This window comes from Rhinolophus sinicus, linkage group LG10 (genome assembly GCF_036562045.2).
Source record: "Rhinolophus sinicus isolate RSC01 linkage group LG10, ASM3656204v1, whole genome shotgun sequence".
NCBI classification, from domain to species: Eukaryota; Metazoa; Chordata; class Mammalia; order Chiroptera; family Rhinolophidae; genus Rhinolophus; species Rhinolophus sinicus.
This window is the reverse complement of record NC_133759.1, coordinates 85506295-85650473: the sequence shown is the minus strand read 5'-3', so window position 1 is coordinate 85650473 and position 144179 is coordinate 85506295.

Genomic DNA, 144179 nt, shown 5'->3' with positions numbered 1-144179 from the left:
CTTGCTTTTATGACATCATCAGAGGGTCACATGATCTATGCTCTGCCACCTGCAGCACTGTAACTTGACTGAATGACCCAAGGACAAGAGGGAATGCTGGAGATGAATTATCTCAGCAGCAGTGGAATGAACTTGACCTTGTAGCTGCCGTAACTACCAGGCAGTTGTCATCCTGCGTGGACATCCAGACTTAACATACTTTCTACTCCTTTTGAAGCCCAGTGCCCCAGCCACTCTCCACTCTCTCCCACTCAAATAACTTTCTAATAAATCCATCCCACTTACCTTAAATTATTCAAAATATACATGACTACCTATTACTTGCAACCAAGAATTTCAACTGACCCTTGGACCAAAAGCTTTCCTTAGTCATCTGTGAACAGAAGACCGTCAGCTCAAAGACATGCTCTGAAGAAAACTCTTACTTACAGAGCCCAGAATGTCGACAAATTCTCAGAGAGTTCTACCTTGTGCAGCTAGTTTTCTATCTTGCTACTTGAGAGCAAGAGCAGAATAATGATTGTCTTTCCCAGATGTCAGAATGGGAAGGTAAATGGGAGGTAAAGTAAGGAGCCCAAGGCACCACAGCTAGTCAGTTTTTAATCCAAGATTAAAATCAAGCGTCTGCTTTCAGGTGTGTGTGTGCAGAAAGTTCAGCCTCTGGAATTTCACATTTGTTTGTGGAGTGAGAATACAAAGCCCTTGGTAATATGTCTTTAAAGGAGTTCACCTCCTTCGTTCTGAGGAAATGGCAGGGGAGCATTTCTCTGTGATGTCCTTTTGTTGCAGTTCATACACGAACCCTTTAGTGGGTTTATTTTTTTCTAGAACCCAGAGGTATCTGATGATCCCTTACATCTGTCACTATTTCTTTTGCTGGGCAGAGTGACCACAGCTTCCCGTAGACCCTGCAGATAGCTCAGAACACAGAAGGAAAAACAGCCTAATGAAAACTGTTTCTTTTGGCTGATTCAATGTAGGTGCCTGACCCCTGGCCCCACCCACCCTGATCAAAGTGATGTCAGTTTTCTTTGGAGTACATTGAGAATTTCTTTTTCTTTTATTAACTAAAATATTAATTAATTTATTAACTAACATTAATTAACTTTTCTTTCCTGATACCAAAGGAAGTCATATTCATTTAAAAACAAATTGTGCATTTCAGAAAATCATGCAGAAGAAAATCACTGATAATTCTACCATGCAGAAATAACCATTTGTGATATACCTCTAGTCTTTTTTTTCTGTGTACAGACATACAAACACATATAAACACACACACATATATACATATATACACATACACATATTTACATATATGTATAAATATACCTATATGCACGCATCTATGAATATCTATAATATACTTTTAAAATAATTTCCATAGAATTCTATTTGTATTTTGCAATTTTCTTTTATTCAACAACATATCAGGAATATCCCTTCATGATTTTTCATGGCTGTGCAGTATCTTACTCATATGGATATACCATAATTTATTTAACATATAACATATTGTCAAGCCTTTCAGTTACCCTTTTTTGCTATATAAATAATATTGCTCCTCCTTAATTATATTTAGTTCAGATAAATTCTTAGAAACAGAATTGCTGGGTCCTTAAGAAGATGCTCAAGGAATAGATCTAGCTTTCTAATTAGGCTCCTTGATATTTTAAAATGGCTTTGCAGTTGGATAAGTACCTTAGTCCATTCAGGCTGCTGTAACAGAATACCACAGACTGGGTAGATGACCTACAAACAACATTTACACTGTTTCCCCGAAAATAATATAATATAAAATTAATTATTAAAAAATAATATAAAAATTAATATAAAACCTGGTATTATATTATATTATATTATATTATATTATATTATATGACCTGATCTTATATTATAGTAAAATAAGACTGTGTCTTATATTAATTTTTGCTCTAAAAGATGCATTAGAGCTGATGGTCCAGCTAGGTCTTATTTTCAGGGAAACATGGTGTTTCTTACAGTTCTGGAGGCTGGAAGTCTGCCCTCTTCGGGGTCACAGACTTTTTGTATCCTTCTATGGTATAAGGGGGAGCTGGCTGTCTGTGCCTCCTTAATAAGGGCACTAAGCCCATTCATGAAGGCTCTGCCCTCATGATCCAATCACCCCAAAGCCCCACCTGCTAAAACCATCACCTTGGCAGTTAGGTTTTCAACATAAGAATTTTGGGGGGAAACATGCATTCAGACTATAGCAGCAAGTTGTCCCAAGACAGGATGGGGTGGTATGAGAAAGTTCTTAGCCATAAAGCAAAATTGGATTATGAATATATATATGTATATACATCTATATATATATGATAGTCCCTAAACTTTGGGATAGGCAAACTTTTGTGAGATTGACCACAGTCTGGGCTGAAGCTGTAAAACAACTCAACATTATCTAAGGGCCTCAGAAACTAAGCTAGTAGGCCCAGACAATTGTTATTCACTGAGGAAGAGTGAAGAGTTGGTGCAAAAACCCAGAGGCAGTGAAGAGTGTAGTGCTTTAAAGAATACACACTTAGAAGAGATAACGAAATCACTACCCTAGCAGAGAAAAGTCCAATGAACACAATTAAACCTAATGTTATTAATGCATTGCATTAAATGCTTCACATAAATCATTGCACATAATCATCACAACAGCCATATGAAAGAGATACTATAATAACATTATCTCTGGTTTACAGCTGAGGAAACTAGGGCTCTGAGAACTTAAGACGTTTTCTCCAATAAAAGGATCAGGTTTCAAACCCAGATTTATCTGATCCCAGATTCCTTTTCCTTTTTACGCTACCTTCTAAGATCTAAGTGAGAATTCAGAGGACTAATCTGAAACATTTTTAAGCTCTGCAAAGGAGGCTGAATCTATTCATGATTAAATAGTTTCCCTGAGGGGAGCCAAGAAAAGTCTAGCACTTGGTTATTTGAAGCAAGATGAGACCAAGTGAAAGATGTGGGTCTTGGAGCAATTTTGTGTGGGGAGAAAGCTTGGATGGACGGACTGGAATACAGTGTGGCTTTGCCTGAACCATCCCACCTGGGAATGGATATTAGAGCAGATTCTGTCAATGCTCCCTTCATACCCTTTTGTATCTCATTGGAACACTAGCCCTTTCCAAATGTCCAGGCTGCCAGAAAAAAAGGGTGGGGGGCAGATACCTGATAATGGTGACACTAATGGACTGTGCTTGTAGTGCAGAGGCCAAGACAGTTGAAGAGTGACAAATGACCATTGCATGTAGCAGCATGGAGATTTTTGGTGGCCTGGAGAAGAACAGTTTTGGTAGACTGCTGGAGGTTTTGTGGACATGGGTGAAGGAGAGAATGGGAGGAAAGAAAACAGAGGTAGTGAGATACACAGCTTCTATGGATGATTTGATAGCGATCTTCATCGTTAAAAAATCAACACATGTTTGTCAAATGACATGATTTTCTGTAGTGAAGAAATACTGTCACCAGAACATTAACATATTAGAATATTAGAGAGGAGCAGCATGGTGACAGCTGAATTAGGAATCACAAAACCTGCGCTGCATACCTAGCATAAAATCTGATTAGGTTTATGGCTCTGAGCAAGTCATTTTCCATTTTCTTCATCCCTTATCTATATAGTAATGGTCTTCCCAGCTATAGCTATCTATGGTTCAATTATTTACAAAGAAATTAATTTGAATTTTGTTAAGTAAATCTAATTTTCTTTTCTTCTCATAATACATAATACATGTCCCTTTATCACCAATATCTTTAATAAGAATATATATTTTCAATGTTCTATTTTCTCTCTTTTAGTTTTTTACCTGCTCACACAATCATTTCTTAAGTGGCTCTAGAGTACTTGATGAACTAACTCTCTGTTTCTGTTTGGATATGACCTGTCAGTTATTATTAATTTACGTGTGTGATCTTGTCAAGATGTTGCACCTACAGGATGGCTTTTCATTTAAGCCACCATTAAGTAATTATGACATAAATGTTGACATTGAGACTAAAGTTGAAATTTATCATATTCCATATTGTGTTCAGTTAGAAAATTTACCAATAACTGGAAAATATTTTAAGGACGTCATTTTAAAGACTGGATACTGCTTCGTGTCTATTTTCCACTTTTTAACTGTGTACACCTATTTGAAAATTTGGTCCGTGTTATGTTTATTTATTTTCAAGTAAACTTTTTTTTTTTTTTAAAGCATGATATGGAGTAAGTTTAGTAGGGCATGGCCTCTGGACTAATAGGTTAGAGGATGCTGGGAAACCTGGAAGTCACATGCTTGGTTGGTAGCCTGGGAGAGCAGTTCTGATGAACCATAGTGAAAAAAAAACTGGACGCATTTAGTGTGAAAGGGAGGACAGAAATAGAGAGATATATTTTAGAGGAGGACTTGAAAGGATATGGTGACCATCTGGACATGGTGAGGGAGAGGGAAGCATGAAAGCTGATATCAAGATATGAGGGATACAGGAAACATTTTGAGAACAGGTATTGGTAAGAGGAGACAGACAAGGGGCTGAACAACCTCATACCTATAGGGACCAGACAGGTAAGGGGAATGAACGAAGTAGGACAGATTGGGAATATGATAAGGGGCTAGGGAGAGGGGGAAACTGTGGAACCTGCCCTGTCTGCTAAAGGAAGCAGCCACTCGTTAGCTTTGGCCAGTCATTCCCATGGAGGAATTTCTGTCTAATAGTATCAGCTCTTTCCATTTTCAAGAGAAACTAAAATTGCAAAATGTAAAGTAATTACTTCTGATTTATTTCTTTAGATTTGATTATTTTTAACCACTGTGTGTGTGTGTGTGACACAAAGCAAAAGGTGAGGGTTGAAAACTTCAGATGCATTTGTCATTTTCTCGATTGCCTCATATTCTCATACACATATCTGCTTAAATTCCCACTTATGTGTCCATTTAGTGTTTACGTGCACTTTTCCAATTGCGTTAGGATGAATACTATGCATGCTTACTGGTTACTGTTAGTATGTGTCTCAAGTAAATGGTCCATTTGTGTCTGTTTCCCCAGTTTCTTCTGCAAGATATTAGTTTTAGGAGATCTTAAGAAGTCCAAAATACGGACTCCGAAATAAATGGATGGTTTTTTAGACTGGGAGATATATATATATGTACACATGTGTTTGTGTGTTATTTATGTAGTTTCAGGTACAAGAGAAAGTGTGGACAATTGCATTTTGGAATAGACTGAACTTTTAGGATTGAAATCTAAGAGCACAAAAAGGAACAAGATTTGAGTAAAAGAGCTTTTAACTGGATATTAACAAGCTGATTTGTGAACAAAACCTTAAAATATCCTACATTTTCCATTTAGGGGTGTGACAGTAGCTCAATTGACTTTATTTTAACTAACATCTGTTATGAAATATTGAGAAAAAAATTAATTGGTGTAAGGTAGAATGGAGGTATCACTTACAAAAATTCAAACAGATTTTTCAATGTAAGCATCCACATCAAATCTATGCAGAATTGGTCTTTATATAGCAAGCTTTGATGTCATTGAAATAACGAAAAAAATTTGGGGTGGAAATATCATCTGCTAAGGTTTTGAAAAAATAAGTATGTATCTCATTACTGAGAGAAAGCTAATGGCAGAGAGCAGGATCTGAGGCGTATTTCTGAAGGTAAAATGGATCAATTAATTCTCCCAATCATTTCATCTTCCCAATGTGCTATTCATCTTACAGCTGGTTGCCTGGTAACGTGGTGATTATCAGGGACAGTCACATCAACACTGATGGAACAGGTGATTGTGCATGAGATCCCTGTTCCTTTTTTCAGGCTGAGGTGGCTCTCAGGGCTAAGCGGGAGGGCTTTGTTGGTGCCAGGAAGGAAGGCTGGACATCAGGTGACAGTCCCACCTCTCCCACATCCGGGCTGGGGCTCTTGATAAAGTTATTTGACCTTGGCCAGCCTCAGTTTCCTCATCTGTACAATAGAGATAACCTTAGTTCCTACCTCTCAGAATTGTCATGAATCTTGTATGAGATCATGTAAGTAAAATGTACAAATTCAAGGTACCATTGTTTTTATTTATTTATTTATTTATTTATTTATTTATTTATTTATTACTTTTTAAGGAGGGCACAGCTCACACTGGCCCCTGTGGGGATCGAACCAGCAACCTTGGTGTCATTAGCATCATGCTTTAACCAACTGAGTTAGTCGGTCACCCCCAGATACCATTGTTTTTAATATTAATAGCACGGCTATCACGATTACTAAACTGAAGAAGGCTTGCTGTTGTTGGAGGCTGATTAGAAAAACTGAAGTTATTTGTTACTGGAAGCTGAATTAAAAAGCTAATGATGATGCTTTGTGAATCAGGTGGCATCCTTGAGTCGAAGTCAAAAGAAACTGACTCTGGCCAGTCAAAGCCAAAAGGAAGTTATTGGAAAAATATCTGTGGTGTGCACACAGGCAATGGGTGGCTCAAGTCCGTTATTTCCACTTGTTGGAAAATTGACATAATAAGCTCTTTTTCTTAGAATAGGCACTACTCACATCTGTCTCAAAATTGTTCTAGTAGGTACAGAAATCGATGACACCTACAGTCAGTGGTGCCCGTAGGATTAGGTCATTCCTAGCTGGCATTACTGTGTGGATTCCTAGACACCTCCTAAGTCCTCAAAATGCAATGGAGGTCTTGTATACTCCTCGTGGGATGGTGGCGTGAAGAAAGATCCTTGTTCCCTGAAATGTTAGTCCTCAACAAAACTGGTGGGAAATGTCACTGTGAACGGAGCAGTAGAAAACATATTTCTACTGATGCATACAGTTTTCTTTTCCTTTCTCTTTTGACATTTCCTTAATTTTAGGGGTTATGCACTGACAGCACATAACACCATGCATTGTACTTGCCTCTGCAGTGAATTTTCCTCAAGAGCTGTCTTACAGAAAAATGTAACAGGATGCAGCTAATGTTCTTACATGGAGAGTGTGGCGGCCAGCGTTTGATTGGCAGGGAGAATTTAAGAGCACTAGACACGTCTGAATTTGTTTCAGATTGAGAAAGTGTTTCTGTGGAATTGCTTCATTTATTAATTAATTCAACAAATTGTGACTATAGATACTCTAGACACTGGCTAGACATTGGGGATAATATGAACGAGATCAGTACAATTCTTATCCTTACTGACTTTGTACTCTGAGGGAAATGATATGCCTTCAAACAACCTATAACAACTAGGTGTCATAAATTCTATGATAGAAAAAGTATAGTCATTTATGGAAATGAGTAGAAAGAACACCTATTCTGAGGGTTAGGATCATCTTGCTTTTGACTTGGCTCTGTCCACCCTTACTGAAATAATTGAATTTTTGGCCCTATGATTTAAATAAGCACCTGGCCACTTTCTAGGTGCAAACAGTTAGGGAGCTCACCAAAAATATAGCTGCCCTTATTTCCACTCCAAGCATTGGATCAGCAATATAGGAGGGTGGATGAGGGTTGGAAATGTGTCTGGCAAGGAAAACATGTGTCTCCATGTCCTTGTTATAAGCAGAGATAGATTGATCTATATAGATAATTTTTCATGGCGAACATAAGCATTTCAATTAAGATCTCAGTGGGTATTTAATACAGAACTCCGAAATGAAGTTCTTTTCATTTATCTTGATCAACAGATTGTATCCTGAGGCGATAACCACAAACAACTTGGTTTGACAGGAGGATGAACACAGACCTTCCGTTCATGGATAAAAGCCATGCTGGCTGATGGCACTGGGGTTTCCAGGAGTCTCTGGTCCTGGACAGACGTGTGGGTGGATGGGCGAGTGGGTTGTGGTGGTTAGGACTGTCATTTTAGCACAGACATCTGGGGGTGCCAAGAACCTGACAGCATGACAGATAGCAAGAGAGGAAGCCAAACCAGTTAGGGGTGGCCTCTAATTCATGGCTGACAGCCAAGGATAATTTGTGGTTACCAGAGCAGGCAAACTCACACTGCTCACTCTGAAAGTGCTTTAAGTGAGATTGTCTCAATGGAATCTGTGGCTAACTTCGACCTTTAATCAGAGTGGTCAGAATGCCAGTCTCTCTTTTCAAGTTCAAAGGACTTACCTCACTTGAAATAGCTATAGATGTGAGAGTCAAATTTGTTCTAGACTTAACGCCGTTGCACTGGCCACTCGTACTACCTAGCACACTCTGCCCTCCTGTTTTCCCATGGGTGATCCATTTTTGTGAATCTGTTCTCAGCTTCCATTTCAGGTTTTCAGAAGGTTTTTCCTGAGCCCCTATTTAAAGATGTTAAACTCAATAGCTTTCTGTCATATTACATTGTTTTATTGTCTTGTAGCATGTGTCACTTTTTGGAATTATCTTGAAGTTCTTGTAATTGTATTTTGCTTTATTGTACATATCCCTTATCTGGTCTGGACGCCCCATAAGAACAAAGACCTTCTCTATGTCATTCACCACTGTTGGACCCTCAGAGCCTAGAACAGTCCCTGGCACTTACTTATATCCTCACAGGCAAGGATTATGTCTTAGACAACTTCTGAGCCCCAGCACAGTAAATGGGTGTAGATGGTTCCCATTAATATATAGATTTATTTAATGAGAAATACAATTAAGCCTGATAGAAGTAATGATAATGAACTGAGCACCTTGTTGGAACACAGGGCCAGTTTTCTTTTAATCAGTTTTTAAGTTGATTTAAAACCCCAGTTGGTATTTTTCTGTACTTGTGTGTTCAGCTCGCATTTGAGCACTTCTCTGTGACAGGTGCTTTGAGAAATGAAATACAGTAAAAGTGGTCCTTGCCTTTCAAATTTATATTCTGTTTTAAAATAAGTGACTGAAATACATTTCCCCTTCTAATCGTTGTAAATGGTGCCTAGCCGTGTTCATAGATAAAAAATATTTGTTGAAAGAACGAATAAATGAATGAAAGCAAGAATCAATGAATGAATAAGGAAGAGATGAATTAAGTGATAGAAGTTAGAACCAGATACAATGAATTGTCAGTCTGTGAGTCAGGGTGGGGGGATTTTATTTGCATGAAGTCTTTGAGCCCTGAAGCAGACTACATTTATTTTTCATTCAATAGAAACCATTCAGTTTCCTTGTGTTCATAGTATTGTTTCTTACTTTCATGGGTTGTTCTTGATGTCCCCATGCTTGGAATATTCCATGCTCATCATCTTTATATGTTTAGAGTCCATGCTCTGAAGATAAAGTCAAACATCATCATTTCAGTGAAATACTTTGCTACCTCCCTTGCGTAAGGAGTTTCTCCTACTTTTGAATTCCCAGAATTCTCTACTGATCCCTGGCCTGTGTCACTTAACCCTTTCCATCTTATGTTACCATCATTTATGTATATGTTTGATCTTCCCTTTTAGATTCTCAGCTCCTCAAGAGTGAGAGTCATTGCTGATTTATATGAGTAGCCAACCTTCAATAATTCATTCAATAAATATTTGCGAAAGACATAGTATACTTCAGGAACAGTGCTAGTTTTAGAGAAAATGACATCAACAAGGCAAGCATTTGTGTGCCCTGTGTTACAGAGTTTGATAACAGAGCATTGTGTTAATAGCTTTTATTTGTTGAGCACTTCAGCCAATTTGATGGGATAATTATCTTAGCATGTTGTAGGTAAGGCCATAGATTTTAGATTCCACAGATTACGGTTCTACTACTGGTTCCATTGCTTCCCAGTAGGTGATCTTAAGCTGGTAATGCAACCTCTTGGAACTTTTGTCTCAGTTATTTATGACTACAGGTAGTGCTATGTAACAAATCATGCCAAAGCAGATTAAAATAGAATTTATTAAGCTTATGAGTCTGTGGGCTAACTGGGTGGTTCTTCTGGGCTGGGCCAGGTGAGGCTGGTTTCATTTTGGCAAGCACACGTACCTGTAATGAGCCGGTGGGTTGGCTGGGAGGACACATCAGTCTGAATAGCCATTAGAGTAGCTCTTCTACACGTGGTCTCTCATCCATCACCATGCAAGCCTGGGTTTCTTAACATGGTGGTTGTAGGGGTCCAGAACAGCTACTAGTCTAGGCTCAGATTTGATAGTGTCACTTTTGTCACATTCTGTTGGCTGAACCAAGTTACAAGGCCAGACCAGATTCATGAGGTAGGGATTTCATCTTTTGGTGAGAGTAGAGGGGAGAATGAACAATAATTGTTGCCATTTTTGTACTTTAGCTACTACAATTTCAGTCTATAAAATAGAAATGATAAAAATAGTCCCTACTTTATAGGTGAATTGTGAAAATTATATGAGATAATGTAGAAAGATCTGGGAATGTTACATGGAACTTAAGAAATGGTAGAAGTTTGTTAATATTATTATATCACTATCCCCACAACCAACCATATGGCGGGAGATACTATAATCCTCATCTTTCCCATGGAGAAACTTGGAGTTTAAGTTACCTGTGGAGCCAGGATTCAAATAAAGTTTCATTTGACTTCAAAGTTTATAGCAGAGACTACGTAATTGTTTGTCATATCAGTTTTTTTATTTTTTGTTGTTTTTTTCTGGACACATAAGTGGACTACATTTCCCAGTCTCCATTGCTGTAGGTGTGATCCTGTGATTGGGCTCTAGCCCATAAATGGTGAGCAGTATGACTCAGGAGGCAAGTAATCCAGGTCTGTGAATTTCCACATGGAAGAGAAATGCCTCCAGATTACAAACACTGATTTTGGATTTTAGTGAGCCAGAAATAAAGTTTTATTGTGAATAGTCAATGAAGTGTTGGATTTTGTTATAACAATAACAGACTAACCACTACATTTTAATTGTAACAAACTAGCTGTAACAAACTAACCAATACAGAGTTTAATTTCTAAAACACTATGCTATGAAGCTTAGTATAGTGAAAATTTTCTAGGCAATGTTTTGCACACATTAGGTGCTCTAACATTCACTGAATAAATGAAAAGATTCTAAAACCAAAGATAAGTTTTCTGGTCCCTTAATACCATGTACCAGTTACACTTTATCTTTCCTCTCTGTGATTATCCTTTCGCTCAGAGAAACTTGTTTCTTTTGGTGAAACCAGACTGACTTGAGGTGAATGCACATCTATCCTGGGCCAGAAGATCAAATTCTCTGATTAGAGTAGCATTATTAGGATCTGTTTTATCTACATAAACAAAAACAAATAATATTTTAAAGCAAAATGGAAAAAATATTTAGATGGTCTTTTCCATAGATGGAAAATATATATTTTTTCAGGGCCTCTAATGTACAATTCTGAGGACATTATCAAGAACTAAGGTCAGGGAAGTTCTTAGAGGATTGTTGAAAGTGGGTTTTAAGCACTATTTTGTGAAAAGAGACAGTTGAATATTTAAAGTTAAGAAAATTAGAAAGGTGGGGGAAAAAAAAACTAATGAAAACAGACAAAAATATCCCAACCTTGCTTAGAACCAAAGGGCATGAAACTCATCCTCCCGCTGGCCCAGAAAGAGGAGTCCATACTAATTAGAGTTCACATTATTAGAGACGCTCTAGTGAGACCATTAGGACTTTAAATTATGACAATTGCATGAGACCTGTGCTATGGACATCACTCAAAGAATTTGCCCTCTGCCTTAGAGAATCACAGAATCATAGAAAGGCAGACTATATACATTGGGAGCCATGGAATCAGTAAGAAGTCTAGTTGCATGCCTTAAAAGGAAAACAATTAGCAATACAGTGAAATCTCCATGAAATAGAATCCAACTATTTAAAAATTGCCATTTCTATCCAGGAACCTCACTCTAAAAGAAAGAATAATAACATAGGTAACATTTAATGAGTACTTACTACATGCCAAGAACTGAGTTGAACAAGAAAGTTGAAATTAGAGATTTTGTGAAAGCAAATCTTTTTAAGGGGTACCGGATATCAGAGAGGGTTGGGGTGGAGGAAAGACTTAACATCTTGGGTTGAGTCTTGGCTGTAGCAAGCATGATACCTCACCAATCCTCTGTTGATTCGCTTGTAAACTGGGAATAACAACAACCTCCACTGAGGGTCAATGAGATAAAGTATGTGAAGGCTCTTTTCAAGCTGCAAAATGCAAGTTACACAATCGTATTTAAATTAATCTCTTCCAGTTATACACATATATCTAATTATTTATTTATAGTGAGGTCTGGTGGGAAGAAATAGCACAATAGGGGTTTGAGAAAACTTTAAAATATTTTTGCAATAGTTGACGTCTGGAGAAACACCCTGCACATCACCAATGTCCCTTTATTGTCCAATAAACAAGCAAAACCCCACAACCTAATAAACACATCACAACAAAAATCCAGCCCCCAAACAAAGCCAGGGACAAGTTCAAAGATATCTGCAGATGGTTGTTACATGATGGAAATAGTAAATGATACATTTCACTAATATACGAGTATTTCATTTCTTCCAGTAAGTCATTAGATACTTATGAGAAGTGGTTTGTGCCACTTTTCTTTTCATTAGCTATTTATATTTTCTAATGGAAGTTGTTCTGACAAATTGGGTAAATTGAGCAACTTATACATTTATGCCTCAAAAAGAGGAGTTTTGGAATTCTCAGTCAGCAGGCTAATGTTGAAATCATTAACACTCCATTGATTTTATAATTAAGGAGCTGGAAAGTAAATATAGAGTGTATTTTAAATGTTATATGGCTGTTTGTCTTGACGCTTAGGTCACATGCCTTTTGACTGCAGATGCCATTAGCTGTGCAATGTGGTGCCACCATATGTGCTTGTACCTGAGGGTCCTCTTCCAATTCTCCGAGGACAGAACCCCTGCATTGTGTCACCTAGAGGGGAAAAATGCAAACAAACCACTCATGCCATTTAGTAGTGAAGACTAGGATCATAAGTTTCAGAAAATTTGAACACCAGACATCTGAATACAGGATCCACTTCCTGTTCCTGGAGGGCAAGAGGAGACTTGAGTTTCTGGGGAACTGTGAGAGAGTACTTTAACCTCAGGTATTCAACATTAGTCCAGTAAATATTTGCTGAGTACTTACTATGTGCCAGGCACAGAGCTCGGGATACAGTGGTGAACAAGAAACGCATGGTACCTGAACTCAGGGGACTTAGAAGGTAGCCAGTGAAGCAGACAATGTGAGGAATGTGACAGCAGGGAGTTGTGAAAATGCATAGAAGGGGAAGGAAGGTCAGGGAAGGTCTTCCTGATAGGATGACCTATGCTGGGCCCCGAGGATGCACGGGAGATGGGAACGTTTCTGGGAGTGGTAACAATATGGGCAATGGCCAGGAAATTAGAAAGTGGATGGTACATTCTCGCTACTGAAAGACAGTGTGGCTAGAACAATGGTGACCCATAAACACCTAAGATGGGCCATAAATGTGAGTCATATAAGTAAATGTGACATATATAATTTTAAATTGCCTAGCAGTCCCGTTAAAAAAGTATAATAGAAAGAAATAGATGAAATTAATTTTAATAGTACATTTTATGTAGCCCAATATAGTATCATTTTAATGTATAACCAATATAAAAATATTCATGAGAGAGTTTACATCATTTTTTCACACTAAGTCTTTGAAATTTTCTGTGTATTTTATACTTAGAACACATCTCAGTTTGAACTAGCCACATGTCAAGTGCCCAATAGGCACATGGCTATTGCACTGGACAATAGAAGGCAAGAGAGTAGAACAAGGGATTAAATGGTGAGAGATGGAAATGGACATGTAGAAAAGAGCCAAATCCTGAAAGTTTGTATTTCTTCATCTGCAACCGGCTTAATTAGACCAAGCAGTCTTAGGTCCTTCCAGCCCTAAAATTCGATGAACCTCTATCTTATCTTGGTCCCAATTAAATCTTCTTACCTTAATATCTCAAATTTATTTTGTCACTGTTTTCTTCTTTCTTAACTCCAAAGGTATACACGCCTCTGACCTAGGAATGCCAAATGGAAGACATCCGCTCTTAAGCCTGTTTCTCTTGGTTCATTCAGTAGGGCTTCGGTTTTCAAGTATCTATAGTAGACTTTTATATAGTACATTTTACCTGATAGTAATAGCACCTTCATTTTTCTTTGCGATCTGCTATTTCTCCATTCTCAGTCTGGGTTGTTCGGGAGTGACCAGCCATGCTCCAAGTCCAGGGGTAAGTGTGGCTCAGGCCTAAGTTTGTGTCCTTGCCCACAATGATTGGTTCAATGATGGATGCAAGGCCTAAGTCGTGTTCATCAGAACCAATCAGAGCTTATTTGGGAGTAATTTTGCTTGACCTATTGGGATAGAAGAACTCTCTTTTCTTTCTACTGGGAAAATTCCTATTAGGATAGGATGTGGAGTTGGAGCTAATGCTATCCTTTTTGTCACTGTGAGGAGAGAACTTGCTTAAAAGGAAAAAAACAGAGAAATGCAGAGTAGACAGATGGCAGAGCTGGAGTTTTGGGGGAAAAAGAAAGTCTTTGGTGCCTCTGGATCCAGCTATATCTGGAGTCAAAAGATCCACTCTTGGTCTTCCTACTTTCATAAGTCTCTATGTTGTCTTTTTATTTTTTGCTAAAGCCTCTTTGAACTGGAGTTTCTGCCATTTGTACTGAAAAAATTACTGGATAAAGAAATTACAAGAGCACTGTTGTCAACCTTAATATAGTTTCACAGAATAGACTCCAGTATTAAGTTATAAGAAAAATTTCGTAAACAGAAAATTCTAATGTCTGCAAAAATATATTTCTTCCTATGAGCTACTATTATTCAGTAAGGTATTTTTTTATTTTATGCAACAAACATTTATTGCATATATATTCTTTCTTATGCACTGTGTTCTGGTTTATATATTCTACCAATTATTTACTTGACTGTCTCATTTCTCTATGATCTTTTCATGGGCAGAATACTCTTTCCTAACCCCAAATAAAAGTAAGATTTTGAACTGAAAATCAAAGCACGATCTTTCTGCTTGAAAAGCGTTTCATTCTTTTTTGAAATTATGTAAGTCTCATGCTTTTTGAGAAAGAACAATGGATTCTCCCAAACTCCTTTTTTTCTAGCCCCTTCACTCATGTCCCATATTAATTTTCTCTATAATTTTCTAACTATAATTTTGGAACACTTTAGAGTTGATTGTCTCCCAAAACAATGACTAGAATAAATGGGCAGCCCAAGAATAAATCCATGTATAGGACTGACCCTAGTGCATCAGAATCAGTTGGGATGATTATTTAAAATGAAAATTCCTGGGCTCCTTTTGCTTCGAGCATCTAAATTGGAGTCTTTTGAACAGGGCCCTAGAATTTGCATTTTAACCAACTCTTTTGGAAAATTACATGCTCGCTGAAGTTTTGGAATTACCTGGTTGCTTCAGAAACAATTGCAGAAGTATTCCAGGATATAGTGAAGGCATCAGCCCTGAGACCTAGATCACCAGCATTTAAATATGATTTATCTGCTTTAGTCTACTGGATAGCAAATAATTCCCTTTAATGATCATAAACATTTCACACAGAAGAAATAGTTTCTAAATGTTATTCACATATTAATGTGTGAGCAGAATATTAATTAGGAGCCAACACTGTAGATCATAATGCCTATTTATTATAGGCATTATAGTTATAGAATACAAATTTAGTTATAGAATGTGAACTCTGTCTAATGAGGAATCAGCTGACCAATATTAAGTTAAGCTGGAAAAGTTAAGTTATATCACTTTTTTCAGCCCCCCAAAAAGGGTTGCTCCTAAACTCTAGTCTTACATGTTTCATTCAAACTCTTAAAACATCTTGGTCAAAACCTTTTTTCCATTACCTTGAATTTGGAGTTTTGAAGTGTATTTAAAAATTGGTATTGGCTTGCAAAAAAGTTGGCAGAATGGATCCGTGCAGTGAGAACGGGATCTTGCAATGTAGACATAGCCACCTGAAGTCGGGATTTGGAGAGGAAGGCTGATCAGAAAGAAAAGCTCAGATCACATGGGCACTTAAGATACCTCTTTGGTCAAGTTTATTAAGCCAGGTGGAAATCCTATGGGGCCCACAGTACTCTCGGGCCCTGGTAATGCTCTTGCATCGTTTGTACTTGGATGAAACACTAAAGCCATATGAAGCAACTGGGGAAGAGTTTCTCAAGATCTGTTAGATCACTCCAAATGTTGGCCTCTGATTCTGGTTAGCTAGCTGGTTTACCTTTATGGACTCCGTTCATTCATTCAGTTAGCAGTGTTTATAAAGTGCCTCCAATATGCCAGACACTGTACTAAGCACTTGGGGTGAGATGTTGAACAATGTGGACAAAGCCCTTCCCCGCTGTAGTTTATCCTTCGATGACTCTACTTATCTGTCCATCTGGTCCTATGAGGAGGAATCCAGAGCGAGTCTTTTCCAATTTTCAGACGAACATGATTTTAGTTCTCATAAATTACAGACCTATTGGTTTACTAGCTAGTTCATCTACTATGCATGCTGAGATCTTGTTTCATATATTGTGATACTGTGCACCTCAGTCCATCGTTCTACATAGGAAAAAAAAAACATTATTTATCATTACCAAACTAGTTTCTTGCAGAGAATCCTGTCATGGAGGGTACAAGATGACTGTTGCCTTTACTCAGTTATGACTCCAATTTGTAGCCTGCACAGCCCAATTTAATTCACTAGAAAGAAGTATAAATATTCACACGATGCCCAGGATAACTCCTGTTTTGAGGGGCCAGATGCAACATGAGCCACTTACTTGTTTCCATCAGCCAATGTGGGCAATGATGATCAGCATGACCTCGGAGGATCATTAGAACAGGGCTAGCAGATGTGAGTGCTTACCTGCCCCTCGAGAGCATGGGTTCTAAGGACCAGGTGCTCACACAGGATGGCTCAGTGAATTGCAGGGCCTGCAGAATGACTTGTCATTCAGGCTAATGAAGGTCTGATAAATCTCCCTCCAGGTTTCCAAGTGGTCACGTTTTTTACTGACCGGGAGATACAGTCTCAGGGATTAGTGCCTAGGAGAGCCAAATCCGTATTTTCCAGTTTTGTAAAATAATGAATGGGAAGAGAAAATTGGTAGTAATATTGAGGCCATGAGGACACTGCATGGAGTGACTTTAAGGTGATGTTTTAATAACAAAATTACACAGGACTAATCACATCTACATACTATATTGCTACTTCTATATCATCTCATGTCAGGGAGACAGGTTGATTAAGCAGTTTACTGTTGTCATTGTTTAGTATTCTCATAGGCCTTGGAGTCACATCCTGCTTTTGCAGGTACACAACGTTGGACTGGATGCCTTTCTGTGCCATAATATTGGGCTGAAGTTGATGTAGGTTTCCCTTAGTGGATCCAGAAATGTTTGCCCTCACTCTATTACAGGCTAGTATAGCTTCCATAGACCTATTAGGTTGGTGCAAAAGTAATTGTAGTTTAAAAGATTAAAAATAATTGCAAAAACCGCAATTACCTTTGCACGAACCTATGACTTGCCTCCTGGTAATGGCAGCAAAACTAACACAATTAACATAAACATACTTGGATAGTATTTTATACCATACAAAGTACTGTCATACACATTTTTATATTTGACCTTTGAAGCTATTCCATGAGATGGTCATTGTTAGACTTATTTTACATGTGAGGAAGTTAAGTCTCAGCAGACGACTTGTTTAAGGCCACATGACTTGGAAGACATTGACCTAAACGAAAACCTAGCTTCTCTTCATCCAATATTCTGTTCCTTTTTCATAGCACTGAATACCATTCAGAGAGACAGCAGTTGCATCCTGTGCTCTCCAAATTCTACTTTGGACTGTCATTGGATGTATCTAATAATAAAGATAATGAAAATGCAATAATACTAACAGTAATAATGATAGCATAGCTTAGTGTTAAGATCATGTGCTTGGCTAGACCTTTGTTTAAATCTCCAGTTTACTACTTGCTTATTGTTTGACCTTGCGCAAGTGAGGTAAATTCTCTTAAGACTCAGCTTCCACATCTGTTGAAAACAATAAGTGTCTCTCAATATTGTGAAGATTACATGATATCATCCACACAATAATAATAAGATATGAATTTGATGATGAGGGGGATGATGACGATGATGATGGCTTGGGATCCTCGCTGTCTACCAAGTGCCAGATAGTTTACATTCATTATCTCTGGGTCTTGTAAAAATCCTGTGAAACATGTATTTTAATTCTCAATTTATATATGGGGAAATGAAGACTAGAGAATTCATGTGACTAGGTCTAGATCAAATGGCCAGCAAGAGGCTATGTTAGGATATGAATCCCCATCAGCCTGGCTGCAAAACCCATGTTCTTTGCTTGTAAAATTATTGCAAAGCATTCTTTGGAAAAGATGGAAGTCTTCAGAGGATTCTGGCAATGACTTTACCTGATCAACTATCGACTGATTCCCTCAAATCCTTGATAATACATGAGTACGAGTCCATGTTATACTCATGGTAGAATTTAGTGTACAAAGCGGTGTGCACAGTGAGTTTTGAATTCACCATTCCGCATACATAGGTGGTTGCTGTGAATGAAATTGTTTCTTTTTGTGCTAATGAGTGAACCTATGTGTTATCCTAGTTTCTTTAAAAGGTAAGTCAAATTAAAAACTAAAAACCAAAAACCTGTGCACTGGGAAAAAATAGTTTAATGAACACTTAAATTATGCCTCACAAAATTGTGATTCTGTACTTAGCAGACCAGCAAATGGTCATTCAGGCTTAGAGCTAAAAAGCCGTTAGTGCTTTCTGAAGAACGCACACCTATATTCTTACATGTCATTTCCTCTATAAATCTGGGAGATAGTCAAGGAAATTGTTCCCCACATCTCACAGCTGAGGAAGCTGAGGTCCAGAGGAGTTAAATTTTCTATCAAAGACCTCACAACCAGTAGAATTTGGTTCTACCACCCAGACTAGGCACAAAGGGCTGAGAGTTATTTCTCAGGTTCATTAGATTTGTGGATGAAAAATCCTCCCTCCTTCCCCCACCAAGGCATTAGAAAGCACTACAATAGGAAAGTTTTTCTTTCCAGTTGTATTGGTCTTTAATTAGTATGCACAGTGAGTTGGGAGGCTTAGGTTCCAGTCCTACTCTGTCATCCCAGCTGATAAATTAGGTCACTTTAACCTATTTGGACTGTCTTTCCTCTTGTAGAAAATGAGGATGATAATGCTTATCATTTTTATCTCACAGAGCTATTGAGAGTATCTGACCCGGGGCTGTTGGTGATAAGAAAGTGATCTCAGTATCCAAGTTGAGGATACACTCTAACCACCCAGCATCCTTCTCTTTCTTAACTGTGTGCCATTTCCTTTTTGGGAATCACCTATCTCCCATTCTGTGGTCTCAGAGGAGCAGTGGGTTAGGATCTCTGCCTTCTCACCACGCCAGTGTCGCATAGGGCAGGCAGAGGATCTAACTCAGGTGGGCTCTTTCTTCTGGAACTGAGTCCTCAGCAGGAGGACAAAGAGAGAGGGAACAAAACACTGAAATAAGTTAATCATGAGACATGGACGTAGTTCCTCTATCTAGTAAGTAGTTTGCTCTTCCACCTAGAGTCGAATCCTCCAGTGTCCCCAGCAATTCTAGGGCCATTTATTCTCCCATTGATTTTTCGATTAAGTTATCCAGAGTTGGATTGTGTTTATTACAATCTGAACTATTACACACAAGTTTTTACCACATTTCCTTGATTTCAAGATGCCATAAATTTAATATGCACCATTGATTTTTCAAGAAAAAAGGAAGGAGCAGTAGCACTCTATTAAATATGTTATTATAGTATTACATTAAACACCAATACACAAGATGCTTCCTGATTTGAGAAATGTGAAACATAAAGTATGGACTGTGAAGAAATATGTGTGTTAGAGCTGAGGAAATATGGTACTCATATTATCATTATTAATATAGTGGGATAATAATTATGACAACTGAGCATTTTATGTCGATAGCACATCCAGAGGAGTCAGGGAAATATGCCAGAGGAGTTCATTCTAAAATTTTCTTGATTGCTGCTCTGAGAATTCCTGAATTTACTTGCGTTTTGGTGTGAGACTTCTTCAGTTTGAGCTGCCAGCTAATTTCTGGAAGTTGAACGCAGTTCTGGTTTACAGTGAGTGGGAGGTTTGCAGGAAAATAGCAGTGCAAGCAGTAGGGAGAGGCTCTCTGAAGTGGTTCTGAATGTGCAGCTAATGGGCAGTTATCTCTGAGAGATATTTTTATAGCTTCCTCCATATAATAGTTGGTAAAAAAATCAGCCTAGATGTGGTGGGAGGAGATTGTCAATTTGGCTTCTCATCAAACTCAACTTTGTTAAGCTGCTAATTCTTAGGTGTTTTTACAATTTATCACTAAGATATGTATGCCTGCTTCAGCAGCCTTGATTAATAGATTAATGATCACTGCTCCCTGCAATGCAATTGTCATTGTTGTCCCAGCAGAACTATAAGTTTACCTCCTGGGTAAAAAGCAGGTGAGGGTGACAATCAAGCAGCCATTGGAGGAGTGAGGATTTGGGGCTCTTTCACCAAGACAAAGAAATGCCCTAAAGAAACAATTTTCCAAGACACTGTTTTGCCTTAAGGTGGCAGTGACTTAATTGGAATCAGTGTGATAAGGAATTGCCACAGGATCAAGAGATGGGGTCTATTAGTAACTCCAAACCTATTTACTGGGCAGATCTTCAATTCCACTTGCATTTCAGCCACCTCCTCTGTAAAGCAAAAGCAATTATTCATAATTTGGCTGCCATTTGTATCATGCTTCATGATTTAAAGCTGCATCTTCACATGGCCCAGTTTATCACAGAAGAGCTGTAGATTTAATGAGGTGAGGTATCCGTGTTCTGTCACTTCCCAGCTCTACAAACAAGGACAGTTATGTAACCCTTTATGTCTCAGTTCCTCATTTGGCAAATGAGAGTAATAACAACACCCACCTTGTTCTTTTTTTTATAAAAATTACTCTTAACTGGTACCTGGAACAGGCTTAACAGGGTACAAAGTATTTAGTGAATGTCAGCTACTATTATTTAATAGAAAGGCATGGAGATATTTGAGGATGGGTGCTGTGTAGGCTACATGCAATGTTTTATGGTTCCTGGTAGCAGGGGTTTGACATACTGCGGTGCACACAAGTGAAATCTAGCCTGCTATGTATTTTGGAATAAACTTTTATTGGACCACAACCACGCTCATTTGTTTACATATTGTCATGGCTGTGTTTGTGCTATAAAATCACAGTTGAGTTGTTACAATACAAATCCTATGGCATGTAAACCTAAAATATTTACTACCTGGTCCTTTACAGGAAAAGTTGGGCAATGCCTGGTGTTCATCAAGAAAAAAACAGACAAAAATCTGACTTCATGTAATTTACATTTAATAACAGTTTAGTTGCATTCTAATTTATTTAATATTTACTCTATTGATAACAGACATTCATAAGTTTCCCATTTTTTAAATTTATAAATAATTCTATAACAAACAACATAGCATATATGTGGGTATTTCAGTGGGATATGTTCCTATACATGAAATACTTAGGGGTAATTTTTTGGGTCTCCTCAGTTGATGTGCTCGCAGATTTACTGATGGATGTAGTGAAATTTCGCAGCTCCAAAGTTGTCCGAACTGAGTACTGAATTAAGCTGTCAGTTCTAATTCCCTCTAACAGAGTTTATTATTAATTAGCTTCTTTGATTGAGCCGGAGGTTACCATCTCCAATGAAAAAACACAACACTAATGCTCGAGGAATTGACTACTTGTCAGATGAAGTTAACCATCAAACTTCCTACCTATCACAAGTAATCTTATGGCTGGTCATTGCTTCCATCTTTCAGTTCAGGGTTGCTGCCTTTGGGCCCTGTAATAGGTTGCCTGGATAAAGTCATCAGTTTAATGCAGTTCTCCATCTGGATTATCACATCTGTCATTCATAAAAAAGGCCTATGAATGTATAACTCTAGATAACAGAACAGTAACATAACTCTTTTATGCAAGGTGATATTATTCCTAAAACTCCATTCCTTTGTGAAACATGCCCAATAAGAAGATTGTGGAGGAAACACAAGATGTATCGTTAGTAAGAGGCCATTCTGTGTTTTTTGTTTGTTTGTTTGACATACTTCAAGGGATGGCACCTGCAAAGATATAGCTGAGGATTCACTATTGCTATACAAGATTACTGTATATTGGTTAGTAGATTGTAGAATTATCTGACTAAGTCCAAACAGTATTGTAAAACAAGAAGACAAGCAAGTTATGTTAAATTGCGGTCCAAACTCAAAAGCCCATAGGAACCAGGCAGATAATATTAATAGTAAACAGGAGAGCTCATGTTCCATCTGAAGAGAAGGGCTGCTATCTAGTCCTAACTAACTGTTGCCACACCTTCTTATTACTCTAAAAGAAAAGTAAAAGTCTCTGTTAAAAATTTAGAAGTCTGCAACTACTTCAAAATAAAAACAGAAGCACATATGACAAGCCAGTTGAAATATGTCTGCTGGTGTGATCCCACCTGTAAGCCAGCTTAAGCTCTCTGCTTTAGAAATTAGTAACAGAGCTGAGGAACGCTGGTGTGATGCTGATGTTGGATGTCAACGCACTTAGAAAGCTAACCTCCTAAAGCAGACTAGCACACCAGAGTTCAAGGCAGACCTTAAAACATGGGCAGGGATAGGCCAAAGTCACGGCAATCATAAATAGCGTTGATCAAGTGTTTTGTCTGTAGAATGGCAAAAAAATAGAAAAAAGAAAAAGAAAAAAAAGATCCGCACAGTTAGAAGCTAGAATGATTGAGATAAGGAATGGTTCACATTCCATTTTGAAAAATTTACAACTAAGGCCACAGACATTTGGACATCCCTTAAGAGCAGGGCCTTTATCATCAGACAGACATATCAGCAGTGAGAGTGACTTCCGTGAGACTTTGTTTCCTCCTCTGAGTATTAAACGAGAAAATGTATGTGAAGTACTTGCATAATCCCCGATGCATGGCAGGTGCTAAATACGTATTAGCTAAGGTAACGTAAAATGGGCCTGGGGATTGTTGAAAAGTATTATGCAATGAACGTTTGATCTAGAATCCTTTTATTCTCTCTTCAGATCAGCATATATTTAGACTTGGCATTATTTGCCGTATCCCTATTTCCTGGGTAATCACTATGAAATCCCGTCATATTGTCTTGTATGACTAGACTTGTGAAGAACCCAGGAATCTCTGTGCAGTGTATCCAAGAGCACGGGGAATTCCATGATGCTGATGGAGGCTTCGATGCCATGAGCTGGTGCCATGTTTTGTCCCGAAGGACAAAATCCCTTTGTCCTTGACAGTGGTCCTCAGTGATTGTTATGAGTGATGGACCAGGGTGGTGAACTAAATCAGAAGAGAATTGTGAAGTATGTTTTGATGTGGAGAGGGTCTTGTGCTCTCCAAACTTCATGAAAACTACTCCTGTGAGATGCTGTTGGGCATTGTAAGAGCATCAAAGTCATCAAAAACCCATCAGGCTTGCTAGTGGCTCCAGGGAAGTCAAGCCTAATGAGAGTGTTGATCTAGTGCCAATAATGTATTTCTTTAGACTTGGTACTCGATTAATTTCTCATTTTATAGACAAGTGAAATCATGGTGGGTGGCCGGAGAGAGGTTGTAATGGTGATGGAGTCCACCTTGCTTGGCTGCTGTAAGTTGAGTGGGTTGGGGTTGAAGAGTATTGGGTGGGTGCATTTTAGAAACATGTCCTGAAATACTTTAAATCTTGGACTTCATTATTTTCATGGCCCGCTTAACCAGGAAACTATTATTTCCTGGATAAAGCCCTTTATCTGTCACCAAAATATTTTGCCCAGTGTTGTAGAGTGACAGTGCAGTCTTAGATTTTTCTACTCAGTGGTTTAACCACCAGTCAATATTAAAATGAGATGGAAATTTTACATTCTTCCTTAGTGGAGAAACTATTTTTCTATCGCATTACTCATGCATTTTTACAGATAGGTAGATAGATACATATGTTTATACACATATATACATATATTATATGTAATGTAATATATATTCTAATTTGACTTTAATTCCGAGTGTGTGGTTTAAATTAATGTTACTTCGATCACTATTTCCATGTAGTAAACTATATGCATAATTTTTCATTTTAATTGTGTCACAAGCCACTTACCTTTCATTAAGTTATTGTATTAATCATAAACAAAAACAGTATTACTTATCATCATTTGTCTCAAGATATTAATCTTGCCAAATTGGCACACATATTTTTATTCATACTTTATTTTCCTCTCGTAAGATGAATTTTCTATGGAGAGTCTCTATCTAGATGTTTCTTATCTGATTTTCTCATTCATTTTACTAATCGTGACCAACTGTTAAACTGTTCAACTTCCAAGAACTTTTCTTCTCTCTAGTGCCTTTAATGAGAAACTTATTTGGAACAGGAACAGAAAGAAAAATCTCTGAGGCAGATTCTGCTTACCCAGATTCTGACAAGTCTCAGCTTAGGGCAAACTTCCAAGGGATAATTATAGATGTCACTAAAGCTGAATTCATGATGGTCAGATTGTCAGCAGTCTTATTTATAGATGCTATCGTACTGCTGTAGGGGAACCTCCCTTTTACGTTGGAAAAGGAAAAGTTTGAAACCTGCTCAGCTGCCTGAATTTGCCTGTCTGGATCTCCCCTCTAGTTTTGCATCAGTCTCCTGAGGAGCTTTTGAAGGCTATACATAAAAGAAAATTCAGCCACTAACATAAACTTTTTCTCAGCCAGTATTTATTATGATCTGACATTGCACTCACTCATTCACTGTTTGGCCGCGTTCTGTGCACTTCAAATGCAGCGTTAACTCATTGAGTTCTCCCATCAAGCAGGTGAGGTAGTGACTAACATGTTGATTGCTTTGCTGGTGAAAAAGCTGACTTGTCAAGAGGTTAAGGAGCTTGCCCAAGGTCACATAAGTAGTAAATTGTGGAGTCAGAGTTCAAACGCAGGCAGCCCAACTCTTGGGCTCATGCTTTTAGCCATCATATCTGACTGTTCGTCATTATCAGCTTGCCTAGTGACCAGATATGGATCTAGGTTTATTAGGGGAATATCACCAAATGGAATTCGTTGCCTGGTTCTCAACTCTTACTAATTTGATTTGAATACTTTGTTTTTATCATTATTGACTTTTAGGGAACAGGTATATTGGTTGATTACCCTCTAATTTAGAAGCAAATAAAACTTTTCAGTCTGGATTTAATCAGAATCTCTGATAAGTGAGGCCTGAGCATCTTTCACTTTAAACAGTTTCTCTGGTGATTGTGATGCCCACATCGCTTGCCACCTAATAGCAGAAGGAAGACAGGTAACTACACTGTTAATTTCAATAGGAGGTAGACTGTGGCCAGGACTCTGGAAAGCTATGAGAAGTATTACGGGGACCCCGAGGTGGGAGACATTGATTCTGAGAAGCCTTCTAAAGAGATGGCATATTATAAAGTCGGTGAAGGATGAATACAAACTAATAAGGACCATTTACCGAAAACCTCACTTATGAGAAGGGAAAGACTTTCACTTGAATTTCCTCCAATAGGGTAAACCTGCAGATATTTGAAGACAAATTTATTACGTTTTTCAAAGAAAAACATTTCTATTTCATTGAGGAATATTTAAACAGTAAGCTTGCCAAGGCCTGAGACTGTAATACCAGAGGCCTAATTTTACCCATTAAGTTTCTAATGTTATAACAGAATTGGCAGGAACTAAGAAGAGCTAATGGTTGTTCCCCTTCTGCTTGTTCTAACATCTCCTTAATGCAAAAGAGCCTCAAATGGCCACACATTAGCATAATGGCTCCTCTATTTTTGCTTTACTTTTGTCTTTTTTCAACTCTGTTTGGAAGAACCTTTTCTTGGGATGATTAAAGACCCTCCATGAATGTGCGTTAGAAAATGTACAGAACGTGTATGGTTCTCTATCTCATACATAAACTAGCAGATTTAGTATTTTTGATGTTTGAAATAGGCCGCTGGGGGGTGCTGGGGTATCCGCTGTTGGTCTCTTCTGACTACCGAAAATAAGGCCTCTAGAAAATGTAAAATTCTGCCCATGATTCTTTTGTAACGTATTTTGTCATGGTGATCAAGAGAAGGTTGGAATTGGAAAAAGCAATTGTTTAATACTAGCGTGTATAAAACTTTTGGTAAATTTTCTCTCTGCAGCGGGATTGGAGAACTAAATCGCTGTGGGGTGCCCATACAGAGTGGAGGCCACATGAAATAGAACACTCCCTCGAGTTCTCTAGTTTTCTTTTGGTTTATCTTTGGGTCTTTGTGAGCTCATAACTGCTAAGATGGAGAGCCTTAATACTGGCAATACTTTCAGCCATAAGGACCCAACCCTCTGGAGGCTGCTGGTTGCATTCTTTGTCGCTCTCAAAGTTTCATGCCCAGAATGGGTCACAGTAGATGGTGATTCTCATTTGTCCAAGGCTCACGTCAAAGATATTGCAGTTATGAAGGTGCATAGGAGAAGGACAACGGTCATTAACATGATAATATTTGCTATTTAACTATAAGTAATATCATTTGTCCAATGCAAAATAATTGCAATATTAAAGTGAAAATTATATAGCAACAGACAGAATTCTATGAACTTAATTAAAGTGAAAGTAGAGAACTGCTCCAATCACACTGACAGGATTAAAGAAAAGTAAATCATAACATGTGCTTCAAATAGACTGACATGAAGAAAAGGTGATTAGATGTCTTGTTGAAAATTACAAAAGAAATAAAAAAATTTTTTTGCAAATATTTATAATTGTGAAGAAGTTTAAACAAACATGAAGAGTGTTCTATAGTAATGCCATAAAATTATGTTGGTAATATTACACCAGAAACGAAAGACTGTTTTTTCTTTGTTTATTCTAAAAAAGGAACAAAGTTGAAATTACAACATAAATTCATTGCACATAAGATAAACTTATTTTTCTTATGTTCAGTTTCATTTTTCAACATGAAGTTCCAAATCAAACTATCTTTTTGTTTTCTATATATTATGAAAATTTGCATAAATTGTATCATTTAGGATTTGGACAGAAGGCACACTACCCTCTTTCCCCGAAAATAAGACCTAGCCGGGCAATCAGCTCTAATGCGTCCTTTGGAGCAAAACTTAATATAAGACCCTGTCGTATATTAAGTTTTGGTCTTATATTAAGTTTTACTCCAAAAGACGCGTTACAGCTGCTTGTCCGGCTAGGTCTTACTTTCGGGGAAACACGGTAGTAATTGAGGAGAATTTACTATTTACCAAGATCTGAAGAGGTTTTAGAGAAACTACCAAGGGTTAATGCAGTACCCTGGGGCTAACAATAGTGTCTAGCCATTAACTCCTAGGATTGAGGAGCCAGTTAGAGAGAGCAGTTACTTGACTTGAGAGAGCAATAGTATGGAGAGCGCCACCTTTGGTAGAGAGGGAGAACACAGCCAATTCAGTGATCAGTCAGGGAGGCAGCCAGGAAATAAATACTCTTGCTTCACTCCTCCTGCCCTCTCATCTCCTGCCAGTGCCACCAAATGGCCCAAACTAATTAGAAGCCAGAGGACAAATAGATCAGTTTCCTTGGGCACGAAGCAGGGTGGAGAAAGATGGAGAGTAGACTTGTGAGAGCAAATGGAAAAGTCTAGCACACCCTTTGAAATGGATAAACTTTAATTGGACTCTTATTCCAGGACCTATTAGCCTTAGATAAAGAAGATGGCTTCTTGTACTTAAGGAGTGTTTGCCCAGCATTACAGAATGGGACTTTTAATGGCTCACTTAGGACACAGGACACCTTTTAATGTAAGATTAAACTAACTTTTGTAGTTACAGTATGTACCTTTACGGAGCAATTACTGACATGGTAATATCCTGCAGAATTCCTCATACACACTTCTGTCCCATCATGTCTCTTCAATTTTGTATTTGGGAAGTTGACATTTTGGAACTATGCGTAAGACAACATTTATTCAAATCAAGTTTTCTAATATTCAATTTGGATCGTTATTAATATTTCAGTCTCCTGGGATCTTCCTGGAGCCTGACATTTTATCATCTCTTACCAGCTGCTCCTTACAGCTTTTTGTCATACTTAAATATGATATGATCAGGTGCTAATGATCCTCCAGTCATAGATGATAATGTTCCATTGGGAATGGCTACAGATGGAGCCATGAAGCATACTACTACAGACTATAGGATGGTAATAATTCACAGTGTATTAGACAAATTAGCCTAAGTTGTGCTGCAGTGACAAATGACCCCCCACATCTCAGTGGCTTTCCACACCAAAGTTGATTTTTCACTCATGCTTCATACTTCCTCCATGTACTTCTAGTCACAGTTCATTGGCTGGTACTAGTGGTATGACCCCAATTTTACCAGAAGGCAGTTGGAAAGTTAGGAGAATGTAAGAATATTTGATGAGTATTGAATTTTACTACCATCTAGATGCAATCCTTTGATCAATTTTGGATCTACCTGTCACTACTTTTATTTCATCTACATTTCTCCATCTTCTGTCGTCTTATTGTCATTTATAAAATGACAGTCATTAAACATATCTACTTTAATCCTTATGACCATCCAGTGGGGAGGTAGAATCATTTCCCTTTTATATATGAGAAAACTAAAGTTTGGAGGTTAAATATCTTATCTAAGAATACATAGTCAACAAGTAAGTGGTAGAGAAAAGATTTGAAGCGATCGATTCCAAACATACATAGTGTTTCTTATTATCTATCTATCTAATCTATTGGCCAATAATGGAATAAAAGAAAGGGTAAACCTCAGGTCAGATTAAAAACAGAACAAACTGATTTTTCATGCTGCCCAGTAATTTTTTTTGTGTGTTCTAAATTGTACCATTTTCTCTTAGTTACATTCATGTAAACTCAACTCCCATTCTCTCTCTTCATTATCAATTGCTCTCACAAGAAGATCTGGGAAGTCACTCACATTAAGGTAAAAATGACTGAATGGCTTCTCTCTTTTATTTTTAAGAGTTATTTGTTTATTAAAGATAGATCATCCTGTAATTAAGAAGAATAAATCTCTAGTTGTGGGATATAAAACGTCTTTGAAAGAGCTTATTTGAATAAGACATATTATTGTTATCCTTAAAATTATATCATAGAATTGTGGTCTTAGGAAGCAGTATACTATATAGAAAGCATTTTGGACTCAGCAGATGAATTAAATCCATGATATACTTTTGGTATCTCTGTGACCTTGAATAATTTATTTAAATTTTTGTGACCTTAATTTTCTCATCTGTAGAATGAATTAAATAATTTCTACTTTAAATATTTTGGGGAAGATTAAAGAGGTATTGCACATAGCAGGTACTCAAAAATATTTATTAAGTGAATAAATGCATGATGTCTGTGATACGCCTAGCAGAGTCTCAGTAGAGGGAAGGCAGCAAATACTTGTGAAACTGGAGCTGAGACCAGGGCAGGCTGAATGAATTAGGGAAAGAAAAGTTGGCAAATGGAGCCAAGTATAAAAATTAAAAAAGATTGCATTTCAATCCAGATCAATTTTTTTTTTTATTGTATATTTATCTGATAATAGAATTGAAGATTTTTTATTTTGGAGCCTATTGACCAGAAATATCCAAATGCTGGTTGTCTGTCTTGCTGTTATAATAACTGAGGCCAGTTTGCTGTGATGGGATGGTGTGACCAGCCAGGACCCTTCACTGAGATCATTGGCCCAACTTGAAAGACATAACCAGGTGGCATGGAAAGTAATAGAGACTTGTTGCTGTTTCACTCTTTAACAACATGAATTGTGATGACGCTTGGTCATTTTTACATTGCTGCAGTAACAACTCTTTTAAAATGTTAAATTGTGATTATGCAACTGTTTCCTACAAATTCCATTTGGAAAATTATAGAAAACAAAGAAACAGCCAAAGGGTACATCCAGGAGATGTTAGGAATATCATTGAACCTTTTTCTTCTCTTTTAACCATTGTCATTACAGAATGAAGATATTTATTTAATTCATCTGCTGAGTTCAAAATCCATGTTTTCTATAAACTATACTGCCTCCTAAGACCATATTGCTAACAGGCTCTGTGATACAATTTTAAGGTTAACAAATGTGGAAATAATTTTGTGTAGCAGGGGAAGTTTTGTTATATGAATAAAAAAGTAAATATATTAAAATAAGATGTGTATCTAACTTAAATTGTTAATTAGTTTTAAATTGTTTATTGGCAATCATAATTCATATCTATATTAATAATAAATTTATGTGGTACAATGGACTTTATGGGGAAAGGAACTACACATTTCTTTTTTCTTTTCTCTTGGAACATTACATGAAAATGTTCTCTGAGTTGACTTAAGAAATTTTATCAATTAAAAATAGAAAAGGCTATTGCTCAGGCTAATAAGGGGCCACTGCAGTAACTCAAGAGTTTTCAGTTGTGGTGTAGTATCCAGAGAAAGACAGATTAAGAATGTATAATTTGAAAATTATGTGTACTCCAAATTGTTGAGTCGCTAAGAGATTCCAGGACTCACCTCCCAAGGGACATCTGAATTTTCTGGGGGATATTTTAGATATTCGTTCAAAGTAGCCCATTTGTCCTTGTTCCTGTCTCTCTTGTGACGGCCTCTGCTTGACTCAAAATGAAGATCAGGATCTGAATCATATAATAGCATGCTGGTTTTTATTCCTAACACCTCAGGTGGCTAATGGCATTCTTCCCTTTCGTTCCCCAAGGAGTTTCAGAGCAGAAATAAAACCCCATGATAATTCATATTCGGGCTCTGTTGATCCTCTTCTTTTGATATTCTGACCATTTCTCAACCTGTTTCTATGCTGACCTCATTACTTATTGACTTATTTTGAGGAGGAAAGGGCGAATTTAGATTTTTCTTTGTTATTTTTATCTGACTATAAAAGAAAAATATGCGTATTTCAGAACATTTGTAAAATACTATCATATTTTACATTCATGTATAGAATCAATAGTTAAAATAATAAACTGTTGTAATTGGAGTATATTTTCTTCCAGTATTTCCCCTACATACCAGGGTTTCTTTCTCAACTTCAGTACTATTAACATTTTGGACAGAATAATTGTTGTTGGGGAATGTCCTGAATTCTAGAATGTTTAGAGGAGGGGTGTCCAAACTGCGGCCCGCGGGCCAACTGCGGCCCATGATCCATTGTTAATTGGCCCAAATTCCAAAAATATATTTAATTTACCTAAATAAACCAGGTGAGGCAATATGTACTTCACCTCGAGTGAGTGGCCCGGCTGTTTGTGTATTTTACCGCATATAGCCCTTGGTGAAAAACGTTGAAAAAAGTTTGGACACCCCTGGCTTAGAGCATCCCTGGCTTCTACTTACCAGAGTAGAAATGCCAGCAGACTCTCCTGCCCACCCAGTCATAAAGATCAAAAATATTCCCAGACATTGCCAAATGTACCCTGGGGGACAAAATTGCCCCTGGTTGAGTGCTACTTCTAAATATTAAAATAAAATTAGTATTGTCTGTGCAATTTTACGTATTTTTTAAGCTAATGTTGTGTAATGAAAAATTTCCTACATATCATTAAAGGGCCCGAAATGATGGTATCTATGGGCTATATTCCCTTGTAGAGCTAGGGTATAATTTATTTAACTACCTTCTCAATGTTGACTGGTTAGATTGTTTCCTAATTTTTCTTTCCTTTTTTCTTTTTTTTTTTTTTTTTTTGATAAAGAGAAGTTTAATGACCATCCTTATATAAAAATGTTTCATCCCATCATTAACCAGAATATCTCTTACGTCTTTCAAAAACCATGAACTTATTTTCAAGTAACAAGGTAAATTTGAAACTAGTAAATAATTTTTCAGAACTTTGAGGTCTTAGTAGAGTGGTAGTAGACATATTTTACTCAAAACAAGTCAGGGTTAAATATTTCTGAATATGTTCTTAACCTCTTTTGAGTAAAGATTCCAGGGGTTGAGAATCCAATGAAATCTATGGACATTTATGCTTGAGAAAAATGCTATTACGCGCGTGCACACACACACACACACACACACACGATTTTGTGTAGAATTTCAGGGTTTCTTGGATCTGTGAAGAATAGACATAGACCTTAATAAGTCCTGCTCTAAAGACCACTGATTCCTACGCACCTGTTACAAAGGAGTAAGTAGGATATACATTATAACTTCTACAAAGACTTAAAGAAACCAAGATTAAGGGGCATGTCTGGTTCTGACCACAGGTGTGTCAGACCCAGAAACCTGGTGCCCCATGAGCCCTTATAAACTTGACAAACCACATTAAGAGAAAACGTTGGAGGCACAAAAGTGAGACTTTTTTGTTAGTCCTTTAGGCCTGTGGTAGTCATGGACGAATGCAATCTAAGTTTTCTGAACTGATCCTTCCTACCTGTGAAATTCTCTCCTAATATCTAGCGAAGGTAATACCAATACTTAGCACTAAGCTTCAGAGAGTATTTCTCTACATCTGTCCTCACTCATTAGGCTGATTATAATTTACTCCCCAGTGTAGAGTGAGAAACAGTCATTTCTATGAGCAGTGAAGTGTAACATAGTGACTACGGTCATGGCCATTGCTTTTCAATATAGAGGTGGAAAAACAAGAAAGGGAAGGTAAATGGCATTTACTGAGACTGAGCACGCACTCTTTACTGGACACTGTTCGAGGGACTTTGCTTAATCGTCACCATAACTCTGGGAGAAAATGATATTAATTATTTTGCTGATAGTAATTCAGGTGGGTTAAGCCACTGGCCCAGTGTTACTTGGGAAGTAGGTGGCATGTGAAACTGGAGAAAGCTCATAATCTTTTTGTTACATTGTACCACTACCCAAGCAAAGGAGAATCGAAACTCTCCCCATCTCCCTCAACACTCTACTAATCCCAGTTCAATAAAGCTCTGCCCTAACACCTGATATCCCTGGAAAAACTGATGTGTCACTTTTTTGAGGGCCTTCTAAAGCCCTCTTGGATGGTCGTGTTATCTGTTTTAATAGACACTAATCTGGGATTTAGAAGACCTGGCTTTTGTTTGTTAGTTTGGTTGGGTTTTTTTGCCCTTTATCACTTAGTCATGAATGATGCTGGGCTAGTCACTAATTCTCTTTGCATGTTGGTTTCCTTCTCACTACAGATGGTATGCTACATAATACATAATATTAAGAGCTCATATTTATGAAAGTACTTTCTTAACTCTAAAGTTAAAAAAAAGACAACAAAAAACTGTAAAAGATTGCTATTTTGGGCGAGATTTAAATTCCCTGAACTTCAATTCTTCATCTATAAAATTGTAATTGTAACTCCTACCTCACAGGATTGTGAAATCGTCCATTCAGCAAATACTTATTGTGCCTCTACTATGCACTAAGCACATTTTGTTTTTTTAGGGGCGAGATAATGGTGGTAGACAGACGATAAACAGCAGAAAAAAGCAACCATGATAATTGCCCATTGTGATAAGAACTCTGAAAGATATAAAGAAACAATTGGATCGGAGGTTGAAGACGCTGCTTTCGGGAGGGCAGTCAGGGAAAGGCTCTCTAAGGAGGGGATGGAGACCTGAGAGCTGAAGGATAAGAGGTCACCAAAAGCAATGCTGTCCGAAGGCTGTACGATGTGCAAACGAGTGTTATTAAGAGCTATTGACCAAGGCAGGAGGGCCATATGCATTGGTATTCAACATGTGGTCCATAGATAGTGGTCATCTTCACATTATTTGTTTCTGGGCCGCAACAAGCTTAGGAGCTCGCACAGGATTGTAAATCAATGCTATTCTTCCTTCACTGAGAACATCTTGCTGAAAAAATGAAAAACAGCGGAATGTGGCAGTCTGCGTATTTAGGCGGTCGATGGACATCCTGGTGTTCAGAACTCATCATACCCCAGGTACAACCTGCAGACGGGCTACTTTTAGAAGCATTGATAAGATGAAGTCGGAGAGTTGGAGAAGGCAGGGACCAGACCATGCAGGGCCTTGAGGCTTTAAAAGGCATCTGAGTTTTATTCTAAGAACAAGGGGAAGCCGTTGGTGGTTCTAAGCAAGAGAGTAGAATGATCTGCTGTAGAGAGAAACACATGCTCTAATGCACTTGAAAACATTTTACAAACTGTGAAGTGATGATGAATGTGAGTTTTGACTTGATAATCTCATTTAATCAGGGCTTCTGTAGCCATTCTGCCAACAGTACCCTCTTGGATTGGTCTAAATAACATATGTCATGAATCTCTTGAGGGCATATTGCGGCATGTTTTTGGTGGTTTTTTTTTCGTTTTTTTCTTATTGTAGCAAAATATATGCAACATGATTTGAGGTTACCTCTTTCCAATTCAAATGAAATTCCATGCTTGGGAAGTAAATAAGTTACATGCCTCTAGCTTAGGGGTCTCAGATCTCAAAATAAATCTCCTTTTGGCAACATTAGTATTCCATGTTCACACCTACAGAGCTTATTACCCATTTGCACATATTTTGCTAAAAAGAACAGCTGCTTAAAATCTAGAAATTTTATATCTGTGCTTCATTCGTGGAAGGAATTTTAGTGTTATCTGTAATGGAAACTGGTGCGTTCATTTTCTTATCACCTAGGAAGTGGCTACATCTTTTGGAAGAACTATGGCATTGATTTGTTTGCTGGAAAAATGATAATTATTTCCTCTTTTCTCCTCCTTCCCTTCCTTTTTTGTTTCTTTCCTGACTTCCTTCATCCCTCTCTCCCTTCCTTGCTTCTCCTCCTCCCTCCTCCCTTCCTCCCTTCCTTTCTTCTACAACTACTTACTGATCACACATACTATGGGCTAAGAACTATGCTGGGCCCTGGAAATACCTCAGTCAGAAAGACAGACACAGTCTCTGTCCAAAAGGAGATTATAGTCTTGATGGAACACAGACAAGTAACTAGAAAATGACAACTCAATGTGATCTATGCCACCATGGGATACAATACAGAGTGTATGCTGGAGGACATAAGTTAGGTTTGTAACTTAGAATTGGAGTCAGAAGAGCTGCTGGGAGGAAAGAATGCCAAAGTTGAGGTCCAAAGAATAAAAAATTATTGTGTTGAAGGTTTGGTGATGGACAGAGTGTTCTTGGTAAAAATTTCATGTGTGAAAGCCTGAAGATGAGACAGTACAGTAACTAAAAGAAGATAAGTCTGACTGGAGCTTTGGAGTCAAAGGGAGGATTGGAGACAGAAGAAGTAGGAGGTGTGAGTAGGAAACAGATCACGAAGGGCTTTCTACACCATGCTAATGAGTATGGACTTTATCTTTCATGGGATGGAGAGTCATTGATGGCTTTCAACAGGCAATTGATGTAGTCATGTCTACTTTTTGGAGCAATTATACTGGATCTGGAAGAAGGATGGATTAAAGGGGTAAGGTTGGAGTCAGAAGACCACATAGGACATGTCTGTGAATAACATTATAAAATAAACAAATTAGAACACTATGCATGCAGTTGGTGAGATATCATATTAATTAGATGCTCAGAAAGCTGCTGCCTAGTTTTCTGGGAGCCGTAGGGTACTTTGGAAAAGCAAGGACAGAGGCCAACTCTTCCAATCTGCACGTTGTTTTCCTAGTTAGAGCTGTGTTGAGACCAGTCATCACTCATTCTTCTCCCTGGTGCTTTCCCTATCCCAAATAGCTTGAAGTTTTCTTAGTCTTAAAGTGGGGAATTTCCCATTGACAATAATTTTATTCTTGGGAGCTGCCCAATGTTCTACAAACTGACTTTAAAAAATAATGAAGAGGATATTATGCAGGCAATGTCAAGGGAATAATTGAAAATTAGTCCTGAAATTCTGTTGTATCAAACCCTGCAGATTTTAATCTGCCCCATTAAGGTTTTTCTCAACACACACCCATGACAGAAAGAAGGAGGATTAATCAGAAAACAAGTGTGTTCAGCACTGCTGTGAGCTTAATACAGAATGAACCACCCTGGGGGACAATGAAGAGATGTAAGACACTGTCTCTGCCATGAACTTGTCTAGTTCGAAACCTAAAAGCAAACATATGTGAAAACCTCAAGCCACTTAGAACAATATCTAAGAATGCAATATAGTTATATCCTTAAAAGTGTCATATTCTAGTTGTTCAGAAAGCAAAGAGGACCAAACAGTCAGGAAAACTCTTCTGGAAGAAGTGGTATTTTAGCTAAGCCCTGGATGGGCTCAGAGGAGAGGGCAGTAGGCTGGAGGGCTCACGTGGGAAAGACATGACTGTATCATGTTGATGGGACTTTAATATGGGCAAGTACTGAGAATCAGTGGGAGAGAAATTCAGCCAGGCAGGGCGTGGGCAATAATGGATGACTTTGAAGTCAAGACACAGAGATTTTGAGAAATGGGGACCCAGAGAAAGCTCTAAAGGAAAGATGTTATAGGAAAAAATGGTAAGACAGCCAACCAGATAAATGGGGGAGAATGGACATTCCCAACACCTACTATAATTCAACTCACCTACTATTATGCATTTTGACCAATTCATGTCTGTATTTCTTCCCGTCTCTGAGCTACCCTGCTGATTCCATGAGATGAACGGTACGGAAGTGCTTGGTGGATCCCAAGTGATCACCATCATTATTGCTGCCATCATTGCTACTACTTCCCATGTTCCATGTCTTTGACTAAGTCCCTTTTCCAAAATCCAGTCTGAGTAGCCAACTTGTGAGCTCGCTTGCTGCTCCCTGCCTGACATCCTCTGCCTCACCATATGGCCTTGCAGAATTTTCTGTCCAGCTTGAGTCGATTGTGTCTTTGATACATTTTCGTTTCCAGCATCTCATACACATCTGAGCTGACAGAATCCAGTCTGATTAAACAACCCAACAAAACAAATAATAAACTGCATTTAGCACTAAAAACAGTGGGGTGATTTGATCTAAATTAATATTTGGTTTTTGATCTGAGCGTGGGGATTTTGTGGTCACGGCCCTAGTCTTCTTTTTGTTTCCGAGTTCCCAACAGGACATTGCACCGACTTAGTAACTGATGGCTTTTCATTCAAGTTCCTGACTGACTGACTGCCCAGGAGGTAGATTGTTGCTTCTCGTGCTGAAAAGTGCCGGCTTAGCAGCTTTTCCATCATGGCCTTCAGCTAATATTTTTAGATGGCCAAGACGTTATCAAAAATAGCATTTAGTTGGGTGACTTCAATTTTTGCCTCTCGAGGATAGCAGGACTATAACTTCTTGAGCTCAGCTGTATCTAAGTCCTCAATTTCTGTAAATTCCTTGCAAGATACTGCTCTGTGTGTTGTGTAATAAGAGGCTATGCATTTTTCAGTAGCTCCCCCCTCTCATGAAGATCCACAAAGACACGACTTTTGATTGATGACTGTATTTAAAAAGCTATTTAAGGAGTATTAGGTTTCCATGTTCTTTTGCTTGGGATCAGCTTTTTAAACTGCTCTTTCTCCACAGCTTCATTCTGACAAGGCACATTTTGTTTGCATTTCGTTTTTATTTTTAGGCATTTGCAAATGAGCTTACCCTAAAACAGTGATCTGCTCAATCCAGAGGGGGGCAGACCAGTGTCACAAATTCATATATTCATTTCACAATTATTCATCATGCAAGTGAAGCATGGCAGTCCCTGTTCTAGGCGCTGAAGATACCAGGATGAGAGCCTCCGGTGTGAACTGATCTAGTTTGGGTGGCTCTAGGAAGGATTTCTTGAAGAAGTGGTAACTTGGGGTGGCCCGTTAGCTCAGTTGGTTGGAGCACTGGCTCTTAACAAGAAGGTTGCAGTTCGATCCCCACATAGGCCACTGTGAGCTGCACCCTCCACAATTAGATTGAAACAACTGCTTGACTTGGAGCTGATGGATCCTGGAAAAACACACTTAAAATAAATAAACAGCTAAAAAAAAAAAAAAAGTAAAAAAAAGATGTTCCTGTCACTCAGGAAATTCCAAAGGTTAAAAAAAAAAAAAAAAGAAATGGTAACTGAACATTTATCTGAATGATACATAGAGTTTAATAAGATAAAGGAGCAAAGTGGGTGAAGGTTAAAGGTGGGCAGAATAAATGAATTTCCTGAGGTTGGAAGTAACTAAAAAATGACTTAAAAATGGGGGAGAGGTAACATGCCTGGAACTTAGAGGGTAAATATCATGAATTCAGGCTGAAAGACAGGCAGGCGTGGATCATAGAAAGGCATAATAGGCTGTCGAAAGGATTATAGTTTTTCTCTTCAGCGTGTAGAGGAAGCCACTGAAGAGATGTAAACAGTGGAGTAACAATACCTGGTTTGCATTTCTGAAGCATATCTCTGGATCTAGAATTCGATTGCAGTGGTCTGGGTTAGAGGGGGCGGTGGCTAGGAGTGGAGTTGGCTGTGAGATAATTAGGAAGTCACATAGGCGGGATTTAGTGATTGAATGGATGTAGTGAGTGTGGGAAAGGGAAGTATCAAAAATAACTTCAAGTTTCTTGGTATAAAGGGGTGGAGAAATCAGGGGTGGGTAAATGTGTCAACCTTTTTCCAGACTAAGAGGGAGAAGTTACTACCCATTGCTAATGCATAGCAAGCCTCTCAATTCCTAATTGTCAATGACTTTATAAATGTAGCTTCTTCAAGGAGAGGGATTGCCCAGAAGTAGGAGAGTTAAGCTATAGACAGCGGCTTTAGTTGTTCTCAATTTCAATGATACTGCCTCTGGTGGCCAAATTATTTCCTGATCCTTTCCATTCCTTTTCACTAAACTTGGTGCATCTTCTTCTGAGTGACACACTCTTAGCACATACGACTTAGCCTTTACTAAATCCTAATGCGATCGTCTGTTGATGTGCTAGCTTCTTCTGGTTGTTGATTTGTTACTTGAACTTAAGAACTCTTATCATTATTATTTTTTGTTAGCATCTTCAAAAATCACATTTCTTTCTTTTTTTTAATTAAAGTTTGTTGGGGTGACAATTGTTAGTAAAGTTACATAGATTTCAGGTGTACAATTCTGTAATACATCATCTATATATCACATTGTGTGTTCACCACCCAGAGTCAGTTGTCTTTCCATCACCATATATTGGACACATATCCTTTCTTTAATAACTACACCTTGATTTTCATTTGGGAACCACCTGTCCTCTACTATGGGTTCACGAAGGGCCGAACAATTCTCCCTCCTCTAGCTCGGTCACATTGTTTGGTTCAAGGACTCTGATAGTGGCATTCAGTCTCAGCACTTTAATTGGAACTACTGAGAAAGAGGTGGTCTCCTTCCTCTGGGGTTTGCCAAAGCAATAGCCATTTTGGAGCTGTTACTGGTCATTTTGGTATCAGATAGGAGTCAGCCTGAGAATGAAGGCAACACAGAAGGGAGCAAAGAGATGCAGAAAAAGTGTCCTGATGACATCATTTAGCTTCTGGGCAGTTTGATCTATATGCCCTTAGCTTTTTTCAGTTATGATCCAATTTATTTCCTTCTGTTTAAATGAGTTTTGAGTTGGTGTTCTATCACTTGCAAATGAGAGCTCTTTCATATGTAATTCTCTAAAAATTGAGATCAATAGCCAGAATTAATAGCTGATAATGATGAATATTTATTTAGCTCTGCTATGTGTAAGGTAGGTGTCATGTTAAGTCATGACACTTAACATACTTTATCTAAATTTAATTTTCCCCAAAACTATATGACATTGATGTGGTAATCCCCTGTTAATGAATGAGTAACTGAGAATCAGATTAGGTTTCAATCCTAGGCAGCCTGACTCCAAAGCCCATGATCCACTATATTTCCCAAGAGTAAGAAAGGTCTTATTATAACAGATATAACAGCACCTGCTTGAGAATCATAGCCAGTTTCTCAGTTTGTCCAGTATCTTTCCTGTAAAGGAGAGGAAAAAGCAGCAGTGGAAGCCATTGCTCATATTCCCTAGGTTAAGTCATGTGAAGTATTACCATTTAAGGTCTTAACACCATCAGATTTTGACTGTTAGAGAAGATTGTTTAATCCCATCCAGCATTGCAGACTCAGTGAGGGTAGAGATCTCTCCATCTGGTTTCAGAACTTCCTAACCAACTACCTCTTTGATGTCTCAAGTTAGTTGTCGCATAAGAATATCAAACTTTACATGCCAAAAATGGGATTCCTAATTCCCAGATGCCACCTCAACCTGTTCCTCTTGCTGACTTTCCCATTCAACCAATGGTTGCACTAGGTACTCGGCTCGTCAAGATGATACTATAAGGAGAAATCCCTGATCTCTCTTTCCCTCATTCTGTTTCCCATTCATCAGCAAGTTGCCAGTCCTATATCTGAAAACCACTCACCAGCCATGTTGGCCTTCTGCAGGTTCTTAAAACATTCGAAGGTCTTTTGTGTACTAGGACATTTATTCTTGAGGTTTCTACTGTCCCCAAGCTGTTTCCCTGGTTCTTTCTATGGCTAGCTTCTGATATTTCAGCTCTCCATTTAAACATCAGTCTTCCCAGAGCCCTTCCCGGATGACTCTGTCTGAATCAGTACTTTTCTCCACTGCCAGCCACTTTCCAGCACATCATTTTCCTTAATAGCTCTTATCTCAAATGGGATTTTTTTTTATATTATTAATTTGCTTACTTGTTTTCTGTGTTTCCCACTAGAATTAAGCTTCTTGGAAGTAGGTCCCTTATCTCTTTAGTTGACCTCTGTTTTGCTACATAATGCAATGCCTGGAACATTGTAGGCACTTAATAATTATGTAAAATGAATGGACAAATGAGCTTATGGTGATAGGAACAATGTAGTTAGAGAATCAGATAACCCCCTCCTTGTCTAGGTATACATCATTGGCTAAATCATGGAATCTCTCTGGATTGTATTGTCTTAATTTGTCAAAAAAAAGGAGGTCAGTGGCTAATGGTGACCATGTTGCTCTCTTCAACCAGCAGGATTGCAAGGCCTTTAAGTGGAAAGAGCAGGGGCAGTGTGACTATTCAGGGGAAATTGTTAATTCATGACCCATGACTCAGGAGGCAGGCAATCAGAGCTATGCAACAATGGCAAAAATGACAGTGTGGGGACCAGAAAAGGGCCCACTTGTAACATTTGCCCAGTAATTAGTGCCACACAGAGCAAAACGTTATCTGAATTTGTTGCAGAAATACACTCAGCCATAGGGAATTATCTTTAAGTATTGGAAAGAATGTTCCAGAATCCAGTGCTCATGCTAATGTTTACTACTTGAGTCCAGGATTCACTCTTCAGGGTCTTTTCACTCAGTATAGCTTTTGTGCCCAACAAAATTAAATTCTTGGGCAGAATAATTACATGTAAATGCTTCTGGGCTATTAGTCTCAAGGGGCCAATTTTCTAGCCATTTGTTGCTATCTGAAATGTCAAATTTATTACACAGAGGGCATGGTAATACATACAACATCCTCTCCTAAATAAGATATGAAACGCCCTAATCAGCACTATGGCTGCAAATGGTGAAGGCAGGAAGACGTTGCTTTAGCTAATAAGGTGATCTAAACTAATTACATGGATTATTTTAAGGAAAATAAAACATTCTGGTAATGACAGTGCTACCTGAACTCAAGTTCCTCAGTTCAAAGACTGTCTGCTCTTGAGAAGGCTGATTATTCCCAGCCTCTCATATTTTCATAGATTTCCAGGGCCCAGGATAAAAGACACTGCACAAAAATAGAAGCTCCAGCTTTCAGTCCTGGCTCAGCTATTTCCTGCCTTCCTGTGTGACCTTGGGCGAGACACTTACCTTCTCCATTCTTCAGTTTCGGTTTCCTTACCTGTTACGGTAAAGCTTGCCTTGTGTTTGTGGCATCCTGGAAGACTCAAAGGAGGGGCTTGGTAGTTAAGTACACTAAAAGCTGAAAATGTTATATCAGTGTTGAGCTGTGGTCTATGTAGTGGGCACTTGTTGATTTTACCTATTCAGTATCAGTTAATGGTGAAAGACCTTAAACTTCATCTGGGGGAAAGTTCTGTCCTTTATTTTCAGCTTCATAGTTCAGTTTGCTTTTCTTAAAAGTTCTGAAATGGTTACATAACCCAGGCTTTGCCAGTTGAGCATTCTATCACGTTGGCCTCAGTGATGGGTTCACAGAAGTGTGTCACTTAGCTAGGACAAAGAGACTTCATTCTGGTGCATATAGAGGGAGATGATGGAAAATAGACAATTTTTGCCTTCGGGAAAATGATCTGGCAGGGTATAAAAAGACATGGTGCTGAACGGAGAGGTAGGGTGATATGGCATTGTAACGACATCTTTTGAGCCCCTGGTTGCAGCCAGCGACAGCAGGGGCGTCACTGTGTGTGAGCTGGGCCAGGCACAATACAAGCATTCGGAGTTCATCATTGTGTGAGGCAAATAAGGCTTGCTTTCATGGAACTTGCATTTCAATGATATGAGCCAATAAAGTCCCGGTTTAAATGAAGTTTTCATCATTTTTGTTCTCTTTCGATCCTGAAAGTCCAAGATTTTATTTCCTATTTTATGAACTGGGCAATAAAATACCAATTTTGCTGAGACATTGGGAAGATAATGTATATAAAATCTTTGGCATATAGATGAAAAATAAATTATATTAAAGTTGACATTAGTCAATATTTTTAGTCACCCCAAATCTAAATCCCTTTCTTTAGTTTGGGGAGTCTCCCATCTTCTGAGTCAGAGGCCCATTTAGAGGTTGGCAATTCCAGCCCCCCATTCAGCTGGGCATGGGCACCTGGCAGAGGCTTTGTGAATTGGATGCATTGGAGACAGACTTTGAGTCTGAAACACATTATGCAATGAAGTACCAACCGTGCACACTTCTTTCTGGGGAGAGTGGTGCTAGTGGTAGCAGCTGGATACTTAGCAGCAACATCCAAAGACCTGCTTCAGAGGTGCTAACTGCAAACTACAGAGTCTGTTTGGCGGTGGTGGCTGTGTGCCCTCATTAGACCATCCCTGAGAAGAAGGGATTCCTGGCTGTGTAACTGTGGTTCTCTGGACTTCCTAGGGAGTGTGGAAACTACCCAGTATGTATAAAGTACAGCTTAAATTAGCCAGAGTTCATTTCTCTTACTTGAATGAAGACCTGACTGATACACTAGTTACAATAATATAATTTCAGTGATGATGATGGTGATAAGAGCTGTGTTGTAGGGGGGAAAACAGCCAATCTGTTTATAGTGTGGAGACTAGATAGGAGGGGGGGGAGATGGGAAGCTGAGGTTAGTCTGAGGCTAACCGTCTATACTCAGAGTGATACAGGATGGTAAGAGATGGTGAGGGATGCTATGGGCTGGTTGTCAGTCTCTAGCTATGTAGATTGGCAAAAAGGAACATAGTCAAGAGAGATATTGAGATGAGTTGACATGACCGTTCTTCAGCCACTGGACCATTCACAGTATAGACATGTTGAGAATTCTTGATCTGAGATGCTAATGTTATTTGTCCAACTAGAGCTGTTTGGACTGCAGAGAGTATAATTCAGTTCAGTATCATTTAAACTGAGTCTAGGAACAACTCGAGGTAAAGTTCAAGGTTGGATTCCTTTATCTGGGTGGGGTGACTCAGCCTTTCCCACTTTTGTTTTTTCGAGTTGGTAAGCCAGACATTTCTCCAGAAGTCCCATATGTTGATGATATCCAAGCATCTTGCAAATGATAAATATAAAAGAAAAGTGCTCATGAATCAATAATGGGCACTACTCATCACAGTTTCCTTTGGTGCTTTTTCACTGTCTCAAATGCTGTAAGGCCAGCCTAATGAGCCACTTGTGACCACAGGGGGAACACAGTTCAGAGAAAGTAATGGCTTTTTATTGAGATGTATAATTTTCCCCTTAAATTCATTAAAATTTCTGAAACAAATAAATAAAACATAATTGATACAGATCCAGTTTCCTTTCCTTCCATAGATCATTAAGAAGTTGTAATTGCTTCCCAGCCCCTAGGAAGCTCTCGTCTCCAAGAATAAAGTGTTAGTGTGCACCTCCCTGGCAATTGTTATTATTCTGAGGAATTAATTTACTCTAATTAGTTTTAAGCCCATGAATAGAAATAGAAAGCTGAGCAGGGAAGGGAGGTCTGAAAACAATGCTTTCCTCAGCCAATTGTAAGAACTTTTCATGTGCTTAACAATTTGGCCACTGAAAATCAAACCTTGTTAAAAACCAAACAAAACACGTATAAATCAGGATATAACTGGTATAATTCCTAAAAGGCACATTAGCCTTATTCTATTTTCTGAAAGTAAGAAATCAACTGTAATTTTTCTCTCCCAGTGGAAGTCTCTGAATTGAGTTCCACAGGACCCCAAAATCAGATAAGTGACTGAAATTGAGGCTCACAGGGGGCTGGTTTTGCTTAGGGACTGGTGTTTGCTTGAAATGGTTCAAGAGATTTTGAGAATGTTCTATTCTCACAGAAAGTGCTTTTCCGTCCCAAGTCACTGTGGCTAGAATTCCAACATGATAGAAAGTGACATCTTTGAGTTCCTTTCTCCAGATCTTCTTTAAATTGCCCATTCACCCGGGAGAGGCAACATATTATCCTAGGTCTCATGGCAGGGCCCGCACACCTTAGAATTCAGCCTTGGGGTGGACTGGTACAGGATGGTTTTGGAGACTGGAGACTAGTCCCCTGGGATGGAGTTGTCGCTAGAAGATACAGAGCCAGTGTGGCCTGTAAGGTAAACTGGGGCAAATGGTGGGGGCCATGGGGTTTAGACTTGGTTTTGTAGGCAATGGAGAGATTTGGGAGTATGGAAGGCTAGAAAGCAGGGCAGTAGACATGGCATAGAGGGGATAGATTTTGAAAACTTTACTGGGGTAAAATGGACATGACTTAGTGAGGGATGGGGTATAGCTAGAGAGACCCAGAGGCTCTGGTCTTGGGTAACTCAGTGAGGCCAGTGACTGAGATAGGGAGGGAACGAAAAACCAGCACATTCCCAGAATCTGAGACCGTGGATTTGGTTATAGACAAAACCGCTAACACTGATACTAAAAATGATAGACTTCTAAGGAGAGTAATCTGAGGTTACTGTAAAGCAGACATTGGTCAAGCTTATTTGCCTTTTGAACCAGCCAGGAAATAAATAAAGCTGACTGGAACTTAGGGCCACTAGGTTTGAGAACATGCCCCTTATAAAGGGGCAGCTACCACTCAGCTCCAGAAAGTTGCTGCTGTGTAAGAATGGGGCCAGGATTGACAAATCATCCAATTCCTCAAGAGAAGCCAGAAATCAAATGCTATATGAAGTCTCCTGATTCTTAAATGTTGGTAGCTAATTCAATCTTATTTTTTCTTGAAAAACTCAAAGTGTGCTAACCCCAGACAAGTCTGCAGAGCAGCCCAGGGGTCACGAGTATGAGACTGGATGAACTAACCTGGATTATTATGGGGTGGTCAGAAGAGGATGACAAAATAAAGGTAGATTCATGGGGAAGTCTTTTCTGAGCAGCTGTAATTTAGCTAGCACGGTGCTAGATACTGTGAGAGATTTAATCTATGGCTGCTGCCCTCAAGAAGTTGACAGTTTAGCTGGGAATGCCAGACCGATGAAATACCCAGAGAAAAATACAGCACATTATGTGATCAGGGACTATGAAAATAAGATTTCAAGAAAGAAGAGATCAGGGTGGCCAGATGGCTCAGTTGGTTAGAGCACGAGCTCTGAACAACAGAGTTGCCAGTTCAATATCCACATGGGCCAGTGAGCTGCGCCCTCCACAGCAAGATTGAAGACAATGAGACAATGAGCTGCCACTGAGCTTCTGGAGGGGCAGTTGGATGGCTCAGTGGGTTAGAATGTGAGCTCTCAACAACAAGGTTGCCAGTTCAATTCCCACATGGGGTGGTGGGCTGCACCCCCTGCAACTAAAGATTAAAAACGGCGACTGGACTTGGAGCTGAGCTGCGCCCTCCACAACTAGATTGAAGGACAACGACTTCGAGCTGATGGGCCCTGGAGAAACACACTGTTCTCTAATATTCCCAAATAAAATTTATTTTAAAAAAGAAAAAAGAAAGGAAGAGATCAGCATCAAACAGATGAGTTAAGGGAGACAATTGAAAGACATGGGTTTCAAGTAGGCAAAAGAAAGCTTTCAAGAGGAGGCAACGATTGCACAAAGAGCTAGAGAATTTATTTTCTCCAAAGTCCATTTCTAAGTCAATAACTGCAATTCAACAGGTTTCATAATGCTCCAGGGAGGCAGGCCTGGCGTTTCAGGGAGAAGATGGAAAGAGCAAATGACAAGTGGATCATTCCACACTAATGATCGCTAACAGACCAAATTGGGCTATTTATTTTACATTATTTTTAATAATTTATTTTATATGATTTTCTTTGCTCCAGTTGGTAGGCCCTTGACATCTAGTTTAAAAATTAAAAATAAATAAATAAAACCTTAGTGGCTTACGTTAGGTGACGACACACCTCTCGAAAAGTGAGATGATCCCTGAAACCAGAGCATTTCAATCCAGTGTTGGGAATTGCCTGAGGAGTGTGGAAAGAGGTTCAAAGAACAGTAAGGTTCCTAGGACAGGGGAGGATGGTACAAGAGGAGAGATTTGTCACGGTTTTTACAACTGGGCTTTTGGGATGGCACAGAATGTCAAAGAGACTTTTCCCTGATAATACCCTCTGTGTTTGCTTCTTGATTTCTTGTCTTTCTTTTTCTATTCTTTGCTATTCCCTATCCTGCCTCCACCCCCAAATCTCTGACATTAGCAAGGAGGACAGGCTTATTTACTGGAGGATAAAGAAAATAGTGTATTTGTCCTGAGTTTGTATCCATCATTTTATTTAAATGAGCTTTTTACTGATAGGCAGAACCCATTTGTGAACCACATTTAATTACCTTGGTTCAATTACCGTGGAGTTGCTTCCAGGGTCAGGTGAGGAGAATTGAGAAGATATTTTTGCATTTCCCCTTCTGCAAGGGAGGACATGAGAAGGTAACAACCTCTCAGAAAACAGCATGACATTTGTCTGACTGTTTGGCTTTGGGGATGAGTGGCTCTTGGAGAAAGAAACATTTTCAGAGCTAAGATGCACTGTTTTCCATAAATAGGCATCTCCTGCCTTTCCAACCAATTTTCATTATGTTTGGGTGGAAAAAATATCAGACCATATTTTTCTCACAACAGCATGGGTTCTTACACCTGACGCAGTTTTGAGATTACGGGGCTCTTATCTCTGAAAACAGAGGAAATGGGAGGAAATGGACCAAGGGGAGGAGAGCCAGCCACATTGCAAAACTCCAAAGGGCACTGTTTCTCTTAGATTTCTCTGGGACTGTAGGGGCCTGTCAAATCATGTGGTTGACTGAACCCAAAGTTCTCATATGAGTCCTTAGAGCTAAACTCATATCCCTCCCAAGAGATTCTGTCTTCTCTGTTATAGTGGAGACTATTTTGGTTGTGCACAGTCAATGGATATTTGAAAGATTGATTAGAATTCTCATTTTAGAGAAGGCTAAAATACTAACGACACTTAATTGTTTTCTGGCTTTGAAAAGCCAAATGTCAAACATTCTTTGGGGATTAGGTGAATTCTTTCTTCTCAATTTCCTCTTTTAAAGGATTCTATGTCTTCCTTCAATGATAAAGTCACCAAGCTTCGGAGTAATCACAAGATTATTCCTTTGGGTTAACACAAACAGTTAATATCGCACAATTCAGAAAATGGTACAATTATGTGTATGCCTTGAGTTACAACACATTAAGGCAATCCCTTACCCAGATGGTAAAGTTTTCTTTCTTTTTCCTTTCTTCAAGCCCCACCAAGGGCTGTTCTCTCAATACGGCTACTGAGATATGCAATCAGAGCGCATTACGCAGTGGCTGACGTCTGGTCAAGAAGAATTCCTAGTTGAATTTATCAAGCATGTTGGGAATTTACTATGTGTTTGGGATACAAAGGTTGATGAAGCACATTACTTGCCATCAAGAAGCTAATAGAATAGAAGGATAGGCACAGAAACATGAAATTTCGATATGATGTGGTAAGTGGTAAGCCATAAAATAATGAGGGCTCTTAAATCAGCCTGGAAATCTTAGAAAGGTAGCCTACAGAAGATGACATATGACTTGACTCTTGAAGGCACAGGAGAAAGTAATCAGAAGAAAGAAGGAACATCGAGATACAGAAAACCACCTACAAGTTAGAATTTATTGGGTGCTTCCTCTGTGCCAAATCTTGTGCCTTACACGCATGCGTTTACGGAGTCTCACAACGACCCTGTAACATAGCTGTCCTTAAGTCTATTTTATAGATTCAAAGCCTAAGGCTTGGAGAAGCTAATTAACTTGCCCAGGTTAACATCACTATAGTTTATAGAGAGACAAGATTCAAATCCGAGACATGATTCCAAAACTCAATGCCTTTTTCATTGTAGCACACTGCCTCTCGGGCTCATAGATATAAAAGGCTTTGATTATTAAAAACAAACAAACAGACAAAGAAAACCCAGGAAAATCTCATATAGCCCCTTTTGAGAAAACTGTGTGCCCCTATTTGGCAAAGACTAAAGAAAAACACAGGAAATTTAAAGACATACTAGGAAGTCATTTACCATGGGAAATTAATAAGAAATTATGCCTTAAAAGGCTGTGATGATAAAGTAAGCTAATGAGAATAGACCTATTGATTTAGTACAATGTATAAAGTATGTCCAAATAGATGATGAATTGTGAATAGTTTTTTTTTTCTGTACAACCTGACCCCACTCTCCCCATCACTCCTTCAGGTCCACCTACCCTGGGCCTCTTTGCTGTGCCTTAAAACACTAAACTTGCTCCCGCTTGAGGACCTCTGTACTCTTCCCTTCTAGAATGTTCTTCCTCTAGATCTTCTCTTTTTTATCACTTCATGAATCAACTCAATTATCAGCTCCTCAAAGAGCTTTTCTTGACCTCCTGACCTAAAGAACCCAATCACTCTTTATCAAATTACCCTATTTAATTTTCCCATAGCATTTATTGTTCTCTGAGAGGTCATATTTATTCATAAGTTTATTTGTGTACTGTCTGCCTCCCTCCAGTAAAATGTAAGTTCTAAAATGGTGAGGATTTTGTTTTGCTCACTGCCATGTTCCCAGCAACTAAAATAGTGTTTAGCCCACATAAATGTTGAATGAGTTCATTTGATGGTTAAAATAACTTTGTGAAGGAGAATAGATATTTGTTTTTTGGTTTTCATTTTACTGAAAGTAAAATGGGTTCTTGTGGTAATATAACATATTTAAAGTCAAATAATAAAAATAAATAGGAGAGTCAGAAATTGATCCCATGTCCCCTTTCCCTGCTGCATGCCCCTGTCAGATACCTTGGGGGGGAAAACAAACAAACAAACAAACAAACAAATGGTGCCAAAAAGTATATACACATTTTAAGAAAGGAAAAAAAACTGTAATAATTGTAAAATTCAGTTTATATTGATAAAAGATAAATACAAGTCACGTTTGACTTCTGCAATTACAAGAGGTACTCAAAGTGGTTACCATCAGTGTCTAGACACTTCTGATATAGCAAACTACTGCTTGAGCAACATTGACCAAAGTGAACACTTGTACATATTTTTTTGGCACCCCTGGTATATACGTGTGTGTGTGTGTGTGTGTGTGTGTGTGTGTGTGTGTATGTGTGTACGTTTTCCTGCTTTCCTTCCCTTCTGATGCTCTCATTTAGGGATGGAATTCCTTTGGGTTAAAACTAATTCCTCCATTCCCTAGCATTACCTCGTTAGTGTACCTCACTTATTCATCTTTCTTTAATGCTCAGGGAGGGTTACCTTTCTAAGATAGAGAGTCCAGACTGACTGGGTAGATGAGGGTTAGAGGGGTAGACCGGATGCCAGAGTTTGGGGTATGGCAGTGACTCTTGCTGCATGACCTTGTTCCCATCTCATCTTCTCTCTGAATCTATTAAGTGAGGGGAATAAACTTGACAATCTCTGAGCAAATGATTTTTGGATGAATATTTCAATATGAGGTTGGTAATGCTAGGACTGGGTGTGGCTTGTATATTTGTGTGTGTGTGTGTGTGTGTGTGTGTGTGTGTGTGTGTGGAGAGAGAGAGAGAGAGAGAGAGATTGATTGATTATTAGGAAAATATCAGAAACTAATGGTATATCCTTCTGGCTTTCTAAAGCTTGAACCTCAAAATACTCAGGGTACCTGGAGGTGATTTCATTTGCCCCAAGTGAACTGCTCAATGAATCCTTGTGTGTAGAAAGATGGAGTGAATAAAGATGTTTGCTCAAACGTTCCTGCTCCTGCTTAGTGTCTTAGTATCATTTTATTTTCTTACAAACAATGGAAATTAATTTTGGTTAAACTAAGCAAAAGGAATTTTGGGAAGGTTTTCAGGAGCCTACAGAATCCAAAGGAGGCTGGAAGATCAGGCACGAGGATGAGCAGGAACAAAGAGCGTAGAGGAGAGCTTGCAAAAAAGGAAGCCTGGCCATGGTTCTATCACAAGGACCAAGACCATCTTCCAGCCATGTCCACTTTGTAAACTCCAAACCAGGCCGCTCCTCCTTATCAACTTAGGCAGAGGTCAGCTTCCTGGGTGTCAGTGCCTGAAGTAGTCAGGGGCTGGTGACGAAAACCCTTGCTAGGGATTTTTAACAGCCAGACTTTAGTGTAGGGAATTGGTTAAACAGAAGCTACAGGATTGCAGTAGTGAAAATGAACACCAAGGCAACACAAATTTGGTAACTGCAGGAAGACGCTACCACGCTAGGACTGGGACACAAGAGAAAAAGCTGGTGGTAGCAGAATCTAGAAGCTTTGAGAAGAAGCATGGAGGAGCTGAGTCCTAGACCTTTGAAGAGGGTACTAGCCAGCTTCTGCTGGTATCTCAGGGTCTGGAAGAGGCCCCCCATGGGACTGGGCCTCAGACCTCTGAGGAGCAGGTACTACCTGGCTGGTACCTCTGAGGGAATGAGACAAGGATGGTCTTAGGACTGTGGAAAGAAGCTGGAAAGGAACCAGTTGCTGTTGGAATGTATTGCAACTGCCAAGTTGAAGAGCAGCAGCTGGGTGATACTGAAAGGCAAACCAGCAAATGGGAAGGTGCAAGTCGTTTTTCTCCGCCTCCAGCTGCCAGTTTCCCTATTGGCAGAATGGATCCAGAAGCCCCTTGGCAATGGGAAATGCAGTCCACAGAGCCCCAGGTGCAGCATTACAAAGCCAGTAGAGAAGTGAGTTTGGAGGTGAGAGACGGCAGAGCTGTCATAACCTGCAGAGCACTTGGCAGAACTTAGGTCCAGCTCACCCACTGGTTTACAGGGGCAAGAAGACAGAGGATTTGACCTTTTTCTCTGTCATTGAAAATGGCATGCTGGAATTGTTTCCCCAATACTACACCCATGGGGAAGAAGTAATTCTTGGTGAGGAAATACAGGCGATATTAGACAGAGGGAATGGATGCTGGGGAGGCAAAATACCAAATATCTACTGTAGACTCTTAGTCAGAGATGACTTGTTGGAGAGCTGAGTGTTGGTTTCATTTCCTCCCTGTATAAATATATGGAATTGACCCCTCTTGTCCTTTTACAGCATTAAAGCTGCTTATTTATGTCAGCCTACAAATTGCAGATGCCCTGTTTAGATGAGGATTAATACATCCTTCACCTTGAACTTTAATTGGTGCCAAATAAAGAAAAAAGTTTGGGGTTATTTTCTTTCACGGTTTGGAGATTTATACAGGGTATTGAGAACCTGTTTATCTCGTCAGGCAGAAAGATAGTTGCTTAAATGGATTTTCATGCTTGTGGCTTCACAACACAAAGCCCTATGCAGCTTGTTGTTTGTGTTGCAAATCCTTATCTTACCCAAATGATTGTTTGTGGAAGGAGGGAGGAAAACAGCTTGTAGCAGTGTCCCCCATCTCTCCCAATTTCTCTACTTTATGCCTAAAGAGAGACACACAAACATGGAATAGATCTGCATTTGGAGGAATTCAACGCCTGGTAATGAGAGCACTGGCAGCTTTGAATTTCTTGAAATTAAGAACATTGGAATCTTTTGCTGAAATAAGTTCCTTGCAGATATTTTACTCCTTTTATTCTAGGTTTGCTGAAACAACTTGAACTTATGTTCTAAGTAATGGTTTTCATTTATGTTTTATGCTGCTGGACTCCAAAGACTTAGGTGGGCAGTTCCTTAAAATTAAAAGGTCTCATGAATTTCTTCAAGGGTGGTTGCAGAGAAATATTGATTGGCTAAACTACAACCAAAGGAAGGTCCACTGTCAGTCTCGCATACACATTTATTACTTGACAAATACGGGGGGGAAAAAGTTAAAATTGCCAACAGTATACTTGAAATATATAGTTAACACTAAAAACATGAAATTCTTTTCTCCTCAGAAGTAAACTTGTTAGTATTACAAGATTTTTGTTTACATATGCCTCCATCCATATATTTAAAATAGAACTATGCTGTACATATTAGTCTGAAATATATTTTTCAGATAATAGGATGTCAGAGATATTTTCCAGCTCATTACATGTGGATTGCCCTCTGTTTTACAGGGCAGGATTTCTCATAATTTTTAATACTCCACTTCATTGATGGATGTTGAGATTGCATTCTTATGTTTTTACTACCAGAAATGCCACAGTGAACATCCCTAGGCATCTATCTCTATATCGATGTGCTATAATTTCTGTAAGACAAAGATGGGATCACTGGCCTTTTGCAAAAGGGTCCAGTTCAGAATCATGGGTTGTGATTAGTTGTCTTGTCTCTTGTCTCCTTCAACTGGGAATGCTTCTTCAATCTTTCCTTTATTTTCATGGCATTGACACTTCTGAAACTACAGGAGACGAGTTATTTGGGTTTCTGGATATCATATTTTTATTTCTTACCATATTTTGAAAAAAAAACTCCAAGGAGCTTATCTGTGGCCATAGGGAAGCGATACTCAATGCTGGCTACACATTAGAATAACCCTGGAGGTATTTCTTTTCTTTTTGTTTTTTGTTTTTTTAATACCTTTGCTAGGGTCCCATTCTCAGAGTCTGATTTATTTGTTCTCAGGTGGGGCTTGGGTATCTGTATTTTTTTAATGTTCCCCTGGTGATTCCATTGAGCGCCCTGGATTGAGAACTACTAGATTAGGTATGGAGAGGATCAACTGCATAACTTATGGGGTTGAGGACAAATTAAAAATGAGAGGCCCCTAGTTCAAAAATCATTAAGAATTTCAAGATGGCGACAGCAGATCATTAAAATAAATATGAGGTCTTAAGCATGGAGCTCCATGCGAAAACATAGGATGCATGCCCATGAAGCCAGTCCTGGGCATAATGACATTTGGCAAAAGCAAGCAAGCCATGCAAATCAAAGGTATAAAGGAATGGTGCCATGAGAAAGGGTAGGAGAGACATGGATACACATGCGTGTGCTCCTTTGCATTCCCAGCTCACTTGCAGTTAGATGAGGCCATAGTATCAGGCCTGGACTATGGGCAGTGGGTACAAGTGGCGAAGGACGTGTGAGTTCTCCAGGCCCTCTCAGAAGCCTAGGTCTGAGAAGACGGTGTCACAGGATGGTGCTGAGTGCATCAGGGTGTGTCCCTAAGGGAAGGTGTGAAGCAGAATTCCCTGGCAACTCACATCAACTACGTACCATAAATAAGAAATAAACCGTTGTTATACTAAGCCGCTTTGTTACAGCAGCATAGTCCAGCCTATTCTGACAAATACAGAAAACCACCGATTAAATGCTATAGGATCTCTGACTTTTTGCTATAGGCATCAGGCCAATGAATCATGGATGATTCATTTGAAATGGGATGGATAAGATTTGGAAATGTAGAGTTAGGAAGACAAAGGTTGGGTAAGTTAACTATTACTACGTGAGAAACCACACCAAAACTTAGTGGCTGAAAACAACTGCCGTCTACTATTTCTCACAAGACTATGGGCCAGCTACATGGTTCTCTTCTTCTGGGCTGGACCCAGCTAATGCAGGCCAGGGTCTCATGCATCTGTGGTCACTGTTGGGGTGGCTGGGTGCTAGCTGTTTTAGGTTGCCCTCGTTCCCATGTCTAATGGTTGGCTGGCTACTGCATGTTGTGCCTTAGTTCTCCTTCACCTGGTCTTTTATCCTCCAGCAGGTAAGCCCAGGCTTGCCCATGTGGTGGCAGGATCCCAAGAGACAGAGTGAAAGCACATAGGGTCTCTTTGGGCTCAAGACAAGCACATTGTTTCTTGTATCCCCTTTTATTGGTCAAAGGAAGTCACAAAGCAAGGCTAGATTGAAAGGGTGGGGAAATAGTCTCCTGTTCTTGATTTCATATTTCTGGAACGAGGGCAGTGTTCGATATGTGTGGAATAAGTGTATGAATAATGAACTGGATTGCCTGGACAGTCGTTGTTTGGAGCTCATTTCTTGGGCATTACTTCCCTAACTATACTCTTTTCGCAAGTAATCTCATTATACTCCCCATTGTATATCTGCAACCCAGATCTCTTCCCTGAAGTTTCTTCCATAAAACCAACTGCCTACTCGATGACTCACTTAGCTTTCTGATAGGCAGCTTATGCTTCACATGTGCAAACCCGGCCTCCTTCCGTTCCACTTCCCTAGATGTCCTCCCACAGTTTCTTTCCCATTTCAGTCAAGGGGAGTTCCATTGTTCCAGTTGCTCAGGCCATAAACCTTGGAGTCACCTTGGTCTTCTTTCTTTCTCTCATGCTCCATGTCCAATCCGTCAGCAAATCTTACCAGCCCGACCTTCTTCACGCACCCAGAATACAATTATTTCTCACTGTCTCTACCACTATCACTGGGCCCAAGTCATGATTTGTTTGCCTTGATTATTGCAATAGCCTTTTCTCCTGTCTCCCTGCTTCTGCTCTGACCTGCACAGTCAATCTTTTCGCACAGTTGCCAACAGCTCACAAAGCCCTACATGAACTGTCCTCCTGTGACCACGCTGCCCTCATTTCCTGCCTGTCTCTTGCTCCTGTTCACTCTGTTCCAAGCACAGGGCCTGCTCACCGCCCCTAGGACACACCAACACATACCTGCCCCAAGGCCTTGTGTTTGTTCTTGCTTCTCTCTGGGCCGCTCTTTCTCCTGATAGCTGCGTGCCTCTGTCTCCTATTTCTTTCAACTCTCCCTAGATGTCACCTTCTTACCAATGAGGATTTTCTAGATCTCTGCATATAAATAGCACCCCCAGAACTCTTTCTACCCTTCACCTTATTTTTTAATTTCTTCATAGCCCTTCCAAACTTTGACATATTCTGAATTTTTCTGTTTGCTTATTATCTGATTCTCCTCACCAACACATAAATTCCAGATAGGCAGGGAATTTGTTGTGTTTTTTTGTTGCTTTGTTTTGTTGTTGTTTTACTTGCTTTATCTCCAGAGCCTGGACATGCTTAGAACATTTCCTAAATCAGTGAATAAAGAGAGTTTGAGATTCTTGCAATAGGTGAGAAATTGGATGAGACAATCTCTAAGGTTATTGGAACTCAAATAGTCTATGATGCCAATGGAGGTAGAAATTGAACTGTACTAGAAGTTCTATTTGAGATACACTGGCATCAAGAATCACTATTGTCCCCTCCAATCTGTTTTCTTCACTAGTGCCTAAATCTGATGATTTTCTACCTTTTCTCTTCTCCCAATTAACACCTTCTCCTCTTTTAAACCTCAGCTTAATAGTCACATCCTTGAACTTTCTTTTTACACTATCTCATCGTACCAATCAATAGTTCATTATAGCATTTATCACACAAAAAATTGTACATGTATTGGAGTGATTATTTTCCCACACTAGACTGTAAGCTTTATGAAGGCAGGGAATCTGGCTGGTTCTGTGCATCAGTACATCCAGACTCTAGCACAACACCTGGTTCATGCCGGCACTGAGTGCCTGCTGGGAACTGAACATGAGATTAAATGAGTGAATCTGTATTACCCAGACTGTGCTGTTCTCTCATCACTGGTTTTGTAACTCCTACCGTCAGTTAATTCTAAGAGGAGTACTTAAAAATGGATACCATCTTTGAAACACTTTTCAGATCCTAGCCTCAAAAAAAAGAAAAAAAAAGGAAATAAAAGGTCAAGGTTGAGATAAAGTGTTGAGAGGAGAGGAGAATCTTAAATCTGATTAATCAAAGGACCATGTCACAGGGGCCTTTTGATAACATATTACATTCGGAGGTTAAAACCCACAGTCAGATGTCCAGGGTGCTCTTCGTGTCCATTCTGGGGACTGTTTGTGAGGTTGTCAAAAACCAGGACGTAGGGATTTTCTTGCCAGTCAGTGTTGCACATAAGCTCTGATCTTGGCAGACTCTTCCTGGGAGGCAATGTCATCTGTTAACACCCCAGGAGCAATTAGATTTATTTAACAGAAACAGAATTGTTTTTGTAAAGTAGCTTTAAAGAGTCCATGGGGTACATCAAAATTGATTTTAAACTAGGTCAGAGCCGTACTGTACTTAGCCCAATTATGATGTGTAGGCAAGTAAATTCAGTTTCCCAGTGATTTGGCTCAGGGAAAAAAAAATGTCTCAGTGGTCGGCAAACTGCTAGTCTTTGGAAGCTTCCCATTATGAGATCTTACAACACCATCTCAGGCCGAATCTCAGAACCCTGGGTAGGAAGTGCCACATTTATCTTCTTCCCTCCAGGTCTTCTCTTTCTGCATATTCTTTGAAGTACAGATTTGTGTTCAGATCCCGACTTTGTCACTTACTAGGTGTGTGTTCTTGGGTGTTTGCCTTCACCTCTCTGAGCCTTTGTTTCCTTCCCTGTAAAAGAACAGTAATAGTCAAAGGCATATAGGACTGTGTGAGAATTAAATAATGGATGGAAGTGGCCTACTATTCCCAACATATAGAAAAATGTATAATATTATGTTGATTATTGTCCTTATTTGTAATGTTCCTTGTATATGACACATGAGAAAGAGATGGCTAACATGAGTCCTTCCTCAAAGTCAGGCCTTCCTTGGGGATTTCTGCCCAAAGCTGGATACAGATTCTGCATCTCTTTTGGCATTCGGTTCATGTGAGAGCACTTGCATTTAATATGAGGCTGAAAGTCAGTTTGACTCCGAGAACTCTTCCCCACTCCTCCCCGTGTCCTATCTTTTCCTCACCCAAATGAAAATTTAATGTCTGAAGGAAATGTCAGTTATTTCTATATTGATCTTGAGGGACAACTTATTTCTGTTTTCGAGAGCAGAGCTGGACATCATGGGGAAACATGACAGAAGCGGCACCAACCCTGCAGGCACGCCACAGGATGGCTTTAAAGATGGATTTTATTGCTCGCTTCTCATCTGCCAGGTCTAGTGGTTCTGGTGGAGGCCTCTTCTTTTCCCAGTGGGGTGTTTGGGGAAAAACAATCAGCACATTTAATTCTGAGAGGGAAGGAAGGAGGAGTGGGTGGGACTTTGAGCTCAAGGTAAAATAATCATGACGATGATGGAACTCTCAGCAGCCTTCCCTGTTTGCTTCTGGTCTCCAAGACAAGGCTGGGCAGGAGCTGGAAGGTAGGCTTCGTTTCTGAAACTGTTGCTGAAGGAATGCCGCAAACATCTCAGGCGAAAGAGGAAAACTAGCTCTTTACTCACAAGTCTGACATAGCAGAGATTTGGGCCCATCATGTATTCATTTCTGTTCATTCATTAATTCAACAAATAGTGTGTATTGAAGTCCCAGCCACTTGTCTAGCTAGATACTTGAAACTACCGTAAATAAACAAGACAGACAAGTTTCCTGCCTTCACAGAGCAGGTAATAATAATAATAATAATAATAATAATAATAATAATAATAATAATGAAGAAGAATGGTTAACTACAGATTCTGGCCGGTTCTATTCCAGGGACATGCTGGATGATGGTATAAATTTCTACAACATTCTCTGGCCCTGTTTTCTGCTGCTTTCTTGTTCAGCTGGAGATGAGGGAATATGAATATATTGCTGATGCTTAAGAGAGCACCCCATGTGCCAAAAAGGGTCAAATCACATAAGGGCATAAATGAAAAAAAAAAAATAAGAGGCTTATTTCTCCCAGTTAAAAATAAAGGAAGTGATGTTTCCCTCCCTTTTTTTAGACCATTTACTTTAGAAAATGTATACAGTAACTGGGAATTCTTTCTCTGCCCTTGAACATGTAAATCTTTTTAAAGGCCTCTTGCCAGTTTTACAACCCAGGACTGTCTTTCTCAGGGATCTAGGGGTCATCCCTTTGACATGCAAACCTCAAGGGAGGTAACAGTCCCCTGTCCCAGTTTCTGTGGGAGCCTAATTTCAGTGGGCACCTTGCTCCAAATTGCAAAACTACCTCCTGTCATAAGATACGACAGGTTTATTTTTCCTTTGTATAAAACCAATTAACTAGCACAGACCATCACCCCAATTACCAGGTGAATTGAGGATGAACTATGTGTGACAAATGGTGCTGTCAAGTGCTCTGACTTGCATGTAATGTGTTGTATCTGTTTGGCTGTATGAAAAGGCGAGATTTCTTTTGGTCTTTGCAGTTGTTTAGTGGATTCCCCGAGTTCCAGATCACGTTTATGGCCTAATGCTCATTCAATAGTAAAATTGTGTTCTTTCTCTTTATCTTTGTGGAGAGGTTTTCTAGGATGGGAGAAGATTTGTTTTTAATTATACTTTGCAATGATAGTAAAGACATCCCCTTTCTGGGAGTTTTCCAATTAGATTACAATCCCTCTTTTGACCAGAGAGCTTTTCTGAATTCATGGAAGTTTGACCTACAGTGGCTCTTAAGGTATTTTTTGTTTTGTTTTGTTTTTTGAATCCTTTTTTCAAATGAAATCTTACGTGGAGCTCCAATGTATAAAAAACCATGAAAAGAGGAGGCTTTCCAGCGAGTTCTCCAGTCCAGAGTAGTAACTATACCCAGCTCTCACCCTCCATCGGCTGGGAGGTGACTGGGGGGAAACCGGGAGGTTCTGCAGAGCGGGGTGCATAATAAATGCCACGCATAGCTGATCTGCCTGCCCTTCCTGGCTTCAGGCCTCCTCTACATTCCCATCTCACCCCACTTTCATTAGGTTCCTCACTTCTACTGGAATGTCGGTCAAAACTACAACCTGTATGCCCCTCGCCAGGTTATAAATGCCTTTCATCCCACGTCACAGTTAACCTCACCTTGCGAAATACAATTTTATTATCCTTCCCATTTTGCAGGTGAGGAAATAGAGGCTCAGGGAAGCAGAATGATATGCAAATTACCTTGCACACCTCTGTCTTGCAGTCCCCACACTGTATGCTAACAGTCCGTTCATTATCCATCTGTCCCACTGCATCATGCTCCTCAAGGGCAGGGACATATCTCCTTCACCTTGAGGTCCACTTTACCTGGCATAGTGGGCATTCATCCTATACATGTTTATAGGATGAATAGATGCATGTTTCCCAATGTCATGCAGCAGGGGACAAGGCAAAGCTGACATGGGATTCCCTATCTATTTGGTCCCAGAATCTCCATGACTTGTGGTGTCCTTCTAAGGGACACCTCCACAGCTGGTGCCTGAGCTAATGGAGGGGCTCAGTGTGGGAAGAGCAAAATAAGCCATTTTTCTTGCACAAGCTAAAGCTTCTGATATATTGTCCATTTTCACTGTTCTATGTGTGCTCTATTACTCAGAGTGTAGGAGTCCATTGCTCGGTCGTCGTAAAGGATGGCACAGAGAATGTTACATTTAATCTGTCCTGCCAGCCTTCGGAAATCATAGAAGTCACAGATTAATTTCTTTCCAATCAGGGTGGCTGTCATCCATCTACAAACGAGATAGTTTGGTATATATGTTTCTCTTGAAGTTAGTGCTGCGGCATTTAAAAGGACAATCTTGTTCCCCCAGAAAGATACACTGTCCCAATAAAAAGGATCTAGACCGATTTGGCTTTTCTGGGAGCTGACATTGACTGTTATGAAGATACAGTCTCTTGAGGAATTTCTCGCTGGGGTGAGACAGTCTATTGAGTGCCATTTCGGGGTCTGATAGACCTGAGTTTTAATCCGGGATCCCTCTACTCATCATTTGAATGACACTGGTAACATACCCAACCTTTTAGGGCTTCAGCTCCCCATCTATAAAACAGGGATAAGAACACCCTGTCACAGGATTGTTGCGAGGATTAGATACGGAGCCCAAGAAGGGTTCAGTGTAGCACCTGATATACAGCAAACCCAACACGAAGCTGTTTGACTTTTACTCTCTAGTTCTGAGTGAAGATGCTTTGTGTCTGGGCAGGAGAATTGGGTGGACATCCCTGCCATGAGCAAGGGCAGTCCCACTGCAGCCCATTCTTCCTGGATGGAGGACCAGGCGAGTCAGGGGTGGTGCCAGCATAAGGAGAGCCTCAGATAAGAGGCCCTTCTTCAGACGTGCCACTGCGCATGGGTGAAGCCGGAACTCAAGCATTTGCCCCCTTTAAACCCACTTTCAAAGCTGTGAGCTTTTCCTTATAGTCAGACAGAGGAGAAAGGACACTGAGTCCACCTTAGATAAGTGTGGTTCGTTAGTGACTCCTTGCCAGTGTTAGGACCTTCGGGGGTATCGTCTCATTTGCAGCCCCCACACTCCAACCCCAGGAAAGCTCTGCCTTCCAGGAGAAGAGCTTTATAGTTGAAAGAGTGTGTGTGGACCCAAGGAAGGGGGTCCAAATCCCAGCTCTGCCGCTTAATTTGGAGGTGAGCCCTGGGGAGTCTGTTTATCTGTGGATCCGAGTTTCCCCTCCTACAAAATCATGATAACAACCCCAGAGTTTATAGTATCTGGATGGGCCATTTTGAATCCTCTGCTGCACAGTCCAATGACCTAGAAAAGATTTATCTGCAGGAGTCCTGAATCAGACACCTGGCATCTCCCCAGGGTATTGTACCAACTCCTCCTCCATGCTGATCACCAGCCTGGGGCCTCTGACCTTCAGTGTCTAGTCACACATGCCCTTCCCATGCCTCCTCTCATAAAACCCAATCACAGACCCTATTATAATAGGCTCTGTTCTTGCACCCATTGTACAGATGAGGAAACCACAGCTTAGAGAGGTTAAGTAATTTCCTCAAGGTCACACAGCCAATGAGAATTGGAATAGATTTTAAACAAGGAGGTCTGCTCTGGAGCACATATTTCACCACACTGAGCATTGTACTTCCTTCGTGATTTTCCTGGGTCCTACGTGAACCAAATCTAAAATGTCTCCTGGCATAAATTCAGTTTTTGCCCTGAATCTAAGGGTATACATTTCAGAGATAAACCAGTTCTAAATATTTACAGAATTACCTGGTCACCTTTGCAGTATGAGTGCTTAAGTATCTCTGCTCAGGGCAAAATGTGCTGAGTCTTGATGAATTTACTCTGGAGACCCGCGGGCATGCAGCTTCCCTTATCTTTTTCCCACTCACAGGGAAGCCAGTTTTGCTAGGGGCACTTGAGAGAAAGCCCATGTATCCTTGAGAAAGCCACTTTACCTCTCTGAGACACTCTTTGATTCTTGTTTTAATGTGGATGTCTCAGTGTCTTTCCTGCCTTTGGGAGAGAAAAGCTTGGAGAACAACGTTTCAGATGGTCCAAAGAAACAAAGCCAGACACTTTCCTTCTCGTGGAGTGGGGGATGAAACCGAGCATGTGTGCAAAAAAGAATGAAAAATGCTGCTTATTTCTGCAGGCTGGAGAATGATGTACGTTCCTGGGGGTAACCTCCTACCTTGGAATTAGTCATTCCACATCGTGTTCTCTCTGCTGCTACAAATGCCTCATTTTAAAAATGTTAAGTTTTTTTTTCCTCCTCTCACTTAACTGTAGGAACATTAAACGCACAACTTTATCAAAATGACATAAGATATATGTTTCTGCCAACAGAAACAGGAGAGGATTAACAATGCAAATGGGAACGGGGAAAAGATGCTCTCAAAAGATGGGAAGAAGAAAGTTTGACAGGGGTTTCCTGCTCTTTCCTCAGCCTCAAGCACAGTAGTACGTGTTCAGAGTCCCTGAGGTCCTAGTGGAGGAAAAAGTTTTATGTTACAAGGAGAAAAATTTTATGTTTTATTATTTGGTTCTGTTTCTTTGAGATCAGGACTAACTGTCCGTATTTGTCAAGTGTACAACTACATACAGACATCTCGAAAGTAATCCTCACTTGTCTGATGGTTAATGCCTAAATTGGGTCAGGGTTCACATGTCTAGTCATTACCAAACCCTGACTCTCTACTCCAATAAACAGCCATAGTTAGCATAGGGCAGAAATAGGGAAACAGAAGAGAATGGGAGTGTTTGGAGAATTAGGAGGTGAGAGGGTGGGAGAGAAAAGGCCTACTCGGTGGGGTTAGTGGTGGCACACCAGAAACAGGATTCTAGACATATTGATAGCAAATGGTCTCCTCCATCATTTGGATAAAAAAGGAACAATTCAGGGGCCATCCCGGTGGCTAAGGCCGTTGGAGCTCTGTGCTCCTAATTCCGAAGGCTGCCAGTTTGATTCCCACATGGGCCAGTGGGCTCTCAACCACAAGGTTGCCAGTTCAATTCCTCGACTCCCGCAAGGGATGGTGGGCAGAGCCCCCTGCAATTAAGATTGAACACGGCACCTTGAGCTGAGCTGCTGCTGAGCTCCCGGATGGCTCAGTTGGTTGGAGTGCGTCTTCTCAACCACAAGGTTGCCAGTTTCGACTCCCGCAAGGGATGGTGGGCTGCGCCCCCTGCAACTAACAACACAACAGGACCTGGAGCTGAGCTGTGCCCTCCACAACTAAGATTGAAAGGACAACAAATTGACTTGGGAAAAAAAAAAGTCCTGGAAGTACACACTGTTCCCCTTCCCCAACAACAACAAAAAATAATAAAATAAATAAACAAACAAACAAACAAATAAATAAATCTTAAATTTAAAAAAGGAACAATTTATGTTAGAGTCAACTGGAAATTTTTGAGGAAGAGATGCTAAGATTATGGACAATGTAACAGGATGGCCTTGGTCCTAAAAGGAAGAGCAAAACATTTTGCATGATTTGACATCATCCTAGCAGGATACAAGAATGAATCTTTTGACTTCTCAAAATCCTTTTCTGGTGTGTGAGTGATTTGCACGTCTTTATTTATTTTTAACAATTTTGTTTTGCCTACCACCTTCTTAACCAGGCGTGCCTTTGACATTGGTTTTTCCAAGCCCCATCTAACCAATCCCATCTGATTTTTCTCTCACCACAGAGCATGAGATGGTAACTAATACACTGACATAGAAGAGACTCGTAAGGAGGGCTCCACCAAATCCCCTTTACATAATGACTAAGAGGACGTGTCCCCCTCAGGGGAAGAGGCCAGAAATGATAAACTTGACCCAGTAAGAACTTTTTGGTATTTTGAGAGGAGGGGTGATTCTGTGTACAGTCCGCTGCTGGACACTTGGAGTAACCCTCCACCTTTCCAACTATAGGACATGCCGCTCTCCCACTTGCTCAGTGGATCGCAGGCATGCTGTCCCTAGAATTGATCGAGAGTTTTCCTCACGCAAGACCTTTGCACTCATTGCTCCTTTGTTCCTTGACCCTCTTTTTATAAGATATTCTCATGACCAGTTCCATCTTGAGGTTCAGGGCTGAGCTCAAATGTCACCCCTGAGAAAGGACTTCCTTGATTATACTATCTGAAAAGCCACACTCTCCTTACTCTCACATTCATCTTGTTTTCATTACTCTCGGAAATGACCTTGTTTATTTGTTACTTGATAATTATTTGTTTCTCCCTATTTGAATGCAAGCTCTATGTGAACAGGAACATAAAAGCTCCCTGCAGAGCTCTGTGGATGGATAGTCAGCTATCAGAAAACGATGCATTTTGCAGTGGAGTTTGCAGAAGCATTGTCAAAACAGGCGTGGATTTTACAATCTGGAGGGAAATTGCAAGGATGCAAGATGCAATATATTTTGACACTGCTGTTTATTGAGTAAAGTTTTTTTTTTTTTTCCCCCTCGTTTCCCCCCCACCTAGATACATGATAAATGAGATAACTTCTCCCTTCTGGTCCCACAGTGGACAATACAATAACCATTTCTTGACAGGAAGCAACATGCTATTTCTTTTGGTATGTGTTTTGTCAAAATGTTTCCCTAGGAGATTCTCCTGCATCTCAGATTTTTATTTTCAGAGTGTTTTTGCTGATATTCCTAATTCTATCTGAAATGGCTGAACTCACTGGGGGGGCTTTAGGACCATGTGAGAGGGAAAAATGGATGCTTTAGGGATCTTAGAAGGCCCCAGTTGGACTCGAGGAGCTGAGATCCAATAACATCCCCTGTTCTCCACTCAACAACTACCATTACAGCCTCTCCTTAGGGACAGGGTCTGACGCATTTGTCTGGAGATGCCCTGGGCTTTGTAATAAGTATTAAAGATTGCGGCGGATTCTAGTTCTAGTTGCTCCCCACTGCCCTAGGGATAATGTCCAGATATTTTTCTGTGTAGAAGTCCTTTCATTCCAGAGCTTTATTTACTTATGTGGCCTTAAATCTCAGTAACACTCACCTTGTACACTGACCTTGGCTGGATCACGGATTGTCTCAAATCCTCCTATTTTTCTTACTTCTGAACATTTTCTTCTGTTCCCCTTCCCCTGGGTAATTCATCCTCATTCCTCAACCCCTGTTCTTGATTCTCTGATCTGATTTCCCCTATTGTGCCTTGCTTCCATAGCTTTGATTTTTTTCTTTGTTTTGAGACAGTTTCAGGGAGCTTGGCTTTGAGAGTGTATCTTAACCATTGGCTTGGAAATTAGAGGTAGGTATAAAAGAAGACTCTAGATTTGTATGAGGTCTGACAATTAAGTATGCGAACACATCCTAGAAAAAGTGCTCCATACCTCATTGCTGAATATCACTATGGTCAGCATATACTTCGAAGTATTCCCCTTGGGAAGCTATGCAGTGATGGCAGTGCCTAGTCTACCCTTCAAAGCAATTTTGGAACTCTTTTTCTAGAATGGCATCAGAGCTGTCATCGTATTATCCTTGATGTCCCAAATGTCATCAAAATATCTTCCTTTCAATATTTCCTTTATCATCGGGTAAAGCACGTAGTCATTGGGGGCCAGATCAGGTGAGTTGGGAGGTTTATTTGTATTTCCAATACAGTTATTTGTTTACTGGCTAAAAACTCCCTCACAGACAGTGCCGTGTGAGCTGGTGCATTGTTGTGATGCAAGAGCCATGAATTGTTGGCAAAAAGTTCAGGTCATCTAACTTTTTCACGCAGACTTTTTAGCACTTCCAAATAGTAAACTTGGTTAACTCTTTGTCCAGTTGGTACAAATTCACAATGAATAATCCCTCTGGTATAAAAAAAAATTTAGTAACGTTGTTGCAATGAGTTCGTGAACATAATTGTCACACCTTTGTGTCTAGTATATAAGTTTTAAGTAATGAAAGTCTCATATCCATTCTATCTCAAGGGTTGGCAAAGGCTCACTGTAAAGAGCCACGAAGTAAATACTTTAGGCTTTGTAGGTCCCAATACTGTCTCTGTCACATATCCCTTTTTTTTTTTTTAAGCTTGTAGGCTATGAGAAACATTTGATCCACAGGCCATAGTTTGCTAACTCCTGTGATTCTGGTTACTAGTATTCTCAATACTAAAACACTGAAATTTTGTCAAGGCTCCCATGAAACTCTGAAAGACAAATAGCTCTGCTGAACAATGAAACTTCGTTTTCAGGTGTGATTATCTGATAATCCCAATGTCTTATTGGAAGATGTTGGTTGTTTTCTTAGTGGTTGGGGGAAATTGGAAGGCAGTTTGCCACATCTTATATAAACCTTTGTGAAAGACTGCTCTTTTGAATTAGTCTTAGCAGGTCACATAGCATCTACGTGTGATGTTGATGGCATCACCTGATTGATGTATCTAAGCAAGTTTCTGTTTTCCAGAGTGGTTTCTGCTTTTACTTTGGTACCTGAAGAGCCAAGCTATTAAAGCAAGTAGGGAAGGGGAAGTCATTCGCAGCCCAGAAGATGGTGATAAAGGCTATTGTTATCATAGAACTGTGATAACGATGATGAGTTAGTCACAGGTCATCACTGGAAGGTAACTCAGTGGCCCAAGTTGGGAAGTGAGTAACTGACTGAGCTGGACTGCAGTCCAGGCTCCATGACTCCCCATCCTGGGTTCTTAACACCTCATCTTGTTGCCTCCCCTTCACTGTCTTAAGTAGTGTAGACACTACTATTCATTCTGGGGGTTGTTTGATGCATGCCTGCAAATGTCTTGTGTGGTTTACCAACAAATTAAACATACAGGATAGTTCTTCATCCCACCGCAGTCTCCCCACAGCAGGCTTAACCCAAAGCTAGACTATTCTCTTCCCACGTGGAAGTGCTCCACTCAGACTTGTCCTGGCAGAGTGCGCCCTGCCAAGTTGTATGGCCTTTGAAAAGATTGACAGCTGGGCTGACATCAGAGACTCTACAGATGGCTGCTTGTGGTGTTGGCCTTGTCTCCTTGATATGTCTGCTCTACCATATTGTAACTTAATTAATAATGTCACTTTCCATAATGCATTCATTAAAGCAAGGCCAGCATCTGATCATGTGATGGATTATACCAGATTTACATCACTCTATACATTCACCTTGCATATGAGCAGTAATCAAATAACTGAGGCTGCACTTGTTGAGAAGTTTGGTGCTTCTAGAAACAAAGTAGCAGGGTGCAAAGGGAAGAGGAGGCACAGGGCAGGAGATGAAAGCCCCAGCTGGGCAAATGAGATATGACATAGAGGCATAGTGTTCGGAGACATGTAGTAAGGCTATGCCACTGGACAGTGTGGGTCCATTTCATCAGCTCCATCTGGATGGGAGTGATGGTGGAGAAGATGTTCTTGTCCTGGGGATATTTGTAGGATGTGCTTAGACAAAATTCCTGTGCTTTTCTTTCAGGAACTGTATTATTTGTTTGGCTACAGGGCCAATGAAGGCTATTTTTTTTTCATTTTTAATGGTGGGACATCTGTTTTGGGTATGTCCTGCTAAAATGTATTGCAATTACAGAACAAATGATGGCTCCATTTTCAGTATCTTCTATTCTCTGCAATCCAGCTGTATTATTTATTTAAATGTCCCATTGTTCCCCATATGTACATCTAGGCCTATGTACATTCTATTCTTTGGGTCCGGAACACTTCACTTCGCTCTGTTGTTCATTTGCCTAACTTTCCCTAATGTTTTGTGCCCAGCGATGTTTCACTTCCTTGAGCTACTTTCTCTGATCTTCCAAAATGGGATTAGGTATCTTTCGTAGGTACTCTCACTGTCCTTATCCCCATCACAGCACCACTACACTGTCCTGAAGATTCTTTTTTACTTGCCTAACTCTTTAACCAAACTGTGAAGGCAGGTACCTGTCTTGGGTTTTCGTGGCTATCGCCTGGCATTTACCTAGTAGGTACCCGATAAATATTTGTTGAGTAGTTGAGTAAGTCATATAAATTCTCTTATGTTCAATTATTAGTATTATTTACTAGAGACGTTTTCTGGAGTTCTGACATAAGTTTCTGGCTTTCTCAACTAAATGCGTGTGGATCCCTGAGGTCGCAATGCAAGCACTGTTCCTATGCCACCTCAGCCTCTTTCCTGGACTACTGAGAATTTAAGTTTCAGAGACTAAGTGAACAACCCAACTTTCATTCCCAATAACTGTATCCTCACTTTTTTTCAAGTTCATGTGCCATCCTGCCAACAGAGATTTTTAGAACTCCCACGCGATTTAACTTCAATTCATTTGGACTGTGTGGATGTGTACTGTATTTTATGTTAAATAGAGCTGTTACCACTTATTTGAGCTCTTTGGAAGGAAGACGTTCCCTAAATGCAAAGCAGGCAGAATAGTAGAATTTACAGTTTAATGCATTAATTTATCCCTTTCCTAAAAACTCTCTGGGGAGCAGTGAACCTCGAACATTAACTGCTATTGACATTTGGGCTTTTGTAGGTACTCCAGAGCAAAGGTGTGTATGTTACACCTCTGTGTAAGGTGATGGGCTGTCTCCCCACCGATTAGTGATAGGCTCTCTCACCACCCATTCTGGACATGTGGAAGCAGTGAAATCACATCATTCAGAAGCCCTGGTAAGATCATCTGTTTGTACATCCCTGCTGTCTACCATCTTGTGTAACAGCCACAAGCGACGATCAATCAATCAATAAGTAGTTGCAGAGGGCAGATCTGCCTGGATCTTTGCTATAAGCAATAGGGGAGGCAGATGAAATATGGAGGAGCATGGTTCTTAGCTGTAGGGAGGTTATTTAATAGGGGAGATTAAGCATGAAGTAATCAGCAAGTACTACAGGGCAGAATATGATATAGGATATTCCTCCTGCAAATATTTACCTAATATCTTATTATGTGTCAGGCAATGTACTACTGTGTTTTCCTGAAAATAAGACCTAGCCGGACAATCAGCTCTAAGGCATCTTTTGGAGCAAAAATTAATATAAGACCCTGTCTTATTTTATTATAATATAAGATTGGGTCTTATATAGTATAATCTAAGACCGGGTTTTATATTAATTTTTGCTCCAAAAGATGCATTACAGCTGATTGTCCAGCTAGGTCTTATTTTCGGGGAAACAGGGTAGGAACTAGAGCTTTTTTTGGTGAACAAGATAAAGCTCTTACCTCCATGGTGCTTGTATTATAGTGGAGAAAATTGGAAAATTAATAAGTAACATAGAAACGAAAAAGATAATGTCAGATAGTGTTAAGTGCTAAAAGGAGGAAAATTACACAGGAGGCTGTGATAGATGTTGATGGGAGGTGGGTGGTAGAGGAAGGAGAAGTGTTACTGTAGCTTGGGTGGCCCAGATAGTCTTGACAAAGAAGTGACATTTGAGCTATGCCTTGAGTTATAAAAAGGAGCCAACCATGCAGACAGATTTAGAGGAACAAATTCCAGAAAGAGGGAAGAATAAGGACCAATCTCTGATTCAGGAAAGAGCTTGGCATATTTCAGAAACAGAAGAAAGGCCAACGGTGGCTAGAGCAGAGTCAGGGAGGAGGGACAGTAGGATATAATGGTTGAATGTAGGCAGGGGACTTGGTACGGGTCGTGTAATCTACAAGGTCTGCCAGAATTAAGAGAAATAAATAAAATTTCATGAGAACTGGAGTGATCATTAGAGACCTAAGGAAGGTGACGGAGGTTAAACCAGGCTTTGTAAAATGTGTCCAATTAATGGGAGAGAGAAAAATAAAAGCACTAATGGACAATGGAGCATCATTACAAACGCCTAGAGACCTGTTATCTTTGCTATCTAGAGTGTTTCCATGTTTTTCACTCGCTATTTGCTAGACTAAAATGCACTCAGTTATTGTAGCTTTTCAGAGATGGGTTCTATATGTATATTGATTTTTATTTTTATGTTTTGAATAGGTCATAGTAAGGTACAGAATTCAAGGTAGAAAAGAAATAGTGTAACGTGTTCTTTTCACCTCACCCCAAAGACACCAACTCCCCACCCTAGGAGTAATTAAGGCCGAATGGTGATGCATTCTTATTTTAATAGCTCTCCCACCCTCATCCTTCATTTCTTGAGCCTTCTCTTCTGATTTGCATTAAATGTTTGGAATTTTATTTTACCTGTGAGTTAATGGAAAGCCTTCTAAAGTCTTTTTGTTTTTAAAAGGTATTTTGCCATTCTTGAATTTGTAATATTAGATTAGTTATCTTTAAACCGGCATCCAGATAGTTAGAAGCCATGTGGGCAAAACAGTGTGAGCATAACTAAACACGTTCAGTTCTCACATGCATAGACATTCACTGGTTAACTGCTGATACCTATAAGTTCTTTAAAAATAAACAGTGTGAACTGGTTAAAACATTGCTGGATCAGGTGTCAGATGAGTCAGAAGATATGAATTCTGAATGTCATGATATTTGCATACATCACCTAACTTCTTCTGGCATCACTTTCACACGGCGAGTAGGGGGTCCCTTTTATCTTCACATTTATAAATTTATTTGAAAACCAAAATTTTGCTCCTTGAGAACTCTCTTTACCTTGTACATAGAATTTCACTGGCTCTATGTGGTCGTATAGTTACATTCCCATTGGAGAATAAAGGCTTAAATAAGAGTTTACAAATATTTATGGTTTTTGACATATGTAAGAGCAGCATTTAGGTTATATTTGTTCAGGTATGAGGATGTGGCAAATTGTATCATTTTGTAATTATATTTGGTTATTCATAGTACCTAATTGCGTGTAATTTACAAAGTGGTCACTCTACATGTAAATATCTATCAATTGACTATTGTTGCTAATTTGCATAAAATGATTTTTTGGGGGGATCATGAATTATCAAGCTATGTCATTGATCTTTAGAAATGGCAGGAACCTTATTACTCAAAATGAAGTGGCTTGCTGAGTTCATGACAGAAACAAACTGGGCGTCCAATTTTGTTTGGGTTGCTCCCAGGAGAACTGGTATTACAAAATGATACAGGATAAGTCATTCTCTGAAATGCAATGTTCTTACTCCAGAGATTGAAGCTCCTCTACCACAGTGATAATAGTAAGTGCTCATTCATTATTTCACCAAGAATTAAGGTTCATCTGTGAGATATTTGTATAAAAGAGAGATACAGCTTCTGTATCTCTAGTGGGATATATAAGCTGTATAAATAATGCAAATAAAAGGCAGAAAACACTAAGGACTGAGAGGGAGATGTTCAGAAAAAGAAAAAAATGGTTTCTATTTGTAGAGGATCTGAAAAGGTTTTATGAAGGATTTACAAAGGTGGAGTTTGAGTTGGGTACAATGGCATATATGCTCTAAATATAAATAATTCCACTTCTAGAGAAGAGTGCAATTGGGTGAATTTCCATGAATGGAAATGTAAAATGCAATCGTTCTCTGATACTATCCATGCATATAGGCCAACAGTTCTTGGTAAAAGAGGACACAATCCTACATTATTTACCGCCATGTGTTACAGGAATAAAAAATGTATGAGTTGCAAAATTTTGATGGCTAAGATTTCTCATCACTGAAGTGAATTGGTTTCCAACCTGGATCCTATCAGATAGGGTGGTCACTTTACATTTTTCCTCCCTACAGTGTTATCTAGGCAACTATCCTCTCTGATGGAAGATGCCATTAGAGCCCCACTTACAAAAGCATTTTCTGCAGTCATTAGTGCTTTAAGATGCTCTGGAAGAAGAAAAAAATCTCTTACGGCAAATAACTCTGGCCAAAAACAAAGACGCTGTTCTTCACAGACATTTACAGTGCATATTTCTCCTCTTAAAGGCTCCAAGAAGTCCCTCAGGAAAGGAACCTGTTTAATTTTGGTAAACCTATTATTTTCCAATCCAGTTTTATCAAAAGTCATATTTTTAAATTTTTAAATACTTTTATTGAGGTAAAATTTATAGACTGTAAGTATATTATTCAATAAAGTTTTGATTAATGTATACATTTGTGTAATCACCACCCAAATCAACATATGGAATGTTCTTATTACTACCCCAAATTCCCTCTTACCCTGTTCCAGTCAATACCTACCCTCCATTGAAAACTACTGTTCTGACTTATGTCATCACAGATTATTTTATCTGTTCTTACATTTTATGTAAATGGAATCATACAGCATGACATCTTTTTTTTTTTTATATGCCTTATTTTGCCCAACATATATTTTGGAGATTCAACCATATTGTTATATCTATACATCACTTTTATTGCTAGAGAGTATTCCATTGAATGGATGTACAACAACTTGGTTATTCATTCTCCTATTGATGAACATTTGCATTGCCTTCAGTTTGAGATATTATGACTAAAAGTTTTTAATAATATTGTGGGGTTCTTTTTTTGTGTGGATTTAAGTTTTCACTGATCTTAGTTAAATGCCTTTGGGAGAAGTTAATAGGAATATTTCCAATCTTACATTTTCTCTATCAATGTATGAAAGGCCCTGTTGTTTCACACCTCACTTACATCTGGTGTTGTCAGACTGTTCAATTTATCCATTCAATTGAGTGTAAAATGATATATTGTTGTGAGTTTCATTTTCATTTACTCAAAGCTTAATGATTCTGAGCATCTTTCACGTGTATACTGACCATTTGTATACACTCTTTTATGAAGTGTGTTCTAAGCTTTAAATTGGATTTTTTATCTTTTTATTAATGATTTGCAGTAGTTGAACATATACATATGTATACATATATATACACATATATATGTATACACACATATATATATATATATATATATATATATATATATATATATATATATATATATATATATATATATATATATATATTTTTTTTTTTTTTTTTTTTTCTGCCAGTCTGTGGTCCACTCTAAAATATTTTGGGACCCTCTCTTGGATATTTCTTTATAAAATCTTTATCTACCCCAACATCACAGATACGTTTTTTATCTTTCTTCTGCTATTCCCCCATGTTTTCTTCTAGAAGCTTTTTACTTCTAGCTCTTATGTGTAGGTCTGCGATCCACTTTAAATTAATTTTTGCATATAGTATGAGGTAGAGATTAAGATTTATTCTTTTCCTAAACTTATATTTAAACTTGTTTCACATCGCTTGTTCTAAAGATTTTCCTTTTCCTATTGAAGTTGAAGCATTGGATCTTTTGACAAAAATAATTTGACTGTAGTTTATACATCGGTCTATTTCTAGATGATCTATTTTATTTCATCTCTCTATTTGATTATTATTATACTAATGCCAATATCTTGATAATTCTAGTTTTTAGTAGATCTTGGATAAGATAATGTGAGTATTCCAGATATTATTTTCTTTTTTATTATACTGGGGGTGCCAAAAAAATGTATGCAATTGGACACTTTGGTCAACATTATTCAAGTAGTAGTTTGCCGTAATCAGAAGTGTCTGGACACTGATGGTAACCACTCTGAGCACCTCTTGTAATTGTAGAAATCAAACATGACTTGTAATCACCTTTTGTTATTGGTATATATTATTGCAATTTTAATATAATTTTCCTTTCTTAAAATGTGTATACATATTTTTGGCACCCTCTGTATATTTTTGTTATTCTAGATTTTTTTTGACATGTTTTAGAATTAATTTTGTTAATTTTTATTTTTAAAAGTTTGTTGTGAAGTTGATTTGGGTTGTATTGAGTCTACAGAGCAAGTTGGAAAAATCAATATCTTATCAATATTGAGTATTCCAATCCATGAACATGGTATACCTGTTTTGTTTTGTTGTGTGTGTGTGTGTGTGTGTGTGTGTGTGTGTTTTGAAGTTTCAGTATAGAGCTCGGGAATGTTTTTGATAAATTTCACTCTAAGTATTTCATGTTTTATTCATGTTATTTTAAAATGAGAGTTTAACATTTTCATTTCCAGTATATAGAAATACAATTAATTTTTGTATACTAGCCTTGTTTCCAGAAGCCTTGCTTATTCACTTATTAGTTTTAGTAGTTGGTTTGTAGCTTTCTTAGTATATTCTATTTATACCATCTTATCAAATTTGAATAGAGTTTTAATTTATTCATTTTCCATCCCAGTGTTGCTTTTTTAAATTGCCCATGGCACTATGTAGATCCTCCAATATAATATTGAGTATAAGTAATGAGATCAGACATTTTTGCATTGTCTAATCATAAGGTGAAAATAGTCACCATTAAATATGATGCTCACTATGGTCATTTCATTGATGTTCTTTAACAGATTGAGCAGTTTTTTTCTTTATAATTTTCTGAGAGTTTTTAGAATTATGAATGAACATTGAATTTGCCAGATATAATCCTCTACTTAGAGGATTATATGATTTTCTACTTTATGCTATTTTTGAGGTACTTTACATTGATTTTTCAAATGTTAAAATAATCTGTATTTCTGGTTGAAACCACCTGGATCAAAGTATATTATTCTTTTCATCATTGCTAGATTTGATTTGCTAATATTTTCTTAAGGATTTTTGTATCTATGTTCATGATAGCATATATGACATTATTTTCTTATTAACATGTTTTCATTTGGTTTCAAGGCTAGGCTGGCCTCAAAAAATGAGTCAAAGTGATTCTTCCTCTTTTATTTTGGGAAAGATTTTGTGTAAAATAAGTATTAGTACTTTTCTTTAAGATTTCTGTCTCCAATGAGTTCTCATTCATTTCTTGGTTTTATTATGACCCTTCCCCAAAGCTATTCAATATATTTAATGTAATTTGTGCTAAATCAGCAGCTGAGTAATCTCAGGATCTATTTTTATGGATTTTTCTCATGACTATGCATCCTGGTTTTTGGTGTTTCGCATGTCTAGTTATTTTAATGGACTCTGTGGATGTTATCTTATAGAGACAGTGCATTCTGTTTTGGTCCCCTGTATAACGTTGATATTGGTCCTAGTAGGCTGATCATCTTGAATTTGTGGTACGTATCTTGATTTTACTCTCTTATGGGGTATCTACTATATTTTGATAAGAAAATCTCTTCATTCTGGAACATAGTGTTTACTCCTGAGATACACCCCTTCTGAAGTTTCTATGGAAAACTTTGGAGTTTGAAATACCAAGCCTCTTTCCCTGGCTGGGATTCAATTCTGTCTCCCTAACGGCAGGTAGCAACAAAAGTATCTCCTAAGCCTTTTTAAGCTTCTAGCTGTTGCTTGCTTGTAATGTCTTCCACACATGTACATTAAAGGCATCAGCCAATGATTAGAGAAAAGTTTATATGTAGATTTAGTGGCTCCCTACTCTCTGGCATTCTCCTTTCCAAGATTTCCCTCCTCATTCTTCAGTATCTCTGACAGTCCTGAATTTTCTTCGCTCACACTTCAATCCAGAAAGACTACATCTTTCTGCTTGAGTTTCAGAATATCTGATGGATACTGCTCTCCATGGAATATATGTGTAAACATGGATCTGACCCTGTTTGGTTTCAGGGTTTCAAGAATCCATCTCAGTTTTTGCCTGCTTTTGATAATTTTCCAGGGCTTTTAAGGTATTGTTGTTGTATTTTAAAAATAATTTGTTCAGAATTTGTAGTTAACTGTGAAAGTGTCAGTCCTATGTAAACTACATTGCTCTTACTGGAGCCAGAATTTCCAGTGGATCATTCTTTTAAAAAATGTAACAACTATTCTATCATGTCCCATAGAATTACTGTTTCATGTTACATAGTTTTTGCTGTTCTAGGACATGTATAAAACTTCAATGTGTCCCATAGTTATGGGATCAATGATAACTGGATTTATTTTATTCATATAACACTTTTTGAACCACTGTGTTGTAGATGGCAATGTTTTAGGCATTTGTGGATACAAAATAAATAAATAAAAATAAGTAAGTCTCAATCACAGACTTCAAGGACCTTGTAATCATTCATTTGCTCAATTAATGTTTATTTATTGCCAATTACAGTGAGAACAACCAGAAATGATTTCTTTTTTAGAAACTGGATGAAGTCTGAAAAGTGAATCAGAAATTAACTATATAACCACGTGATCATGAAAAAATGAATATGAAAAATCCTGTAAAATGTAGTAAAAGGCACTTGCTATGAGTGTATAAGATTGAAAATGCTTGGGAAAAACACACTGTTCCCCAATAAAGTACTGGAAATACACACTGTTCCCCAATAAAGTCCTCTTCCCCTTCTCCAATAAAATCTTAAACAAAAAAGATTGAAAATGCTGATTTAGAGAAGTACAGAAGCCTTTGAGAAAAAGATATTTGAGGTGAGACAATAAGTTAATTTATGTGAGAGGGAACAGTCTATGCAAAGTCCCTGAGGGACCACGGAGTAAATGAGATTTCAGAAATAGTTACGATATACAATAGATAGTTCTTAGCAATGGATTGAAGGTCAAGTCTGTATGAGAGAGAGGGAAAAGTCAAGGATGATGTTCAGGGTTTGGAGTTTCCAAGGTGTTAGGCATGGCGTCGTTCACAGTGATAAAAGATATTGGTTTGAGGGGTCTTGATGACACCAACTGAAGACATTAAGTAGGAAAGAGAATGTCCAGTTTTGCAGCTACAAGTGGATGCCTTAGCTATTCTCCCTCCCCAGTCTTTGACCAACCAGCAAGTAGGTGACCTTAGAGACCTAAAACTTTCTATGATGATGCTCCTATCTAACAGATTCAATCTATTAATATTTAGTGAGTACCATGTACATTCTAAGCATTATAGTAGTTGTTGAGGATATGGTTTTGGAGAAGACAAAGTTATTGCTCCAGAACTCAGATTCCAATTGAGAGAGACAGGCAAACAATTATATAAACAAATGACTGAATAATAAAATTTCAGACAATTAGCACTTTGAGGAAAGTTAAACTACAGCAATAGTCTATTGGGTTGGAAGGGGGTGCAGCTATGTAGAAAGTGGTCAAGGAAGGCTTTTCTGAGGAGTCAGCATTTCATCGCTGATCTAAATAATGAGAGAAAAGAGTCATATGAAGATTTTTGAACAAGAAAGTTCCAGATAGAGGGAATATCTGGACAAAGATCCTGAGGTAGGAAGGTGCTAATATTATTTTGTGTGGCTGGACTTTAGTGGATGAGTACAAGAATGCTTGGGACCTGCTTATATATGGCCTTCTGGATAAATGTCCTCCTTGGAACAGCTTTCCAGGTGATGACTTTTGCACACCTTTTGACTCCTGGTGCGTGCTCCAATCTGGCAAATCAGAAAAGTATTTCAACAGAATAAGGAATGTCAGGAATATCACTTTTAGAGCATTTCCTTGAGATTGTAGTAAATTCTATAAAATGAAGCATCTATGAATATCTCTCATTTTGAGTCATCCATGTGTCCTCATTTGTATGAGGAAGAAGGAGACAGACTGGTGCCTGAGCATGGTATGCTGCTCTATAGGGCACAGAGATGTGCTGAGGTTTGTGAGAACATAGTTTCAATGGGAATAGTCAAAATATGTCAACAGTTTAAGAGCTGTGTGGAACAAAAGATGGTGAAATGAATTATAATGGAATATTTTTTATCCTGTTATGTTACTTGACGTGATTTAAAGGAGGAATCCTCCTGCCAGGAGCTGTCAAATCCTCTCAACAATGCTTAGTGACAATTGAAGTTGCCCTTTCCTTCCAGACTGTCACTCAGTTAATTTGGGAAGGTGGGGGATTTGACAAATCACATGTTTTCCAACTATGTAATATTCCAAATTCTTGTTATTTTCTCCCTCCACTCATATTTTTCAGCTGTCAGAATTTGCTGTGGGAAACTATTGGACCTATTCAGAAGGCATAAATGTGCATGCAAATCAGAGTTACTGACATGAATATAGAGCTATTAGTGTCTTATGGGACCCCTTCAGGTTATTTATGCGCAAGTTACTCCTTGGAAACCAGAATAAACTCTGAGGGAATGTGTGGATGGGAAACATTGCAAAAACCTAGTCTAATAATTGTGAAACATACGTCTTCCCACAGTTTTCATAAAAATCCTTTTCTCTCCCTCCTGTGCTCAACATAGCCATTTAAGTTAATTTAGGTGAAGTCTGTACAGGTAAATTGAAGTACAGATGTAAGATAAATCATATAGATATTTTAGAAATAGAAAGTGGCTATTTAGGGGAAAACACACATTTTGGCCTGGAGATCTAGAAAGCATTTTTGTTATTATTGTTTTTGTATTACTTATATACATCAGAAAACCACTTACTCATTGTCTACTTTGTCAGGTTAATTTTTTGTTTGTTTGTTTTAAGTATTTGGGGAGTTGGGACACCTAGTCTAATCACCTAGGCCCAACGGATCCCGGAAAATCAACCCGAGAAAGAGTATAAAATGTCGTCTGTCATATAGTCTTATTTGACAAAGCTGAAACCATCAGTTAGTGGCAGAAGGAGGCCTAGTATTTGTAGCCTAGTGCTTTGTCCTCTACCCCAGAAGAGAATAATTCCATCTGAATGTTTGTGTCCAGTCCCGTCTGGCTTTGGTTATTTGGACACATTCTTGCTGCTGCATACTGAGCCGAGTAATAGACACTGTTTAGATAGGCACTTAGGTCCAAATTGGGTTAAACTTCCCCTTCAGAGATTACTCTTTAAATACCCACATGTGAATCTATGGACAGCTGGCTCCATGCATAAGTCACCATTAAGTGTAAAAGTTTCAACTGGTTTTCTCCAGAAAGACAGCAAGAGTCAGTCAGTAATCTTTTCAGACTCCTTTGTGGAGTCCAACAATTTTGTTTCATTTCCTAGATTTATTTACCACGGACAGGTCCTAGGTGAATATTTCCTTTTAGGAATTTCCAGAAATGCTTTTGTATAGGACTTTCAGTTTGATGGGCTGTCGTCGGGTGGTAGAGCATACAGAGAATCAAGGGACGAGAGAGCTTTTACCACGTATCAATCGATATATGTAAGATACTATATACAATCTGGTGAAATTTAAGTGTTGTCTGTATATACCATAAAATTTCAATTTTAGGCAAATACATAAAAGGCTCAAATTTGTCCTCCAGGAACGGCTCTTCTCCCCTTAACAGCTGTTGTTCTACTGTTGTGTTACTGAACTCAAGGTGGTTCGCTGCTTGGGGCATTCTATTCAAGAATGTGACATGATGTCCTCAGGTAGTTTCACTAACTTGGCGCAAGTAAAGGAGATGCGTGATTCACATCTAAAGTTCTGTCTCCTGGAAGGGAGGCTTAGCCATTGCTTATATACACTATTCAATTAATTGCACGTTGATTTCTTCTTCGCAGTTGGTTACAGGTATTAGGTTGAGTTCCTGTCAAGCTCATCCGGTTTACAGCAGCATCTGCAAAATAGTGAGCTACGTTTGAACACTTAGCGAGGATAGCGTTTAGTAAGAACCTCTCAGACTTTGAGACCTTTGTCCTATCCAAGAACAGTAGCCTGGTCATCTAATCCACTATTCACTCCTTTCACTTCATTCATGGACATCCAACATATATTTACTGAGTACTGGTGTATACTTGACTTTTAGCAGCTGAGGATCTCCAGTAGAAAACACAAGTTCCCTTTCTTCAGGGAGCTTGTAATCTAATGGGGGAGCAGAAAAGTAAAGCAAGGAAATATGATAAATGATTTAAAGGCAAAATAATTAGACCAATATATAACTTCTTTCAGTACATGTCTTGACATGGATGAGTTGTTTTGAGCATCACAAATTACCGATTTACTAGAAATTGGAATCTAATAATGGGAACGCATCCCCCAGATGCCAAAAATCTAATCAAATCATCACCAGAATGCAGATACTTAAAGGGACGGCAGAAAGAGAAAGCATTTCAATTTAGATATTGACAGAACATTTTCCTTTGCATTTATGTCAAGCCAAATAGTTTTCCTTCTAGTTTTGTTTACGTTTGGTATTTGCATTAAGCTCTTATTTTCGTCTGATAACACATTAACTTAAAAGTAGCTCTTATGAAGGAATACTGACTTTTCCATTACCGAGTATCTGTTTCAAAGTCATTTAATCTTCCTAGCAGAAATTGTTGTGTGAAGTTTCATGCAGCCACAAATAATTTATTTTCAAATGTAGCAACAGCATACAATCAGGCAAACAAGATTGAGGTTTCTTTCTCTCCAAATAATATTCTACTGAAATTTTAAATGTTTCTAGTCTCTGTTTCATTAGAATTTGAATAGGTATGTGCAGCTACTAGAAATGTTCTCTGATAGTGAAATACTTGGGAAACAGAACTCGGTCAATATAAACCCTTCTTTCAGAATATCAACACATTCAAATGTCCTACTCAAGGCAAATAATGTTTGGAAAGCAACATTGCTTACAGGAAAGAATATAATTCAGATTATGACAATAGTACTATGTACTAAAGAACTAATTAATTTGGCAAATATATTATAGGTATAAAGATACAAATACATTCCCTTACCATAATTAAGACTATTCTCTTCACTCTGCTTTAACAGTGTTATTCAAAAAAAACCACACAAACAACAACAACAACAACAACAACAAAAAGGTTTTAATAAACATTAAGGGTTTAAAGGAAATTTTCAAATGATCTATGAGGGCATAAGCTCTGTCACAACACTTGCACAATTACCCTAAATGAGATCAGGGATTTGCCTATTAATGTGTCCTAACACTTAAGAATTTGCCTATTTTGCATGGCTAGTCCCTCAGTCGCTGCTGTAAGATTGGCTTTGATTTTACTTACTGGGGAATATAGAGAAGTTGTGACAATAAGCCTGTAACAAGTCAAAACGTGGAAGTAACAGTTTCCCTAATTTGGATGCTAATACAGTTACGTGGGGGCCTTGAGTTAATCAGTCTCCAGAACTTTGATACATCTCATGGGTATTGACAATGATAACCAGTTGCCAGTGTTAGCCAGGTAATATATTCACTGCTCTTTCGTATGGAGGTGATATGCTTGTACTGACCTAGACACCTCCTTTTCTCTGGTTCTTTTTGTCGCCGTCAGGTGGCTACGATCAAGAACGCAGGCCTGTTTATTCCAAAAGCTAATTGATTTCTATGGTGGTGGAGGAAAGAAAACCAAATCCGCATCTTTGAATGTTATAAGTGCAAGGTCTAAAGATCTAAATTAAGGGGTGGTGGTGGTGGTGGTGGAGGAAGGGCTATCCACGATGTGGTGTTGAAACAGATACAAGTAAATGTATCATTTTTTATCAACTTTATGTGGATGCTGATTTCTGGCCATCAAGCATTGTCTGTGTGTCTTAGAAAGATCTGTTCCTTTCATGGTAGCCAAAAGAGCACATAAATGAGGGAACCTCTCAAAGTTATTTTTTTTGCACAGGATTCATCACTGATACAGCCTTGGAACAAGCATGATTACATCTATTTCCATGGTTTTCCTGGTGTCACAAGAGTACTTAGTAAGTCTAAGTTCATCATACGACTCACATTTTTCTCCCCTAGTCCTAGATCCTTGACCTGCAACAGTCAAATTTCCCTCAGTGAAATATATTCTATTAATCATTTATCCAATTATTTAGAAAATTCTTATTCAGTGCATATTACCTACCAGGCTCTGGACTGTGCTTTGAGGATACAAAAACAAGTAACCAGAAACTTGCTTTCAGGGAATCAGGACAGATACAAAAGTGAATCATGAGCGGAAGGTGAGATGGTTGTGACAGCGGTATGAACGTGGCTCTGTGGAAAGCCATAGCAGAACGTACTTACTGTGCCTAAAGATCTCAGAGAAGACTTCCCACCATGTGACCTGAAACTTGAAGGGTAGATTTGTAAGGACCCTGACAATGATTAGATCACCCAGTTTCTCCCTCCTGACCTCCATTTTTCACATGACAGTCTTCAACTACTCACTATCTCAGCACATTATCTTGACTAGGAGGTAATTCCCAGCTTGACTATCCTTACTTTTTCCGTTGCACATGTATTTATTAGGCACCGAAGTTATGCAGAACACTGTACTAGGCACTAAGAACAGTAATGAATGAGACAGAAGTGGAACCACTCTTGTGGAATGTATATTCTAGTGAGGAAGCCGATCAGAGGTCAGAACCCAAGTCCTTGTTTAATCACGACAGGGTTGAGAGCTCTGCAAGAGAGTTATACAGTGCTCTGGGCCCATGCAGCAGGGGACCTGTCATCATCTGGGGTCAAATAAGGTCCTTGAGATGCTAGACGTTCAACTTAAATCAGAGGCTTGATTTGACAGTGTCCAGACCAAAAGTGGTGAGGGGGAGCAGAGTTTCCCACCCCCAAATGTGCCTTTTGGGATATGATTTTAAGCTGGTTGTTTTCCAGAAATAAAAGACTCAGGAAAAACCTTTGACCTCCCCCCTTACTGTCTAAAATAATTTTTAGATGAAGGACCTGCTCCAGGAAGGGAGCTGCCATCATAGATAACTGTAGTTTAATATGAACTTGTGTGTGACAGACATGGAGGAAGCAAGCAAGGCCCATTTGTTCAGTCTTCTCTGTGTGCCATTGTTAACGATGGCCCCACATTTTTTAAATCAAACATGTGCTTTTCCATCTCCATGTGAATTGCCTTTATGTCCTTTGAAGACCCCGATCACCTCACCCCGACCCCGTCTTAGTTCAAGATGGCATATAAGCCTTAACTGCCTCTCTCTCCTTGAGTCTCATGTTCTTTGGGAACCCCAGATGTACATACGTAATAAATGTGGACATTTCCTCCTGCTAATCTGTCTCATGCTAATTTGATTTTGAGCCCAGCTAGAAGAATTTAAAAGGTGGGAGGGAAAATAATTTTTTAGCTCCCACAGTGGGCAGGATGATGAATGGAGGAGTTGCTTTCCTGGCAGGAGGGCGGCTTGAGTGAAGTTTCCAGAAACAGAATGAAGGGCAGCCAGTGTGAGCCAGATCACTAAGATTAGGTGGGGTTCAGGCCTTTACCACACCAGTCTGTGTTCCTTAAGAAATCCTGAGTATAAGATCGGATCGATCGAGTCTCAACAGGGATGTGAGCTGCGTCTCCCGCATCTGGCTCTTGCCAGCTGTCCTAAGGGACTCACCAGTAAGCAGGAGATACCCACTGAGGAAGGCATCTTTGGGAAGCATCGTGGAAATTGTGTTACTGTATCTGCTCATTGTTTTTACACTGCCACTTATTCTTCAGCTTTGCTGCGTTCATTTAGAAAGCACTTATAACTGCTTTTATAGCAGAATCAACCAAAGTACCTCTATGTTTCTGGGTTTCCCTCAAACAATTGCAAATGAATTGTCTCCCCTGCGCATCCAGCTTCCGACACTAAAGACACTTTTTGGACAATGGATGCATAATTGGGCACGATGTAACCGAAGATGGTGGTTTCCCTATGTTGCCCAGTGCTGTTTCCACTCCAGCCGTTTTTATTGCCAAATGCTACTCTCAGCTTTAGCTAAGGTATATTTGATGATGCAAATTTATCACCCAGGCTCTAATCATGGGAGAGGCCTTCCCTACACAGTCAGTCTGAACTTGAGTACGGGAACAGGCTAATTGATGTTCCTGATTCCAGCTTCTGCTTCCTCCGAGGAAACCCACCAGCCACGGACAGAATCGTGCAGTCAAATGAATTGATACACCCCTTCTGTACCTGACTCCGTCCTTCCATTTCTTACTTCCTACAAGGCCCAAACCCCCAATAAGTGGCTGGCTGAGAATCCCAGAAGGATCCCAGGGACCATGGGCTGCTACCTTCTTTCTCCCTCCCCCCCACCCCCCAACTAAAACTTACTTGTCCGGGGTCTCATTCTTTCAGTCTATCTCATACAAAGATTAAACATTATGTGATTTTAGGCTAAGGTGTTAGGGATTGATTATCCCTCATCATGCCCCTTTCTAAGAACACATTTGAATTTTTTTTTTTTTTTTAACATCAGCTTGTAGAGTTTTAACAAAGCCTTGAGTACTATGGCAATATCAGCTACTGTGGCGTGAACATAAGGGAAAAAATGACTTGGAATAGGGGAAATTTTCCCAGTGTCTCTCATATAAACATATCATAGAACATTTGGGTAGGGTTTTACAGTTTACGAAGTATTTTTACACCAGTATTGAATCCTTTTCACAACTTTGTAGATGAGTAAATGAGAGGATTGAAGGAAGAATATCTACTTGTTTCTTTCCACAGGGTATAACAATAAGATACAGCTATGATCGTATCGTGATGGAATTTAGCCTACCATGAGTACTTTGCAATGACAATATCCTGTTTGTTTACTTATATGCCGACTCTTAAAACAAAAAAGACACAAGGGACAAAATCAGTATAATCACATTATAAAGAGAAATCAAGAGCCAGAAAGAGATGTGGATATATGCTAATTCAAATAATTTGGATTATTATGATGATTAAACATAAAATTGAGCTAGTGCCTCCTGGAAGCTAAGTCAAAAAGGCAAATGTGATGGATCTCTGAGTCTCATAGTCAGGAAGAATAGGTGTTGTTAAGGGGTGGCAATGTTTTTTATTTTCTTGGCACTAAATTTTGAAAGGTCTTTCTCACACAGCATTTTATAGAATGGATACTGAATGAAATGGACAATTGCCCCGGAAGCTGTTATTTTGTAAATAAAATACAATTGGATACTGGTCTTCTCTGTTTTGGATTCCAACTCAGGACAATTTAAGGGTTTGCTGCTATGTTACCTGGTTGGAGCTTAGTCCATCCTCCTTCTTACATCTTTTGAGAGATCTCACCTGTAATTCTGTGCTATTCATAGTGATTCATACCCACTGTTCATACCAATTGTTGTCCTTTTCCACTGCTCTGTGGCCTGCTCTCACTCTACTCATTTTCTGCAAGCTGTTCGCATGGCAGTGCGGACCTACCCTTGAATCCAAAGTATCCTCTGGGGGCTATTTTCCCCATTAAATAGTGTCACATTGCCCTCTGTCTTTCCATCCTACTAAATAATTTCTTGGTGTGTGGTTTGCTTTAGGGGGAGAGGGATCCCCCCACAGTGTGGCCGGTGATGTAGCTCTTTCAGCTTCCCTGGGGCTCCCAACACCTCCAGAAGCCCCACCATCATCTACTTTGGCATGTCTGACTTCTTTCTCACGTAGGGCCATTCTCCTAGGTGTTCTGTTTTCTCTCAGTCGATCTTCTATGTCTGTGTGAGACTGAACCTGACTGTGACCATGCTTTAAGCCTATTTCCATCAGGCTCTTTTGGACCAAGAGGAGCAGGGGACGTGGCTTGTTAGCAGAGTGTTATATAACTAAATATAACCAGCATATCTGAGCCTCAGCTCCACACCAGATGGAATATCATTGCAAAACCAAGCAGAAGTGGGTTTCAAAATTGTATTCCCTGCAGCAAGCTCCGATAACAGTCTGTGAAGAGCAATTCGGCAAAGAGGGTTCTGTGGGCTAATGTGGCACAAGTACATCACCTTCTATCTTTTTAACTTGACCCAAGGAATGGCTTTTCAATAGTTAGAAGAGTGAATGGATAGTTCGGAAACCATGCTTATTTTCATGAGATTGGAAAAACTGATTCTGCATCTTATTTCTACCACGTGGTCAAAAGTGATGTGATAACTGGGGAAGAACAAAGGAAACATTTTGTTTTCTTCTTGAAATTCCTAGTGATTATTTGTTGAGAAATTTTAAACAATGTCTTTCTTAATAGACAATCTCATTTCCTGCAGCCTTGCTCTTGATTGAATGTGGTACATCCAAGAACTGGGAGGGTGGGGAAGGAGGTGGGTGGAGATTAATGGGAGACAGCCATGGTTCATTCTTAGTAGGCAGCTGTCATGGATTGAATGTCACTGGCTGCATTCCTCTAGGTTTTATGGCAAGTTCTGTTTCTGACAATACACGGTCTGGAGTATTGATTAGGCTAACCTCTAGTTGTAAATTCATGTCTGGAGTGAAGATTTTCAATAAAGCCCATTTGTCAAGCACAGGCTTAATCAAAGTTTATCATTGGCATTAACGAGACTTCAGGAAAAGAACACGTTTGCAGTGCCAGTTAAAGACTGGTTCAGGCCAGTGCATCCATCCATCATCACCATCTGCAAGGGAAGCTGACAGCTGTGCAGGGAGTTAGGAGAGTTGCTGCTGGGACACTTCCCTTCTTGATGGGCAGGTGCCCACAATCCTCATTATGGATTATGTTTGAACTGAGCCGATGACCTTTTTGACAAGACTCAGTACCACCATCCCTTAATATTCTCTTGAGGGAAAGCCATTCAAAAGGTAATTTTAAAACTTACAAAGAGGTAGCAGAGGGCCAGTTTAAACTTAATTCCAGAATCTTGGATTTGTCAATCACAATTTTGCAGATATATTGCATATGTATCTGGGAAGCAAGGTCAAGATCTCTCCCTAATTCTCCATCCAAGGGTCAATGTCAAAAACACTGAAGGGGCCATTCTCCCTTTCATGAGAATCCATCTTCTGGGTACCATCTGTGCTGTAGTTCCATTACATTAAAGAGGTGACATTTCTCTTCTTCTTTGGCTTTCATCTTCTCTCCTTTTGGTTACGTTCTCTTCCATGAGGCTTGAGTTAAAGTGGACTAGCAGTTGTTTCCACCTGGGAGAAGACTCAGACCTGTCTTACTCTGGCTCCCTTGTTTTTTTTTTTCACACCATTAGTGAGAGACAAGACAGTTGAGTCTTCTCTGTAAGAAGTACCTGCCCTATGCCTTGTCCCACCTTCTTAGAAAGGCCAGCAGGAGCCAGATTGAGGGCCTAGGGAAGGGAATCTTTGGACCCTGAAGTTGTCACACAAGGCATCCTCGCAATTTCATGCAAGCTTGTATGCTGCGCAAAGGCGAAGGGCCCAAACCCAAGTCTATGGGGAAGTTTTCAGTTTGCCTGGCTTTGTCGCTCTGCATCCATTTCCTTTGTGAACCTCTCCTATTTTGTGTCTAATTATCATTCAATCTTTATATCCCTAACATCCTGGAATCTCACAAATACATAAGGTTTCCTTACGCATATTGACTACATTCTAAGAACCTGTCAAATATCCTCTGATGTCTTAATCCCCACTTCATTATGCTTCCTTGGCTTTGCACTTCTGAGGGATAATTACTTTTCACACTTAATGTAATCCATTCTCCACCTTGAAATATTTTCTCTGTAAAAGATATATTTCATAAGGCCAAAGGAGATTGTCTCCTTCTTGCATCCCTCAACATTTCTGAACATGTATGGTTCTTATCATGTCATTAGAAGGATGCATGGGACATCAGAAATCCATGTGTTCAAACACATTGTGCTTCCTTGGCTGATAGGAGCAATATCATTCAGAAAGGCCATGCAATCATGTCTTCTTTCATCCAATAGTTATTAAATATTTCCCATGTGTACCAAACATTGTGCGAAATGCAGAAGATGCAACGGTGACAAAGAAAGACAAGGCCCATAAAGTCATGGAGCCTACATCCTGAGTCAATGCTAAATAACACTGTATGCTAAGCAAAGACAGTGAAATAGGCACTGTAACTGATCGCTTAAAGAATTTCAGACAGTAAATGATTGTATATTAAATTTGTAAATAAGTTAAGTGTGTGCATTGAGGCACCTATACACTCAAATTTCAATTGCTTTCTTGACTCTCAGCCAAGATGGTTAAGAAAAACCAGCTCTGCACAGTCAAGTGAGTATGTGCAGGACCCTAAGTTCTTTCTGCACACAAAAAACTTGCTGTGTTTGAACTTGTAATTAGAGTATTTGGCATAGAGTATGTATATGATGTATTTTCAGTGTTACTGATAGTATTTATAGTACTACTAATAATTGCTACATTTACATGCCTACTATGTAGCAGTGTGCTGGACAAAGTGTCATATCAACCACCTCATGTAAGTTTTGTAATAATTCTGTGAGACAGATCTCACTACCCAGACTTCACAGATGAGGTTCTCGGAGGTTAGATAATTTATTTTCAGTAACACTAGCAGTAAATGGCAGAACTTGGATTTAAATCAGTGACCACCAGACTCCAAAGACCCTGTTCTTTCTGCTAGATTTCTTTTCTCCACATCTTGACAACCATTTTCTTGCTGGACTCTTTGAGCATAGGTGCCTCTGATTTCCCACAGTAAACTGTACATCTCCAAGGTTGTTTTGTGCTCTAAGCTCATGTGACATGTTAAAAATCTTTAGTTAGTAAGAGACAATATCATCAGCAGGAGAACCTTATTATGAAAGGAAATGAAATATAGGTCTTTCCCTGAATCTCTACACACACACACAGAGAAAATTGTTAAAAATACTTATGAATACATTATTTAACATTTAATATTTCTGTAGCTTAGTTACATATGATCTTACAGCAATATGTCAGAAGGTTGGCTCAAAACCCATTCTATCAATGTTTTGGTTACTCCGATGGCACTTTTTCTTCCATTTTTATTTTTTTATTTTTAAGTTTCTCCTGCTTATGGGAAGATTTTTTTTTTATTTCAAACAATTTATAGATTCTTTTTTTCTTTAGAGAAAATTAGCTTTAAATTTTATTGCCCTAATATACAACACAAACCCACAACTAAGAAACCCATCTTAATATAAATCACCAATTATTATAAATCATGAATATTAAACACTATCTTTAATGAAAAGGCTCATTACATACTAATTAGGGATTTTAGCCACGGAACCAGTTTTCACTCCATCATCAATTCTGTTTGGTCTTTAATAGCATCAGTTGTGATACACTTCATTGTTAGCACCAAATAAAAGGAGAGCTTATTCCATCATTTGAGCAGCTCAAATGAACAATGTGGACATTGCGTGATAATTTAATTTGCCTAGTTGATTAGGTCTCACTAATCTCCCCCTCTCACTAAAGTGACATAATGGATGGATTTGGGAATTATATTCAGGAGATAAGTGGAAAACTAGTGCTCCCTTGGATATATGTATAGAAAATGGGTCTATCAAGGATGACCCCAACGTCCTTTGCTTGCTATCTGGATGGGTCATGATGCTATTCTCTTAGATTAGGAACACAGGAAGAGAGCCAGAATCAGAGGAGAACAGTATGATTTCACTCTTGGATCCATTGATTGGATTTAAATGGATTTATATGTAACAAGGTGGTGGTGGTGGAGGGTGTGTGTGTGATAAAATCTGATGGAAAACTTTCAGTCACATTCACTAATCTGTTTATCATTACTGACAGTGGTTTTGTTTCTCCTGTTTGTTGGCTCTTACTTTTCTGATGTCTTTAACTGATCACAGATTCCTTACTAAAGTGGAGGGTATCAGGAGAAATTCCCTGTTTCTGGCATCCTAACGACTTATCAGAATTTGTTCTTTGAAGGGTATTTCTCCCTTTTTTTCCCTTCTCCACCTCCTCCTCCCCCTTCCTCTTTCACTTCCTTCCTTTCTGGCACTACAAGATGCTCCAGACTCATCTACTCCAGACTTAGAATCAGCCATTTTCCAAGGAACTCTGGTTCATTTTATCAGAGAATAGTATTAGAAATTAATACCCAGATGCTAAGTGTGCTCATTACTATTGGGTATCAGTTTTTTTAGGCCCTCTCAGCTGACAGAGCAAGGAAATATATACTAACCCATGTATATACAGATATCCATAAATATTTCTTTATATAATGATCTGTATCAATATTAAGTTCAACAAGATTTCTTATTGATGTCTAACACTAATCCATTACTACATGGAACATTCTAGCTTCTCCCCTTGCTTATCTGTAAATAATTCTCTTGTCACAGTCTGCATTTCTTCCTGGTATTTCCTGCCTCCTAAATAATTTTTTTTTCTAATTTGCATACATTAACTCTTTGCATTCACTCTTTGTGCTGTAAGTTTCTATGGGTTTTGACAACTGCATAATGTTATGTATCTACCATAACAGTATTGTACAGAATAATTTCACAGCCCTAAAAGTCCCCTAAACAGGATATTTTCATTTACTCAAAAGGTGAAAGTTTCTAGTAAGAGGCAGGAGCCAATGAACACTCACCTAACCCATTACTCTGAAGCTTCACAAATTAGCACAGATAAAAAAAAAAAAAAAAAAAAGGAAAGGAAAGAAAGAAAAGAAAAGGAAAGGAAAAGAAAACTCCATCAATAGTAAAATAGCCATATAAACCCTGATCACAAACCCAGAATATTTTTTGAACCATAGTGAAATGTGGTTTGAATTCAAAGAGAAAACCAAGGTGAATAGCACCTCCTTTACTTCTGAGCAAACAGCCATTTTTTTTCCCCTAGGAATAGGCTCTGAAAGGCCATATAAATGCTGCATTCCTGATGATATACACATAGGTGAACTAGGGGACAAGCTGAGAAGCAGTACCCTTGAGGCTCATTTCCTCATCTCTCAAAGAGGTGGTACTGAGAAGATCACCTGGCCCAGACATTTTTATCTTTTCCAGCTCAGCTTCCTAACTTGGAGTGGCAGCCTGGAGGCTAGGCTTGGCAAGGAGACAGGTCCAGCTTTGTCCCTACTGGGCAACACTCGTGGAGCAGAAATAAATAAGCACTGACCTACTGGGCAGAAGGTTCCTGAAATGTAGCATGTTACCCTCTTACCCTAGATCTACCCAGAAAGATCTGCTGAAGAGAGAAGAAAGAAAGGCTTTTCTCTCCCCAACAGGACCAGACATTTCCCTCCATATACACTCACAGACAGAAGATTTAATGCTGTCAAAACAGGTGGAGGGTGGAACACTGACCACATCCACTCTGGATAATGGGATAGATTTCTTTATCCAGGTCAAGCAGCGTGAAGACCCATAGTCCAGGTATGCTTAGAGTCAATTTGTTTGCTTTCCATTTCACCCCTCTCAGCCCTAACACGGATGTTCTTCCTATCTGGCATTTAGAGATAAGAATAGTTCACACGTAGGAAACACAAGTCCAGAGAAATTATCAATGCTTTGAAACCCAAATCAACTTCTCTCTCCATTGACAGACTAAAGCATATCACCTGCTCAGAACCAGGGAGTAGAATGTTCTCTTGCAAAAGGCCAGATGGTTTTGTCAATAATTTACTCTGACAATGTAGAAATAGCTGGGCTTTAGGAAAAGAGATCTAGGTTTCTGATGCTCATTTTGCTATTATAGTCCCTCTAAATCCTATTCTTAGCTGCCATTAGTTTTAAAGCCCCTAAAATGGAACAGGCCTGTTAGACTATCTTTAGTCAATAATTCTCTTCTCATTTTAAAACAATTTAGTGCATTATCGCAGGCCAAGAATAGGAGAAGGGGAGGGGTACCATTTATCTTAAATGATGTTGCTACGGGCGATGTTAGTGATCCCGCTCCTCCAACTGTCTCTTGAGAAGAAGCTACAACTGCTGTCAATCTTACACATCTGAGCAACCAAATAAATATAAAATTAAGCTTACCAAGCTCTCACTGACAGTTCAAATGTATGCTTGACTTCCTCTGGGTCTTTCAGAGTCCTGAGTTTTTACCTTTAGCTCTACAGGAATTATGAAGGTTAACACTGAAAAATTAACTCACAGAGTGTTAGTGCTGAAGGGCTTTTAATATCTAGTCCATTCCCTTTGCCTTCCAGGTAAGTAAACAGAAGTTCAGAGAGGTTAAGTAATTTGCCCTAGGACACAGAGCTGGTAAGATGTAGAAAGGAGACTAGAGAGTGTGCTGTGGGTTCCTAGAGAAACATTCTTTAACTTTATTACGTCACTGTCTGCACACGCCTTGGCACCAGCAGGGTCCCAGTGATGCTGCCATTTGCCATTTGCTTATTTGTCCTCAGTTTCTATAACCAAAAGTTGGGATAAAAATGCCTGCCCTCACAGTGTGCTTGTGATGCATTCCAGAGTGTGTGAAATGGCTGAGTAAGTGTGTATGCACGTGTGTGTGGGGGAGTGGTGGTCGTAATTTTGCAGCTTCATCAATCTTGAAGCATTCGTATTTCACAAGTCAAAAGCTCTAATAGCCTAAAGTTCAGCAATTATTTTCAGATTACGTTAATATGCTTTTTTTTTTTTTTCTCAAAGCACTTCACTTGCAGACATCGGAATCTGTTTACATATGATGCTGAAATGGGAAGATTATTATTAGCTAGGAAGTAGGCAAACTGGCGAAAGGGAGTTTCTTTTACTTGGCTATTATAGATGCTATATACTAAGATGCTAAGAAAGGCTTGGCGTGGGAGTCGTCCTGGCTTTGTTCTCAGCCCATTCAGTCTGCCTTCAATATGCCTGGGGAGTGGGGATGCTACAAGTTTGTGAGTTGCAAGAATCTTATTCCACTTATGGATCAGTTTGGGCTCAGATTCCAAGGCCTCAGGTGCCTCAGAAAATAAGTCTATGGTCAAAAGAGTCTCTAGACTAGGAAATGGACAGACAAGAGTATACCATACCTTAGCTCCCTGAGCTCGAGGAGAGAAGCTGTGTCTTATTTCCCTTTGTATCCCCAGAGCCTGGCAAGAATACAATAATAATTAGTGAAATATAAAGAATGACATATCTTTCCCTCATACCTAAAATTGAATGGAATTCCAGGTGGATAGTTAAAGATTTAAATGTAGAAACAAAACAAATCAGAAAAATGGTAGAAGAAAATATTGGTGAACATTTTGTATAAATTTGAAGTAACGCTGTAGGCAGAAACCACAGATGAAGGTTGATAGTTTCGATCAGGTAAAATAAACAACCCTTGTATGGAAAAACCTATACAAAAGGAAACTCTAAATGGGGAATGAGATTTGGAACTTGCATAAATAATCCTTAAAAATCGGTAAGAGATGATGACTATCCCAATAGGAAAAAAATGAGATAAGGACACAAATAGGCAATTGACTATAGAAGAACTATAAGTGCTTCATAAACATGAAAACGTATTAAATCTTATCAGTAAATAAAATTGTGTATCAGAGAACAAGGAGCCATGATTCCTAGGTATTAACTTAGCATAGATTTTTGATGACGTGATAATGCCCCGCAGTGACAGGGGTGCTACAGGTAGGGGTGTATGTGGGTAACCGATTTTGCTTTATGTGCTCAGTGTCTTAAAATCACGTTTGCCTTTTGATCCAGCAATTACACATTTAATAAGTTTTGGGGGGCATATGCAAAGATATATATACAAGAATATCTACTAAAACATAGTCTATAATATAGAAATATTATAGAAATATTAGAAATAGCCTAAATGTTCCAAAATAGGGGATTTGTTTAAAAAATTTTTGATAGATTAGAATTTATTGGAGTCTTAAAATTATTATTTATTGAAATGATATAATGGAATCTTATGCCACCATTAAGAATGTTGCAATAGAAGTATAATTATGGATATAGAAGTGTACATATTTGTAATTTATTATGGTATGAACAAAACCTCCTTATATATATATATAATTATTTGATGATATATGAATTGAAAAAGGCTCAAAGGTAATACACCAGATACACCACAATATTGAAGGCAGCTATCTCTGAATGGTGGGGTAACGAGCGATTCTTTAATTATAAAAGAAATAAATTGCTTACGCATACCCTCCAATTTTTCTCTAGACTGAATATGTATAAAAACGCATTTAACAAATAAATAATAAAAGTTAGCCAAAATAGTACACAAAATTAGTTCATAGATATTGTTAAAATCACCTTGGATCTCTTATGGAATTATCTTTGCTTTTGAAAGGCCAAATGTTAGTCTCGGAATAGAATTGGGTTCTCTAGAAGCTGAGTCTCAGACAAGGGTCAAGTGCAAGTTGATTTGGGAAACATTAGTAGGGCAATGGGGAAATGAGAGAGGGATGGAAAGAAAGCTTATCATGTTTGTGTTACGAAGGAAGTTACCGTGAGGATCTGGAGCTTAATCTTCCTAAGGAACCCAGGGAGGTGATGAGGGACTCCAGAACTAAAAAGAAAGGGAACTGGGATATTTATCCACCAACTATTATCTGTTCCTGGTTGAGAGCTCTTCTTGGGGTGGGTAAATTCCCAGGATTTCTGGCCTTCTTTACTGCCAGGTGGAGATGAAAGTCCTGGCAGTTAGAAGTGGCCTGGCATATGTAGAAATGGTAAGGAGATCACCTGGTCAGACAGCAATGGCCTCTGCTACCTTGGAGTGGTAAATTAGTTGATTAATAGGTCAAGACACTTCATTCAGATCATGAAAGGAAAGATGTTTATTTACCAGAAGTCATATAGTTAATGGCTGAGCCAGGCTCAAACATCAGGTCTTCCATCCAGGACTTTTTTTCATTGCTTAATGATGTTGGGGAGAAAAATTTTTCTCCTCTATCCTTCCAGGTTCTTCTGGCTGGTTTAAGAATTAAATTGACATCAGAGATTAACACATGGGAATCATATTTAATCGTATATGTGCAGGGGCTCTATAAGAATATGGGGGTCCATAGGCAGTCAGGCAATGGGTGCCGTTCTAAACTACGGAGAAGGGGCAGGAGTCTGGGACTTCAAAGGAAAGGTAGGCAAGTTGCATGGAGATGGAAAAACAGATGTTTGCTATGCCATGTGACAATGGGACACAGACAAAATTTCGGTCTCCAAGTCCTGCCAAGTTCTCCCTACCACACCTAGCTCATGTTCTTTATAGACATCTCTGGCGGTAGTGCTCTTCCTGGACCAGGTCCTGTTTCTAAATTCTAGGCAGTGAAGGGAGAAGTGAAAAGCTCTTCCTGAACCTCTTGAGCCTCAATTATCTTGAGCTCAAAATAATCAGCATGTCAGTGTGGGACATTCTGGTGAGACTGGTTCTGAACCCCTACAATAACCAGGCCTGTCTTTGTCACAGTCTTTTCTAAGCACGACAGTTACCCAAGTTCCCTCCATTGAAGATAGGATGCAGGATGCTTGTGGTCTTATTCCTTCTGCCAACCACCTTTGACCTAGGAATAGGCTCCATGCCAGTGGTTTTTAAATGGATTTGAGCCATACAACCGTATTTCTAATGAGAGTGTATGAAGATGCCCAATACATAAAACAGATGAATATGGCACTGCTCAGATTGAAGGAAACGAAGGAATTTCATTATACGAGAACACACTGGAGGGATTTCAAGGAACACTATTTCAAAGTACCTATTTCTCCTGTATTCTAGCTAGAGAAAAAAGAAATTATTATTCCAAGGAGTCTCAGGACAACCGTAGTTTTACAAAAGAAACACATGCCAGAAAAGAAATAACTAGGAAATCTATGCGATACCAAATGTAAAGTGACAGATATTCTTGGGAAAAACCACCACTTCTTTGATTTTTCTGCTAATTGCTCCTCTGTCAAGTGTTCAACTAGACTGTCTGAGCCTGGCCTTCCCCCAAGAACTCATTTGGTTTTAGAAGATTAAAGGACAGTAATTGTTTTGAAAATGATCATCCCAATCTCAGATGGATTGTTACTTCAAAAGTCAAGTTTACAATAGCCCAGCACAGTGCAATTGTTTGCAAATATACTGAGTGTATTTTTAAAAAGCATGGTTTCCTCTCTGGGTAATTTTGTGTTAGAATAATAAGCATATAGGAGTGAGAAATAGACCATAGGTTCTGTGAAGTTCTTTGAACTGGGTGATTTAAGGAAGAGTCGTTCTCACTTTAAAATGCCTCTTGTCTTCTGTTCACATTTGGGGAGGGTGGGGTGATGAGGCAGTATGTTTAAATATATGACCTGTATTTAAAATCTTGTCAAAATTGAGCTATTTTCATAATTTAATCCATTCACTTGAAATATGCAGATAATTATGGATAAAACTAGTAGCTACTTCAATCCCAAGTACTAAGGCTTGATTTTAAGTGGTTATTTATATCTAGCATGTGTGTGTGTGTGTGCGTGTGTGTGTGTGTGTGTATGAGAGAGAGAGAGAGAGAGAGAGAGAGAGAGAGAGAGTATGTTTGCTTTTAAAGAAAGATTATTGTTTTATTTCACAAGGTCATTAAAAACATTATGTCCCTGTGATTTGTTACAAGGAAGTGTGTAGCGGGTGGTACAAGTGTACAAACTACCAGTCAGAGACACAAACGTCACATCCAAGAAGCAATTAAGAATACTTCTGTGTCTGAATTAGAAGAGCAAAGTTCCTCCCCAGTCGTGGTATCTAATAGGTCACATTAACATGAAAGAATGAAACAGTGTTGGCAGGGACTGAACCCAGAGTGACAGCAATACTTTAAAAATTTTTTGTGATCGTGTTTTAATGTATTACTTCAGAGTTATATACAAAATTTTGAATAAATGGAATCATATAATATATATGTTTTTACTGAAGATTATTTTTTATAACAGATTAAAAAAATTTTTTTCTAATTATTAATTGCATTTCAAATTAACTTTGTTAACCCAGAAATATAAAAACGTCAAAATAAGAGGCAACAAGTATTTATGTGAGATCACAGAATTGCAATCCAGGAGCTCAGATTCAGGCAGAAAACCCAAATTGTGTCCTCATTTCAGGGTGAAAGCAAGGACTTTTTATGAGAAAAAGGAAGGGAAATGATTACAGGACTATCAGGAGGGAATTTCCATTGGTGCTAGCAAGCTAAGTTACTTTTTAGCTATACATGGCTGCTTATTGACTCTAACGAATGTTCGTAATGACCATTCCTTTGTCAGGATGTCTGCTTTCCTATTAGCTTTACAAGCAGTTGTTTGGTACAGTCCAAATGTTTTGCCACGTTCAAACATTCCAAAGTTTCGAGGAGTAAGATGTACAAGGAAGGCAGTTCCACCGGAATGGCTACCCTGGCTTTATTTTAAAATGGCTCCACTTATGTCAACTTCTCAAAAATATATACATTTGGAGCATGGCAGTTTGATGAATTTTGACAAATGTCTGCATCCTTGTCACCACCAGCCTGATCAAGATGTAGGAGATTTCCACCACCCCCTCCCGCTCCCGCCCCCAAAAGTTTCCTCCCGCTGCTTTGCAGTCAGTTCTCCTCATGTACTGCCCCAGGCAATCACTGACCTGATTTCTGAAATATCAGTGATTATTCTTAGGGGGTGCTATTAGTGAATAATAGTTTGCCTGGTCTAGAACTTCATGGAAGTGGAATCGCACAGTATGGACACATCCTGTCTGACTTTGCACTTAGCACATGTCTTTGAGATTCACCCCTGTTGTTGTATTATGGCAGCCATGAAAACACACTGCTCAGGTCTCTTGCCACAGAGAACATAATTGACCAAGGGCCCCAGCTGCTGTGCTCTGAGTCCATTAACAAGTGCATGGTGGAGGCCCCACTTCCCTTAGATGATAACTGTACATGCAGGGATGCGAGGGCAGGCCCTCTCCTGTGAGAAGCAGGACTTTCTGACTAATATCTTTGGCTCGAGGACTTCCTACTGGCCTGGCCAAAATCTTCTTAGAACTCTGCTGCCATCTGAGCTACTTCTTTCCCAATCCATTTTTTGTTTTGTTTTTCCCTCTCCTTCACAGGAGCCATATCTGCATTGCCATCTGATAACTCTGGCTTTTTCCTCTGATCCCTCCCATTTTTCTCTGAAGGTGTTTAATTCTCATCATGTTTAATTCCATCTTTTTGTCTGCTTCTGGGAGAACTTGAACTAACTCATTTGCTGTTTAGTAGTTCATTCTTTTTTATTGGTTACTATTATTCCATTGGAAGAATATATCACAATTTGTTTATCCTTTTTTTTTCTATTGGTGGGCTCCTGGGTTGTTTTCTGTTTTTCACTACTATATATAAAATTGCTATGAACATTTAGGTAAAAGTTTATGTGTTTTCATTTATCTTGGAAAAATACCTAGAAGTGTTGTTGCAGGGTCAAATGGTAAATGGATGTTTAAAAGACCCCGCTGAAATGTTTTCTAAAGTGGTTTTACCATTTTACATTCCCACAAGCTCTGTGTAAGATGTCCTCTGTTCCACATCCTCATCAATACTTGGTATTGTCAATGTTTTCAGTTTTAGCTATTTTAGTGAGCATGTGTTGATACGTCATTGTTACTTTAATTTGCATTTTTCTGATGACTAAAGATGGTGAGCATGTTTTCAATTGTCTTTCGCTATTCATAGACTTATTTTTTGGTAAAGTATGTGTTCAACTCTTTGACCATTTTTATTGGACTGTTTGGTTTCTTGTTCTAGAGTTGTGAGAGTGCATTATATATTCTGAATACAAAGCTTTTGTCCCTATGTGTATTGCACATGTTTTCTTCCAGTTCTCGGTTACATTTTCACTTTCTTACTCATGTCTTTTGAAAAGCAGCTGCTTTAATTTTGATAAACTCCAATGCATCAGCTTCTATTTTTCTTTAACAGTTAGTTTTTTTTTATCTTCTGTAAAAAAATCTTTGCCTGCAACAAGGTTGTGAAGATTTTCTTTTTATCTTTTGTTAGAAGTTATATATTACAATTTTTATGTCTAGTTATATGACCCATTTTTGTTACTTTTCTTCTATAGTGTGTGGTGGGGGTTGAGGTTAATATTTTTTCATATAGATATACAATTGTTTCATCACTACTTGTTAAAAAGGCAGTCCTTTCCCCCATTGATTTATTTTGATATGATTGTCAAGAATTAATTGACTCTATATGTATGGACCTATTTCTGGACTCCTTATTCTATTCCATTGATTTATATGTCTATATATAATGTCACATTGTTTTATTACTATAGCTTCATAGTAAGTCTTGAAATAAGGTAATAACATCCTCCAACTTTGTTTTGCTTTTTTTCAAAATTGTCTTGGATGTGCTAGCTTCTTTGCATTTTCATATGAATTTTAGAATCATCTTGCCTGTTTATATAAAAAACATTGCTGGGATTTTGATGGGGATTGTGTTGATCAATTTGGGGGAGAATTGACATCTTAACAATACTGAATTTTTGGATCATGTACTGACTGGTTTTCAATATCTGTAAAGACGTGTTTTATATATTTGGGGAGGGCTAGTGTGGTACCAGTTACCCCCTCATGGCAGAAGGAGAAGCTGACAATTCTAATCATAAACAGAATTCTAAACAGTCCATTGCTCGTGATTTTTCTCTAACTTTAAGTTTGCTCAGTTTTAGTTTTGATACTTTCCCCCATCTCTTTCACATAAGGGAATAGGAGGGGGAAAAAAACATCAGAAAAATCTAAGGTAGACTGCCAAAGTTCATCAGTAAAGAAGCAGGTGAAGTAGATGGAGAGAAAAAGATGAAACTTTGAGTCTTGGCTTTATTTCAAACTGGTACAGTCTTGGGCAAACTCCTTAAGTTCTTCCAATTTTAAGTTCCTTATTAGAAAAAAGGATTTAATCCTACCCTGCTTGTTCCACAGGGATATTTTACATCCCTTGTAAAATTAATGCATGAATGTGAAAACACTCTCTAAACTCTAAGGCACCAAACACAACTAAGAATTACGTTTATTGTTCTTTAGTAAAGTAAAATCCTGTCCTTTCAGGCTACTTTAGTGTTTTCTCTATACCTCCCCAATTACTTGGATATTTGTCTCAGGATTCTTTTGTGCCTTTTTTTTTTTTTTTTCCTGTTGGTTTGTAGTTTGCAGTAAGAGACAGAGGCCTCTGAGCACTCAGATGGAAAGAAACACTCTCCAAAGCATTTACCTTGTAAGGAAAATTTTCGTCCTCTCTACGGGATTATTCCTGAGAAATAATGTGCTTTGAGTTTTCAGCCAATCAAGATAGCAGCAGCAAGAAAACCAACCAACCAAACAAAAAACACTGTTTATTTTACTTAGGAAAATGATGATTTTAATTTTGTAATATTTCACTATTTAAAATGATTTTTTACATATTTTAACAAAGTTTAAAATGAAATTTTAAAAAATTATTGCTTATAGGAAAGTGTCATGACTGAATCCATAGATGGCAGAAATTGTTCTGTTTCTGGTACTCTATCATCTCCAGGAGACTTGAACCCCATGATTTTTCAGAAATGCTTGTTCGTGAGAGCAAGAGCTAACCTTGTTTCAATATGTCAAAGAAAACAGAACCTACAGATACTCTGCTTTTCTTGATTAGTTCTATATATTCCAAATCCTGGAAGCCAGACTCCCTTCCTGCTAGTCTTAGTTCCTCCTCTTATTAGCTATGTGACCTCAAGAAGTTATTCAACCTCTCTAGGCTCCAATTTCCTTATCTGTGAAATGGGTAGATAAGCATACCCACTCACAGAGTTGATGTTGAATTGAATGGATTAATAATCTAAAGCATTTAGAATAGTGCTCTGTTTGTGGTATGTCTTGTATATAAGGATTCAATAAACATTATTATCAAAAATGCTCTCTTGGGCTTGTGCTATTCTTTTAATGTATGTGATACACATTTTATTCTAGTTTTTGAGTATCTGAATTGGGTGGGAAGGAATCTTGACATTTCCACAACTGACTAGTTGTGTTCCAGAACAAAGGAACTCCCGGAATTCACCATCAACAAATTTGAAGACATCAGTTGTTTGGGGGAATATCTAAGTTTATGCAACTTACAACTGAGAGTGTGAATCTTAAAGTTGAAAGTCCCTCCTTTAGTTTTAGGCATTCTGACTGCTTCCTGGGTGGGAAGATAAGGATGTCTGTGTATTTTTTGACATGGCTTTTGCATCATGGCCATGGATGGGAGTTCCAGAAAGGACAGAGATAGGGTCCTTCCTTCCCCACAGTGCCAGCCACAGTGTCCAGTGATTCCCTAGCCCCTGAGGAATACCTCCAGTGAATGACCTTTCTCTCTTTGCGTTGCAATTGCTTGTTTTACTAAGCCTGGCTTCCCTGTTACTTTGAATTCTTTGTGGAAAGACTCATTTGAGCCCTTAGCATCTAGCACAGTTCCTGGCACTGAATAGGCATTTAGTAAATATTAAATTAATGTTAAATCATTACTGGGTTTGCATTTCACCCTTGTTCTTGTGTCTCTTTATGTTGGCTGGCCATTTAAATGAGTGGTTTAAAGAGGAAAACACTTAGAAAATAGTAGTCAGTCCCAGTCTTTGTTGAAACCAAAGTCCTTCAGTGTTTTGCGTGTCTTTGCTCCAAGTAGATACTTGGAAATCCCGCAGTCCTAAGAAGGACCCTAACGTCGTTATCGCAACAATGCGTTTTCAGCTTGACTGTGCTTTGATGAAAACTTCTACTCTTGACCCTCTCTAAACATATTCTCCACATAGCAGCCAGAGTAATCTTCTAAAAATTCAAGTCTGATAATACATCTTCTCTGCTTAAAACTCTTTAATGGCTTCCCACTGGACGTGGAGTCAAATCCACATCACCACGGCCTCTAGGGCCCTGGTGCTTTCACCCTTGCTGACCTTCCAGTTGCATTTAAAGCCATTCTCCCCCTCATTCTCTGTGCTCCAGTGGCTCTTAACTTTCTCTCCGGTCCTCAAGCATGCCCTTTCCAGCTTTAGAGCCTTAGCACATATTTCTTTCTCTGCTGGTCCTGTCCTCCCCACTGGTTTTCACAGGCTTGGTCTCTCTCCTTTTCAGGTCTTCCCTGAGGGAACCACTCGAGAGGAGAGACTTTCCGTTAATTGGCATCGCAACACACTGTTTGCATCCTTCTTAGCACCTGTGTTAATTATGCGTTTATTAAGGAGTTCTTTTTAGTTTGTTTTCTTGCTGGTAGCACATAAGCTTTATGAGGTATTGGACTAAATACATTCCCAATTAAATAACAACATATAAATTTATGAAGTTACAAAAGCTTGTAAGGTTATTAAGTTCTATGCTCCTCTCTCTTTTGTATAGTCCCAGGGCCTACGACAGTGCTGGTCCTTCGTAAATAGTTATCACAATAACTATGCATTATGAGTGATGTTTTCACATTTAATTTGCATCCTTTTTCTAGTCTCACCAGGCAGGGAGGTGAGTGTTTGGAGATGATGTACACTGACCTGAAACTGTGTTGGTGGATGTGAGTAACTGTATGTTCAGGGCTGCAGACTCACTGGGCTGAGTGAACTTCTCATTTTGTCTGAGTTGTGGAGAAATTGTGTTGAAGAGGAAGGAATACATCAGATCATAAAGGAAGTGATAAAGAGACAGGGTAACCAGGATTTCAGTATGGAGAACGGAAGTCTTATTCCCCCAGGGCCGGAAGAGGTCCTCTTATGCATGGAAAGGACAGCCTAGTATCCAGTTATAAGAGGGTATTTTGTAAAAAAGAAATGTAATCCTTGTGCTGAGTACTTTTAATGGACTACAGAAGGGCAAGGAAACTTACTATGGTTAGCATTATTTCAAGATAATTTTTTTGATCCTCTGGCTATTTTTGGCCATTGTCAAGTTCTTTCAGCAATGCACAAAGAAGGGCCAGGAATTATTAATATCTATTTAGAGTGGAAAAGCACATGCAAATAAATTAGAATAAATATCACTCTTCAGTGGGCCTTAAACTAGAAAACGTTCTATGCACAAAGAAAAATCAATAAAAATAAATCTCAAACTCAGCGTACATACATCTGTGGAGGACAATGAAATGCAAAGCCACCTCATGGTGGACTCTCCAGACTGAACTGACCTGTCTGCGTGTTAGGTCTTTATCACACAGGGCAATGCCTTCCAGATTACACTGTGGTATATTAATTTGTTTGCATGAGGAAGGGAGGGCAGTACAAATCATTTCATACCATGGAGAGCTCTTTTCAGCTCAGAGATCGTTTTGTATTTCTCCCTTAAGTCAAAAACTTGGCAAATTATAGCTTAGAAAAGCTTAGTTTTGTCGAGGGGGCAATTGCTATGGCTTGACGAGTTTAAATCAATATCTAAACCTCAGTACTTTCCTTTCCCTTTTATGTCCAATACAACAAAATAGGGTCTTTGGGGTTAGTGAAAAAGGGGGATCTGTCAGTAGATTAGCAGAATGTCTTTTAACTCTAAAACTGATTTTGTTAGTGGGCAATAAAAATTAACTAGGCCCAGTATTTACATAGCACAAGCTGAGTCCTAAAATTTATTGGGAAACATGTCCAATGTGTTTCAGAAGGTAGAATATGCAGTTGCAATGGGCTTTGATGGCACAATCAGCTACTGAGGAAGAAACTTCAAAGAAAAGTACCATCTAAATTAGCTTCTCTGTAAATAGAATTCATGTTGCATAACCCAACTCCAGCTAACATGTAATTTCTCTTTTCCCTTAGTAACTTTGAAAAGAAAGTCCACATATGCAAGAGCTATTGAATGGTTTTCTATATTTTCTGATCACTAACAGGTCTCTTCCTGGTGAATGTCAATTGCTAACAGCTACCCTGTTATATTGACGCATTAAAAGAGGTAATAATGATATGGGGCTTGAAACCTGGGGGACCTGCTTTTAATTTCAATTCTTCAACTAAATAGTGGTGAGACCTTGACCAACTTATTTCACCCCTCCCCTCAAGTCTCAATTTTTGCTTCTGTAAAATGGGACTAATAATACCGACTTTGTGGGGATAAAGTGAGAATTAACTGAGATAACGCACTAAAGTGTTTAGCACAGTCCTGGGCACGTAGGCAGCACTCAACAGATGGTAGTTAATAATTTCAGTAAGAGTGACCCTGGCTGCCTTAACTGAGTTAACCTTTAGAGACAAATCAAATGTCTAATTTAATCATACATATATGAACACCCTTAAAACTAGACAGGAAAATGATCAACCAAAAAATCAGCACAATTTTTTTTCTCATTTTCCAGTCTTTCCAGATTATGGTACAGTCATTCTAAGCCATAACATCTCTTTGTTTTATATTTACAATGACACAAAAAAAGCAAGGCCAGTTTCCCCCAGAATTGCTCTCACAGCAATACAGGCAAAATCAAGTGGAAAGATGTCACTGAGATGAGCTTTGGGAAAGGTATATCCTTTATGAATGATCCAGGTATGAACTATCCTCTTTACGCTAACCTCCCTCCTAGGTCGTTGCTCAGAACTTTGCATCACTTGTCCGTGTAGACAAAGCTGGTGAGTCACGATGGGTTTTGATATATGGTGACTGCAGGCAGAAAATGCCAAGTGCAAGTAGCATAAGGAGCACTTAAGAACACGATTTCCTCACTAACAATACAGTGAAACATTGCATCTTCAATCCAATCCAGCATGTAACCAGAGTAAATGGAGCAGAAGAATAAAATCTATTGTATTCATAATGAACTTGGACTGCACATAAAAAAAAAAGCCTTTTAAATATCTGAATGGTTAAAAATGGATTATATTTCCCTTTGGGAAAGGAAGTAGTCAAAGGGATATGGCTGATAAACTGAGCTTATTAAATTGGCTTTGGCGGTGATGAAAACGGTATTGACAAAGAGGCAGTGGTATATATTTCACACACATCTGCAGGGTAATGAACACAAAGCGCTGCTCTGGCAAAAGTTGGGATGCTTTATATTCGACACCTGGACTCGGGTGGCATGCTTATCATGCAGAGTAAAGCTCAGCTTTGAGAAACCAAAGTGATTTCATGGATAAACACCTTTAATCATTGGTGGGCTTGGTTTACAACTTGAGAGAACTCTGCAGTACTGGAGAAAAGATTCAGGAATAAGACAGGTGGAAACCACTCATTTCAGTTGACATTCTGAGGGATATTCCAATCCTTTTAGTCCAAAACCCAGGAATCCATGAGCTCTGTGACAGAATTCATGGTGCATGAAAACATACCATTAACCTCGTTCTCAGAAACCCTCCTTTCTAAGAGTTCGTTGGAGAATCCGTGCTAGACTGGATTGTGAGTCGTCTTACCATTCTTTATGTATCCCATTTGACTTAGATGTAATAAATTGCATAAAATTACTGCCTTCAGTAGCAAACTCACATCCCAAGAGTAGTAGCAAAGAGAGGCAATTGTGTGTATAGAAGAAGAGGTGTCTGGAATGGCTGACTACGGCTTGGTTCCTGACATTTGCATTTCTCGGCTTTATCTTCCTTCATATGGATGGCACCACCATGTTGGCTTTTTGGAAGCATGGATACTTCTATAATGCTTTGGCTAGACATCTCATAGGCTTTCAGCAAACATTAGCTGCTGTTATTATTTTTACAATGAGATCTACGGACCTGAGCTTTTGGTAATCTGTGTATTAATTAAGATATAAATAGGAACACAGGAATGACTTCAAGTATTTACAAGAGATGAAATTTAAAGCAGGCATTGGGCATGCAGGTGAGGGATTTGCTGAGGATCAGACACCTGACAATGAAGTAACCTCCAGATGAGCACCAGCAGGAAAGCAATACCAGTCCCAGGCTGGTGAGACCAGCAGTAAAGCAATACCATTCCCAGACTAGGTGTTGTTACTGGAGCCCAGGGACAAAGTCACATGATAGAAGTGTGAACCTCGAAAGAGCTTCCTGGACTGATCTGGTGTCACAGGAGAGATTTAGCTATGATAGGGAAGACATTCAAGGCCCGGGGAGAAGAGAAATAACTTGGCTTTTACCTTTCCTCCATCCTCCAATCTCTCACCAGTTCCTCTGTTGTTCAAATGGAAGCCTGGTAAACAGAACTTTCAGAGTTAGCCATTCCCCACCCTCCATTCTAGAGCAAATCAGGCCAAGGGCAAGGAAAGGATCTGAGGGCAACAAGGCCTGGGAAAAGTACATGTTGGTGGACAAGGTAAGGGTTGCTCTTGGGGTTCCCAGGCTCTCCTTAATCATCAGACTCCTAACCACTGGACGTCCTCCATTGTAGGAGCCATTTTAAAACCCATCACACAACAGCACCCTTTTGGACACCTTGGCAGTGTCTTACCTGAACTTTGTATGCTCAGCTTCTAGAGTAACCCCAGGTTCAGTGAATTCTATGAAAAATGTCACTGAACGGAACTGACAGGCTCAAAGGACCATTGAGCACCCAATGTGATGATGTACACGAAAGCACCTTTTAAACTGGGTGAGCACAAGGCATTGCCCTGTGTCTACACCAAGTCCCCAGTTAGCTACTAATGAACTCGGACATGTGTCCCCTGCACCATGATATTTAAAAGCACTGGTCTTCCAACTACAAATCATGTTCTACTTCTCAGCCGTAGAGTGGATTCCAAAAGGGCAGGAAATATCCTAGTGGAATTTGATTTTTCTCTTAGACAAAATGATCTTTTAAAAATGGGATGATTACTGAAAGCAAGAATATATTCTTTAAAGTTAAACAGAATTGTGGTAAATGAGGGGGAAAGGACTAATGAGACATAAGCACACATACTCATTTTCAATAAGAAAACAAAGTTTGTTGGTGACTTTGATACGTGCTCTTTTCTATGAAGTGGATTTAGAAACTGACAGAAACAAGGTTCACCCAAACAAGAAATGTGGTGCTGTCTTGGTTCTATTTTCCTAGTAGAAATGCACTTCATAACAAAAAGCAGCCCTAACTCTCAGATTTAGCTCTAACCTCCAGTAAATGTGGAATTCACCATTGTGAAAACTGCAGGCGATGATATCATGATAGAGATTGTTCTTGTCCCTTTATTTTCACTCTTATTTCTGACCTGTCTAATAAAATTATCTCATTAGTTCTGTATCAGGTTCCCATTCTTTGCACATTGGGAGTGAAGGAGAGAGGTAGAATTTTTAGCTATATGATATATGGTTGGGGGATAGATACAGTGGTGTGCTGGTAAATGTTTAACAATTGGTCTCCAAGTGTAGCTCCAACATGAATGTTGGTGGATGTTTTGATGTTTTTGTTGATGTTAATGAATATGATCAAAACAAGGTAGGCATACACTTAGCATGTCACTGCTTTGTCAATGAGAGCAACTTCTTTGCTGATTCAGGTGAATACTGAAGGATATTTTCTTTTTAGTGTTATTCATCGTGCAAGTGTTACTACACATCTTAACATTTAATTTACATTACTAGCATTTTTCTCTACTTTGTTTAGTCTGGACAGTAAAAAGACAAAACAAAAACAATAACTAGACCCTTTTTGTAGTGTTTGTGGGTTCCTGTGGTGTAAAAACTTTTACTACGGCCAATTTCAAGCTACAAATGTGACATTACTCCAGGTGGAATTGGGGAGAGAAACACAAGGGCAAACAATTATATAGTATTTCCACCAGACAGGCACAAGAGAGACAGCCTCAAGAGCAGCTTTAATATTAACAGTAAATGCAGTAAAATAATTAGGAAGTTGTGAGTTTGGAGTATCATCTTTTAACAGCTTCGTTGAGGTAAAATTGACATGTAAAAATTGTATATACTTAAGACATTTGACTAAGTGTTTTGATACATGTATACGTTGTGAAATGATCACCACAATCAAGCTAGTTAACATAGTCATTACCTCACATAGTTACTATTTGCAGTGCCCTCCAGTCCTTGTGTAGATGCAGCCTAGGATTCCATGTGTAGCTGTGCCACCATTTACTTAACATGTAGATTATTTCCAGAATTTCCTTCCTGTCAACAATAATGAAACTGACACTTAAGGCATATGTGTAAGGATGTGCCATTTCTAGAATATCTAACTGGTATAATTGCTGCACAAACAACAACAATAATGAAAACTGAAAGACCAAGCAAGCTTCAGTACATTCAGATATATCAGTCACAGAATGGAAAAATCTGAAGGCAGTGAAACAAGATGCTTATAATTCTTCACTTTATATAAGAGTATTCTTAGGAGTTATTCTTCCTGATTAGATACATCCCTATGCATAAATACAGATTTAAGAATGATTGTGGAGTATATTAATTAATCGATAGGAGGATTTAATATGTAGTTATAACCTTCCAAATTTACCTTTCAGTAGCATAGAAAACAAATCATAAGCCATACAATAAAAATTACAGTTAAAAAACCAACAAAGAAGTATAAAATTCAGATCCAAAGGTGACAGATGGTAAAGAGTGACTAAAAAGTAATTGTATAAATTTTCTCCTATTAATAGCTAGAATCTCAGACATGAACAAAAAACAAATTCACAATGTTAATATTTTACGTGCCATAATAGTATTACGCAGGAAACTTGTCCTTAATTTTTGATGACTGTGGATGATATGGCAACTTACTTTGAAATGATACTGAAATAAAAAAGTGAAACTACCATGGCAATATCTTAATCATTGTTGAGTTTGCCTGGGGTGCCAAAAAATTGTACACAAGTGGACACTTTTGTCAATGTTGCTCAAGCAGTAGTTTGCCATAATCAGAAGTGTCTGGACGCTGATGGTGACCACTTTGAGCACCTCTTGTAATTGCAGAGATCAAATGCGACTTGTATTCATCTTTTGTTATTGGCATATACGTATATCGAGTATTACAATTTTAATAGTTCTTTTCCTTTCTAGAAATGTGTATACATTTTGTTGGCACCCTCTGTGTATGGTAGATTTACACATATTTGTTGTATTATTCTTTACATTATTCTACATTTTTGAAAATTTTAATAACAAAATGTTAGAAAAATAAAAATAAAACAAAACAATGAATTTCCCTTCAAAATTCCATTTAAATCCTGTTAGTTACTTTCTTGAAAATTTTCACACGCTTATTAATTTTGAACTTTACAAAACTGTATTCCTAAAGTGGATAAATAACTGTAAGTTGTCTCTAATAGATGAAAAGCAGATTTTGCTCTTTCCTTTTTTCCTTTTTGCAAGATAGGAAAATAGAAACCATTAACTCAGAATAGGTAAATCCATTAGCAATAGAAAGCAGATTAGTGGTTTGTTTCCAAGAGGTGTGGATGTGGAGGAGAGTGGTTAGGGAGATACGGGGAGTGAAAGCTAATGGGTACAGGTTTCTTTTTTAGTGATGAGATGTTCTAAAGTTGATTGTGATGTTGTTTGTGCACCATTAGGTGAATATACTAAAAACCATTGAAGTGTATACTTTAAGTGGGTGACTAGTACATGTGAATTGTGTCTCAGTAAAACTATTATATAAAAAAAGTATCGTTAAAATTTATTAAACAACTGAGCAAAACAGATGCTAAGTCACTCTCTTGACATCTTTCTTTGCCTTGTCCATGAAAAATGGTTTATGGTCCCTTCCTATTTCAAATATTCCCTAACTATAAAATGATAAAATATAATTTAAAATGCTTTGGTAAACTGTACAGTGCTACATAGGGTACTATAATTACTTATGGTCAGGGTTAAAGCTCTCAACTGGAAAACAGATACTTTGAAATGACCATCAAAGGAAGAGTCTCAGCACTATTAACTCTTGATGTTCATTGATTCCCCTACCTACTGAAAAATGGGGCTGCCCCAGAGAATTTCCTCAAGGTTCTTTCAACTTTATTTCTTTATGATATTAAGCTTCACCCTAGTACTTAGACAAATGATTTGACCTTTGTCAGTTTTTAAACCATGAAACTAGGCAAATGATGTAATCCTGCAACTTTTGAGGGGTGAGGAGTGGGAGAGAAGCAAGATCACCATTTCTCTTCTTAGCCACAGAGTCATGCCACCTTATATGGAAGTGAAACATATCCTCCCTGCCACCATTCCAAATAAGCCTACCTTCCAACCTCTTCCCTGCCAACTCTGCTTCATGGGATCCCACAGTTACCACGTGTAGTTTGGACAGAACAAAGAGGCTATTGTCTGAGAACAGATGCAAGAGAAGATTGTTCCAAATCGCACATTCTAAGGTGAGCAGGTTTTCACAAATGGAGCATTAATCACAATTCTCTGACACTATCAATTACGGGTGCAGACCAAGAATGAATCTGAAAATAAGAAGAGTCCTTTCTTTCACTTCAATTAAGAACAAAAACATACTGGAAATGCAAAGGAAAACAAATTGGTTGAAAGATAGACATCTCCACCATAAATTCTTCACATAATAATTTTTATAGTCAGAACAAACTTTAAACCTTTTTAAACTGGATGATTATTTAGCAGAAATATATACACACACACATGCATATACACACACACACATACACATATATAATTAAACATATATATATATATATAATTAAATATATATATATATATATATATTTGTTTATTTTTATGGCGTTACCTAGAACCTTCCTACCTAAAGTGTGTAATATTGGAATTACTTGAGAGCTTGTTAACAAAGCAGAATCACAGGCCCCTTCTCAGAGCTATCGAGTAAGAGTCTCCATTTTACTGAGGAGATTTGCCTGAATGTATGAAAAGCATGGGTCTATAATATAAGTTTCTACAGAGCTGGCAACTTCCACTTGGGCTAACAGGAATCACTCAACATGCTGGGCTGCATAAAGTATAAACAGAGTGTTCCTTTATCATATTATTTAACTCTAAGCAGAATACTTTTCCATGGAATTTGTATTATTTCTTAGGGAAGTTCACATGACAGGGAAAATACCACGTGTTCACCAGCAAATAGTGTATAAAAAAACGACATTTTCCAGACATCTTTGGCCATGCCTAGTCTGAGTGCTGGCCAATGGAGTAGATCAATGGATGAAAAGTGTGACCATAAGAATGTCTATGCAACCCTCAGAATTAACTACAAAATTTGTGGGGTCCAATGAAAAGTGAAAATGTAAGGCCTCTTGTTAAAAATATATGAATTTCAAGATATAACAGCAGAGCATTAAACCAAGCATAGGCCCTTCCAAGTGAGGAATAGATAGGGGTGTGTGTGTGTGTGTGTGTGTGTGTGTGTGTGTGTGTGTGCAGGGGTGGGGGTGGGGGGCTATGCTACTACACAGGTTACATGCCATGAAACCAGTCCTGGCAACACTTCAGCTCCTCTCTTCTCTGGCCCTGGCAACTGGCCTTGGAAACCGTGTGTGAGGTTGTAGCATTATAAGATGCTAGAGTCTCTGTCAGCCTGTGTCCCTGAGTGACCATGGGCTGCAGAGCACATGCTAACATATAGTGGACAGATAGTGAATGAGAAATAAACTTTCGTTTCTGCAAACCACTGAAATTTCAGTTAATTTGTCACTGCCTCTAATCTAGCCCCTTTTTGGCTTATGCAGCTGAGTTGTTGTCAATTACAGATGACTCAAATCGAGAGGCAGCAGTTAAAGCTTAAGTGAGAGACAAAAGGTATAAAGGTAGGAAGAACTGGCATGAAGACCAAAACTGGAATATCTGAGCTTGTAAGGGGAAAGTATTCAAGATAGGATTGAAACATTTAGTTAGAGTTTGAGGAAAAGAGACATGGAGGGGAGGGAAGCTTTAACCTGATACCTTCTTCTTTTCTTCATTAATACGGAAGAAGGGACCCTGGTGAGATTCAGAATGTATGGAGATGCATTTTGAAATAACTACTGCTGGAAACCTCCTAGGAAACCAATAGGAGATGAGTAAGAGGACGTGTGTCAGAAATGATCAAGATGGATGGAGCCTTTGGGTGGAGCCAAGAAAACCCAATCAATGGAGCTGGAGGGGACAGAAGGAAGAAGTGGCCCAATATCAGGAAGGGAAAAAGTAGTTTGAATTACATTTTACAGAGTATCTATCACCTCTGTGGTTAAGAATTGATTACTCCATTAATATAAGTCATGACCATTTTGACAGTTTCAAATAGGTCCTCAGAGTCACACCTGGTGATTGTTACTTGGGTGAGGGCGTCTGGCCACTCGGAAAGGCTTCCCAACGTGGCATTTTTTTTGGTACAATTACCACAGTACAGATAATAGCTGTTATTCCTGCGAACTTAGAGGTTGACATTACAAGGAAAAATACAAATGTCAGGCAGACGAGGCATCATCACATTCTCTTCCTTTACTCCAGCTACGCAGGAAGCCAATTTAAAACCGGATTGCTAATTGCTTACATTTCCCTCAAAGAAGTAATGATCATTACAAACGCTTACTTACTGCTTACTCTGTGCTAGGTACTCTTCTAAATGCTTTCAGTGAGTTGTTTTAATTCTTACAACAACCCTAAAAGAAAGATTCTAGTAAATTCTCCATTTTTCCGGATGAGTATACTGAGGCAGAGAGAGACTGAGTACCTTATCCAAAGTCACAACCCGGTGAGTGGCTGAGCTATGAATTGAACTTCGTCTGTGCTCTGATGTTGGCGTTTAGACAAGCAGTCTGGATCATACCACTGGCAAACAGACAGCACTCCCAGTTGGCCCAGCTAGCTGGCCTCTCCCTTCGGCAAGCTCCAAGGGAAGCTATTTCCTTTCCTAAGGCTGCGTGAAGAAGCAGGATTGCATGGGTGTTGGAGTCACACTTCTTGGGGTCACATCTTTGCTCTGCCCTTTTGATCTCATGTAATTTGGGCCAACTATTCCCTAAGCTGCAAAATGTGGAGCTCATGGGGTAGCTGTAAAGATTAAATGAGAAAGGAAGACTGAGCATAGTACTTGGCATATTAAGAACTCCATCAACATTAGCTATTGTTATTAGCATAGAACCAGGTCAAATTATTGATTATTTTATTTGGACCATCTCATACCATTGTCAGCAAACCTTCTTTAAACACTCAATGTAACTGGCTCCCAAAGTTACAGGGGTTGCTTTCTGTCAGCAAGGCAAAGCTCTAACTCTTTAGCTTAGCTGGTAAATCCTTCGGCAATCTCCCACCATTTTTTCCCCTCCATCCCTATTTTTCGCTCTTCTCCAACGTGAGCTCTTCAATCCAGTCCCTCACGAGCCTTTGCTCATGTCATTTCTCTTTTTCATCCGTCAGATCTAGCTCAGATCTCACCTTCTCATGAATTCTGCTTGCGACACCCTGTTCTACAGTAATGCCCTTTCCCTTCTGAGCTTCAATCTGTTAATATTCCTTGTGTTGGTTCTTTCTTATAGTATTTTCTCTCCTCAACGTTTGCTTAAAAATGCATAGGAGAGAAAGAGCCCCCAGGCATTAAACACTACATTTTAGTGCAGCTGATTAAGCTCTATTATTTGACATGACCACTTGGAGGTAGAGATATTTTGATGTGTCAAAATGTAAGAACAATTTCTAATGATCCAGTTTCACATACACAAGAGATCTTGCACCCTTACTTCATTCCTCCTGCCTAAGACATTCCTGAGCCCTACTCCATCCTCTGAGTGGAGTCAGGGATGGAGTGGGGCCCAGGGAATGTTTGTTCTGTTCCTCAATTTAGACAAAAATAATTTTTTTTTGATGGCATCAAAATATCGCTGTGGTCAACATGGCTTTGTGAAAGCAGCTTTGTTAAAATGACAGGTGTCTTTCATAAAGTGTTCACATCTTATTTGAATCCTTAATTGTCACCTATTTCTAAATTCCACAAGCTATATTTCAGCACCTACTATGTGTTAAGGCTCAGCTAGAAGTCCCGAAACTATTAAATGCTCAATTAATGTTTGCCCAAAGAATACATTGTCTGTTTTGACAATGGAATACAAAGGAGTACCTTCCAACTCCTTAATTAAAAATATCTGTTTCTACATTACTTATCTTATCTATCATCTATCTATCCATCCATCCATCCATCATCTATCTATCTATCAATCATCTATCATCTATCTATCATATATCATCTGTCTATTTATCTAGATAGCTATGTAGATACACAGATCTTTATGATGACAGAGTAATTAGCATTAATTTGTGAGAACACTCTTGAGTCAGTGTGCTTGCAATATAGTTGGAAGACATTCAACTTGGAATTACAATGCGTAAAAACTGAAAAATAAGCATAGGCAATAAAAAATGCTTTTTTAAAATATCATATTACAAAAAAAAGGAAGGCAAAGTGACCATTAGAGCAGGTGAGATTGATGATTCTTTCCACAGCTTAAATCTTTGTCGATTAGCACATCTATTTTCCTCCTAGAGATCTGTTTGTTAGCACTAAATCATGGACCCATCCATACAGACAAGATATATACTTACATATGCTAGAACTGCTGGGCATTTGGGCTCTCTGCTTGTCTCCAAGAATAATGGCTAAGGTAGGAAGGGGGCCATCAGTCATCTTGAGGCACCCAGTGCCCTCCCTCAGTCTGATAATGGCTCATGCCTCTTTGGTAGAGTAGTTAGTGGTGGCTTTTAAGAGAGTTTATTACTGCTTTCTCCCTTCAAAAGACCCTTCTTACACCTCTCAATTAAACTAGCTGGAGCACACACAGAAAGCGCCAGAGCAAGGAAGAGTTAGGGGAAATCGTATGGCCTGAGAATGGGGGGAGTGGGGGACTCAGACTGTCTCTGCCAGGAGGCCTGGTCAGTGACCACACAGAGGAGCTCAGGTCAGTGGTCTTTCTCCCAGTTTTGGACATAAAGCCACAAGTAAATGGGAGAGGGGCGATCTTCCCCTTTGTTTTTTGTCCCTCTCTGAGGGTCCTGCTGGTTCTGACGGTCCTGTTCCTATGACTCAGATGCTCTGCTGAGGACACACAGGGGCTACTGTTGGGTGCAGCTCTCAAATCATCTCTCTTGTCCCAACCAGAGCCCCCGACACCGAACTGAAATGACCTGGGAACTCAACTTCCAATGGTCATGTCCCAAATGGAGCTAATGTACACTTTGGGTGGCTCTGGGGAGAGGTCAGTTAAGTAGGTGTGTGCATGACACAGAGGCCTGGGACACAGAGATAGGATATTCTACTTCATAGGCTCGTCTCTGGACTACGTGGTGCTAGGTCAGGTTTGACATGTTGGGGGGTGAGGTGATATTCTCCTTTTTGCATTGAGTAACAAAGGGTCTTTAGCAAGCATATCGGACTTAAGTGTCTTCCTAGATTCACTTGGTCCCATCACCCAGTGACTTTAGCCATTTGTGCCCTGGAGAAACTCAGGTGACCAACCAAGTGAGCTTCCCTCAGGGTGAGGATTGGGCTTTGGCCTGGGCTCCATCGTACCTGCTGCAGAGGGAGGTCTGCAAGCTCCAGCACCTGGGATTGTCTCCACCAGACCCAGGAGGACAAGTGACTTTATCTCTCAAAACCTTAATTTCCTTTACCATACATAGTGAATACTAATACTAATACTACTAATAATATTGCTGCTTCCATAGGGTAGTTATGAGAATTTGGTTCATAAAATTTTAAAAATAAACCATTAGGACACCACTTGGCATGTATTAAGTGCTTAATATATGTTAACCATTATGTGATCTTTCTATTTTTTCTCACTTTTGCTGTATTATGCCCTTTTTCTACAAATAGCCTGCTCTACATTCTTAATCAGAAAAAAAAAAAATCAACGTTACTATTTTTAGAAGAAAATGTCCCTTCCCCTGTGTATGTCCAAATGGAAGCCAAATTACGCGGGTGGAAACGAAGCACCCTTTCAGTTGCTCCACTCCCCTCAGCCCCTGTGATAGCCACTGAGTGTAATTATATAGCCCAGTGTGGGCATCATGAGTGCTGGAGAATGAATAAAAAGAACTGCAACAATGATGGTCATTTCCAATAGACTCACTTGTCCCCAAATACGTCCTTGGGTTTTAGAGGACAGCCATCATCATGAAAGGGAGCCTTTATAATCATAACAATAAAGTAGTCTCTTCAACTTGGTGCTGTCATACATTTTGTAATCAGTGGAAACTCAATTAATTCAGTTAATTAAACGTTGGTGAACCCAGAATGAATTCTATTAATGAATGTTTCTGTAGAAAGACACACCAGACCACACAGTGCTTTCCATCAAGCTTGCAGGTGGCTGCCCAATTGTAGCTGTCACATTTTCCATGTTGCTGGGGAGAGAAAGAGAGAATAAATGATACAGTAAACCCATGATTCCCAGCCCATGTTCTACAGATGTGATCTCAGGGGACAATGAATTCACTCTAAGAATTTAAACTTGCTTAGTTTCTACTGGGTGCTATAAAAGTAATATAAGATTCTGAATATTCTGGATGAGGACCTTAGTGGTACACTGCCACACAACCTTAGCATCCACACTTCCCTTTGTGCTTGCAATCAGATCAGTTTTGTGGTTAACTTAAGATAGCAGTGTTGACTTTACCACTTCTGTTATATAAGCATCGGAAACAACCCTCAAGCACTACCTCTAAACCAAATGTAGCTAGCATTGTATTTTTCTCCTACTCTTTGGGATGCTTTACAAGTGTTATTTCATTCTGACAACATTATAAGGGTTTATATTATTGTTGTCAGTTCAGAAGCTCAGAGAGGTAAATTTACTCTCCTACAGTGTTTCCCCAAAAATAAGACCTAGCCAGACAATCAGCTCTAATGTGTCTTTTGGAGCAAAAATTAATATAAGACCTGGTCTTATTTTACTCTAATATAAGATCGGGAATAATATAATATAATATAATATAATATAATATAATATAATGAAATATAATATAATATAATATAATATAATATAATATAATATAATATAATATAATATAATACCGGGTCTTATATAATATAATACCAGGTCTTATATTAATTTTTGTTCCAAAAGATGCATTAGAGGTGGTTGTCCAGCTAGGTCTTATTTTCAGGGAAACACTGTAGTTCACACAACTAGTGATAGAACTGAGGTTTGTATCTGTAACTGCTTGACTCCAAGACTGAGCTATTCCCAGTATTAGCTGTGATTACAGAGCTTAAACAGAATCCGATGGGATGGGATAGGGAAGGAATTTGTATTGTGTTCACAAAATGCCACGGTCCTAATTGTGTGGAATCCCGCATTTCCATCAAAGGCTGTATACTAGGCTCACGTAAACAAAGAAACAACAAGCCAGGGATCATCTTGAAATAAGTAATTGATTAGCTGACCTGAGCAACACCTAGACCTTTAGGACCACTCTGTGCCAAGGGTGTCGCTACATATGGCATGACCTCAAATCCAAGGGCCATGGGACAAGAAGTCAAACCTGAATCTGATCAGGCCACAGGATGTAACTATAAGATGACAGGACACACAGAGCACAGAGGAATATATTAAACAGCATGATAAGTATGCAATCAGCAAAATCCAAACCAAGGGAAATCTTACAACAACCTACTTTGTTCAACAAATACACTGCAAAAGAAAGAAAAAAAAACAACAACTGAAAATGGTAAAGGGAAGCTTATCGATTAAAACTGATATGAGAGCTGCAGCAATCAATCATAACATGTTATTTTGATTCTGGTTCAAACAAACTAAAAATGTCTGGAAGTTTGAATATTAACTGAATGTCTAAAGATACTAAGACCATATTATTAAAAGGTGTGGAAATGATATTGTAGTTATGTTAATAAGAAACAAATATACCTGAGGACCGGGATTAGTTTCAAAATGACCTAGATGCCCAAGGTAAGATACAGGTACAATGAGATTTGTCTTGAGTTGATAATTATTGAAGCTAGGCGATGAGTATATGGGTCTCATTATTCTATTCTATACTTGTTAAAATTTTCCATCATAAAAAATTGAATAATGTAAGTATGACAAAAGTAATATTTAGTAAGAGTTCATGAGTTTTATAGCATTTTTACATGGTTTCACATAACATTCTTTTAAACTTGTAACATTTCAAAATAAAATATTTTCAGTAATATATATTTTATAATATAAATGCATGAAAGCAATAACAATATATACACAATTAAAATATATACCATACTATACTGTACTATACTATACTATACTATACTATACTATACTATACTATACTATACTATACTATACATGTTTTAAAAAAATGACCCTCTCTGCTATCACTGAGATTCTGGCCTCGTGGAATTTGCCCACCAACCTCATTTCCCAATCTCATTTCTCTGTCTCTGGAAATCTCCTTAGCAGCTTTACACTAGGATTTTTCTGATCAGTTATCTTTCCTAGTATAAACAATTCCAAATTCCTAATTATTTTTTCAAATTCTCATAAATCATCTCCTCAATTCTCCTTTATGTAACAAAATATGGCTTTTAAATTTCATTACTCATTCATCTGTTCATTCATTTAACAAATGCATAGGGTTGATTCTTCCATGAATTTGCTATGTGAACACAGACAAGTCTTTGTTTTCATTCTAAATCTCAGTTTTCACATCTGAAAAATGATATGCTTGGGTTACATGATCTCTAAAGACTTCTTCTAGCTTTAAAATACTACAGAACAATGATTCCATCATTTATTTCTATCTGGCACGCATTACTTTTATTCACATCCTGGGGGTACTTCCAGTTCTGTACTCTATCAACACTGCAAAAAATCAAGATCAACTTCTTTTAGTTCTCTTTCATTTATAGCAAAACAGACTTCACTTCAGCCATCACTTTCCAGTGGGTCATGAAAAAGGGTTCCATGATCAAATATGTTTGGGAACTGCTACAAAGTAGGTAGCATTGATTTTAATTTGTTACCTAATTAGAGATAGTAAATTATATTATCATGCTTCTCTTTTTTCTCATTACTGTTTCCGAATTGAGTCTTTACAATGAAATAATTATAAAATAATTTGTCATCAGAGGAATTTAGAAATCAATTTTTGGAGGGCTCTACATGTAGAGATTTCAACTACAGATTCGTCTTTTCATTTGTATAGCCAAAACTTTGTATAATCTGGAGTTTACTGGAGTGTGGTACATCAGGGAAAATAGACGAGGCTGCTCATAGACCAAAGAAACCAGCCCAGAAAAGGCAAAAATTCGAGAGGCTGGAGGACTCAGTATCTAAGCTTCCCAGGAACTCATTCATAGCAAGATGGTTGGGAAGCTCCGATATCTTTTCTGCTCTGATGGAATGAAAAACATTTGTTGTTTGGACAGAAGACTTTTCAACATATCTGTCAAAAGACAATTCCTCTACCCAGGAACTCTCATGTTTGTTTAGACCAGTGCGGTTTAGTGTTATGCCCAAGCAGAGATTTGACTCATCAGTTACCAGAGCTTCAGGGAAATATGGCATTAAATCAGAATTAGGAGAAGATTCATGGCTCTATCACCTAAACTACGTGACTCAGGATAAGTTTATTCCAAGTAAGCAAGTTATGTGCACAAGTTACTAATACATGGCTAATCACAAAAGGACTTTTCATTTACTGTGGTATTTATAAACAATGACAAGTTCCAGCAGCTACCCAATACAAATTAATAATCTTGGCATGGAAAACAGAGGCCTTCCTGTTGTGAAGTTGTCAAAGTAGTATAATATTGCCTGTACGGAGGTAGCGATGTAATGATAAGACTCTCTGGATACAGAATTTCTGGTTTCAAAAAATTTAAGAACGACAAGTCATTTAGTCTTATCCCTTATTCTCAGACAATGATGTAACCTCTTCTCAGCTGATGGGTACTGATTCAAAGGTTACTGACTTAAATGACCAGGTTTGGCAACTTTCCAGAAAAATACTGCTTCATTAGTATTCTAGAACTTCTGCTACTTCTCCTGGTTAGCCATTATTGGCCTTAATAATTTAAAATGATGTTTATGGAGGCACATGCCCTCCACTGTCCTGCGCGATGGCATTTCTAAATAGGACCCTGTCACAGGTTGAGTTTCCCAGAAGCAGATTGAAACTTGAAGTCTATTGCACATGATTTTTAAAAAAAGGAGTGCCCTTGGGATCAAATTTGTCAAAGAAGAGAAGGATACATAATTGAACAGGGATTGGAGTTGTATTGTAATGTTGGCCCAAAGATTTTCTCAGTTGACCCAAGATGGAGCTCTGGATCTAGACCTGTACTTAAGCATAGTCAGGTATTGAGCACAGATGGCTAGGCCTTTTTATTGACACATCTGCTAGTCATTGGAGGCAGACCTTTGGCTGCCCAGGAAGGCATGACCTTGGGCTAGGCAGCTCTCTGGAGCTGAAATAATTCCTGATGGGGTTGACCGCTGATGTCTGCTGACAGTATTCTCAGTAGCTGGGACAAAAAGTCCTTTGTTACAGGGAGATCTGGACCATAGATTGCAGTGTCTACTCCAGAAACCATAATGGGGGCTGAGTAGGTTGAATCAGTGGGGTTACTGCAAGGTCTCTAAGTTGGTCTCTTTTCTCTGCACCACTTTCCAATTCCTTTGCCATATGGAAGTCAGAGCATTCCTCTTCAGATGTGCATTTGCTTAAAAACTTTAATTATTCCCCATAGCCTGGAGAATAAATTTCAAGTGCTTGAATATAGTTTACAATGTCTCTCTTGCTTACTTCTTTAGGCTCTTTTTCTCAGCCTCATAATTTCACTCCCTAAACTTGGGACATTCTGAATTGCTTAAAAGACCATAAACAAATCGTGAACTCTCTCACCTCTTGGTCTTTGCTCAGACTATCTTCTCAGCCCAGAGCACTCTCTTTTTATTCGCCGCTCTATTTCCTGCTTATCCCACGGAAGTCCACAAACCCTGTTATTGGCTCACTCCCCATGGTCCCTGTTCCCTCCGTAAGTTTCATTTTCTCCAAGAAGATTTCTTCAGTATCCTAAGTCTTATTCCTATTGTTTGCTCAGATAACACTTTTCCTTAATGTGCTGTATTGTCATTGACTTTTTCTTTGACTCCACCCCACCTATCCAAACTTTCATGATGGACAATCCAAGGGAGGGCCAGAACTAGGTCTTATTCTCCTGGTATCTTCAACCCCTAGCACAGTGCTTGGCACATAGTATATGTTCAGTAACTATTTGATGAAAGTCGTCTAACTGGATGCTGACTGCCTCATATGTGACACATGGTAGGATGCATTACAAAGAAAAAATTGTATGTTTGGAAAAATATAAAGTTACAAGGTTTTGGTCCCTTGGCATTGTCCCCCTATTGTTAGCCTCATGTGACCATCTCTATGGCCTATTATTTGGAGCTTGGAATCAACCCAGCATTTGCATCCTTCACAGGTCCATGAAGCCTGGTGTTTCCCTCCTCACCCACCCATTTCATTTGGGAGAAACGCCTATCATTATGTCTCAGTCTCAGTCATCCAGAGACTATAGTCTCTTCATTCTCTAACTGTACAGTAGACTTCTCTCTGACTTAAATTAAGAGCAGCAGTGACCACACATTGAGTATTGACTATGTAGCACTCATTGTGTAAGAGCTTTGCTTACATTATCTTGAATCCTCATGACAAGCAGTGAGGTTACTATTATCATCAACATTGTCCATATGAGTAAACGAGGGATGAAATGACATGCCCGAGATCACACAGCTAGGAAGTAGTAAAGTCATTCTGAATCTGTCTGCTCTTTCTACTACACTCACATAAGAACACTAAAAAACTGAATTTGAGCAGCCAGAAGTCACCAGGAATGAATTCCTCCTGCTGGCAAGGGGCTGACAAGGTGGTTCAAACCGTTGTGAAACGGTTATGAGTTCAGATCTAAGCTTCTGTCCCTAGGCTGCCTCCCACTTGCGCCTGTGTGCAGCTGGTTAGCTCTCCGCTCTAAGAAAGAATAACAATTGTAGCTCCTACCTGGGATTATTGCAAAGAATAAAACCTATGTTTCATGCCAAGTCTTTAGCATAGAGTACACAGAGCATAGCCTGGCATAACTCTAATGACAAATGACATTTTCTTATTATGAAAATTATTATGAGAGAATTATTTTGTTCTCCTAATTCTCCCAGAAATCCATGTAAGTACTGAGAGACTCAAATCTGTATAACAGGGGTTAAATACTCAGATATGTTTATGAGGACACGACAGGTGAGATAAGTGAGCAAAGCTGGCCATCCACGTGTTTGACAAGCAAGAGTGGTGGTGTCGGTGGTCTAAGGTAGTATACCTGTCCTCTCCAAATGCAGCATAACTGTTCAGTTACGGCCAATGGGACTAAAGGCTTAGTGTTGCTGAATACTTTGAATTTTGTCAAACTGAGGCTGAAATCTGGATTTGATGGGAATTTAAAAATGGGGAAAAATTGGAAACTAATTCAGTTGGTTTTAAAAAAAAATATTTTTAAATGTTTTTAAGTGAGAGACATTTAAAATACACTTGTGACCCAGATTCAGTCCTTGGTTCATCAGTATGTTACCCAATATTATTATTGATTATTCACGCATATGACATTATCTTTCATTCAACAAATACTTGCTGAGTTGTGACTATGTGTGAGTCTTTGTCTTCAGAGTAGAAGATACAATAGTTGCCAAGAAAGACGAGAGGTCCTTATCTTTTTGGACCTTGCTTTATACTATGTGTGTGTCTCACAGTAATTTATGGAGGGGATAGGGTGGGGAGAGAAGAGGAGTGCCCTGTTACTATTGCATTTTCATGAAGTCATAAAAAGAGGGCAGGATTTCATAATAAATCCCTCTCTTGTCTTATTTAGCCCTAGTGCAAAATTCCTCCACAGTTGATATAGAAAGCACACATCCCAACATTTAAAAATTTTTAATATATATTTTTCTAAATCTGTGACTCCAAAGGAGAGTTTATCTTTTTCAGTGCCTGGAGGTACAAATAAGAAAATGATTATAAATCATTTTCAGTTGATGTAAGAAATTTATATCACCATTTTTATGTAGTGCCTAGAGAAATTGAAGTTTTTTCTTTTTTTTCTTTTTGATGAATGGTCTAGAGGAAAGGAAAAGCAATAAAATCTGCTGGTGCAAACATAAAAAATTATGAAAGAATTTAATGGATTATATCAAAAATGGAAAGTAACCAAGTGTTAAAGAGTATAGCTCAGACACATGCAAATATAATTAACTGATTTTTGACAAAGGTGTAACAACAATTTGATTGAGAAAGAATAGTCATTTCAGCAAATGGTGTTGGAACAATTGGATGTCCACATACAAAATATTGAACCTAGGCATAGACTTTATACCTTTTACAAAAATTAACTCAAAATGGATCATATACATATAAATGTAGAACAAAAAACTACACTTCTAGAAAAATACACAGGATAAAATCCAGGTGATCTTGGGTTTGGTGATGAGTTTTTAGACACAACACCAAAACCATGACCCTTGAAGGAAACGAAAATGATAAGTTGCACTGTTTTTAGTTTCCTAGAGCCACCATAACAAAGTACCACAAACCAAGTAGCTTAAAACAATAGCAATGTATTCTCTCACGTTTCTGGAGGCTCCAAGTCCAAAATTAAGGTGTTGGTAGATGCCTGTTCCTTCTGAAACCTCTAGGGAGTCATCTTTCTTGGCTTCTTCCTAGTTTCCGGTAGCTGTTGGCATCCCTTGGTTTCTGGCTTGTATATGCATTGCAATTTCTGCCATCATCATTAGATTGCCTTTTCCCCTGTGGGTCTGTATTCAAAGCTCTCTTTCCTTTTTCTTACGGAGACATCAGCCATTGGATATAGGGCCCACTGTAATTCAGTATGACCTCATCTCAACTTGATTACATGTGCATTCCATGTAATATAGAAACTCTATTTCTAAATAGGGTCATATTCACAAATTATGGGGGGTTAGGACTTGGACGTATCTTTATGGGGAATAAAAGTCAATCCACACCATGGACTATATTAAACATTTTAAATTCTGCCGTGTAAATGATACTGTTGAAAGAACGAAAAGATAAGCCCCCGACTTGGAAAATTTTTTTACAAAACACATATGTTATAAAGGACTTGTATCCCAAATATACTAACTCTCAAAATTCAACAGTGAAAAAAACATCAAACAACCCAATTAAAAATAGTCAAAAAATCTGAACAAATGCCTCACCAAAGAAGATATACAGATGCCAAATAAGCATATGAAAATATGATCAATATTATTTTTTTATTATATTAATGCAAATTGAAACAATGATGAGCTATCACTACACATCTATTAAAATGGCTAATATTTTAAATTGTTGGCAACACCAATTGCTGGTGAAGATGTGGGGCAATAGGAATTCTCATTCATCGCTGGTGAGAATGCAAAATGACACTACTACCTTGGAAGACAGTTTGGCAGTTTCTTAGCAAGCTAAATATTATCTTACCATATAATTTAGAAATAGTGCTTCTAAATATTTACACATATGATTTGAAAATTAATGTCCACACAGAAAACCTGCATGCAGATATTTACTTATACTGTATTAGTAACAAAAAATAAAAAATAAAAGAAACTGGAATCAACCAAAACATTCTTAAATAGGTGAATAAATAAATTGTGGTATATCCATACAATAGAATATTTTTCAGTAATTCAAAATAAAGGCATTATGAAGCTATGAAAAGTCAAGGGTAATTCTTAAATGCGTATTTCTAAGTGGCAGAAGCCAGTCTGAAAGAATACATATGTAAGATTCCATTTATGTGACAGTCTGGAAAAAGCAAAACTATAGAGATAGTAGAAAGATCTGTAATTGACAGGGATTTGGGGGAGGAGGTTGAATAGACAAAGCACAGGGAAAATTTTAGGGCAGAGAAACTTTTCTGTATGATCCTGTAATAGTGGATATATGATACTGTACAATTGCTATAACCTGTAGAACTTACAGCTAGCAAAAAGAGTGAGCCTTGATGTATGCAAGATTTTAAAAATCATTTAGGAAGTTAGGGGAATCCAGAATGAAATGCACATGCAACAAAAGAAATCTAGCTATTAATATATTAGAAATGTATGAAATCACCTTATCGAAGGAAATAGTGGGGGAAGGTGCTGACCAAAGTAACTTTGTAAATGAGGGGAGTTTTTGAGACTAAAGACAAAAGGAAATTCACAGGAGCACTGCACTCTACTTGATAAAATTTTTCCCCATAGGGGTATGTATTAACAATTCTGATACTGTTATATATGTATACTGGAAGTAAACAATTAAATAAATGGAAGGCAAATGTGCAAGCCAGGTTTCTCACTGTGAGAGTGAGAAGCTATAGACAGACAGGAAAAACCTATAATGCCCATGGTTGGAGACCTCAGTATGAACTCATGTTTGGATCCATATAGTACAAGTGGATATTTTATATTTACAGATGTGTATATATACAGGTTAACACATACACATATGTCCTTGCTCTGTTAGCAGTGGCACCCAGTAGCAATAAGCACACCTACCACTGAGACATTGGTTTCTTTTCTCTTTTCTTTTTTCAGAGTAATATATTACCCCTTTATTAACACTGTAAATAATAAGCTCTAGTGGAGAATCTTATAGCCACTACAATTTCTTTTTTTTTTTTAGCTAAAGTTTACTGGGGTGACAATAGTAAAGTTATATAGGTTTCAGGTGTACAATTCTGTAACACATTATCTATATATCACATTTATATAAGCTTTTATAAAATGTATTGCTTGCTCAATTTTGACTTGGACAATGAAAAAGTCAATGTTAATTCTGCTCTTTGGGGAGATTCAAGGCAAGTTGGGATGGGGTGCTCTGGAAGGCAGTGGTTCTGTTCTCGGTCTTCCTGATGGTGCCACCAACGAGCACCATCCCCTGCTCCATCCCTAAGCTCCCAATTCCCACCATGATACAGATGTTCCTGCACTTATGATGGGGTACGGACTCATAAAACCATCGTTCAGTTGAAAACATCGTTAGTCCAAAATGCATTCGATACAGCCTAACCTACCAAACACCATAGCTTAGCCTAGCCTAACTTAAACGTGCTCAGCACACAGCATGCAAAAAATGCAGGTCACACAGTCCACTGCAGAGTTTGGGTTGTTCACCGTCCTGATCGCCTGGGTGACTGGGAGCTGTCGCTCGCTGGCCCTGCCCAGCATCACGAGAGTAATGCACCACATAGCACCAGCCCAGCAGACGATCAATGAGATCACTTTTGCACAACTGTGAAGTTGAAGAATTGTAAGTCGAGCCATCATAAGTCTGTAGTGCCAGTTTAACTCCCCTTTGTCAGTTTCCACCACTATGCCCATCTCCTAATTCTGCCTCAGATGCGAGGTGCTGCTATCTCTGTTCTGTCACTGGGCTCCTTGAGACAGGGAAAGATGTCCAAAGTGCATACAGATGAGCACAATCAGTAAGGCCACAGGTTTTGATTGTACAGACCCTGTGAGTGTTGTTTCTCCACTTTATCAAGTGTGTGATCCCCAGAGAGCATTCTAAACCCCAACTTTCTTAATCCCGCTTCACAGAGCTGCTGTGAGGATGAAATTGGACCAACGCAGGTGAAGTGTTTCACACAGTACCTGGCACATGGTGGGTTTTGATTCAAATTAGTTTTCACTATTATTAGTGACAGATATATTGAATGCATTCTTTACATCCTGAAATAGATTCTTCCATGGATGATTCAAATGTCACCTCGGAGTTTTGATGGGTTTAGATCAAAAGTCTCTATACTTAGTGCAGAAAACTCCCCGATATGGAAAGTAATACCACCAGAATTCAAACCAACCACTTTCATATTTATTTGGTGGGGCCTGGGTTAGGGTTGGGGGATAGAAGAAAGAGTAGGAAGTTGAGAATTAAAGAGCTGAGTGTTAGGATAGGCTCTAACACTGATTCACATGTTAGTTTGGATTTGCTTCCAAAACTGGTAAAACGGGATTCCTCCTCTTATCCCTAGGGTTTCATTAGACTTCACCAGACAGAGACTCTTCCTTTAAATAAAATAAGAAGAGCAAACAAACAAACAAAAATTCTTGAATTTGTCATTAGCTCTTGCCTCCTTACCCATATTATTCAGCGTTTGTTGTCTGGCCATGATGGATGCACGTTGGTGTACAGACTGGTTATGCCAAGCATTCCTTCCCAATCTCCTGTTGCCGTGTTCGCTTATTAGTTTGCAGTACACACAGCTTACCCCGAAGTATCTAAAATAATTTAGCTAACGATTTCCCTACTGAACCTAGAAAGATTGTTCAAAACAAACAAAGCTAAGCACAACTGCGTCCTATTCATGTTGCAGAAATGAAATTTGTATTCATGAGGATGTAGCGATAATTTTTATAGCATTAGCATTTATAATGTATCAGACCATGTGCTAATCACTTAGGTGTGCATCCACCCTTGGAATGAGCATGTAAGGAAGATACTCTTATTCTCATTTTATCGATGAACACTATCCTTAGGGAGATTAATAACTTTCCACAAACAAATACCTCGACAATGGTGAGTTATGTTTCAAACTAAGATCACTTTGACTGTGTCACTCTTAGCTTTTAACTACTTGCATTCTGGAGATTATGGAAATTAGGAAGGACGGTAAAACAACAACCATCTCTCCCCTGAAAAAAATAAAATAAAACAAAACAAAAGGATGTCTTTATAATAAGAGCTTACTGATGAATGCAGGGATGGTTTTTAGCTGAACATACATAATTAATTTCCTCTCAAATCAATTTAACATCTAAATAATGCAGCACCAACTAATGGGCTCTCAACTGGCCAAATGTTAAGAGATGTATTGTCCCCTCTACTCATCGTAAAGAATGAAGATGAACAACTTGCCTGGTTACATAACGTTGTTGTACAACATAAATAAAAGATTCTCTTGTTTTGGCGATTGTTCTGTACTGTTCTCAGTTTTGCTAAATCAGACTTCCTTCTAATCTAACAGATGCCAGCAGTTTAAAAGCAGTTCAAGAATCCTTATTTATATCTGGTGTTCAGCTTGAATAAAATGGGCAGGCAAATGCAGAGGGAGAGGGGGGAAAAACATAACTTAAAAACGGAATTTATTTCCAGCCTTCTAAACACAGATTTCCAATAAACATCCACTTAGAGAACCATTTCATTAAGCTAACTGCAGCCGAAAACAAGTTCCCTGATGTTTCTCTTCGAGCATTTTATTTTCTAAAATGAATCATTACTTTCTATGTTTTGGCTTGACAATCTTTCCCCCCCAATTGTATAATTTCACGTTTGTCACTCAAATTGCTTATATTTCCAGAGAATTGTTCCAGGACATTTATGCTTTGGAATGAGACTCTTAATATGGTGGCATGAGTTTGGAGAAGTCTCCAAACCACTAGGGTGTTAGAAAAACTGGAGAGGGTCTTGACTTACTTCCTCATTCCAATTAAAGTTTAGCAGCCCTTAAGGCTGATTCTGGGGGTGGCTGCAATGAACTTGTAATAAATGGGATGGATAGCCGTGGCCCTACGAGGATTTAAGGGAAATGAAAACCAGGCCTTTGAAGCTATCTTCTGTCTATGGCTTGGTAAATAATCCAGATATTTGTAAACCAATTCTTAATGATTCTACCCTCAAGTGATGCACCTTTACTAATGAAGAACTAATAAAATGTGAGGAAAATTAAAGCAAGGTGTTGGGGGGAATATTTTCGATATACAAAGTCCACATATGCAAATGACACTTAAGAATAACTCTCTCAAAAGTCAATTCATTCCAGTAGAATTTGGCTTTGGTGTCTTTGGTTAAACAGTCAAACTGAGCAAAAAAGGTTCTATTCAATTTGCTAAAATATGGTTATACTTCATGCCCGGTAATAAGCATAGACCATGCACAGCTAAGAAGGGTATGTTTTATCTTATGGAGAACCTCTCATTGCAGTAGCTGCATTCACCCTACCATTGAAAAGATCAGATACTCTAATAATAATTACAATAAGCAAACCCTAGAACCATTTATTGAACATTTAGTGTATGCCACATTTAGGTAGCCATAAAAATGAGTGTTATTATTAATAACAGAAATAGTTAACATTTGCGGACTGCTTACCACATCCAAGACAATATACTACATATATTACGTGGTTATATCACTTGATATTAAAGTAAGTACTATAATTATCCCTACTTTACAGATGATGAAGCTGAGAGGCAGAATATTTGATCAATTCTCAAGGCTAGCAAATATCCTAATTCAGGTGGTCTAACTCCAAAAGTCGATTCTTTTGACCACTGTGCTATACTCTCCCCTTACTCCCTTACTGTTTGCAGATAAGGTGACAGGCTTACAGAAGTTATGTCTCTTACCGAGGACCCATAAGTTGTTAAATGAAGTCTTGGGCGTCAAACACAGATTTCTCTGGTTTGTAATCCAGGGTACCTCTTGGATTAGGCATGGAATTAGTGAAAGCCCACTATACAAATGATGTGCTGCAGAAGACTAAAGGTTGGAGGGTGATGACACATATCTTCAGCTGCCTGACTTCCTGAGAAAGACTGTGCCTAAGAACTCTAAACTCTAAAAAACCACGCAAGTGTAGGTGTCATCCTCTGTACTCCATCTATGCTGTCCCTATAATGATGCCCAAAGTGATGGGGTTTTACCCTCTAAACAGATACCGATGCCTTTAAAACTTTCTGTGAACACGTCTCTTTCCTCTTCATGTGTGTCTTTTCTAAAACCTGAATGTTGTGCTACGTTTGCTATAGAGAGAAGTCAGAATGAGTCTTTTTTGTGTTTGTTTCAATTCCCTGATCCTTTTTTCTTACACGTCCTTCTCTTTTCTAGTTGGTTCCCCAAAGTGTCAATTATTTCTTTGGTAACTTTTTATATCAATATTAAAAGGTGTTCCTATTACTGAGGATAACAGCTATAATTTATTTCATGCCTATATAACTCTTGTACTTAATTTCTGCTATGTCTAGTACTCATTACAGCTCTGTAAGGTAAATATCATTATCCCTATTTTAGAGATGAGAAAACTTGGGTTTAGAGATGTAAACAACTTATCTAACATGACAAGCCAATTATTTAAAAAAAAAAAAAGCTATTATTGATTGGGGACTGGAGATAGAATTTTAACCCAAGTCTGGATAGTTCTAAGTTGGGTCTCATTCTACTATATTAATGCCGCCTTTTCTACTCAGAGTTAAGAAACTGTAATTATTAGGCTACTGGTTTGTCACTGAAGGAGCACGTAAACAAGTCTCTCTAATCATGACAGCAGGTGTGTGGCCTCTGCTCATTCTATGTGAGAACATTGTGAAATATTCATGGATCTCCACTATCGTTTCCTTCGAAGGTGTTGTCATGACTGTCTTATTTCGTGGGAGATAGAGTGCAATAAACTGCCAGTGTTAACCCGGGCAGGGGACGCGCCTTATCTTAGAGCTAGAGGTTCGATTATGAGAAGGGTAGAAATCCTAGCGTGCACTACAAGTGACTAGAGTGTAAATTGGCTCTGGACAGAAACAAACATAATAATCACGGAAGGGTAGGGGACATCTATTTCTGACTGCCCACGGTAACTCAGAAGAAACTCTCTCTCTAAGAGATTCACCCCCAATTTACAAGACACATGTGTTTTGATAGTGGAGGGTGACTTCACTTTCAGGTCCAGGAGGTAAACAGTTGACCTGGTTCTAATGAATAAGACAACCCCTTTTCCACGGTAAGTGATTTTCCTCTGGGTTGGGTATTGGGACCTAGTTGGAGCCTACTAATCATTGAATTATTGAGAAAAAGGCATGCTTTTCCAGCTAACGGTGTTAGGCTACTAGGACCTAATCTTGATTTGCTGGTTGCCACGTTTGCTACTTCTTGGAGAGAACCTGAGAATGGAGCTATTCCTCCATTTGAGTAGCCCATGGATTTTTCCATTATATGAGCTAATACATTTACTCCCCATCATTGCCGTCGCCCATGCAGACCCAGTTTCAGTTGGGTTGCTGTCATTTGCAACTAAAATTATCCTGTGTCATTCAGCATATCAGTGAAACTGTATAGGAAGATGTTCCAATCTATTTTTTTCATGAATTAAGATGCACCTCATTATTTAGAAGCTCTGCAAGCAAGCCAAGGTCTAGAAAACCCATCTCTGCTCTTCTTTTTCCCATCCAGACAGAAATAGTACATTAAGATGCAAACATTTCCTGTCTGCCAATATATACACACACACACGTGCATAGATATGTAAATAAACCATCACATAGAGCTGCATGGTGGTTCAGTGAATGCATGGCATATATCACCACTCTGTTTAAATCTACAATCGGGACTACATTTCTTTTTAACAACATGAGCAAAGAAATTATTTCCAGTTGCATTTTTAAAAATTGCTCTCAATTGTGACATTTATCTTCCTTCTCAATCAAGGGTAATTTGCCAGAAAGACTGCAGAATGCTTCTGCATTTAAAATGTGTGAGGTTTTGGTGACATTCCCCACCGCTCTCCTCCTCAAGTTTCCCTATCAGGTAGGGGTGGGACCGACATGGTTCAACCAAACTCATGAAGTTATAATGGCTCCCTGAAACCCCATCTACCACAAAAATAAGATGGCCAATTGCTAAGAAGCTTCACTGGTTTAGTTCACAGTGAAGCAATCAAAACATCTTGAAAGTTCGAGGCCTGGTTTGATTTCAGGTATCTTAGTGAAAAATGTGTGTTGATGTAGGATGAGCCAATCATTCATTTAGTGATTGAGAGACAAGAAGGCAGTAACATGAGTTCTATTACTGTGGTCTGATGGGACCTTGGATTTCTAATCCAGCAGTTGCCAAACCCTGTGCTATGGATCAGTGGAAATCCATGATGAAGTTTTCACCGTGTGTGGCAACATCAAAAAATCAATACTGGAGAGCGAGGTTTTTATTTTATTTTATTTTATTTTATTTTATTTTTATTATTTTTTTTGGTTGTTGTTGTTTGTTTCAAAGCTAAATTTATTCCATTTAAAAGGACTGTCCTTTAATTCAAGATTATGTTTCTTTGTCAAAAATTATCTGTCCATATTTATGTGGGTTTATTTCTGGGTTCTTGATTCTATTCCATTGGTCTACGTGTCTGTTTTTCTGCCAACACCATGCTGTTTTGATTACTGTCGCCCTGTAGTACAAGCCAAAGTCAGGAAGTGTGATACCTCCATTATAGTTCTTTTTTCTTAGGATTGCTTTGGCTATTCGGGGTCTTTTGTGGTTCCAAACAAATCTGATGATTTTTTCATTCTATTTCTTCAAAAAAATGCCATTGGGATTTTGATGGGGATTTCATTAAATCTGTACATTGATTTGGGTAATATGGCCATTTTAACTATGCTGATTCTTCCAATCCATGAGCACTATGTGACTTTAGTAATAATTATCACCCCAATAAACTTTAATTTAAAAAAAAAGATTATGTCATTCTAATTCTTTGGTTTAAAATATTTTTTTCTTGGATGAAGGAATGGTGATATTAAATGATGGTTTTGAAATAAATGTAATTGGAAAAATTGAAAATTGGCAGCCCCATATTTTTTGAAATTATATGGGTTTGGCTACCAATCACTGTTCTTGGCAATAATGATAATGTCAATATTAGGCATTAGCATTTTTGAATTGTTCTCATATGCTGAGGACTTTGCTAAATGATGTGTGTTTAATCCCTACCTCAGCACATGGCAGAGCTGCAATGACTATCTGATGTTACAGGCAAGGAAACGAAAGCCTGTGGACTTGCCTAAACTCACATAACACAATCACAAAGTGGAAGAAGCCAAGCGTTTCTGAAGGTCTCGTTCTTCAGAATTTCATCATACCTGTCATTTAGAATGTAAATCTGCTAGATCAGGGATGATGATGGTGATGCCATTTTGAGCCAACCTGGCAAAAGAAACCTGGGAATTTTAGCTGGTGGATACTGAAATGAGAAGGAAGGGGAGGGTTGACGAGTCTCTGATTCCGGATGCCTTTCGCGTATGGCGATGCATAGACCTACAATCGGAAAGAGCTGCAGAAACTGAGAACTGCTTTTGTATATTATGGGTAAGAAAATGTTATCTGCTAAGTGTTCTGGATAATTTGGATAACAGACACCCTTCAGCATGCGCTTTCTACTATGTTACACCTCTGCTGTGCTTTTGTTCTGGAGAAGAGAGAAAGGGCCATCTCGGCTCACATTTTTCTCTCATTGCTCAGAGAAATTACTCTTGGATAAATTTCCTCAACTCCAGGAGATTTCTAGATCTCTTCTTTTCCTTCAGATTCTAGGCCAAATTTCCCAGAAAGGCAAGACTCTAAAGCATCACAAAGGCTTTTTTCTCTCTCTCTCTCTCTTTTTTTTTTATACTATTAATAATGGTAAGAAAGGATTGCTCTAGTTAGGGCTAAAACAAACAGAATGTAGCCCAAGGGAGGTGGACAGGTGGTAAGTCGGTGGACATGAGTTCACTTCATACCCTTGTGTGGACCCCTCTCCATGAGTGAGGGCGGCACCTGTGACTCGCTTCACACCAAATAAATATGGCAAGGATGATGGGATATCACTTCTGTAATTACGTTCCATAGGATTGTAACACTTGTCTTGCTAGAACTCTCTTGCCCTGCGGGCTTTTAAGAAGCAAACTACCATGCTGTGAGCTGCCTATGGTGAGGGCCAGGTGGTGAGGAACTGAGGGCAGCCTCTGGTTCTCTGGACCACCAGCAAGAAACTGAAGCCCTCGTTCCTGCAGCCTGTGAGCCACGAAATTCTTCCAGTGACCACATGAGCTTGAAAGTGAATCCTTCCCCTCTGATGGGACTCCAACCCTGGCCAATACCTTGATTACAGCTTTGCAGAGGACCAAGCTGTGCCACAAAATATGCACCTTGTATTTGATGCCTTATCATCTGACCTCTAAAACGTGAGAGCACTACTCACCTTACACAAAACTCATTTAACTCCTCAGCACAGAGTCGTCCAGGGCTCATTCCACTTTGCTCATCATTCATGTAGATGAGCTGACCAGGCATGGCATGGCTTCTGAATCAGGGAGACCTGTGCTTCATTGTCCCTCATTTACCACTGTACAGCCTTAAATGAGTTATTCAACATCCATCAATCTCAGCTCCTGCATTTGTAAAATGGAGAAATAACCATTATCCTGCAGAGTTGCTCTCAGGACTATTTCTGATTCATTAATTTAACAAAAATTTATTGAGTGCTCAAAACATGCCAACCTTGTATTACTTTTTTCTGAAAATTATATTATCATATCTTCAAAACATGAAATATATCCCTCGTAGAACATTTGGTCGATGGCAAATGTCTATCTAACCCTAGGTGCCATTACCATCTAGGCTACCAAGGCAAGAAAAGTTATTATTGGCAATACAGCCACAACACAATTATTGGACCAATAGAACATGACAGTATTTTTAATGTATTAATCTTGTAAACCTAAAGTATAAATAAACATTCTGGGCTATTTGAATCCAGGGACATTTTCCTAAGTGTGTATGTTTTTGATAGGACCAAATATTAAGGACCACTTGGTTTGGGCCAAATATGCTCATGGTCTTTTTTATTATTATTAAATTTACTGGGGTGACATTGGTTAGTAAAATTGTATAGGTTTCCAGTGTACAATTCTATAATACATCGTCTGTATATTGCATGCGTGTTCACCACCCAGTGTCAGTTCTCCTTTTATCATCATATGTTTGACTCCCTTTACCCTTTTCTACCAACCCCGAACCTCTTACTCTCTGGTAGCCAATAAACTGTTGAGTTTTTGTTTGTTTGCCTTCTTCATTTGTTGCTTTCAGTTTTATTTCCCACACTATGAGTGAAATCATACGGTTCTCAACGCTTTCTGTCTGACTTACTTTGCTTAGCATGGTGATCTCAAGATCCATCCATGATGTTGCAAATGGCAGTATTTCATCTTTTCTTATGGCCGAGTAATATTCCATTGTATATATGTACCACATCTTCTTTATCTAATCATCTATTGAAGGACAATTTTGTTGTTTCCCTGTCTTGGTCGCCATAAATAAAGCTGCAATGAACATAGGGGGACATATATCTTTACAGATAAGTTTTCAGATCATGGTCATTTTGGTAGGTCCAAATTTCAAGGACTTTTGGTATGGATCAAATGTCTTTGTGGACATTTTGGACAGGACCAAGTGTCCACTAAGCAATATACTATACTGCCAAATACGAACATTTACTATTGCAGAAAGAATTTCATGACAGTATCACAATTATTTATGATCCAACTAGAAGTGTTCAAGCAATTCTTTGTAAACAAATAATTATAAGAAATAGAGCTGACATCTTTCAGGAGCTAGGGATTTGATAACACCACTGTCTGACAGAAAGGGTAGGAAATTAACATCAGGGATAGCATTTTATGCAACGAATCCTGCTAACCCTGGTGATTTTAGAGAGTATCAATATTTGAATGATTCTCTTCTGGGCCCCTTCTTTCATTCAGAGACAATTGATTTCCATCGTACACTTAGACCATGTGGAATATACACACAGTTGGCACACTAGACTGAAAAGAGAAATTTTAAACTGCTAAGAGGAAAGAGAGGCGACTTTGGTGAAATAGTTTAATGGGATGTGTGGATGAAAGGCATTTAATCTCCAAGACCACAGCAGTATTTTAACCAATGCACATTTGTCACTAGTGTGCTTCCACCAATTTCTTTAAAGGTATTTTAAAGGAGAATTGTATTTTAAACGAAAATGTTATTTGAGAGTGAAAAGGGAACTATTCAATAAATGCCTGCTGAATTGATCATTAAGAAAGAGTATCCTTTTTACCTTTATCCTATGTTTAAGTGACATCTTCATGTGCTATGTAGATTTTATCTCCTGTCCTTCCCCCAATGATAAAAGTTGACATATACTGAATGTTACTAAGTGCCAGAAGCTGCTAGAAGTACTGTATGTGTCTCCACTCATTTACCTATGAAGTGTGTACAATGATTAGTCCCAATGTATAGTTGAGGAAACTTATGCACAGAGAGGGTAAAGTATTCACCCAAAGTCACAATGGTGGTAAGTGGTAGAGTTAATATGTATCCCACATAGGATGGCCCAGAGCTCTAGCTCTTAAGCATTGTACTAAATAGTCTCTTAAACTTATTGGACAATTGTCTGCTCATTTGCTTCTTAATGCACCAATAAAGAGTGCTTACACTAGCACGTGCCCCTCTGCACACCCTTCGCGTCACCACAACGGTCATATTTTATTTTCTCCAAATGGTCTGATGCCCACTTACAGCTCTGGACACATCACATACCACTCTCTACTTCCTCTCTTAGTCCCGCTGACTCAACCCCTCTCACATATGGTGATCTCTTCTGCCTGTCCCCGGGAAATGTGTGGTTTCCTCATTCTTGGGTCACCTATGTGCCTTTCTTTCTCTGGCTCATGCCTACACCCTCTTCTGCACTTAGCTTAAAGCTCCCTTCCTCCAGACATCCTTCCCCAACACCCCCTTATTTTATACTCTCTTTTTTTTGCAGCATTTTGCACTGGTGTGATTAATTACTAAATTACTTATTTATAGACAATCCCATATTGGATGCTCGTCTTCCCCACTTGCCCCCAACATTCACGAGGACGGGGTCATGTCTTCCTGTATCCCCAGGGCTTTGCATAGCACCCTGCACAGAGAAAGGGCTCAGTTAATGTGTTTGGAGCCTTACGGGCTGAATTGTGTCCCTCCCACCAAATTCATACGTTGAAGTCCTAAGCCCTAGCACCTCAGAATGTGAGTGTACGTGGAAATAGGGCCTTTAAATAAGTAAAGTAAAATGAAGTCATATGTGTGGGCTCTGATCCAATAGGATTGGTATCCTTATAAGAAGAGGAGATTAGGACACAGAAAAAAACACAGACTGAGGGACAATCATGTGAGCACAGCGAGAAGGTAGCCATCTGCAAGCCAAGGAGAGAGACCTCAAAAGGAACAAAATCTGCTGATATCTTAATATTGGACTTCCAGCCTCCAAAACTGTGAGAAAATAAATTTCTGTTTGGTATGTGAGTCCAAGCAGACTACATTGGGTAATTGACTCTATGTCAGACTGGCCTTTCTTCAACTCCGATTTCCATTGGTTCCATGTGTCAAACTAAGACTTCTCCTTTACGACATTCTATCGGCAATTCTGTCTTCTTTTTCTCTCTTCTTGACTGGAAGTAATTGATAGACTAGAATAAATATGCAAATGCTTTTTATTGCCTTTATTGGTGTTATTTATTACTCCCAGCAGGCTGATTACAGTGATGTAAGCGCCTTGCAAAGGTGCCCACTTTTGACCTCTAAGTCTGTGCCTACCTCAAACATCCATATAAGCTTTTTGAATACTTGTCATGGAAGCTGTTGATGAGCAAATGAGAGAACTTCTCCCAGCTGCCGTGGGGTCCATAAATTCAAGTGAGCTCATTATTTCCTTTTCTGATGCATAATGTCGCTCTAGAAAATTATCATTTAATCAGCAGTAATGACTCTCATATTTCTGCTGCTCTGCTTGTTAATCTCACTACCCAGTATAAAGAGAATGTCTTTAGCAATGCAAATAAAATCTCAGCTTCGAAACACAGCTATGGAGAAGGATGGGATCTTACCCATTCTTAAGTATTGTCATGTCTATATAGCCTTTGAAAGAAACAATAATTTGTACTCCATCAAATGTACTAAAATTTCCCATGGAAGGTGGTCAACAATAGGAAGTGATTTAATTGAATTTAATAATCTTATATAATACCCAAATGCTTGCATCCCTTGGTCTGTTTCAAGTGCTAAACATTTATCAAAAGCCGTGATTTCACATCCTGCAAACCCTTACCTCTCCATCCTCGCTGGGCATCACTGTCCCTCTTGGTCACTATGCTTTAGTCACTCCAGTGTCCTTTTAACACTTTGAACATTGAACCCCTTCCAACCTCAGTGCCTTTGTACATGCTGCTGCTTCTGCCTGTGACTCTTTTCCCATGTTCTTTTCCTGATAACATCGACTTTTAGGGCTCGTTTCACCACCACATTCTAGAGGAAGCCACCCCTGAATTCCCCAGGACAAAATTGGTCCCATACTAGGTCCCCAAATATGCGCAGTAGTTTTCTTCAGCGCACTAGTCACAAGGACGTTAAAACGTTATATTCATAATAAATAATGTGTCCCTAATATTTGGAAGGGCAAAAACATAGACCATTTCTTTTCAGACTATCAATCACACACGTGTATCCAGAGGATGCTACAAAACATTTCTGTCTTGTTTGTGCATGCATCATGCCATATTATAATAATTTATTATGTGTTTGTTTGTGTCCCTTATGTGACTGAATGCACCAAGACCAAAGATTATTTCTGTTTAAATTTGTGTAGTGTTAGCACAGTCCTTACCATACAGTAATATTTGCTGAATTTATCTTTGGTGCAGTTTGTACAAATCTTGGAAGCTGGCTTCCTTGCCTGATCAAGTCCCTTGACTTTCATCTTATCTTCCAGCTAAGCATTGAAATGTTAATCTTCTTAGTATAATCAAATTTAATTATTGCAGTTATGTTTCTGTGCCCAGAGGTGAAAATTGTGTGTTCTCAATAAGTCAAAGTAATAAAGAACATAGTACAAGGTAGGACATTTGGTGCTTCGAGAAAGAGAAAATGCCCCCATCTTCTCCCAGATTCCAGGACTTCCAGACCAAGTGGGCTGGGAATCCACAGGGGAGTCACCAGAGACGTAATGTGATCAGGGACGTAATCCTCAGGAAGTTTACTGTATATGGAAAAAACCCTGCTACTTGCATATTAATAGTCTCTCAAACTGACTAGTAGGATACTTCAAATATTCTCCAAATTGGTGAAATCTGATGGCTTAGCAAGATATTTAAGAAGTAGTGTCCCTAAATGTTGAGTATGGGTTGGATGTTGGGGAATGAGAGAAATGGCTAGGTTTCTGGCCTTGACTGGTTGGAAGAAGGTGCCAGTAATCAAGAAGGGACACCCTGGAGGAGGAGCAAACCATATATATTCCCCCAAACCAGGAGGGAGAGCAAAGCAATGAAAGAGAAAAGTAATGGTTCTCCTGCTTTAAATGCACATCTCTTCATCTGGGAACGACAGAGATCCAACTGGAACTAATTTAAGCACAAAATAGGACGGTGTTGGTTTCAGTAACCAAAACTTAATAAGAGTAGGAGTGGATTTGAACTTAGAGACAACTGAAGTGAGAACTCACACACACAATTTTAGACATACTTAGCATGTGCCATGCAAGGGTATTAACTGTACAGTTCTGAGTAATCCCCATTCCCATCAACAAACAGAACACTGCCATCATCCCAGAAAGTACTTTAGTATCCCTCTTTTTGGCAACATGTGCCCCTAAAAAACATTTTACAAGAAAAGTATTTATAGCAGCTTTAATCATAACAGTTAAAAACTACTATTCTGATTTCTAAAATTATGTATTTGTTGTGCTTATTCTTGAACTTCATATAAATCAGATTATTATGATATGTACTCTTTAATGTCTGGTCTCTTTCAACACTTTTTAGAGAGTCATCCACATTGTTGTGCTTATAAACATGTTTTTTTGTTTTGTTTTTGTTTTTTGTGTTTTTTTTTAATTCCCAAGTACTATTCCACTGTATGAGTATGGTACAGTTTATCCATTCTCTTGTTGATGGGATGTTTCCAGTTTTTAGCTATTATGACTAAAGCTGCTATAAATATTCTTGTAAAATATTTTTTAGGGAGCTCATGTTCTCAATCCTGTTGGATAAAGGCTTAGGAATTCCATTGCTGTTCACAGTATAGAGATATGTTTACTTTTTAAAGAGGTCATATGATTTTACCAACTCCTACCAGTAGTGTATGAGAGTTGTGGTTACTTGTCAACATTTGGTGATATCAGTCTTTTAATGTTAGTCATTCTAGTGTGTGTGGTGTTGTATCTCACTGTAGTTGTAGTTTGCATTTTTAATGATGTGGAGCACATTTTTGTGTGCTTATTGGCCTTTAATATCTTCTTTCATTAAATATCTGCTCAAGTATTGTACATCTGTATTTATAATTACGTGATGTACATAAATACGTGTTATATGTAAGATTGGGCATCCTTGACTTGTGCCTGATGTTAGGGAAAAGGCATTCGACATTTACTAGGGGAATATGATTTTAACTAGGCTTTACACAGGTGTCCTAACCTGAGTTGAGAAAGTCTCCTTATTGCTAGTTGCTGAGTATTTTTATAATGAATTAATGTTAAATTTCATTAACATTTTCTTCTCCTGCATTTACTGAAAGCATAGCATTCTTTTCTTGTTAAAAAATCAGTTAATATAGTGAATTACATTGATTGATTTTTTGAATCACGATTTCACTTGGTCATGATGTAATATTCTTTTTATGTATTATTGCACTTGCTGTGATAATATTTTGTTAAGGGTGTTTGAGTCCTATGTTTATGGATATTGGTCTTTATTTATTTTCTTGTAATGCCCTAGATATCAGGGTTATACTGGCCTAATTAAATCCACTGGGATGTGATGTGTTCCTTCCTTTATTTTCTGAATTATTTTTAAAAGTTTGGTATTTCTTCCTTAAATATCCGAGAGAATTCTTCAGTGAAGACATCTTGTCCTGGAGATTTCTTTGTAGAAAGTTTTAAAATTGAAAGTTCAAATTCTTTAATAGTTATAAGGATTCTCAAGTTTTCTATTTCTTCTTTCGTCAGTGTTATGGATTGAATTGGGCCCCCCAGAATTCATATGTTGAAGTCTTAATTTGGCCCCCGATGTGACTGTATTTGGGGATGGGCCCTTTAAAGAGGTAATTAAGGTTAAATGAGGTCATAGGGTGGTGACCTTGTAAGGGCTGGTGTCCTTATAAGAGAGAAAGAGATACCAAAGATGCATGTGTGCAGAGAAACAGCTACGTGTGACCATAACAAGAAGGTGGCAGTCTGCAAGCCAAAGAGAGAGGCCTCAGGAGAAACCAACCCTCCCAACACCTTGATCTTGGACTTCCAGCCTCCATACTGTGAGAAAATAATTTCTGTTGAATAAACCATTTAGTCTGGTATTATGTTATGGCAGCCCTAGAAAACTGAAACTGTCAACTTTAGTAAAACTTTTAAAGGAATTTATTCATTTTATCTAAGTTATGAAACATATGAGCACAAAATTTTTGAAATATCCTATTGTTATTTTTTATACTTTGTTCTATATCATTGTCCTTCTTTAATTTCTGATATTGGTAATTAAAGTTTCTCACTCTTTTTTCTTGACCTGTTCTAATAAGGACATATCGATCTTATTAGTTTTTGTAAAGAACAACTCTTTGGCTTTTTTAAATATTCTCCAACTTGTCTGTTTTTCAGTTCATTAATTTCTGCTTTTATTTTTATTTTTCCTCTCTCTTGTTAACTTGGGGTTTAATTATTGATCTTTTTGAGATTCTTATGGACACATGGGTCACTGCTTTTACAAATTTCTTCTTTTTTAATACATTCATTTAAAACTATACAGTTCCCTGTAAGAGCTGCTTTACCTGTAACCTACAAATTTTGATATGTTGTGTTTTTATTTTCATTCAGTTGAAAATATTTCCTAGAGTCCCTTGTGATTTCTTCAGGGTAATTTACAATTGATTGTTTAATTTACAAATATTTGCTAATTTTCAAAATATTTTTGTCATTGATTTCTAATTTCTAATTCTAGTTATACTCCATTTAATTTAAATTCTTTGAAATGTATTTAGAATTTTTTATGACCAAAAAATAGTCTGTCTTCCAAAATGTTCCGTGTGTGTACTTGAGAATGTCCATTCTGTTGTCATTCGATGTGGTGTTCTTTAAATACCAACTATATCCGTTGGTTGATAGTATTGTTCAAATCTTCTGATTGTTTTCCCTTTCTATTTTATATATTCCTGTGAGAGGGGTATTAAAGACTCCAACTTTGGTTATGGATTTGTGTCCCTCACTTTAGTTTTCCCAATTTCTGCTTATGTTTGGGAGCCTTATTACTAGATGCATAAGCAGTTAAGATTGTTTTGTCTTCTTGTCTAATTGACTCCTTTGCCATGATGGATTGCTTTTCTTTGTCTCTGATAATACTCTTTGTTTTGAAGTATACTTCTAATATTCATATGGTCACAGCAGTTTCCTTCTGCTTTAAGTTTGCACAGTGTGCCAGTTATCTCCTTTTACTTTCAAGTATTCTGTATTCTTATACATTCTTGAAGAATATTTTTATGAGCAACATTAATTGTGTCTTGTCTTTTTATCCTGTCTGATAATCTCTGCTTTTTAATTAGATTCTTTACTCCATTTATGAAATTATTGATTTATTTGTATGTGTAAGTCTATCCTCTCACTGTGTGAGTTGTCTAGGTCCTATTGATGTTTCCTCTGTTTCTTCTTTTATGCCCCTTTTTTGGTGTGAATTGTATATTTTTTTAGTATTCTTTTATTTTCGCTATTGACTTTTTGGTTATACTTCCTTCTGTTAGTTATTTTTAGTAGTAACTCTATGGATTACAATATACATCTTTATCACCATCTACTTTCATAAAATAGTCTACATTTTCACAATCAATATAAGAATGTTACAAATATATGGTCCATTTACTACCCTAATGACCCATGTCATCTTTTTGTCATGTATTTTACTTTTACATATACTGTAAGCCACACATTATACTATTAAATTATTTTAAAGATTCAATAGTCTTTTAAACAGGTTTAAAAATTCTATGTACAAGTACACTAAGAATGATTTTTTTAAAGGCTCTTTTACGTACTGACCTATTTACTATTTATGATGTTTTTCATTGCTTCCTACATCACCTGATTTCTATCTGGTATTATTTTCCTTTAGCCTCAGAAACTGTAACATTTCCTGTGAGGCAAGTTTGTTGAACATGATGTCTTTTAGTTGTTTTCTCTGGAAAAAAAAAAAATCTTTCACCTTTAATTTTGAATGGATATAGAATTCTAGTTTGACTGTTTTTGTTTTTGTTCTTTTTTTAGCATTCCAAAGATACTGTTTCATTGTCTTCTAGCCTCCACCACATTTCTGATTAAGAGTCTACTGCCATTCTTCTTGGTTGTTTCCATAAATGTAACATATCGCCTCACTGTCCCCTTCCCCCCATTTCTAACACTTAAGCTGCTCCTAAGGCTTAAGAAGTCTTTGTATTTTAGTAGTTTGATGCCTAGGTATGCTTTTCTTTGTATTTGTCAGTTTGCCGAGATTTATGGATGTATGAATTGACATGTGTGGTAGGCAGAATGAGGTCCCCCAAAGATGCCTATGTGCTAATCTCCAGAACCTGTACATATGAAGATTACTTGGGAAAAGGGAACTAAGTTTGCAGATAGAATTATGGTTGTTAGTCAGCTGAATTTACAATAGGGTCAGCCTGAAGTGAGAGACCAGGTTGTCAAGACAAACTGTGGACATCTAACAAGGTGCAGTGACCATGAACAAAACCAGGGTTGAAAAGCAGAAAAGAGGCCCAACTATCCCGGCAAGAGTGTCCAGGGTTCACATATTCTACAAAATATCACGAGGAGTATTAAACCCATAGAGAAATGTTGATAGTCCCCTGATAGAGTAAGTGCAGACATGCTTGACTACCTATTCTCAGGTGAGGTGCATGGCCTACTCTCCTGGGTGGGAGGGTAAAGACCAGCAGCCGTGTTCTCTTCTAGAATGAGGGCAGCTCCTGGCAAGTGATTTTAGCAGGGAATCATTACATAGGCAGAAATCCAGACCTCTGAGAGCTTCTAACCCCTGGGGAACAGCCTCGGAAGTGCAGAGTCTAGGGGAATACTCCAGCAGTAGCCTGGGAGCTTCACCCACTTGAAAAGTTTGCTTGGCCAGTAGGATGAGCCACGATGCAAAATAATTGCAAAATAATTGATTTACTGCCTTAAGGTGATAATTAGGACTATAGTTCCCTATGCCTAGCAACGTTGTTGCCCGTATAATCCCAGCCTAGAGAACACCTTCCATGCTCTCTGCTGCTGCGCTCATGGACACATGCCTATACAGTCTTCAAGATCAGAAACTGTTGCACAAATCAAGAAAGTCTCCTTGATTCGTGCTTCCTAACTCCCTCTTCATCTAGATGTACGTCTGTCTGGGGGAAGAATAATCTAGCAACTATAGATAGTTGCGCCTTCCATTCTTTACCATCTCCCACAATAATCTCATTTCAGAAACAAGTATGTTTCTAAATAGCCTTTTTTTTTCTTTCTGATTACAAAGGGACTATGTGTTTATTATAGGAACTTGATGAAACTGGATGGAAAAATGAAAGTAATGTACTGAGTGTTTCCTTCAGAGACAGTGGTGGACAAATATTGTAGTACTTCAAAATCCTACCTCCCATAAATAATCATCAATAACTTTTTTTCTGTTTGTCTTATTTCAGTTTGACTTTATCAGGATCCTGCTCTACATATGGTTTTATATCCTGGCTTTAAATTTAACAATGTTTCATGAAAAATATCCCCATATCATTACTTAGCATTTGTATTCCGTCTCAGAAATCTGAACCCCACCATTCGACTTATTAACAACCGCCTCTTGACCCTTCTCATCCAGACCGTCCAAGTCTCTCACTCCCCTCAGACCAACTCTACATTCCGTAGCCCGTAACTTCAAGTCCTTTTTCATTAATATTCTCAACGTCCTAGTTCTCTTATCAATGATTTGATTGTAAGTAGGTCAGTCCAGCAGCATCTTTAAAAGTCTAACTCTGATTCTCTCTGAAACAGATGGCTTGGTTCAGACATCTGCATTTTGAATGAAGCCAGACATCCTGTACCCTCACAACCAATGGCACAGAATGAGCTCCCTACAAATGTGATTAAGGGATTTCAGGCTATAAAATACGCTTCGAGTCAGATGTATTATTCGAGCAAACAAGTGCACATTGCAAACATGATTCTTGGCCTCACATAGTTCATGTTGATGAGGTTCGTCTGTGCATATTTGAGAATATATTTCATCTTTGACTACTGTAAACCAAAAGAGTAGTGGAGGTTTCTCTGGAAAGAATACAAAATCGGATACAACCTTGCCTTTTCTAACTGCATTTTCTAAAAGCAAAAAATTGAAAAATTCTGGGTCTATAAAGAAAATTCAGGTTGTGGATATTCAATTAAATATTTACAGCAAGATTGCTGTACATTTCAATTAGCTATGTGGGGGATGGTGGGAGAGGGAGGGAGAGAGAGAGAGAGAGAGAGAGAGAGAGAGAGAGAGAGAGACAATAGTAGAGAAATACCTGTAAATGGTGTTAAGAAATAATGGTACCCACGCTTCAATCACTTACCTACTCATTGAGGCCAGTGCCCAAGGATTTTAAATTATATATATATATATATATATATATATATATATATATATATATATTTATTTATTTATTTTTTTCCTGGAAAGAATCATAAGATTCCTTTAGGCATTCCAAAACAGAGAACTAAACTTAATATTGTGAAGTAGACCCAAGAACCTGCCGTCTGTGCGGGCTGAAATATAGTATTTTTCCTTTA